Raw genomic sequence first — 144,179 nt, forward strand, 5'->3', positions numbered from 1 at the left:
CCCTTTAGAAATTCCAGTCCCTGACACACCTGTAAATTTAAAACAGTATCGTTTGCCAGGAGGTTTGCAAGAAATAGGAGAAACAGTGGAAGAGTTATTGCGGGTAGGAATTATTCGACCTGCAGTTAGCCCTTTCAATTCTCCTGTGTGGCCAGTCAGAAAACCAGATGGTTCATGGAGAATGACAATCGATTACAGAGATCTAAATGCCAAAGCACCGTAATTGACTGCTGCAGTTCCTGATATTGTTACCATCATAGAAGACATCATGGCTAATGCAGGAGAGTGGCATGCTGTTATTGACCTGGCTAATGCTTTTTTCTCTATTCCAATTGCAACCCAAAGTCAAGATCAGTTTGCATTTACATGGAAGGACAGACAGTACACCTTTCAAGTACTGCCACAGGGATACCTACACAGCCCTATGTTGTGCCATGGACTTGTAGCAAGAGATCTGGCTACCTGCTCAGATTTAGAAAGGTACGATGTTTCCATTATGTGGATGATATAATGTTAACTGGGGATGAATCATCAGTAACAAATGCATTGCCAGTTTTAATATCCCACATGGAGAGCAGAGGATGGGCTATCAATAAAGACAAAATCCAAGGACCCGCCAGAGAAGTTAAATTTCTGGGCATGATGTGGTTTGGACCAGAAAAACGAGTGCCCCAAAAAGTAATTGACTCTTTGTATAAGTTAAAGGCACCAACTAACAAAAAAGAAGCTCAATCCTTTGTGGGTTTAATGGGCTTTTGGAGAGCATTTGTGCCACATTTGGGACTAATTTTAAGACCTATACATGATGTTGTCAAGAAAAAGGCACAGTTTGAATGGACAGAAAAACAACAAGTTGCTTTTGAGGCAGCTAAAGAAGCTTTAGTCCAACACCAAGGACTGGGACCTTTAAAAGCTAATTTGCCTTTTGAACTGGAAGCCACAGAACAGAATAATATTGCTACGTGGAGCTTATGGCAAAAGCATGGAAGTAAACGTGTTCCCATCGGCTTTTGGAGCCGACAGCTGACAGGCTCACAGACTAAATATACACCACTTGAAAAGCAGCTTCTTACAGCATACTGGGCTCTTTTGCACACTGAGAGACAGACAGGTCCTGCTCCAGTAAAGCTACACACTCACTTGCCCATTGCTGGGTGGGTTAGAGATAATGGCCTGGGAGCGAGAGCAGGTGCTGCCCAAAATCAAACTTTATGCAAGTGGAAATGGTATTTGCAAGCAACAGCACACTTTGAAGGCAAAGACACGAGCGCCTTATAAGGGGCCATGGCCGGAGCTGTGATTTATGAGGATCCAGAGGACATACCACCTGTTCTGCCTGTAGTGGAGTCACCCTTTAAAGAAGCACCAGCATACGATCATTTTACACCAGCGCAACAGGAGAACAGCTCATTCACAGATGGGTCAGCAACTGTGGAAGGAGGAAAAAGGCTTTGGAGAGCAGTGGCTTATCAACCTCACACTGAGACCATCCTGCAGCAACAGGGGGAAGGTAAATCAAGCCAATGGGCTGAACTTATTGCTGTTGCTATGGCATTAACAGAAAATCAAAGCTTCCCTATTGTTGTTTATACTGATAGCTGGGCAGTTTTTCAAGGACTAACAGTGTGGATCACAATGTGGAGAAGGGCTGCTTGGACAATTCATGGGAGAGAACTCTGGGGTAGCACAGAACTGTGGGAGCAGCTTTGGACAATGGGCATGAGAGGGGAGACTCTCATTGGTCATGTAGATGCCCATGCCCCACTAATATCCCTTGAGAGAATTTATAACCAACAAGCTGATATAATAGCTGCTGTTCGAGAAATCAACCTGGAAGAAGCCTATCCAGAGAATGATGACCTGTTCAAATATGCTGAAGTAAATGTAATCGAGCCTTCCTTAATATCATTAGCAAGGTGGGCTCATGAAACTTCAGGACACATGGGAGCAGAAAAAACATATCAATGGTGTCATCAGCGATGTATACCAGTCACTACTGATATTGTTAAACAAATAGTGAATAATTGTTCCACATGCACAGAAGTAAAGCAATGGCCCCTACAGAAGAAGGCAACTGGTAAACTAAAGAGAGGAATGGGACCAGGACAAATTTGGCAGGTGGATTACATTGGGCCACTGCCACGAGAAAATAAACTATTATATGCTTTAACTGCAGTAGATACTTATTCTGGACTGTTACAAGCTTATCCATCAACAAGAGCTGACCAGAAAGCTACACTTAATGGACTGAGCCATTTAATCCAAGCATATGGAGTGCCTGAAGAAATCCAAAGTGATCAAGGAAGCCACTTTGCTGGAAGAGACGTACAAGAGTGGGCTCAAGGAGCTGGCATTCAGTGGACTCTGCATATCCCTTATCACCCACAGGCAGCAGGACTTATTGAGAGAATGAATGGCCTTTTGAAAGAACAAGTTAAAAAACTAACTGGGCACAATCATCTTAAAGGCTGGACTAAAGTTTTAAAGCAAGCCTTATTTAATCTCAATAATCGTCCGTTAGCTGGGTCCACACCTTTTATGAGACATATAAATGTCGGAGGAGAGCCACCTGTGTGTGGCCTCCGCCAGACAACAATTAGTCGACTGGCAAACAATGAATTAACTCCCACAGGGTTATTGGTTAGGGGACCTAAATCACTTAAAATGAAGTTAAACTCCTCAGAAAGACTCAGCTTGGGAATAACAGGTCAGTGGCCAAAGGAATGGGAGGTTAGAATAAATGTTGAAATGCTTTTAATAGATGCATGCTTAACAGAGACATTACATATCTGTTTAAATGAATGTTATTTAGCATTGGAAAATCAAGGCAGTAAAGACATACACATAGCTGAAGGACAGGCCATATGTAAATTGCACATAGAAAACGTTACACCTGTTTTAGTCAGTATTGAACAGTTTAAAGGAGAAATTGGAGGGAAGGTATGGATTTTAACTCCAGGGCAAAAGCCTAGGGCAGGAGAAATAATAGCTGCAGGACCAGGAGACACTAGAATGGTTCTTTTAACGGGCTCTCAGTCGCCCCTCTGCTTTCCCTTACACAGATTATCCTCACGTGTGGAATAATCGGGACAGATGGTTTATGGACCGGATGGAGTCGATGCATCAATATGCCAAGCTGTATTTCAGGTAGCAACCACTGCTGAAGAGGACAATGTTTGGTGTCCGTTTCATGTCTTACCTGTTTTACTAGGAGGAACATGGTGGGCACCCATAGTAGATAGACAATGGATAGATCTAAATAATAATACTGTTGAACCTGCCTTTTGTTATAACTGGCAAGAAGGGTTTGTATGTCAAAGGGTGGGTACATTGCCACACCAATGTTTGCATCCTTTAGCTGAAGACTGTTATTGGCGCCAAATAGCAGTAAATTACACTGAAGTGTTTTAAACTGATACCACTTCTGCATGTGCAGTGACAATAAATAACATCACTTGGAGTGATGGTACCCACTACAAGGGCCCTGGGGTATCCTGTCGCACCAATGTGAGTAATATACAAGATGACTATTATGGAAGAACCTACATGTTAACTACATGGGAGGATATACATTGGGAAGCAGAAGCTAACCCATTCCTGAATTTACAATTTGCCTATGAAATAGAACTACCTAAATATTAAACAATTTTAGAGCATGCTAAACAATATGAATATCTTTTTAATGTAACGTTACAAAAAGCAAGGGACCTACTAGTAAGATTGAAAACTGATGAAACGAAAGTAATTACCTCTGCAGAAAAAATTGAAGAGATATCTACACATCACTGGTGGGATGTTTTCACTAAGTGGTCACCATCTAATAACACTATTTTAAATGCACTTGTTCATCCAATTGTAGTGTTAATTATTATTATTATCATTTTTACCATTACTAATATTTACTTACATTTGCGTATTAGACGAGTGAAGCAGGAGCTAGATCGGCACTACACCCCACGTCTTTACAAGCATTCTTCAGGAGCTGTTTACATGGTGAAGGGGGACTGAGTACCTTTTCCTTTGTGAATAAGATCCTCAGGGATTGTTTTGTCACAGATCCAGTGTCAAAGGGTGATTTGTTATAATAGATTTGTTATAATATTAAGAATTGTTTTAGATCTTTTTATATGTATTTTTCATTCTTTTTCTGTGTAACATGCCATGAAGAGCTGAGCCAGATTTAGCATAGAGTGTCAGCATTTAGAATTGCTGGGCCAAGCAAAGCATAAAGACAGACAGGGACAGCTGGAAGGCTGTGTTGTAAACCCTAAAAAGGACTAAGTGTCATTTGAACCGACTGTTTGATGTTCAGCACGAAATTGTCTGCCTTGTTTGGAAATGTAATGGGAGCTTGGTCGTGTAGAAAACAATATAAAAGAAGCTGGAGCCTTGCCAACTTTGAGAAACTGAGAGGGTGAAAGATATTGGCCCAAAAGCCACCTCCGTTGTGACAAAAAAAACAGTTTCTACACAACCGAATTCCTGAAAAGAACTCTTCGGTGAAATGAAACTGACTTGTTTCTCCTGTCTGTACAGCAACGTAAGCCACAATAAACAAGCTAAGTATATTCTGTCTTTTCTGTGATTTTGTCACCGCCTATCGCTGAAAAGAGGGATATTGCCGTTGCAATTTATAATTATTTAAATAAAGGTTTATTAAAACGCCGCAATATAAAAGAACATATTTCCAAGGAGCTAACACTGTATTACATCTTGCCTGTAGAAGTGGCCCGAGTTGCCTCGAATGCTTGCAATGGTAATCTTTCCAGTTAGCCAATAAAAGGTGTCATTTTGCTTAACTTTGATATTCTGGAAAGCAAAGATTTCACTGTGTAGGAAAAGACCCTAAAGTCCTATCAGACTTGCAATAGCCTGCTAGGCCCACAAAGGTGGGAGTACACGCACAGTGCTGTCCCGCAGAGCTAGCTTTCCAGCAAACATGAGTGGGCTGGAGCACTACTACAAGATATGTCACTCAGTAATGTGTAGCTGCCCGTGTGCACCAAAAAAGCAGACTGGGATGAGCTACTGATAAAACAGACATGATGTTCATGGAAACAAAAGTAATTTAAACTTGTTCATGATCTAATAAGCAGATCCAAAACACACTTAAATAAGCAGCAACAAATCCTGTGCGACAAAGCACAAACTGAGTCAAAGACAAAATAAACTCATTACACAAAACTTATAAATTAAAAAGAAAAATTGCTGTAGCAAAGGCAAGGTTGTAAATGTTCAAGCACTTCCCTTTACAGTATATACTGTATTTCATTCTCCTCCGTTATGCATTATGCAGTGTAATTAAATTTGCTAGCAACAAGCACAAACGGAAGAAGCTAGAAGGCCCAGTAAAGTATTATGAGTGGTGCACCAGCCTATTCCCAGAGTATTTAGCTTTAACTTTTAATAACCTGCTGTCCAGTAAAGTTCCAGTTACTTAAAAGGGCTAAACTTCTATACTTGGCTTGCCATTGGAGATCTGTGACTATATAAAGCCAACACCCTTTCTCAAATTTGAGAAGAGGTTTGTTTTGTATTCCTTCCATTTAGTTTATTCTCCTGTCTCCAATCCTGCAGATTCTTAGCCTCAAAACAGAGTGCACTGTTAGAGGTGTTTTCTGCACTTATACTGCTTTGCAATTGTTACCCAAGCCTCTCACGTTGTTAGTATGAATAGAGAATAGTAAGTCTACTGCAGATATATATTGAACTGCAAAAGAATTATCATTTGCTTTGACCTACTGCCTTCACTGTTTGGGAGAAACACCATGAATTATAAGATGATGTACTGTAGGTATCCACCTGTTAGCCCCTGCAGTATGGTGCAGTGTACATAAGGCTTTGTACTTTTAAAGGCTGTGGAGAAGTAAAAAAATATCATCAGAGAGAGTGTATTTTCAAGGTTGCCACTTGTATTGCGTACAACAGACATGACTGCATTCTCTGTAGCATAAAGGTCATACTAACATCACCATCCTCAGCATTTCCCACATCTTTTCTCTCAAAGATAACTAAGTCTTTCTGAGCTTTCACTCTGTAAAGAGCGCTAAATAAAAATCTACTAAGTTTTATGTCCTTCTATGATCTAATTTTATTATTGTTTCATTGTGGTGGTAGTTTGTAACTATTTTTTAATCAAAACACAACTTAAATGAATTGAGGTAATTAACAACTTTAATTTAATCTTTCATCTTTTGTACTCTTGATGATATTTCTTCCAGTTTTTCCAAGCCAGTCATGTATTCTCAAGACTCTCACTCCAAACAGTAGAGAGCATGAAATGGAGTCTCACTAGTACTGTGAAGGTTAAAGCACTATTGTATTTAAAAACCTATACAAGTAATCAAAAATAGAAAGTGCAGCAACTTAGCAATTTGATTCTTTATGGTGAAGAACAGTTAATTAAAGTGTTAAATAACTTTTTAAAATAAATTGAAAATTGCGGCAAAGTCATTGAGCTCACTAAAAGGCCAAAAATGTTTTTTGTTTTTTTCCAATAGTGAAACACATTAAGTTGACAAAATAACACATTTTCTTCTTGTAATACCCAGGTGTAATTACAGAAAATTAGAAATAGAAAATGAAACAACTATGGTCAATTCTTGGAATCTGAGGAGGGGGGCAATGGTTACATTCCTGTAAAACACCCCGAGCATTGATCTTATGGAAAAAATGGGGTTAGATTCCGGCAAAATGCTGGCTCAGGAGTAGGACTGGAGGGGAAGATGGAGTTGGACGGACACACCGGCCTTGCACTCTTGACCCTCAAGGCTTGGTATTGACCTTTCTGCATGCTCACCTACAGAAATCTTGTTACGAGTTTTACTTCTTCTTTAGTCAAGTTCAATAATCATTTAGACATTCTGCCAAATGTGACCATAGCAGGACAGATCCAAGAACCTCACTCAGCTAGTAGCAACAAGCGGTGTAAACAAAGGGCAGGGACTTAGTCAGTGCAAGCATATCACCCGCATTTACTGGGAATTCCTTGTTTGTGGGATTCAACTGTTTACCCATGCCTCTTGGTGGCGGGTAGACACACCTTGATCCATTCAGTGTAGCACATGTGCAGCCCTGGACATTGAAGTGCATAACCAATCTATTATTGCTTAACCTCATGTTTTCACTGCTACTCAACATAGCTTTGAGATTTTTTATTCTACTCCAAATGGCCACGAATTGACATGATTAGATTGTGAGAGTCATACAACGGGTTATGCTTTTGTAATAGCAGATAAGTGAATCTGTGGGAATAGAATTCACAGATAGCGAGGATTTTTCTGCATTTATCAGATGATTAAAGAACAAAAACAGATGTCACTTCAGACTCCAATGGGAAAGGAAGGAGTAGGAAAAGCTATATTAGACACAATATATAAAAGGCTACATTTTGACTGGGGGTGGTTACCTGTTGCCTGGTTCACATATCAACCACTTCTCAACTGCTTAAACATTACTTGCCATTTGTTTAGTCTGTATTAAAGCTGTGACCTAAAAGTAAAATTAAAGTTTATTTTGTCATCTAATATATAGGCTGAATATCTATTTCTCTTTGTGTGTGTGTTTGTCTGGTATATTGATCCACACTGTTGAATCTATTTACACCAATTTTTTCATAGATTCCGTATTTGTAGAACACCATTCTGAAATTCTGAAATTTAGTTAATGCCAGGTAGCCCTGCTAGGTTAAAATAAACATTATTTAAAGAAGTGTTAGTTTAGTATGTCTTAAGTAAATATATACCCTTCCCTTCATCTCTTCACAAACCTGAACATTTATATATTTTTTGCGCATAGAAGATGGCATAATGATGTACAAAATATTAGCCTGGTGTTATTGTCAATGTTATGAGTTTTTATAGCAATAAAAGAATAACAAGTGCTAAAATTGTGATATTTTAGTATTATTAGAAACCAGTAAAGGCGCACTGCATGATAATGTGCGGTGAATACACTTGATTTGAGCATTCATAGTTTTCCTACTCTTTTTCTGTACATTTAGTATTCGTTTGCTCAGAGGTTGATGTGCTTGCTGCTTCCTGAGCAGCTCTTCTTTTCTCCTCCCTAGCGGCCCGCTTCTTCTCTTCTTTCATCAGCATTTTCTCGTGTTAAAACTGATTAAATCAGTGTTTGTATTTCAATTACTTAGTATGTTTTCTTTAATTTTTCACTTAAGGTGGTATTTAAATCTTCAGTCTGCCTCAAGAATGATTTAAGATATGAAGAGGTAGGGGAAGTGACGGTGAAGGTGGTAGGGAAGAGAACGGTGCCTGTACACATGCGGCGCATGACTGCCCTGCTGGCCGCTGCTGATAGCTGATTCTACAATATAATAAAATAAAAATAAAAAGAGGAATAACCTTGGAGGTCAATCATTACCCTGAAAGTTGATAGTAGATGTCACATGGTATATGTGTACCAAATTTCAGGTCAATAGGTGTTAAATAGGTGATTTAAAATCCTGGACAGACAAATGAACAGCCACGGTTGCGTATTATATATAAAGAATATAAGGTAAGAAAATTATTGGCTTTTTTAAAGGCTGTGAAGAAACTTTTCTTCACCAACAGCAATACAAAGATCATTTCACCATAATATGTTCATGAAAATGCACCTCAACCACACTGTTATGATTATAATCACAGTAGGAATTTATGTAGACTTCTTTCCATATAAGCCACCATATTGTTGACAACATTTGAGGTAAGAAGGGAACGTTTTATTGGATTGGATGCATTTCTTGCGGAACTACTAGTACTCTTTAACCAACTGCTTAATTGTGTGTGCTGCAGAAGCATTCTTAGTGGGTCGTTGTATCACAAAACTGTCATGTGTCAGTTTGAAAGAGTCTGTAAGATCATGTAGCTTCACAATTTAAATACAGTAATCCCTCGCTATATCGCGCTTCGACTTTCGCGGCTTCACTCTATCGCGGATTTTAAATGTAAGCACATCTAAATATATATCATGGATTTTTAAGCTGGTTCGCTTTCTGGACAATGGGTCTTTTAATTTAGGTTACATGCTTCCTCAGTTTGATTGCCCAGTTGATTTCATACAAGGGATGCTATTGGCGGATGGCTTAGAAGCTACCCAATCAGAGCATGTATTACATATTAAGTAAAACTTCTCAATGATATACGATATGCTTCCCGCGCCGTGCTTGTTTGCTTCTCTCTATCTTTCTCACTCTCTCTGCCTGACGGAGGGTGTGAGCAGAGGGCTGTTTGCACAGAGGACCGAGGATACGGACCTCCTCTAAAATATGCCGCTTAATCGAGGTGCTTCTGCATACTTAAAAGCACATATTGATTTTTGATTGTTTGCTTTTCTTCTCGCTCTCTCTCTCATTCTCTGCTCCTGATAGCTCTTTTGAAGATAAGATATGTTTGCATTCTTTTAATTGTGAGAAAGAACTGTCATCTCTGTCTTGTCATGGAGCACAGTTTAAACGTTTGGCTAAAGGGTGTTATTTCATGTCTAGAGGGCTCTAATAATGTTAACAGGGTGGGAGAGTTTATAAGGGCTTAAAATATATAAAAAATAACCATACAAACATATGGTTTCTACTTCGCGGATTTTCACCTATCGCGGGGGGGTCTGGAACACAACCCCCGCGATCGAGGAGGGATTACTGTATGCTGTTTGAACAAAAACAAAGTGTCTGGTCTAAAGCAAGTCCACAGATACTGTACATAACTAACAAATCTAGCTTCTGCTAAAACCAGGGGAGCTACTTTGTTGTGCACCACTCTCTGTAATGTAACTATTTTCACATCTTCATTTTGTAGTGCCCTGTCTAAATTAATTTATTAAAACATTTGAGTGCCCTAGTGAGATTTAGGAGATGTTAGAAAATAAGAATGATATAAGCAATTGAAGAATGAATACAGGGTTTCTAACAGTTGTGGCCGTAGTGCAGTCACACCGGAGAGGCTTGGAGGCATCTAGTTCTAGAATATGATAGCAGTTTTAGAATTGTTGGGTACAATAACAAACAAGGCTATTCTTTTCATTACTTAAATATATTTTACCTTTTACTTCATGGAGAATAAGGAGTGAATCAACATATTTGTTTTTTTTTTCTAATTAAGGTATTCTGTTCTTAGAGTTGTAGTGAGCCCTGCCCAGGGTTTGCTTCCTGCCTTGCGCCCTGTGATTGGCCCAAGCAGACCCCCGTGACCGAGTAGTTAGGATATAGCCGGTTGGATACTGGATGGATGTTCTTAGAGTAAAGAAATGATTAAAAATATTTAACAACTTTATATTTTCATAATCACAAATCTGTTTTTTTTTTCTTTTATTACTGCTTAGAAATACTATGGCAGATTAATTTGTGTGTTCACTTCATATCCTCAAAATGTTTTATGTAACAACATTTACTTCATTCTGTTGTACTCTTTTGTCAATAAAATATTGTTCTAAATGCATTTTAAAAGCATTCACTTTTGAAGAAAAGTAAAAAATAATGGTTACTTGACCTCGAGCACTCACTGCATTGTATATTCACCAGATGACTGCTTTTCTTGCATTTGCCATAAAAAAGCATCCTTCAACTTAAAAAAAAAAGTTTAAAAAAGAATTACTCAGAAAACAGCTCCATTATTTTCATAAGTTAGACCTTTTCACACAGAATTCAGTGATGTTTATGATGCAGCACCTTGAGAATAATGCACAAGTTTTACTCCTTTGAATTCAATAAACAGCAACCAAATGTAGACAGATGGAAATTAAAATTATATCAGATATATAAGAAGATGTTGGTTACTATTGAAAATCAAAATTTAAATAGTTCTGCACAGTAAATTGATAGTAATGAGTATGATTGTAAATCGCTTTTGGTAAAAGAATCTGCCAAGATAATAACAGTACATGCATGTTTTGTTTTAATGCATTGTGAAAAAATGAAAAAAGAATGTGAAACTAATTATAGCATTTTATTTTATACTGTTTCATGCTGTTTGATTTTGGGCAGATTACTTGCAAAATTAAACATTAAGTACTGTACAAGTAGCAGTTTTTAAAAACAACAAGTTTACAAAATTAGCGTACATAAACAAAAAACTGCAAAAAAGTGTTAGCTACTGCAATACAGTTCTCCAAAAGAGAACTTATAGATTTAAATAGTTAAAACAACTCAACATTCACATTTATCACAGACCGAATAATTTTCTTTAATACTCTAATTCAAAGTATCTAGCTTGAACAAGTCTTCCTTGAAGATGGGCCAGAAATGGCAACCATCAGTCTGCCAAGTCATAGATGAAGCTATACAGAGTATAGACAGAATATGATAAACATTAAAAAGATCTTCTTTATTCCCGTTGCCAGAAGTGCTGGTTTCCCAAAGGCAGATGTGCTTGACTTCTCTTGTCCCCCAAGAGAGAAGGAATATAAGCTTAGAGCAATCCCAGGCTCAGCGAATAAAAAAAAAAACTTTATCCTTAAAGGAGTGCATGAAAACTTCAAAGATTACTTTTTCCTTTAAACTAGTTGCCAATTTGCGACCTAGCAGCTTGACTGGGCACTTCCAAGTGTGTGTGTTGAAAAATACATTGGTGATGACTAAGAAAAGGGTAAGACTAAGCCAAAAGCAAACTGTGACTTGACATCATGACAAATATATTCAGAGAGTTTTAACTGCCTGTAAATATGCTGTTAGCTCACCAGAAGAAATGTCATGAATTGAAATATAATGTTATTACTCTGTCTATGCAAAAAATGAAAATGAATATTTGCTAACATGCTGTGTCCTTTTTGCAGTGCAGCACAGATGAAGTAGATAAGTAAGTATCGTTTAGTATCAATGCGGGCAATTACGTGATGTCTCTAAATCACATTGATGTGTCTGACTGTTTGCGCTTGTTCTATGGTGATTCTGCTATATACAGTATAATGACATTCAAATTTTAATTTTTTTAAAATAGTATATTTTAAAGTAACAACAGTGCCTGGATTTCAATAGTAGTAACCTAGAAACAGTACAGAAATGTACTTTTAAGAAAGTTCCAGTTATTTCAAATTCCAAAATTAAGCTGACTCCATTCTCATGCACATAAACAAGAATAAAATCACATATATATATAATCATGGCAACTCACTGAATACCGATCATCAGTGCATAAATTATGAATTGAAATAGTAGGTAAAATTTGAAATGATTTGAGTGTTTATTTTATTTAAGTATAATTTTCTTCTTTTGTGTCAAAGAAATTAAGCTATTATCTATAATACTATATTAGTCTTATATGTAACAACTCAATTTACATCCATAAACATGCTCTATAAAATTTGGCTTCCAATTAATATTTTTGATCTAAACACATTTTCATTACTTAGCAGACACAAACAAAAATATCACAATAAGCAGGCTGACAATACAATATGATGCCACAACAATAAAATAAAAATGATGAAGCAGCAAAGAGTTAGGGAAAACAACTAGGATCTTTACACAGTATGTTAAAGCACTAATACAGTGGGAAGCCTGTCTAGATTTAGTATTTTGTAATAATCAGGATAGAATTAAAAGGTGTAGAGGTGATTGAACTACTAGAGCCAAGTGAACATAATATAATACAGTTCTCAGTGTCTGGGAAGAGTGCAAATACAAAGACCAAAAATGATAATTTTTTACTTTCGTAGGGCAAACTTTGAACAAGTGCACACTCAAAAACATTTCTTGCTGAATTTACTTAACTGAGTTGTGTAAACTAAGAATAATATTTTGTAGTATTATCTCCTTAAACGACTTACACTCAGTCAACATAATGTGGTCAAGTTAGATAAAGTGATTTTTTTATGTTCAACAAATTAAATTCACTAACACAATCTAAACATCATTTTACTTTACCAATTAATATTTAGTAGAATGAACTAAATGAATTAACATAAAATTAATATCACAGCATTTTGTCTTTACTTAGCTGTAGTTAGCAGTACTAATGGAACTATTTTGAATAGTCCCCACTAAGTGATCTGTTTAATATGGATTGCTTTTTATTTAGCTGGTTTAACAAAATATATGGGTGTCTATTTCCACACAATTCACCTACATAAAATACCAACAATTAAGGTACCTTTTAACCTGTATTTATTAACAAAGCAACAAAATACAAAGTTGAATTATATAAAGCAACGATATAAACATTAAATTAAAAAAATATTATATAAAATGATGTATTGGTCTTTATAGCACTGATAAAAGTCATGGAAAATAGGCTGAAATCACATTTAACAGTGGTGGCAACAAAAACAACCTGTCCCTTTTCAAAAAAAGCAAAGTGCCTTAAATTTTTCCTTTAAACAGGATTAGTTAGGAAAAGAACAACAAAAAAACAAACACAAATAAATTGTGGTGTGCAACACTTATTGCATCTCGTAAGCCTTAGCTGTCGCTTCAAACTGTTTTTTTTTAGTACTTGGACCTTGTTTGATAATTTGGCTTCATCTAGTTTCATCACTATCTTTTGCAGAACCTCAAAGGTATATCTCAAATATTGTTGTTGGCTGAAATTCAGTGCATACATTGTACCAAACAAAATAGCAAATACATTTTGCTATTTTACATCTTTGATAATTATTCCAACATCTTCAAAGTCATCAGTGGGTTCTGCTCCTTCATGTATGATGATGAATATGCCTATGGTTGTCTGGTTCATGGCTTCCTGGCTGTCTGCAATATTCTTGAAAAAAAATTCAAAAGATACAAATCATTACCAATAACACATGGCAACAATGCTTCCTTTTGAAAACAGATTCTTCCTCAGGTCTAGTTTATGAGGCATTTTTTTAAAATAAAATCTGGCTAAAACTAAACGTGGGTAAATTGCTTTTCATGCTTTGGTAGTTAGAGTAGCATGGACTGGAGACTCACTACTGAAAGACTGACTGTAAAAAGATGCTTGAACAGTTTTATTTAGATTTCAAATTAAACGATACTCTTCAAACCTGGTAAGAGCAGGGGCTACATGTATAAACTGTGCGTATGCCCTTTTCCATGCTTAAATCACAATGTATAAAAACTAAACTTGGCATAAAGCCACGCATATTCTCACGGCAGCCTACCCCCTTGAGTGTGCAAGTTTCTGCCGGTTTCTGCAAACTGGCATACCCAGCATCAAAACAGTGCTACTGATCCTGTGTAGTTTCCCTTTCTTTTCTAGATTCACATCCACGACGCAGGCTTTATCAAATACCCTGAAATTAACGATTATAAATTTAAGGCACCTGATTGTAATCAACCTGTAACAATATAATGATGCACGGAATGACCAAACTATTCCAAATACCACAGCTGCTTTAGCGTTGTTACTGTCAGTGCAAAACTCAAAATATTTTAACCCATTATATCTGAGTGTGGTATCATAGCTATACAGCAGCTGTAAGGAATGCTCTACAGCGAGTTGTGTCGAGAACAAAGAGGATGATCAAGATAAAGCTTCCAGCCTTGCAAGACATTTATAGCATACTCTGAAAGCTACCAGTATATGCATGGATTGTAGTCAGCCATGAGCACAGTCTATTTGAACTTATCCCATTCGGCAAATGCTTCAGAGCCTTCTCTGCATGGACCTCAAGAATCAGAAACAGTTTCATCCCAAGACCTCTAAATGCACTAAATCGGTCCATCAAGTGCTGATCCCAGGGCAGACAAGATAAACAAACAAGCTAGACAATCAAGCTCACACACCCAAATATCACAGGGCCAAATTTGCATCCCCATTTCACCTAACATCTATGTCTTTGGACCACAACCATTGACACGTGTGTTTAGGAAATAACTTTGCCCTGTGCAAGGACTGGAAAATGGCAAATATTATTCCATTATATAAAAAGGCTGATCAGGCAGAGTCAAGCAATTATAGACCAGTAAGCTTAACATGCGTCACATGTAAATTAATGGAAGGAATTATTAAGGAAAAGATTAAGCAACATATGGCAACAACATGGTTTAAATAACTAGAACATTAAAAAAGAACAAAATATATAAAAAAATGAATGAATTTTTACCTAACACAAACAAATTCTTGCTTCACTGAGTAAAACATTTCTATAATCAATTTGTGATTTTTGGACTGATACAAAAGAATATAGAAACTGGAAAATAACTGTGTTTTTTTATGCTAGTAATTCAAGTAAAAGAAGAAATCGAGGCAGTTCGAGGCAGAAACTTGCAGGCACAGGAGCCCTCAGCACTGCACTTTCGCACCACTGCTAAAGCACTCAATTTACCAATAAGTAGAGAATGTTATGTGCAGATGTATTAGTTCAAGGATGAGTGGTGTCCAGCTAACTGCTGTCGGCTAGTATGGACAAATTTCAAGGGCCGATTTTTGATCTCAGTCCGTCCCTGACCCAAAAATTCAATTCAATACTCTGATCATTATCAATCCATTCTAATAGAGAAAACAAAATCGAAGTACTAAACTACTATGCAAAAGGAACACAACCAAATTCATTAAGGGTGCGAGAAGACAGCTTTATGTACTGGTAGAAAATTATCATTTTTATGACATATCTAATATAAATGTTTATATTTTATTAATATATCAATTGTGTATATGATTGTTATCACACATAATTATTGCTTTTTTATTAAAAACTTAATTAAATGTCTACATTTTGAATGGCCACAATTTTACAGTGTTAATTAATTCTAGAATTAAAAATATTTGACCCATCTAATTCCATAATGTTGAAGGCCTATTCTTGTTTACGAGTCTATTTTCTAATAGTATTACTGAGGAAACCTCTTCACTCAATGACAAACAGAACGGAAACTGTTGTGACGTCTACAAATGAACTTTTCCATAAGGTAGTTGAAGCTTTCTGGCTCACTTTATAGCTGCCCCAAACAAAAATATAGCCATAAAAAACATAAAAACTTAAACTGACACATGTGAGCTGTATTTTACACTGATCACTATTTTATTCAAAAATAAATATTTTGCAGTAGCATACACATAAACCTGTATACCTAGAATTTTTAATTTCATAAAGCATCAAGAAAAGTCACTCGTACCATGAGACTTGTTAGGCAATGATTCTAGTAGATGCCCAAGGCATGCAAGATGTTATTAAGCCACTCATTTCAATCTGTTGTAATATTTACTTGCAAGATTTATAGAGTAAATACAGTTTGTTTTATTCGAAGTTCTAACAACATAAATATTCTAAAATATTTGTACAGTGAAAGCTAATGCCTCTGGTGAACTAAATTTACATTTCAAGTGGCTTTCATTCTTGTTTACAAGTCTTAAAACTATAAGTCTCTCTTTAAACACATTATAAATGTATTTTGCTTTTATGTTTATTTTTAAACTTCTATATTTCTATAAAGATCATTCAAATTATTCCTATAAGCTATTTTTCTTGGCTGTTTGCAATATGTGTGAAAGACTTTGCAACACTGCATGTAATTCCTTGAGAAAGAAATGAAATGAAATAATGTGAGCAATTTTCTTTTTTTGAATTATACATTATGAATGTGTCAATCATGTAGTTTACAACATCTAACAACATTTCTAGTCATGTATCATTTATAGTAATCATGTTTGTGAATTCTGAAATTCCATTTAATCATATTTTAATTATATAACTATATTGATGTTGTAAGTGATGAAGAATGAGACACTGGCTTAACAGTAGTGAATTACTGTACTGTATGTATCCTAAATGAGATATTTTTGATTCATCTTTTTCTAGCTTTGCATCATTTATTTGATTCACCTGAAATAAAATATTATATTTGTGCATTACTAACAGAACTACTGTAGGTGTGGCACGGATTGGCACAGCTGTCCTACAGCTTCAGTCTCCTGGATTCAGTTCTCTGCACAGTCACTGTTTGAATTTTAAACATTCATATAGTGTTTATGTGTGTTTTCTCCAGCTAAGCCATTTTTTTTACCATACAGGACCTTGTGCTCTGATTTTATTTATTTTTTGTTTTGTTTTAAATTATTTATCCTTTCTGTCTAGCTACCTCGCCCTTGATAGCCAAGTGGTTTCTGTCTAGGTGAGCTGGCCATGAGTTTTCCCTGTGCTGTGCTTGTGAGTAGGTGTATATTTTTGCAGTCTGGAGTTTGTCTTGTATTACAAGTTGATCTGAATAAAAACAGTCCAGGCCGGGTGGGTCAGCCAGGAGCCTTGTTTGTGTCTCTTTTGGTCATGTTAAGCAGTGTAAGAGAAACTGTTTTTGAAACTGCCTGCCTGTTTAACTAGGACATTCTAACATTTGTTCCAGCACATTCAAATTAGAAGTTCAGATCATATATAACATTTAACTTTACATTTTGTTCTTTGATAACAGTTTACGTATACTGTATATGTTTAACCAAGTATCCACGCAAAACTCATAATTAAGATTAACTATTTGGGAATTCCATAATATTTAATATAGAGGTGTGTTTCTGGACTATGCCATTTATCTGTTTGTTGATTGGTGTGTTTGCTTTGTAAATGAAAAATGCTTTGTAGTTATTATATGTAAATGAACCAAGCTAGTTATACAAAGCTTATTCAGTTTGCCATGATGCTTGGAACAAGTAGTGTCGGTAAGTAATGTGTTGATGGAGCTGTTATAAAGAAGGTTTATGTTTGGAGTTCATTTATAGCAGTACCTCAATACTCTTCTTTATTTACCACAACAGCAACTATGTTTCATAGAGATCAATAACAAAGAGTTTTTAAAGCTATTAATTGTCCAACTTATTCTCATGATCATAGTAATATTGAATTATTACTTGTGACATTGATATTCAAAATGTAATTATTACTTCTCTAAATGAAATTGTGATGGATCACTGCCTGAGTATTTGACTATTTGAATAGCAATAGCATCACAGAATTTATAGTGTGACACTTTTGTCACTGTCATGATTTAAGGTGAATATTGATGTTTTGTAGCTTTGTTCCTTTAGGGAAGTCATGTTGTATACTGTTGTCAGGGTCACGTCCTGCATTTCTATGGGCATGGTCTTTGGGGTCATGACCTTGACTTAATCAGCAAATGCCATAAAAGGTCAGCCTTTTGCTCTGAGCCTTATCCAATCTGCAGATAAAACCTTTAATTTCATTTTGGCTTCTTGTGTGATTACTTTTCTTGGCTTGCTTGGTTTTCAACTTATTGCCTTTTAATTGACTTTGCATTTTGCCTCTCGTCTGGGTTTCAGTCGCTTCGGTTTCTCTCATCTCCAGGTTTTCTCAAGAAATTATTTATTTGTTTTCCTGCCGAGTCAGGACAATCACACTGCATCAAAAATTATGAACATATGATTATAATGTATCTCTGAAAGAGGCTTTAGGTGCAGCCTTTTATCTGAAAATAAAAATAAGAGTACAAAAACTTGGTTTAATAATACACTCTAAACTTCAAATTGCAAAAAACTGAGCTCTTCCAAAATGCATACTCTAGTACTGTTAAAAGATGTAAAAATATTTTTTTTCTGCCACATTCGGAATAGAACTCCAGATTAGTATATTAAAACTAAAATAACCTACTGTTTGAAAATCTTGGAAATCCTACAGAGTAAATCTTAGGTATTACGCAATATTTCTACAAACATCAGCAGCACAGATTTTTGAATGCTTTAATGATGCATAGATAAAATTACATTTTACAGTATATTTTAAAATCATCTTACACAAAGGTTAATCACTGTTTTGGTAGCAGCTTTTATAAACATCCTTCCATCCATCATCCAACCCACTATATCCTAACCACAGGGTCACGGGGGTCTGCTGGAGCCAATCCCAGCCAACACAGGGCGCAAGGCAGGAAACAAACCACGGGCAGGGTGCCAGCCCACCGCAGGGCACACACACACACACACCAAGCACACACTAGGGACAATTTAGGAATGCCAATGCACCTATTATCAACAAATGACTATGACCAACACACATTCTAATACACAATTAATGTTGATTATCTTTATTGAAAACGTCAGAGCTAGACCCATATATGCTTTATAATTACAGAACAATTTTAAATTCACTTTTTCTTTCTAAAGTATTTGAAAAAACAGTAAAATCATAGCTCTAGTCTCACATTACTCATTTTATCCTAATTTGTAAGTTATAGCCAGGTTTTCATGATACTCAGTCATTTCCCAACCCGCTATATCCTAACACAGGGTCACGGTGGTCTGCTGGAGCCAATCCCAGCCAACATAGGGCGCAAGGCAGGAAACAAACCCCGGGCAGGATGCCAGTCCACTGCAGGGCACACACACACACCCACACACCAAGCACACACACTAGGGACAATTTAGGATCGCCAATCCACCTAACCTGCATGTCTTTGGACTGTGGGAGGAAACCCACGCAGACACGGGGAGAACATGCAAACTCCATGCAGGGAGGACCCGGGAAGCGAATCCAGGTCTCCTAACTGATAGCCACAGTACCAAAACAAACTTACAGTAAGTCATGTTGTTCCTGACATTCTAACATCTTCTTATGAAAACATCCTACAGCTATTATGTTATTACATTTATGAGGTGTGATCTAAAAGTACGGTGAATGTTGATGCAGAGCAACATCCAAGAGAAACACTAAACAACTCAGCACAGGTTCTGTCACGTCTATCCTACAGCCTAGTTTGTGACAAGTTTCAACTTGTATGATACTGTCAGTCATTTGTGAGCGACTGTTGAGTTCAAGTGTGTTTTCAAGTTTGTCATTAATAATGGATATCAAGCAATGCATTAACATGAAATTTGTTTCAAAATTGCAAAAAGCTCAGGAAACCCATCAGATGTTAAAATCGGTTTATGGTGACACTGTACCGACAAATAAGGCTGTTTATAAGTGGTTTGATCGATTTCATAATGGTTCTGACTCAGTTGAAGACCAGAAAAATCAGGATGCCCTTCAACATCAATAACCATGGAAAATGTCGAAACGATTTCATTCTTCATCATGACAATGCTCCTTGTCACACATCCCTTCTTGTGTCCACATCCACCTTATTCACCAGATCTGGCACCGTGCTGTTCCCCAAATTAAAAATGACCACGAAAGGCAAACTATTTCAATCCATTGAGGACATCAAGGCAGCCACGACAGCCCGACTGAAGACACTCTCTAAAGAAAACTTTCAGAACTGCTTCGCAAAGTGGCAGGAGCATTGGGATAAGTGCATTGGCATTGGAGGAGAGTATTTTGAGGGTGACTAGTAATTGTAAATCTTTTACTGCAATAAACATTTCTTTTATAAAACATTTACCATATTTTTGGTCACACTGCGTAAGCACACTTTTTATGTTAGTGACCACTCTGTCAGAAAATAGAGATTTAATACTTAAACACTGTCCTAATCAAACTGTTGTACAGTGTAAAATATTGCAAGTGAAATGCGAAGAAGGTTATGGTCTCAGATGGGAGGATACCTTGTTTATTCATTGAACAGTGAGTTGAGAGACTTCAAACACGCCACCAGTGATGCCTATTACAGTGCTTGTACAGAGGAGTGTATAGGATGTAGCCATCTGCTGTGGAGATATCCAGTGATAGATTGCATGTGCCCTCAAGTGTGATGCCACGTTTTAGTTACTGTTCTTTTGGGTATCAGGCTTAGACTGTAGAAGAAAAAAAACATTATTTATTCCATTATTTATTCTCCATAAGCTCAGCTGAATGGCTACATTCTTGACAATAGAAATATAACAACAGTACTCAGGCATTATAGTCTGAAGATAGATGTGGCATGCATCAAGGCTGCATTCCTTCTTTGACTTTACAAGCTACTACTGGGAGATACAGTTAGAAAACATAATAATTCAGTAGTATCATATGCAGACAATGCTCAGCTTTATTTTTATTTCAATGAGTTAAAAGATTGGATAAGTTATAATTACCTGTCTGTAAATAAAAAACATAAATATTAATAATTGGTGAAAAGGATACAAACAGCAAAATGTGTTATCACTTTTTAACTCAGAAGGCCTACATGAGTATTACTGAATCAGGATGCAAGTTAGGCGTCATCTTTGACACCAGTTTATTTTTACTTCATACATTACAAAATGATCTAAAACTTACTTTTTCCTGTTAAATTAAGATTTTTCCTTAGTATGCAGGATTTATAGAAAGAAAATGAATACTTTCATTTCTAATAGCACTAACTGCTGCAATGCATTATTTACAGGCTGCTCCAGTTATTCTATTTGTAGTCTTCAGTTAATTCAAAATATTACTGCAAGGATCATCACTAGAATTAAGAAATATGATGATATAACTCCTGTTCTTAAAATTTTACACTCACTTCCAGTTAGGTGTAGGACTTATTTAAAAACCCCTTTTCTAATATATAAGGACCCCTGATTTCAAAGTGCTCGCCCAATCCACTTCTTAAATTTAGTGTTGTATACTTTGATTAGAGCTGTTGAATGACTGCTCTTATTGCATCTTTTACTTGTTTGGTTAATATTACAATGTTAGATTAATCATAAAAGCTTTCAGTAAGTAATAATTATTAACAGTTAATAATTCACCCCCATTTAGTTTCTTTTCTTCGAATCCTGCTCTGGCACTTCTTGTGCTGTTACATTACCTAACTGCTATTGTTGCCCATGGGATGTAACTCTTGATATTTTGGTGGCCTTCGAATTCAACAATGAAAGTATTTAATCATATTTTTCTTGTATATACGTAAGATATTGCAGAATGCGCAGGAAGGGTGAGCAACAATTTGGCCTAGGTGACCTTAGATGTGATTTAATCTGGCTTTTACTGTGACTGCTGTAACTGACTGCACACACCCCAATATAAAATAAAACAAGATTTTCATTGCTATGTTCTATTTTACTGCATTTTTATTGTTGTTTGCGTGTTCATGTAGTAGTGTATGTTTTATCAATTTGTTTTTAATGCATGCAACATCTGCATTTGTGCACCCACTCTGAGTTTGCACTTAGTGGAGAGTGCTACTGTATATAAATACTGAAACTCAACTTTACTTTCTCTCCTGCTATTTTTTTGATATTGAGTGGGCATTCACCAGGGAAAAATATATCTGATCACTTTGACAATTACCACAAGGGATGCACAAACTAGTGTGTTTCTTCATGCCGGTCCCAAGCCCGGATAAATGGAGAGGGTTATGTCAGGAAAGGCATCCAGTGTAAAATTTTGCCAGATCAATATGCAGACAACAATACAAATTTACAGCTTGAGAGACTGAATGAGGAGTCTGAGTGCCTGGGCTTGAGAGTGTCCTGGATAAACACAAAGATCCAGGCCTTTAATGACCTCTTGGACACAGCCATCAGCAGTGTATCTGTTTGCAGAGAGAGTGTTGACCTTGTTGAGAGGTTAACTTACCTTGGCAGTGACATTCATGTCTCTGGTGACTCTTCCTGTGAAGTCAGTAGACAGATCGGGAGAGCATGGGTCGCTGGAAAGGGGTGTGTGGCGATCCCAATATCTATGCAAAAGGACGAAGATCCAAGTCTTTAGAGTCCTGGTGCTTCCTGTCTTGCTATATGGTTGCGAGACATGGATGATATCCAGTGACCTGAGACGAAGACTGGAGTCCTTTGGTACTGTTTCTCTCTGCAAAATCTTTGGGTACCGATGGTTTGACTTTGTGTCGAATGAGCGGTTGCTTATGGAGTCCCGAACGAGGCACATTACCTGCATGGTGAAGAAGCGTCAGTTACGGCACTATAGCCATGTGGCTCATTTCCCCGAGGGTGATCCGGCTCGTAAGATCCTCATTGTTGGGGAACTGAGTGGCTGGACCAGGCCAAGGGTTCACCCATGTAACCTGGCTTTGGCAGATAGAGGGTCATTTCCAGAGGGTGGGACTAGACCGTGCGTTTGCCTGGGGGGTTGCAAATCGGGATCCCAAGTTGTTTCACTGTTTAGTGGGTGTGGCAACACACTGTACCAGTGCATACTCCCCAACTTGGCTTGACTTGAATACAAATTTCCATACCAGACTGAATGAGGCCTGGATTAACAATGGCTGCCACCAGTACTGTTAGCCAACAGGGTGCTAGCGGAAATTTGGCTACTGTTGGCAGAAGAAGGAGAAAAAGAGAGGGAAGACGTGTCCAGAGGCAGGAGGAGAGGAGCAAGGTGAAGAGAGTGGAACTGAGGGTAGGAACTTTGAATGTTGGCAGTATGAGTGTGTGACGATGCAGGCTCTGCTCCATGCTCCCATCTTACTTCTGGGAGCCCTCGAGCCATCGTCGGTAATGTCACCGATGAGCTAAGCAGTGAAGACATCAACCATGAAGCAAGGAGATGGTGCAAAATGTGCAAAGTGCTTTTATTAAAAACAGCAAAATATAAAACTAAATAAATAAATAGTGCAGTGCTTCAAATAAGTCATTAAATAAATAATCCAATAAAACAAGTGAATCCATGGAGGTTAAAAACACAACAGAAAAAACCTTTTAAAACAAGGTTAAAAACAATGGCTGGAAGCAGTCTTTTCTTAAAACTACAGTGCTTTCTTCTTCCTTACTGGCGGCTCCCCTACTTCTCCCATATGGGCCCTGCAACAGGGGAGTCGCTTTACCAGTAAAATGCAGCTCCCTTCAATTCTGGTCCAAAGCCTCCTCGACTCCGCTTCCTTCAATGGCCAGTCGACCCCACTGCCGGTCACTCCAGCTGCACAAAATTGCTCAACTGGAGCGTCCGCTTCCAACAGCCGCCCTCTGAGAGTTGGCCAAACACTCCCTTCGAGGCTCTCCTACAAGCTGCATTAAACTTTGTGCATGTAAGAGACTAAATGGAAAGGGAGTAAGGCCAGGTGGATCAGAGGTAGATTCAAATTGTTCTATCATGTTGTGGATAGGAGCAGAAATGGGGTAGGGATTATTCTAAAGGAACAGTATGTCAAGAGTGTTTTGGAGGTGAAAACAGTGTCAGACAGGGTAATGATTATGCAGCTAGAAATTGGAGGTGCGATAATGAATGTTGTTAGTGTATATGCCCCGCAAGTTGGATATGCGATGGAAGAGAAAAAAGATTTCTGGAGTGAGTTGGATTAACTGATGGACAGTGTACCCAAGGGACAGAAAGTGGTGATTAGAGTGGAATTTCAGTGGACATGCTGGTGAAGAGAACAGAGGAGACAAGGAGGTGATAGGTAGGTATGGAGTCATGGAGAGGAATGAAGAAGGTCAGATGATAGTGGATTTTGCGAAAAGGATGGGCATGACTATGGTGAATATGTATTTTAAGAAGAGGGAGAAACATAGGGTGAAGTACAAGAGTGGAGGAAGATGCACAGAGGTCGGCTATATCCTATGCAGAAGATTCAATCTGAAAGAGATTGAAGACTGCAAAGTAATGGCATGAGAAAGTGTAGTTAGACAACATAGAATGGTGGTCTTCTGTAGGTTGACATTGGAGATCAAGAAGAGGAGGAGAGTAAGAGCAGAGCCAAGGATCAAATGGTGAAAGCTGAAAAAGTAAGATTGCAAGGCTGAGTTTAGGGAAGAGGTAAGACAGGCACTGGGTGGAAGTGAGGTGTTACCAGACAATTAGGCAACTACAGCAGACGTAGTAAGGGTGACAGCAAGAAGGGTGCTTGGCATGTCATCTGGACAGAGGAAGGAGGAAAAGTTAACCTGGTGGTGGAATGGGGAAATACAGGAGAGTATAAAGAAGAAGGGGATGGTGAAGAAGAAGTGGGATAGTCAGAGAGATGCAGAAAGTAGACAATAGTACAAGCAGATAAGGTGCAAGGTGAAGAGAAAGGTGGCGAAGGCTAAAGAAAATGCATATGATGAGTTGTATGAGAGGTTGGACACAAAGGAGGGAGAAAAGGGCCAGTACTGATTGGCTAGACAGAGGGACTTAGCTGTGAAAGATATGCAGCAGGTTAGGGTGATAAAGGGTAAAGATGGAAACATACTCACAAGCGAGGAGGGTGTGTTGAGCAGATGGAGAGAATACTTTGAGCGGCTGATGAATGAAGAGAATGAGAGAGAAGGCTGGATGATGTGGAGATAGTGAATCAGGAAGTGTAACGGATTAGCAAGGAGGAAGTAAAGGCAGCTATGAAGAAGATGAAGAATGGAAAGACCATTTATTCATATAACATACCGATGGAAGCATGGAGGTGTTTAGGAGAGATGGCAATGGAGTTTTTAAACTGATTGCTTAATGGAATCTTGGAAAGTGAGATGATGCCTAAGGAGTGGAGAAGAAGTGTACTGGTACTGATTTTTAAGAATAAAGAGGATGTGCTGAGCTGTAGTAACTACAGGGTGATAAAATTGATGAGCCACAGCATGAAGTTATGGGAAAGAGAAGTGGAAGCTAGGTTAAGAAGGGAGACGATGAATAGTGAGCAGCAGTATGGTTTCATTCCAAGAAAGAGAACCACAGATGCAATGTTTGCTCTGAGGGTGTTGATGGAGAAGTATAGAGAAGGCCAGAAGGAGTTGCATTGTGTCTTTGTGGACCTGGAGAAAGCATATGTCAGGGTGCCTTGAGAGGTGTTGTGGTATTGTATGAGGAATTCGGGAGAGGCAAAGAATTATGTAAGAGTTGTACAGGATATGTACAAGGGAAGTATGACAGTGGTGTGTTCTGCTGTAGGAGTGGCGGATGCATTCAACATGAAGGTAGGATTTCATCAGGGGTCGGTTCTGAGCCCTTTCATATTTGCAAAGGTGATGGACAGGTTGACAGATGAGATTAGACAGGAGTCCCCGTGGACTATGATGTTTGCTGTTGACATTGTGATCTGTAGCGAGAGTAGGGAGCAGGTTGAGGAAACCCTGGAGAGGTGGAGGTATAGAGAGTAGAGGAATGAAGGTCAGTAGGAACAAGACAGAATACATGTGTGTAAATAAAAGGGAGGTCAGTGAAATGGTGAGGATGCAGGGAGTAGCATTGGCAAAGGTGGATAAGTTTAAATAGTTTGGGCCAACAGTACAGAGTAAACTGGGAAGAGAGGTGAACAAAAGAGTGCAGGTAGGGTGGAGAAGAGTGTAAGGAGTAATTTGTGACAGACACTTAAAGACAAAAGTGAAAGGGAAGGTCTACAAGATGGTAGTGAGAACAGCTATGTTATATGGGTTGAGGATGGTGGCACTGACCAGAAAACAGGAGACAGAGCTGGAGGTGGCTGTTAAAGATGAGAGTTAAAGTTGCTAAGATTTGCACTGGGTGTTACGACGATGGACAGGATTAGAAATAAGTACATTAGAGGGTCAGCTCAAGTCAGAGAAGTGAGCTTAAATTTGTTTGAACATGTGCAGAGGAGAGATGCTAGGTATATTGAGAAAAGGATAGGATAGAGTTGCCAGGCAAGAGGAAAAGAGGAAGGCCTAAGATGAGGTTTATGGATATGGTGAGAGAGGACATGAAGGTGGTGGGTGTACAAAGCAAGATGCAGAGGACAGGAAGATATGGAAAAAGGTGATCTGCTGTGGCAACCCCTAACGGGAGCACCCGAAAGAAAAAGAAGATTGTCACCATTGCCATAGCTTGATATGTTTTGGAAGAATTAAGTAGATAGGACTGGCGAGCTTTGTTGGGTTGAATGGCCTGTTCTCGTCTTGATTGTTCTAATGTTCTATACACTTTGAATAACCATGCTATACACAGTGGTCTATACAGTGTTTCACTCCAGTATGATCATGTATTCATTTATTTGCTCTTCTTCTAACATATTCTTAGTTTGGTAAATTCTTTCCACATCCTTGCAGTTACCATTTTATTCTTTTATGCACAGTTCCTGTTTTATTGCCAGTGACATAAGGACTAGGGTTTATGGAGCTAATTAAGATTCATTAGCTAGCCTTTTTTTGCTATCATTAACTAGTATAATCATGACAAATGCAAATGTATGAACATTCCTTGATTCGCATACATTCTACTGTACATCCATGTTTAAATCTATCTCTCCTTCGCACTCATTTATAAACTCTTTCTGATACAGAATCTGTGGTTCTAAGCATTTTTTTCCTTTATAAGCTCTCAGCTAGATGTAAGCAGTAAAAAGAATAAAATAAGTCACCCTGTTATAATGCCCACCACCACTACATAACTCTTTCCGTGCTGTGGAGTGTCTTGTACTCCTGATATTACATTTTTAGTAGCTATCTTTACTATGTTGGAAGTGCATCACCTAATTCTGCTCAATTGGAAGAATCTGAATTCACACTCTGTAACTCAATGAGAAAATCTCTTATATATATTTCTCTTCTGGTTCATCCTGCTTCCACTTCAAAACCGGTCCCGCCCACACGCAGCCGACACAGCATTTTTCGATTCCTATTGGTCGTCTTCCATGTCATGCACTATACTTGCCTGCTGAGCATAATACATTCAACAAGTATTCGAGGTGCTGCCACAATGGTAAAGTAGCTTTACCACCTTTGCAGGAGCCACCTGTGTCTTTACAACAGCTTCTTACACAGCAAATATCAGAAGCTAATAATTATCGTGAACACATTCGGGAATACAATTCTTCTTTAGTGTTTGCTTCCATGGGTGCATAGATAACTCAACCTCCTGGCCACGGACAATAATGTTTTAAAATACATAGGCAAATTTATCACCAAATTTCGCCACTATATGCTAACACTTCAACCTCTCCAGGATATGGACAGTTGTATGTTTTTGACACGCTTACAAAATAAAGCCAACTTTGCATGCAGTGAAAATGTACTTCTCCAGTTAGATTCCATGCTCAATCCCTTCGCTAAATCATACAAACAACATGCATGAAATCGCTCAGTCCAATCCAACAGCATCTGTACAAATGGTTTTCAAGGAAAAGCCTAAGCAGGATTTACGATGATATAATGCCACGACATTGCAGTGATTTTCGTCGGAGAAGATGACGAAATGCCTGCCGAAAGGGACATTTACATCTATCCCATACGCAACTCCTGTAAACAGATTTCCACGCTCAATATGAATTGCGATCCTATGGTTTACCCACTTTTATTCCCTTACAGAGACATTGGCTGGCACAAAGATATATAACATGTTACCGATAAAAGACCTGCCAAGCGAATAAGGTTTACTCAATGCCAATTTTACGTGTACAGATAAGCAATGAGGAATACATTTAGTATTTTGCACTCCAGCAGCAAACTATACAATGTTTAAATACAGATACACTGCAAGCAAACACTGAAAATAACAATGTACATGTAGGCAAAATGATCATATTACTGTCTACATTTCCAGGAAGTCCAAGATACATGCAACAAAACTATCAGGATGCCATGGCCATAGTACGTAAATTCGGAAAGCCTGATTGATTTATTACTTTCACATGTAATCCTACTTGGCTGGAAATTCTACATGCACACTGCGTCTTTCAAGAAGTATTTATTTCTTCTTGATTTCTGAATTCCTTTCTCACCGTTTTCCGTTCCTATTCTTACACCGCATATGCTACGGTGGGCGTCGGCTAGTATTTTATATTAGCTGTAAGCAGAAAAAAATTAAATGTTACTTGCATGTAACTGTGCCGAGCTTCTTTAGAATTTTGCAAGATTTCATTAATGTTATTCTAAAATAAGTTTGCTGAGCTCCTTCCAGTGTTTCTGCTAAACTAATATGATTTTAATTAATAAGGAGTCAAATAACACTGTGGTTCTCTTTTTCATTACTAAATATCTCTCTGTTGTGGGTGATGGTGGAGGTAGGGATTTTAGTGTATTTTCTGTGATATACATGATCAATTGTTTTATTGAAACTTATATTTCATTGTAATATTATATAATGCCTTCTGTAATGCACAGATTTGGAAAAAATACAATTTGAATAAGTATAGTAGCTATACTATGGTCAGTAAATTTTTTATACTATTTATGTATTGGGCGGCACAGTGGCGCAGTGGGTAGCGCTGTTGCCTCGCAGTTAGGAGACCCAGGTTTGCTTCCCGGGTCCTCACTGCGTGGAGTTTGCATGTTCACCCCGTGTCAGCGTGGGTTTCCTCCAGGTACACAGTCCAAAGACATGCAGGTTAGGTGCATTGGTGATCCTAATTTGTTCCTAGAGCGTGCTTGGTGTGTGTGTGTGTGTGTATGTGTGTGTGCACGTGCCTTATGGTGAGCTGGTGCCCTGCCCGGGGTTTGGTTCCTGCCTTGCGCACTGTGTTGGCTGGGATTGGCTCCAGCAGACCCCCATGACTCTGTACTTAGGATAAAGTGGGTTGGATAATGGATGGATGGATTTATGCATTGTTTGCACTGCTCCATGCAAAGTATATGTCTATGTTACATGCCATTTGGTATGGAATTTGTAAAAGTAGTATTAACGTTTGTGATTCACTATCTATTAGAATGACACAGACATAGCAACATTTATCCTTTTATTATACAGTATACAGTATATATACATATATATTTGCACAAAGGGGTGGGCTAAAGTATGCTTACGGTTGTTGATATGGAAAAAGACATGTACATTATGATTATTACAATACTTTATTAACTAATTTAATTAACTTAATTATTTAAAATCCCCAGACGCGAGGCATCCGTGCTTCTCACCTCATTTGTTTCTTTGCTGCAGCATCCATCCTCTTGCCCATCACATTCCTGCCTCTCACCCAGTTTAACCTTCATCCTCTCTCTCCTTAAGCCCAGGACATATTCCATCATTGTCTCCCCAAGTCAATGGACATACTTGCTCATACATACTTATCATACTGTACGTCCTTTTACCCAGGTACTGCCTATTGTTTTCTATTTCAAAAAAGAAATTGACATTACTCAGATCAGGTCTTGCAGTCAGCAGAGACGTTAGCAACTGTGGTCCATCCCACCTACAGCTTTAGCCATGATTGCCTCCTTTTGCACATCTGCCATGACACCCAAAGCTGCCTCTCCCATATTTCTCATACACAAAAACTGCTGCCTCCTAGATACCTTCCATCTTCCTCCACTACCTCTCAGCTGTTCAGCGAGAAACCAATCCTACCCTAAAATGATGATCACTTGTTCCTCCACAGGGTCCTGACTGCTTGCCTCCACTCCTCTGTACTGGCTGACTGGATACTGCCTTCACTTTCTGTTCACCTTCTCTTTCTTTTTGGCCTCCCCTCTTTATTGTCTGAATCTTCCTTAAGTGCCCCTATGGGTGCCGTGCCTCTAACACAAACCAGATGAAACAATCAAGACAGACCACACTCTCCCATACAGGTGCGTCCCATCTCGATCACTTCACCAACTCCACGCAGCTGTGTGAGCCCACACACAGACAGAGATTGAGCTGGCTAATTCTTTTTCCTTTTATTTATATAAAAACTGACGACCAGTTGCTAAGCCATGGACCCTTTATATCACACACCTGTGACCATTCCAAAGTGAAGCTATTTGAGCAAATGGTGTACTAGGTATTTGTAGCTTATTTGAATTCTAATTTCCTCCTTTATGTTGAAAAGTAAGCTTATTTAACCTCATTAAACAATAGTTAAACACATATAGATTGCAAAGAATGATTTAAATTATTGACTTGTCTGCCATCAAGTATGTTGGTTACTAGGTCTCTTATTTTACAGGTTTCATTCCGAGTTTCAGGCTTGTTTATAATTAAAAATTTAAAGTGAATTAGGACTCCTGTAAACTATTAATGAAGATTCTGCCCAGCTAACAAGTATATAACATGTATGTTATCAGACGTTACAAGAAAAATGTATTGTTTTGCAGAATCTTTAAAAATCAGACACATTGCAGTAAGAGATGAATAATCACATTTGTGGTATGTCTAAAGACCAAATAAAGCATTGGCTATAGCAGAAAGTGACTAATAGAACTATAGATATTCTCTAAAACTAAAATGTTACTTGTATATCTTTTAACAGTTGCTGAAGTTTGGTTTTAAATACCCAGTTATTTTAGATTATTGTTATTAATAGTGGCGGCTCAAGTAGAGTTGGTTGGAATTAAGGCCCTGTAACTGATAGTGTAGCATTTGCAAGTTCTCTTTGTGTTTGCATGTTTTTTTCTTTGGATACTCCAGTTTTCTACAACATCCCAAAGCCACTGAGGCTAAGCTAATCGAGACCTCTAAATGGGCCAGGTATGAGTTAACATAAACTACAAAAGAAGTAGAAAAGGTGTCTGTTGCTGTTGGGATTGGCTCCAGTGCTACACAACCATAAACTGAAGCATTTTTATTTATTGTAAAACAGCTTGTAACATCAGTAAGAATTATGCTGTACAAACAAAATGAGGCTTTTAGTTACAGTGCTCCAACACTGTTGAATGTTTTACTTGCTAACTTAAGCAATGCCACTTCACTCTCAGCTTTTAAATCTCTGCTAAAGGCTCACTACTTTAGTCTAGCATACTCTGACTAGAGCTGCTAATTGGCTGTGAATACTGCATTTGTGTTTGTTAGTCATCTGTATGGAAATATAAGTAATACAGCATTTAAACCATTGCTTACCCTCCTCTATTCTGTTTCTCTCTACGATATCTGGTTGTGGCACTTGGTGCCACTGCTCTATTGCCAGGCTGCTCTCCTACATAAGGAAAAAATAATCTTGGATAAAGGATTAAGCATTGGAATCATCGGACAGAAGGTTTCTCTCATCAGATTGGATGGCCAACACAGATTCTGCTATAGAAAATGCAGGAGGGGGTAGGCAGCCAGTTGGCCAATGTCTCCAGGACTGTGATTTTCTCTTTTACAATTTTAATCTCTTCCATTGTCAACTTCCCATGGATATTGTTGGTTTCCATTTATGTTTTTTCAGTTACTACTTTCTTCTCTGTGGGTTTTAACAAATCTGTATTTTTATGTGTACTAGTCCAATTTAGTAATTGGCATAATCTGTACCTATATTTTAACTGCATTCAGTGAAGAGTGCTATACAAAATATAAGTTGTTGTTGGTTTTGTACAAACAAAGACATTATTCTTATTATTGTAGAAACTGTGGCTGTTAGAAATAAACATTGTGAGATAAAACAATTTTTCCTTATACTGTACTATGATAAAACTGCAACATAAAATAAGGGTATATTTTGAGAACAGGTGTAATTTCAAAGATGTCAGGCATCTTTGCAGGTACGTATTTGACATGGCAAAACTCAAAAAGCAATTTTCATATTCTGGTTTTATTAAATTATGTATGGTTACAAAAGCACAATATTGTTACTGCAGTCAATGCTTTCAAAGAAGTGCTGCTTTTAGATGCAACATCTGTTTGGCACTTAGAGATAATGGTGCAAGGTGTTATCAGACATTTTAGTTAGAAAATTGAAAAATGTAACCTTTCACTGGCAATATATATACTTGCCATACATACTTATCATACTGTACATCCTTTTACCCAGGTACTGCCTTATTGTTTTCTATTTCAAAAAAGAAATTGGCATTACTCAGATCACTTCAAGAACTACAGATGGTAGCCAAGGCTTGGCAGAACTTTGAACCAATAATTTAATTTCATATCACTGTTTAATTCATAATACTTTACAAATGGCAGTGTCATGACAATAATCTTCAGGGGTCAGGATACAATACTGCAGACAGCCAAAAGTGTCTCTACATTATAAATGTTAACAATGAAGTCCAGTTCTTAAAAGTACATTTCATGTGAAGGAATTTCTGAATGTAGCACAAGCTGAAAAAGTGTATTGCAGAAAGAATTCTAAAATTCTGAGTTATGTTATATTATAGGTGGGTTTCAGGAGTAGTTCAAATTATTTTGAATTAAAGTCTCAAACTTTCTACATAAGGGCTAGGACATTTCAAAACAAGCTAATTCTATTTCAAAACTTTGTGTCTTTATTAAAAAAAATACCATTGTGGGATTGCTGAGCTTATACTGTACACTAGAACTTAAACAGTGAAATGTAAAAAAATGAAATTGCCCTTAGAGTTGCCTTTCCTATTCTAATTCCATACATAAAATAAGAATGTGCTGCTATAAAATATATTGTGTTGCACATAAGTGCCACAAAAACTGAAGTAACTAATAAATGCTGAGTCCACAACATACTGCAGTTAGAAATGACATATTGTAATAATTTTCTAAAATTTGTTATTTTAGATAATTAATATTCCAAACAATTTTAGCTTGCAAGTGTGAGTCTACATATTTAACTATGAACAGAATATAATGAATTGTCTTGTCCTGATTGAATTGCCTTCAGATTTGAGAACAGGCTGCCAATGAAGGACCTGACACTTTTCTTACCTAATGATAAACAGATAATGGTTTAGATACTTTAACTGTGCTATATGTAAGGTTGTCTACTCCAGTTATTTTCTTGGTTTTAGGTATTTTGCAAGTCTTTGGTTGAATCCAAAACATATTTAGTAATCTAAACAAGCAGAAAAACATCTACAGTATCCAAGAAAACTGTGCTACAGGTAGTAAGTTATACATCATATATACATGCATTTTTTAGTTTCTTCTATTTAATTCATGTGCAATACTGGTTAGCATGTAGTTTTATAGCATGAAGCCTAAAAGCTAAGTTTATTCTCTCAATTGTTTTACTGTTCAGATATGTGCTGCATCTTAGCAAAAGTTAGACCTCTTATATCATTGAAAGATGCTGAGAAATTAGTTCATGCTTTTGTTTTCAGTCGACTAGATTACTGTAATGCACTCCTCTCAGGACTACCTAAAAAAGACATAAATCATTTGCAACTAGGGCAGAAGGCAGCTGCTAGAATCCTAACTAGGAAAAGAAAATCTGAGCACATTTCACCAGTTTTGATGTCACTACACTGAATAACTGTGTCATTAAGAATTGACTTTAAAATACTGCTTATGGTTCACAAAGCCTTAAATGATCTCGCTCCATCTTATATATCGGAATGTCTGACGCCCTATATTCCAAATCGTAATCTTAGATCCTCAAATGAGTGTCTCCTTAGAATTCCAAGAGCAAAACTTAAAAGAAGTGGTGAGGCTTTCTGCTATGCACCTAAAATCAGGAATAGCCTGCCAACAGGAATTCGTCAGGCTAATACAGTAGAGCACTTTAAAACACTGCTGAAAACACATTACTTTAACATGGCCTTTTTATAACTTCACCTTCATTTAATCCTGATACTCTGTATATTCAATTCATTATAATAACTATTCATGGTGACTGTAAAATCCGTACTAACCCCTACTCTCTCTTCTGTTTCTTGTTTCCCAGTTTTCTGTGGTGGTGATCTGCGCCATCACCACCTGATCAAAGCACCGTGATGTTCCTACAGTGATGGATTAAAAGCCAGAAGTCTGCATGACCATCATCATCAAGTCCTTCCATGAGAACCCTAAATACAAAGAGGACTGTTTCATTTATGTTAGGTAGAGCCCAGATTTTATTTTTTCTCTCCAGCCGTCTGGAGTTTTATTTTTTCTCTCCAGCCGTTTTTTTTTCTGTCCTCCTGGCCATCTGACCTTACTCTTATTCTATGTTAATTAGTGTTGTCTTATTTTAATTCTTACTTTGTCTTTTATTTCTCTTTTCTTCATCATGTAAAGCACTTTGAGCTACATTATTTGTATGAAAATGTGCTATATAAATAAATGTTGTTGTTGTTTACTCCTACATGTTCTTGCACTTTCCTTTTTTTGTTAACTGCTGAAAGAATCTTTACCTGTTATTTATTTCTATATAATCAAAACACTACATCATCACTGAATTTTAACCTTAATGTAAAATCAGGCAAGTCCATTAAGTCATTTAGTCCATTAGGTTTTTCAGTTATACTGACGTTCGTCTAACTGCTGTCACACACGTGCGCATGGGAGGCAGCTAAAGGGCTTGAGTGAGGGCAAATCCAAATCAGACCGGGATGTGGCAGAGTGCAATGACTCTTTTTCTCCCTTTCCTGCAGACCATTCACGGGAGATTCCACCTGGCCCTCTTGACGTCACTTCCGGGTCCAAGCCTATGGAAGAAGACCTTGCTGGCTCCGGCCCCTATGATGTCACGTTCAGGCTCGAGCCTATGACTGAAAACCCTTTTGAGCCCAACCCCTTTGACCTCACTTCCTGTCTTCCCCTTTAAAAGCCTCCACCTTTTCCCTATTCCTTCAGTTCTGTTTTGGACTCAGTGTTGTGCACATCAGTGCGGAGTAACATATTCACAACTTTGCAGCCAGGATACCAATTATACGGGTGGCTGCCCCAAACCTTGCTATGGCTCTGTGTGGAGTTTCTGACACTGCTCTAAATAGGATGAAATCATTCAAGTCTTCCAGAAGGAGGCATCAGGTATCTCTCTGTGTTACCTAAGACAGTATGATCTAGTGACCAATATATGGACGTATTTATATTAAATTAACATGTTATCATCTATATGTTAAATATGCTTTTGTATAGTCTTACGATACTAAGACTTTGCCTAACAAAAGATTGTTAGCAAACTCATGATTATATGCAAAGGTGACACATCTTACATGTGGTGCGTCAATGGTATCTTTACTAAATACTTTTCTTATGTTGGTATATTACTGGTGTCTAAAAATACCTTTATATTTACAAATGCTGAAGTGGCCCAGGGATTGTTTATTTTCCCCCTATAACAAAATGTTTCTATACCTGTTGTCACACATATGCACCTCAGGATTACTGGCTCTGTTGAGATAAGCTGCACCACCCCACTGTTACTAACACTGTCTTCTTTTTCACCATCAGTTCAGAGAGGTGGCCCCAGGAAGATGCCTAACGCCTGCCTTCAGCTATGAGATAGCCCTGCAAATTCTGGTCAGGAATTCAAATAAAAACAAGTCATCCACCAAAAAATGGTGGCTCACTTAATCCTCTGGGTTTTTGCTGATTAAAAGACTTAAACATTTTTTGCACTTTATTTCAAACTCAAGACAGGGATGAGAAAAGCTGGTAAAACATCAGTTCAAAGTATACTGGGCAGTTACTGTCAACAGATTAGGGAGCTTTTTTCAGATAGATAGAGTACAGTAGAACTGAAAGATGTTAATATTCAGAATCAGTGCCCTATTGCAGTTGGTTTACAACACAACTTGAGATGCCCTGAAAAGGATAAACCTGGCAAGATGAAGTTCTCCTTCTGAATACTATAAAAGCGGGCAGTCAAAAATATGAGAAAGAGTTTAAAAGTATTATTTATGGTTGAGAAGCTGAAGGACAAGAAATTCATGTTTCTAATCATAACTATTAAGGGAGGTAGTCTTTCTAGAAACTACTGTAAGACAGGAAATTGCAGGCACAAGTTAGCAAATTTAACAGAAGATTTACCTGAAAGATCTGAAGTTGCCTTACAGAAAAATACACTTACACAATAACAAACTGATGAGCATAATCTGGATAATCAACCTGGTCCCAGCCCACAAACAGGTCATTTCTACTTTTCTTTTACAAATCCATTGAGTCAATCTGGGGTACCACAATCAATACATTAGTCCATCCATCCACCCATCCATCCATCCATCCATTTTCCAACCCGCTGAATCCGAATACAGGGTCACGGGGGTCTGCTGGAGCCAATCACAGCCAACACAGGGCACAAGGCAGGAACCAATCCTGAGCAGGGTGCCAACCCACCGCAGGACACACACAAACACACCCTTCACACCATGACAAGCACACACTAGGGCCAATTTATCTTGGCTCCTGCTTTGAATTGCCAATCCACCTAACCTGCATGTCTTTGGATTGTGGGAGTGAAACCACATTTACCTCCTAAATGTTCTTGTCTCTCAGCGCCGGAGGAAACCCAAATTGAATTTGTGTATGCGTGGGTCTTTCAGGTGCTTCAGAATATGTGATGACTTCTGATTTTCACTGGGAAGAACATGCAAACTCAATGCTTTTATAGTCTCTGCTGGGCAACATCGGAAGAGGACCCTTTTCTCAGAGTAGTAGCAGATAGCACCTCCTAGGTGGCAATCTCTTGGACAGCCAACACTAACTGCGAGGCAGCAGTGCTACCACTGGACCATTCAAGCCTTTGCCATGCCGCAATTGAATATGTTTTCAACTTTGACATCTTTGCACCCTTGCAATAGTTTGTTTAGTAATTGTATTGTATCTGTAATCCAAGCTGGGTAGGCCTCGATGTAGAAAATCTGAGAATAAGTGCTGTAAGGTGTGGCAGAACTTCCTTCCCATGCCTGGCCAGAAGGCACAAATGGAAAATGGACCTGAAAAGGAGTTGTAAGTTCCCTGTCTACACACAGATTGGGGCATGTGATGCCCTGTTAGGAATGGGTATGCTGGTATCCTGACAGGAATCAATTTGGAATAATAATAACTAACATAATAATAACATCATAATGGAATAATAATAACATCATAATAACTATTCACAGTGGCTCCAAAATCTGTACTGACCCCTACTCTCTCTTCTGTTTCTTTTTCCGGTTTTTATGTGGTGGCGGCCTGTGCCACCACCACCTACTCAAAGCATCATGGTGCTCCAACAATGATGGACTGAAAGCCAGAAGTCTACGTGACCATCATCTTTAAGTCCTTCCATGAGAACCCTGAATACAGAGAGGACTGTTTGGTTTATGTTGGGTAGGTTGCCCAGAGGGGACTGGGCGGTCTCTTGGTCTGGAACCCCTACAGATTTTATTTTTTTTCTCCAGCATTTGGAGTTTTTTTTTGTTTTTTCTGTCCACCCTGGCCATCGGACCTTACTTATTCTATGTTAATTAATGTTGACTTATGTTTATTTTTTATTGTGTCTTCTATTTTTCTATTCATTTTGTAAAGCACTTTGAGCTACATTTTTTTGTATGAAAATGTGCTATATAAATAAATGTTGATTGATTGATTGTTGGAAAGATTACCCGGCTGGGAGCCCAGCTTAAAGGAAGGACAGGGGGTGTGGAATTATTACATACTCCCCCGAACGGCTTGATGGCAGCATCGCTGGGGAAAGGTACACCCATGAGCAACTGCAGGGTATGCTGGGGGGTTGTAATGTTGTAGAGCAGCCCTGTGGTGGGGTCCCAGGGTACTACCAGGGGATGCTATCTCAGGCTATTTTCCATGTTCTTTGGGACTTCCGACCAAACTGAAAGTGCTTCCATTGGGCTATACCCTGGTACTCCCGGGTCCAAGGTAAAAGGAGCCTAGGCTAGTCGGAGTCTTGAGGAAGGAGAACAATGCTCGCCTGGAGGGGTGGAGGAGAGAAATGGAAGAGTTAAAGAGGTACTTTGTACATTTGAGAGCTTTCGTGAAGATCATTGTTTTAAATAAATCACTTATTTAAACCTAGGACTTGTGTTTGTGTGGTGGTGTCTGAGGATTGGGGTGCTGCAGTACCCTCTACTGTTCACAGTACGTATAGTATTCAACTCATAGAATTGTTTTTATTCTATTACAACTTTAAGCAAGTGTACAGGGAGATTGGCCTCATGACATAGCTCCTGGGCAGCAAGCCAGCTAGTTTAAATGATGTTAGCTTTGATAATGAACAAATGACACTTGTTAAACTCACCTCAACATGTCTTTCACAATCAGTTAACCCACCATGGGCAATGCTGAAATCACTGTTATAAACAGTGCAGTGTGCAACACTGTCTTTACCTTTTACTGCTATGAAGCAGGGGCACACCTTCATACACTCTGCATTTTGTACGTCTTTATTTTTGGTCAGTCTGGCATAACAATGCTGGACAATACACTACATTGATGGATCAGAGAAAGAGGTCAACTGTAAAGCCCTCCTACAGAGAAAACTGATAGGTTTGCTTAGCAGAAAAAGAGAGACCAATCAAGATTCTCTCTCTCTGTTACTCTCTCATTACGTTAGTCAGTCACTCACTTTCCTTCTTTAAAGATTCTAGATAAGCTCTGGGATCTTTGCTCTCTCGTGCATGCACACTCTCGCTCTAAAAAACAAATTTCCAGGAAATTGTAAATCATTTGCAGGTGTCAGGGAGTCACTATCAATATGCAGGAGACTCCCAGAACTTCTGGGAGAGGTGGGTACATTGGTAAAGGAAACCAACAGTAATAAATTAACGTTCAGAATTAAATGAAATCAATACACAACCAAATATAATCAACTATGTATACATTTACATGTAAATTCCAAGGAATTTAAAGATTCTACCAGTTCAAACACAATTTTCAAGCACAAAGCACACATACCATGTTAATTCAAAATATATGTCGCTGTTTTGATAAATGGGTTATTAATCCCCTGTCATTTACTTATTGTTTCCAAAAAAAGATGCATGTGTTGTTTCTTCTTAAACTGAAATTTAACTTCCACATATGAGTAATGGATACAGTTCTTCAGTTGCTTTCTATCCTCAGAAATCTGAAGCACAACTTTTCATAAGGCATTTTTTATTTACTCCTTTTCTAGAGTGCATCACTCAAAAAGTCACCTATCTTTACAAATAGCAGATTGGCTTTCAGCTTACACACCTTTCCCGAGCCTTGCTTTTACCTTCCATCTCTTGACTGCAGGCAGCAGAAAAGATTAAAATACTAAGCACGGTAAAGTCTGAGTTTTCACCCCTTGCTGATTCTAAATGAAAAAGATTTAGACAGTATATTACTTGGCATTACACATGATCTTTTCTTTATGTCCCCTTCCTCTTTCTACTCCCAACAGCCCATTCTGGTCTCTGTTTTTTTTCTGTGTTCTCTTCAGGAAGCAAAATGACACCTTTTATTGGCTAACTAAAAATATTACAATATGCAAGCTTTCGAGGCAACTCAGGCCCCTTCTTCAGGCAAGAAGTAATACAGAAACTGGAGTTCCCTGTGTTTATATGCACACTAGGACAAGAAACAACATTGGTAAATCTTTAAATGAGAAATCTTAAATGTAAAAAAAATAATAGATTCATTCAGGCTAGGGTTAATTTAACAAGAGAGAGAAGAACAATGTATGGTCAAGATCTTTGGATAAGATAACTGTCCAACAAAGTCTTTTGAAGATTGTGATGAGTTTTTCAAAACAATGTGGGTCTGTAGTCAGGTTATCTGTGTCATTCTGAGAGATGTAAACCATCCTCATATCTGGCCATAAATCTCTTGCCTTTATTCAAGCCATGTTGTAATGTATTAAGTTTTAGCATGAGTTTAACTTCCCATTCTTTTATCTCTTGCTGTGTTTTGAAGTTGTCCATAAGCACTGTGACTTTTAAAGTCCCTCTCACAGTGTCCATGGCTGTTGAAGTGGGCCGCTACAGGAACATCTGTGTTGCCACATTTAATGTGGAACCTGTGTAAATTCGTTCTCTGGTGGAGTCTTTGTCCAGTTCTTCCCACATAGGGTGCAGTGTCAGGACATTTCATGCAGAGAATTAGGTAGACAACATTAAATGATTTGCAGGAAAATTATCCCTTTATGTGATGTTCAAGTTGGCAGTGTGGTATAACTATACGGTCTGTATTATAAATGTGGGCACACGTTTTACATACATTCATAATGGCTAACACGGTACAACACTCTAGTACTTCAGGAAGAAGTCCTAACTGGGAAAAGAAAATCCGAACACATTTCTCCAGTTTTGATGTCACTACACTGGTTGCCTGTGTCATTCAGGATTGACTTTATGGTTTATAAAGCCTTAAATAATCTCGCTCCATCTTATATATTTGAATGCCTGACACGTTATATTCCAAATCATAACCTTAGATCTTCAAATGAGTGTCTCCTTATAATTCCAAAAGCTAAACTTAAAAGAAGTGGTGAGGCGGCCTTCTGCTGTTATGCACCTAAAATCTGGAATAGCCTGCCAATAGGAATTCGCCAGGCAAATACAGTAGAGCACTTTAAAACACTGCTGAAAACACATTACTTTAACATGGCCTTTTTATAACTTCACTTTAACTTAATACTGATACTCTGTAAATTTAATTCTTCATAATAACTATTCACAGTGGCTCCAAAATCCATACTGACCCCTACTCTCTCTTCTGTTTCTTTTTCCGGTTTCTTTGTGGTGGCGGCCTGCGCCACCACCACCTACTCAAAGCATCATGATGCTCCAACATTGATGGACTGAAAGCCAGAAGTCTACGTGACCATCATCATCAAGTCCTCCATGAGAACCCTAAATACAAAGAGGACTGTTTCACTTATGTTAGGTAGATTGCCCAGAGGGGACTGGGCGGTCTCTTGGTCTGGAACCCCTACAGATTTTATTTTTTCTCCAGCCTTTGGAGTTTTTTTTTTGTTTTTTCTGTCCACCCTGGCCATCGGACCTTACTCTTATTCTATGTTAATTAATGTTGACTTATGTTTATTTTTTATTGTGTCTTCTATTTTTCTATTCATTTTGTAAAGCACTTTCAGCTACATTTTTTTGTATGAATATGTGCTATATAAATAAATGTTGATTGATTGATTGAAGAAGAAATTCTCATTTTATTTTATATGACCTCATTATCGACAAAATGTGTTTAAACTAAAACACATTGAGATAGGCAAGAACATCAATCAGGAGTCAGGACAGACACATTTAGCTACTTTAGTAAATCAGGCAAATCATTGTTATTTTGGATTTTATGTTACAAAAATACAGCAATGGCTGTAGATATTGTCATGAGTATGCTGTGCTCACAAAGTCTGTCAAGAGGAACACAGGAAATGGTTGTAGCTGGTAGACTGACATGTTTGCTTGTTTCTTCCATAGCCATCTCAGAACAAGAAATTTGACATTAATGTGACCCCATTCTGGAGGTTTCTTTGAAAACAGCCCCTAAATCACTGGCCAGTTGTCTAACAAAAAAGACTGGAGTAATACCAAATTCTGTCTACTTTAATAAAAGCGAAGTAGTGGCTGCTTGTAGGACACAAACACAGTCAATGCATTTAAAGTCAAAAATTTAACCCCATCTAGAACCAAACCTTTCATTCTACTGTACATTTGTGTTTACTTCTGCATTATTTCTTTAAATTTCAACTGTATTTTATTAGTTATTCAACTACATTTTTAAAGGAATAATTTGTTTTATTTCTGTAAATGTTTTACTTTTATTTTGATTCAACAAATCTCAAATTGAGGTGGCATGGTGGCGCAGTTGGTAGCACTGCTGCCTTGCAGTTAAGAGACCCGGGTTCGCTTCCCAGGTCCTCCCTGCATGGAGTTTGCATGTTCTCCCCATGTCTGCATGGGTTTCCTCTGAGTACTCTGGTTTCCATCCACAGTCCAAAGACATGCAGGTTAGGTGCATTTGAGATTCTAAACTGTGTATGTGTGTGCGCCCTGCCCAGGGATTGTTTCCTGCCTTGCGCCCTGTGTTGGCTGGGATTGGCTCCAGCAGACTCCCATGAACCTGTAGTTAGGATATAGGGGGTTGGATGATGGATAGATGGAAATCTCAAAGTGATTTTGCTTTACAAATTTTTTCCTTTCTGCCTTCTCTAATTGCAGCAAAGGCTATTTAGACCTTCATTTTTTATTAATTTTTGGAAACTATTATACACTTAATTAGTGTGTCTTCTTTTGCTATTTTTTCATATGATTAAATAAAAATATGTTTTCTTGTAAGCACTGCGTTAGTTATATACTATACTATGACCTGAGACATCACACTTATGACATTGTTTAGTAAAATCTAATCTGGTTTCTTTTATGCTTCTTGAAAACACTACCATTTAGAATACTAAATCTCATTTTCCATCTTTTATATGTTTACATCTTGTTTCAGAATAACCTTTGAATTTTCAAATAGGTATAAATTACCAGTGTCAAAAACCTTTACTCAATATTTGTCTAAGCAGTAGAATCAATTTTATTTTTCCTTTAAGTCTGATTTATTTGTTTTAACTTTAAATATTACAAGGATAATGGTTTTAGTAGCCACTTATGCATGAAGAGTCCTGCCAACAAGACATCATGTAAGTTTTTGTTTACATTCCAGTAAACCTACAAGTTAATCGAAAGAATTAATTGTATTTTTACATAAGCAAGGGTGCCCTCTTTCAAATAAATCATATGTTTCAATGTTGTCTGGTCTCTTTCATCATTAAAATATGCGAGTTGCACATGTGTACGCCTCGGTGAGTAGTGCTTCAGAGCTGATTGAATCTGCTTTTATCAAACATCCCACCTATGTTGAGCCACATACAGTAATATGCTCATTACCATCGAAAAGCTAAGGTTGACAGCATTCCAATGATTTATAGTTGTCTATGATTGGTCATTCATAGCTTTGCGTAAAAGACAGGAAATAAAGTGGTCCGGCGGGCTGGAGCCGCGGGGCCTAGGAGGACGAGAGGAGTGCTTGTTTGACAGCTCACCTTAACTCATTGTTATGCACAAACCTGGAGTCAGTTTTAGAACACAGTTTTCACTCTATTGAGAACATTGCATGGGTGGCCGGGGACTTTATGTGGCGCCGGAGAGCTGCCAGGAAGGCAGCCGACACTTCCGCCACGCTGGGGCTCACATTAATGAGACCTGGGTTTGCTTCCTGGGTCCTCCCTTTTGTAGATAATATTAGTGACAATAAATGGTGTGTGGTGAAACAATGGAGTTTGCAAGTTCTCCACGTGTTTGCGTTTTCACTCTATTGGAACATTGCATTTCCTCTGGGTGCTCTGGTTTCCTCCCCGTGTTTGCGTGGGTTTCCTCTGGGTGCTCTGGTTTCCTCCCACAGTCCAAAGACATGCAGTTTAGGTGCACTGGCGATCCTAAATTGTCCTTAGTGTGTGCTTGGTGTGTGGGTGTGTGTGTGTCTGTGTACGCACCCTGCGGTGGGGTGGCGCCCTGCCCAGGGTTTGTTTCCTGCCTTGCACCCTATTTTGGCTGGGATAGGCTTCAGCTGACCCCCGTGACCCTGTAGTTAGGATATAGCGGGTTGGATAATGGATGGAGAACATTGCATTTGCTGAAGGACACGAGGTTATGCTTGATCTGTAAGTATTGCTTCTTGCATAACTTTCAAGCTTCATGGGTTCAATTATTGTAACCGAATGCTGTCTGCTGCAAATTGCCCCTATGTTACTTTTCTGAGCAGTGTTCTTTCAAATTCAACTTCAAGTACTTGCAAAGTGCACCTCTCATATTTTTTACATAAAGACCCCTCTTTCAATTAAATGTCGTTGTAACGAGCACATGAGGAAAAAAAGCCTTTTCACCCTGTGAAATGAAAATTCCTCCATATAATTTGGGGTATAATTCCCCCACTTGCCCTACCCTCACCAAAAAGATCAACGGCATGCAATATTTTTTATCCAATTTCTAATTTTGCTCACTTTACTCCCCCCACTTTCCCCTAATGCAGAAACAAGCACTAAAGTGAAATAAAATGGAAGAGTGACCTGAGTTTGGGGTGGGGAGGTTGAAGTGAGTGCTTGGTGAATTGAACAGGATTAGAAACAGGATAAAAAAAAGGATTTCATTATAAGAATATAACACTTAGGGAACTGTATTTTGGATTTCACTATCTTTCAGGTAGCACAAAAAAGCAAGGTTAGGGCCAGGATTCCATTAACTTTGTGTAAAGACAACATGTCATGGGTAAATCTCTTCTATCTACTACTTCTACCACTGTATATTCCTACTAGTACCAATAGAGTCAGGTTGCTTCAATCTTCCCATGTAATACAGTACTGTGTCTGTCCGTTTGTCTGTCCAGGATTTTAAATCACCTGTACCTCGCAAACTGTTTGAACTATTGACCTGAAATTTGGTAAAAATACTTGACGTCTACTATCCGCTTTCAGGGTGATGATTGACCTCCAAGGTTATCCCTCTTTTTATTTTTATTTTCTTTTATTGTAGAATCAACTATTGGCAGTGGGCAGCAAGGCCCATACACATACGCCACATGGTCGCCATTCTCATCCCCACCACCTTCGCTGTCACTTCCCCTACCTATTCATATCTTAAATCATTCTTGAGGCAGATTGAAGACTTAAGTGCCACCATAAGTGAAAAATTAAGGAAAACATACTAAGTAATTGCAACACAAACACTGACTTAATCAGTTTTAACACGAAAAGATGTCGACAAACGAAGAGAAGAAGTGGGCTGCTAGGGTGGAGAAAAGAGGAGCTGCTCAGGAAGCAGCAAGCGCATCAACCTCTGAGCAAATGAATGCTAAACGTACAGAGAAAGAGGATGAAAACTTTGAATGCTTAAGTCAGTGCTTCTCAATTATTTTCTGTCATGCCCCCACTAGGAAGAAGAAAACATCTCGTGCCCCCCGCGCTACTATAAATAGTATCATTTGTCTATAAAATTGTTATAAGTACACCTCTGCATAACACTGTATCCTTATTAATGTATAAGAGAATAAAAAAAGAAAGAAATATGGACCAATTTACAACAAAGAATAGCTTTATTAAATGTAACAGAAAAGATTTAAAGTGCATTCTAAATTCAAAAAAAATTTAAAAGAAAAATAAAAAAGCATGTTCCCCGAGGTCAAACGCGCCCCCCTTGACGGAGCCCCACTATCTGAGAAACACTGGCTTAAGTCAAGTGTATTCATTGCACATTATCATGCAGTGTTCCATTACTGGTATTGTAATATTTCAGGTAGGCAAAATTACAATTAAAATATACCAATACTTTTATGTTAGGTATACTGTATGTACAGTGGTGTGAAAAACTATTTGCCCCCTTCCTGATTTCTTATTCTTTTGCATGTTTGTCACACAAAATGTTTCTGATCATCAAACACATTTAACCATTAGTCAAATATAACTCAAGTAAACACAAAATGCAGTTTTTAAATGATGGTTTTTATTATTTAGGGAGACAAAAAAATCCAAACCTACATGGCCCTGTGTGATAAAGTAATTGCCCCCTTGTTAAAAAATAACCTAACTGTGGTGTATCACACCTGAGTTCAATTTCCGTAGCCACACCCAGGCCTGATTACTGCCACACCTGTTTCAATCAAGAAATCACTTAAATAGGAGCTGCCTGACACAGAGAAGTAGACCAAAAGCACCTCAAAAGCTAGACATCATGCCAAGATCCAAAGAAATTCAGGAACAAATGAGAACAGAAGTAATTGAGATCTATCAGTCTGGTAAAGGTTATAAAGCCATTTCTAAAGCTTTGGGACTCCAGCGAACCACAGTGACAGCCATTATCCACAAATGGCAAAAACATGGAACAGTGGTGAACCTTCCCAGGAGTGGCCAGCCGACCAAAATTACCCTAAGATTGCAGAGACGACTCATCCGAGAGGTCACAAAAGACCCCAGGACAATGTCTAAAGAACTGCAGGCCTCACTTGCCTCAATTAAGGTCAGTGTTCACGACTCCACCATAAGAAAGAGACTGGGCAAAACGGCCTGCATGGCAGATTTCAAGACGCAAACCACTGTTAAGCAAAAAGAACATTAGGGCTTGTCTCAATTTTGCTAAGAAACATCTCAATGATTGCCAAGACTTGGGAAAATACCTTGTGGACTGATGAGACAAAAGTTGAACTTTTTGGAAGGCAAATGTCCCGTTACATCTGGCGTAAAAGGAACACAGCATTTCAGAAAAAGAACATCATACCAACAGTAAAATATGGTGGTGGTAGTGTGATGGTCTGGGGTTGTTTTGCTGCTTCAGGACCTGGAAGACTTGCTGTGATAGATGGAACCATGAATTCTACTGTCTACCAAAAAATTCTGAAGGAGAATGTCCGGACATCTGTTCGTCAACTCAAGCTGAAGCGATCTTGGGTGCTGCAACAGGACAATGACCCAAAACACACCAGCAAATCCACCTCTGAATGGCTGAAGAAAAACAAAATGAAGACTTTGGAGTGGCCTTGTCAAAGTCCTGACCTGAATCCAATTGAGATGCTATGGCATGACTTTAAAAAGGCGGTTCATGCTAGAAAACCTTCAAATAAAGCTGAATTACAACAATTCTGCAAAGATGAGTGAGCCAAAATTCCTCCAGAGCGCTGTAAAAACTCATTGCAAGTTATCGCAAACGCTTGATTGCAGTTATTGCTGCTAAGGGTGGCCGAACCAGTTGGGGGCAATTACTTTTTCACACAGGGCCATGTAGGTTTGGATTTTTTTTTTCTCCCTAAATATGAAAAACCATCATTTAAAAACTGCATTTTGTGTTTACTTGTGTTATATTTGACTAATGGATAAATGTGTTTGATGATCAGAAACATTTTGTGTGACAAACATGCAAAACAATAAGAAATCAGGAAGGGGGCAAATAGTTTTTCACACCACTGTATTTCTTTAAGACGATCCTGCAATTTAGCAGGCACAGGGAGGTCTGATATTGTAGGTAGGCAGCCAGACTCGACTGTGTTTTTTAAAGTTTTATAGCAGCATTTAGGGATCTTAAGCACAGGTTACAAAAATATTAAGCCAAAAAACTTAACAAGGCAAGTTTTAAGCTGTAACACTGCAAGATTAATATATTATTTAACAAGAGAGTACATTTGGATATTAGCTAGTTAAATGCACACACAATGTAACTGGCTTTAAGGCAGTTTGCTCCATTACAAAAGTAAATATAGTAAACTACCATTTGTCATTGTCATTCACTTTTAATTTTATGATAAGATTTTTTTTTAGCAAAATTCATCTATTTATTTATGCTTGGCAACCAAATCTGCATTTACATACATGCATTCGTCTACCCACGAAAGTGTTGATGATCCAATGAAAGGCACATTTTCAAAATAGCCCTGTGCCAAGAATCTCCACTTCCCTAGAAGACATCACAGGGGCCTGTGGCTGCAGCAACCACAGTGGGATCTGTCACTGGAGCTCTGCAGCTAGACCCTTCTCACTAGTGTAGATGAGCTTATATTCACTTGAATTCAGCAGAGCTGAATTATACAGCAAAACTGAATGACACAGAATGGAACTGCAAACAGCACAGAGTGTCCAACAAGCTAAAAGAGAACAGACAATAATGATAACAATTCTTTATATTTATAGAGTGCCTTTTCTCACTACTCAAAATGCTCCATGCAGGGAGGACCTGGGATGCAAACCCGCGATCTTCTTACAGAGAGGCAGCAGCTCTACAACTGCGCCACCTGCGTGGTAACATATAAGTAGAAAAAGGTGAAACCTAGCCAACTATTTGTTTGTATTAATTGACAGCTTCAGAAGGTTAAAATGTTCGAAATGTTTTTTAAGAATTAATACTAGTCATTAATACTCTAGGTTGTAGTGCAGGAGATTTTCTACTTGTTCTTTGTATTTAAGTATATCTGATTACTGATCCTCTTCCACAAGATCACACAACTCTACAGATTCCCAGATTCTTTATGGCTCCTCTCCTCTACTTATTTGGAAATTTTGCCAATAATCTTAGTAGATGATAAAGAAGTCTGCTTTCCACCTGATATCTCAGTTTTCTGAATATTGTCATCGATGACATTTTTTCCTTTTGTTAATATGGTTCACTTATTTTTGTGATTTTTCTTTTTAGTTTTCTTCTGTATTACCCCCAGTAAAAACTGAAAGCATGAGGGGCTTCATTTTCCATGACATGCCTCTGTTTCCTGTTGTGCAAGGTCAAAATAGTTTAAGTCTGCTTGTTGTTCTAATTAATAATTTTGCAAATTGCTTAGATTTTTTTTAATTGCCAGCCTACACTTAAAGACCTTTTTCAGTATTAATTGTTGTAACTGTGCTGCTGCTCTTGGGTATGTTTAAACTAATCAAGAATGCTAAATAATTAAGTGCTTTTTACTGATGATGGCATTCCTAGAACCCTTCTTTGCATTATTTCTATGACTTTTTATCCTTAGCTTTACTTTAGCTGCCCTGCATTTGCCATGGTTAATTTCAATATGTCTGTTAAAAATATTAATATACTTTATTCTAGCCTAATTAGATAAAAACTGAAATGCATAATGTTTTAATTTGTCAGAAACCTCTATGTGTTATTGGCTGTTGTCTGTTGGCTTGGGTTAATTATTTAATTGTGACCTTAATAGTTTAATTGATAGCTGGTCCTCCTTTTGAAACTTTCTTAAATAAGGAACATTGCATACTTTTCCTAACCTGGTTTTATATATGAATTGAGGACAATAGCCAGGTCTTGGTTTCTACCTTATTAATAACCTTCTTTTCTATATTTTATTATATTAAAGGTCTTGTTCCTGAATGTTTTTTCTATCTTGTTATTATAGTGTTTTAGTATCCTAAATGTTGCCAGAAGATGGCATTGTGACAATACCTAGACTATTTTTTAATTGCAAGAATTTTTTATTTCCCCAAGGCTAATGAGAGACTCTGACTTTCAAAATGATTTGACTGTTCATTTTCATATGTACAGAAAGCAAACATTATGATGAAACATAATATACAGTTTTACAAGATAATATTTTAAAATACCTAGAAGGCTAAATATCATTCCTTATTTATGTTATTTGATTTATGTAATCTATTTTTGCTTTACATTGTTATCTGGCTGGTACAGTCAAACTGAATTTTCTTGTTGCCTTAAAAAACAATAGTGTTTTCCAATGTTTTCATAATTGTTAAGGAAGAATGCTGCAGGCATAAAGAGACAAGATAAGTTTGAGAAAAGACGAGATGGAACAGACAGGTGTTCACATACCTTCCGAGGTTGCTTCAGGGCCTTCCTTTACTGAAGCTTACAGTGGATGTTTCTCCAGACTCATATGAAGGCCAGAGGTTCAGCTGACTAATGCAAAAAGTATCTAAGAAGTTCACTGCTTCAACACTGTTCTGCAACTTAAATGTTAGTATAATGTAGGTTGAATTTCTATAGGAAACTGTTGGAAGGTTATCTTGAAATACCTAGAGCTCTGCTGCACACTTTAAATATGTATCAAACCCCATCTTTACATCTTGCCTGAAGAAGGGGCCTGAGTTGCCTTGAAAGCTTGCATATTGTAATCTTTTTAGTTAGCCAATAAAAGGTGTCATTTTGCTTGGCTTTTCTCTACATTCATAATGGCTAACACGGTACAACTCCCTAGTACTATTAAACCCCATAAATTAACCATGATACCATGCAGAAACTCTTAATTAGCATTACTGTAATTCTTAAATGATTATATTATTTTGCTGCAAATTAAATCTAACATGTTGAAGCCAAAGCTCTCTGATAAGACTGGGAAAAATATGTCATAAACGTAATCTTTAAAATGCCAACTGTACTTTTCTGACTGTAAAATATATATACATATAACTGAAAAATTGTATTAGATTAGATTAAACACACTTTTGCTTTTTTGCACTTTCAAATAAAGAGTGGAAACTGCCTAGAAAGACAGTAAGAAAATAAGATTTTCTTTGAATTATAAATAATTAAGGCAATCAAAACTCAACAGATGCCTATTTTGTCACCATCAGGCATAGTCACAATGTACAGTAGCTAATGTTGCCCGATATACATCTGTAGGGTCCAGTGATTTACAGATGATGTACTACAACTGATTATTAATTCAGGAAATTATATATTTATAGCTGAAAAAAATGTAATGCTCTTTACCTGCAGATTATTTAAATTTACAATTTATAATAATTTACTGCTATTTTGTTATAATTTACCCAGATATTTTATATTTAAAAGACACACTACATAATGCCATCTTCCAAATGCATTAAACTAACATTTCTGTAAAACTGTTCATATAAGTTAGTGACAGTTTTTGGAGTAGTTTCAAGTAGTTATTAACATTTTGCTATAGCAGTAAAGGTGCTGTCTGAATGTCTGGTATGGGTATCAAGTAAATTCAAATAATAAAAAAAAAATTATATTGCCATGAAACCAGAATTTATCTTATGCAATTATTAACAATTACATGTGAAAAAAGACACAAATAAACATAATGCTCCCTGATAATAATGCAACCACTAAAAAACATTTTCTGTCTTTGTGTGAAAGAGACTCCATTTTGTCCCATAGACCGTGGGAGCAATACAGTGCAGCATACTGAGCAGTTGATGCTTTAGCCCTGTTATTTTCCTCTAGGCTTGTTTGGATATCAAAAGGAGAATACTTGAACTTCTGAATCTAGTACTTTTTGTGCATCCTCTATGAAGCACTTCATTTCTGCCTCCATGTATCCCTACATACTGTATAGAAATTGCATAATTTCTGCTCTTTGGCTACCTGTATGAACTGATTTTACTGTTCAGATTATAGGCTGTTAGTCTGTTTTTGGTCAGCATATATCTTATTTATTTTCAACTACAGTTCACCTTTTGCTATTATAGTATTATAGTATTTCATTTTATTAAACATTTTCACATCCGCAAAGTCATAGTCAACTAATAATAATCGAAAATTCTATTTATGAAAGTAGTCAACACTTCTGTACTGCAGGGTAAAAAGTACATTTTTACATTTTATGTGTCAACGCTGCATAAATTATTTTGCGTTATTTTCTAAAGTTAATATGAGTTAAAGTACTGTAGTCAAACAGGGAAAAAAAATGAAAATGTCACTTTTCAAAATGTCATACATTCCTGTCACCATTGCATATACACTTCTTTCTCATTTTTTCTTCACATTTGCTGTCAAGCTGTTTCTTTCGTGCACCCTTGTGTCAATGACTTCTTTTAATAATGACTTTGAGTTTTAACATTTTCACATTTTATTTTATAAGTGATATGGTAGTGCAGTAGTCAATGTTAGAATATAAGGCTTTATCTAGGTAGCGCTGTGCTGTACTTTCACCCCATTTGTCTTCTCTGTGGGTTTATCGTTTTACTCTAAAACAATGCTTGTTAACCTAATTGCTGACTCTGTATTGGCATACAATTAGTGTGTATGTGTGCATTTTATGGATGTGGCAAACAAAAACTAGAAGCCTATTCTTCCTTCTTCAGTCTCCAAACACGCCAGATACTTGCTCACAAAAATAACCTGTACCATTTTAAACAGTTGACTTTAACAATTCACTGAAGGAAGCAAAATTTGCCTGAATATTTATAATAATAATAACCTATCATACATTTACATGCAACTCAAGGTGCTTTACACAGAACAAAAACAATAAAGATACACCACAGTCATTTGGTTATTATCAATAATTAATATTGCAACAATCTCTAATAGATGTAAGTGTACTACATAGAAAAAAAACCTGGGCATTGTTAAATAAATATTTACACAACTGTTTGGTTCAAACAAAAAAAAATGCTTTTATTGTAAACCTGAATTTTAAACCTGAAAGAGAAATGTTTTGAGTGAAATGAATAACACTATAAACTAGATGTGTAGTGAAATTAACTAGTTTTCTTTATTTTATTCCTTTTCATAAAATTGCGTTAATGCAGAACAATTGAGCATATAATAGGTTTAAACCATATTTCATCTAATATTTGGATTTAACCCCACTCTGCACCTACCTGAAAAGCTATGAAGTCAGATAGACGAATATGTAGATACAGAAGCATCAAGAGCATTAATAGATTCCTGAAAAATTAGATTAGAAAACACTAATACCTTCTTTGTCAAAGCTTTGGACAGTTCTTTGGATTATTTTTTTCCTAATTTTCTTTTCTAATTCTATAACAAGTAGGCATTTATTTTTCCAGTGAAGCCTAAGAGGGGGATAGATCTAAAACATATTATCAAGTGAAGAAGTTCTCTGATAACATTGCTTGAAATTAGGGTCTGTGTACATTCTTGATAGCCTGAGTTGAGATAAGTTCCAATGGTATGATTTTTATCTTGTCAATGGCGGATTTCTATAGTTCATCTGAAATTCTGGTTGAAAGGTCCCTTTTGCAATGCTACCTTAAAATCATCTAAGGATGATCTTTTTGAAAGAGAGTGGTAAAGTACAAAAAATATTGTATATACATTCAATCCTCAACATTCGCACATTTAACCTTCCCAACTTCAAGTTTTGCCTTGAAGTAAGGAGACCTGGATTTACATCCCATGTCATCCCTGTGTAGAGTTTGCATGTTCTCCCTGTGTCTGCGTGGGTTTTCTTCAAGTGCTCCGGGATCTGGAGCCCCATTACTTGAACCTAGCATTTTCATTTTCCCAGATGCTTCAATGCCAGACATGACGGGAGGTAGAATGAACCATGACATCAGTTACTTCCATAATTTCTTTTTAACATAGAGTAGCCTCTTGATGGCCTGCCTGATTAGGTTTCTCCTTGCCTGATCATCAGTTGTGATGTTTGTAATTTCCTTGTAGTGACATATATTCTTCTTTTCTGGAGTGTTTTATGATAAATGGAAAAGATACAAAATTATTTTACAAAATCATTTTACACATGACTGTAAACTTGGAATTTGATCTGCAACAGTAAGATCCTGTAGGTGTTTTGTTAGGTCCTAGTTAACCACAGTTAGCTTTGCATAATGCATTGATACCTTTGGCAAAACTGCACACAAAAATGAATGATTTTACTTAGAATGAATCAGAACCATTTTAGTTTCTATATGGTGTGGGCAAATTACATCTATGATTGGTTAAATCTGAAAACAGTTGCGAGTCCCATGACAGAAAAAGTCTTTTTTATGATTCATTTGTTTTCAATTAAAATATTATTCATTACAAGGTATCATTAAATGTAAAAATTGTTCTGACATTATATGTGTGTGATTTCAAACTTTACATTAATCAAGGTGTATGCTTTTGATGTCATATTGTCATGTGAAAAAACTCCAACACTGTTTTATTCAATAATAATATATCTAAGATATATTCGACATTCAAAATAACTTTACCACAAGATCGTTAGATGCTTTAATTTAATTTCTGCAATGAAAACCACTAGCATTTCACTAATGTGGTAGCTGTTTTTTGTCTGTAAAATCTTTCTATTTGCTGTTAAACCTAATTTATCATAAATATTATTTTAATGCTATTATAAAGAACATTTTAAATTCTAATATTTTGCATTTGAATATACAGTAGTTAATAACATTTTCTTACAAAAGTTGATTTTTTTCTGTTAAAACTACAATACATGTAAAATATCTTTTGTTATTTTGCTGTAATTTAGAAGCTCCATTGTCATCCTTAAGTTCTAAGATGTGCTGCCAGAAAAATTGGCATTGAGTGAGTAAATGTGGGTGTGTGTGCCTTGATGTGCTATCTAGAGCTTTGCTCCCCATATCACTGGGATAGGTTGAAAGGAAAGAATAATAATAAATAAAATAATAAAAAAAACACTCAATACAATCAATTACCTCTAGCGCTGATGATTCACTCCACTGTTTGTTTCATCACATTTGTTAAAACATGCATCTCTTTAATTTCCCAAAAGAAACTAATGTCAGATAAACAAAACTCCTTATGTTGACATAAGAAGCAGAAGCAAATCTTTTGAATAACACACATAAAAAGTCCTACAGTGTTGTATACCACATAAAGTGGATTCAGAAAGTGTTCAGATTATTCACTTTCTGCATATTGAATTGTGTTGTAGATTTAATTTTACATCTGATATTTAATTCCATGAATATTGACTAAACAAACCATAATGACAATGTGAACATATTTTTTCAGAAAGGCTTGAAAATTATTTAAAAATCAAAAACAAATCTCTCATTTATATTATTACTCGGACCCTTTGCTGTGGCACTCCAAATTGTAGTGAGGTGCATCCTGTTTGCTTTACTTATCCTTGAGATGTGTCTTGACCTTAATTGGAGTCCAAGTGTCGCAAACTGAATTTAGTGGGCATTATTTACAAAGGCAAACGCTTGTGTACAGTGTATAAATTCCCACAGTTCACACTTCATTTCTGGACTGAACCCAAACCATGATGGCAAAGGAAATGCTCTGTAAAACTTTGGTGAGTCCTAGATCAGTGCAAGCATTTAAAATCACTTCTAAAGCTTTGAGTGTTCCTGGGAACACGGTGGCCTAAATAATTGTGAATGGAGAAAATGAAACCACTAGGACTCTTCCTAGAGTTGGCTGTCCAGCCAAACAGAGTAGCCAGGCAAGAATGGCCTTGGCAAAGGAGGTGACAAAGAACCCAATAGTCACTCTAACAGAGCTTTAGAAGTCCTCTGCTGAGATGGGAGAACTTCTCACAAGTACAAACATCAATAAGGTATTTTAGTAAAGTGTCTAAATGGAAGCAACTATTGCCAAAAAGCATTTAAAGAATAAAGATAATAATAAGGTAAAAGATTCACTCATCTGATGAGACAAAAATTGAACTTTTTGGACACTAAGTCTTATGCGTTCCAGGCACTGCTTATCACCTGCTTTATACCTTCAAAATGATGAAGCATGGTGGTAGCATCAAGCTATAGGGTGCTTCTCAGTGGTAAAGACAAGGAGACTGGTCAGAATTGAGGGAAGGATGAATGCAGCCAAATACAGGGAAGTCCTTGAAGAAAACCCGCTTTAAATTGCACATGACCCCAAACTGGGGGGAAGGTTCACCTTTCAGCACAACAAAGACCTTTGAAGTATATAGCATTGGAAATGCTGGAGTGGCTTATGGACAGGTCTCCAACAGTGGAGAGAGAGAGCTGAAGGTGGCAGTTTACATTTGCAAACCTTTCTGGAAAAGTTTTTTGTTTGTAATTATTGGTTACTGGGTGAAGACTGATGGTCAAAAATGGCAAATGTATTCAATTAAAGTGTACAGAAAGTGAAATGGTCTGAATGTTTTCTGAATTCACTGTAGTGTTGCTGTTTCCTTGCTTCAGCAACTTGGGTTCAGTTAGCAGCTTGATTAATATCTTTGTTGAAATTGTATCTTTTCTCTGTATTTGAGCAGATTTTCTCCAGGTACTTTAATTTCCTCACACATCCTCAAACATGTGCATGCTAGCCTGCATGGTAGATTTATACAGTATTGGCCCAGGAATGGATGAATATGCCTTGTGTCCCTTTCAGGATTGTTGTTGTTTTCCCATTACCTTGTGCCAAAAACTGCTGACTGGATGGAAAAAGAGAATTGTATTGTTAAAAAAAAGATATTGGAAAATTATGTCCTTTAAATATTCAGTGTCATTTTATTTAATGGGTCATTGACCAGATAAATATTTTCATAATTTTAAAGTTAATTACAGAATAATGAAAGAAGTATAACCAAAACTTAAAATGATGACAAAAATATTAAAATTATGTTATAAGTGTAGGACCTTAATATACTGGTTAGGAATGTTCTTAGGTTTACTAGTTTTTGTTTTTTTTAAAATAAATGACTTTACAAATGTTTTGAAAATTGTGAAAATTCTAATTTGTCATCAGGTAAGTAATGATTTTTCTTTTGGACTACAACATATGCAAAATATTTCTAAATTGTTCTGAAATTATTAAAAAAGAATTAGATTTTATAGACATTAATTTATTTGTCTAGTTATTGCTCTGATTTGTATGCCTATAAAATTTCCACTTATTTTGTTGTAATGGTTTTTCAAACCAGGTTGATATAACAATCATCGCGATAACTCAGAATCATTTTATTTTTTAAGGACACCCCAACCTCTCCTGCTGTGAGTTCTGTACACCTTTTATGGTTAATGATAAGAAATTTTTATTGTATATGTCAAAACATATTGCAAACATAAATTTTTTCCACAAAATTAATCGGGCAATAAAATGTATTTATAGCAAAATACCCAAAATCATAGTCCCTAGTCCCTGCCTCCATAAAGCCTATATAATTAATCTGTAGAAAGTGACTTCACTCCATTGTTATTGTCCAAGGCAATGGAAACAATTAGACATCCTTTGTGTCTCTTGTAACTCAATAAACAAGAGGCCTTAGCTTTATTCAGGTGTTCCATGTCTCCATCCACAGACAGGCTCCATTGTAGTGACATATCTAAAACAAAGCAAATGTCCCCTCAGTTTGCTTATCTAAAAAGCAGGAAAAAAGAGTAAAGGCACTGTATGCAGGCATTGATAATCTCCATCTTATAGCCCAACCATGTTTCAAAATATAGAAGGATAATAGCCCTCTTGATCTGAGTTGAGATAATCCATGATTAATCACCTAGGGCAATGCAATCATGCTCTCATATATTAAATGATCAAGCAACCTTAAGTCTTTATAAATGAGTAGACCACCACATCTTGTAGTTCTCAAGGTAGACGGCAGATAAAACTAATTGTATTTAATATTACAAAATGTTATGTTTGTTGTTTATTTGTAGTCTTATATGTCTTCTATAATCTGTTTAAAATGCTCTACTATTTGAATCATTACATACCAACCTAGCCTATGATGGATCTCTGATTATCTGGAACCTATACCGAATTTTAAAGAAGGTTTTATTTTAAAATACCATCTTGTCTTTATTATACTGAAGAATGGGCTAAACTGGTTCTGGCCAAAAAAATCATGCCAATTAAACAAACATGGTTGTCTGCATGTCTGAGAATACATGTGACCTTAATTGATAAATTCATGGTTTTCACAATGTAAGCCGTGGTATCATCATAATGATATTTTACCCTCAAATTAGAACAGAAAGAATAGAAAAAAAAACTTTTTGCTTCTTATTAGCTATTTAAAATGAATAATAAACATTAATTTTTTCATAAGTAATGATTCCATTCAGTTATTTTGTCAGAGTCTGAGGACTGAGACAGAGGACCTCTGCAGTAGACTGTGCATACAATTAAAAGATTTACTGAATGGAGTAAGGTGATAACTTAAGGATTTAGGAAAAGGTTTATCCTAAAATTAAGATGTATTATGCCTTTTGTCTGTTTAACTATCTTAGCCACACTTAATTCCATACGTAAATAATAAATGACAACAAATGATGTCCTTTATGTTTTGTTTAGTATCATTTTCTCAGAAGGATGTTTAATATTATTACAAACACTAACATATCACAGTCTAAGACCTTCATTAAAAAAGTGCATTCAGTAAATCAACTTATATGCATTTTAGACATTTTCAGTGTTATTATTCAACCAATTTTATCAGAAAGTAATTATAATTATATTTAGACCAATTTAAATTAACATGTCTTTTTAGAATGAAAACAAGTAAAATAAAAATAACACAACTTGCCTCCTTAGGGTCTATTTTATATTCAGTTTTAAAATGCAAGTTTAAGAACACCTGCATTTGTATTCTTCACTTGAAATAACCCATAGCTTATGACCATTTCATATAAAGGTAATACTGAAATATTCAAATATGCAAATATTTGAATATGTGAACTTCTGTGGACTGCAGATTACCATAAACACCGTCTGCATATAATGTAAAGTGACCTTAATAATGCCAGATCCCAAATTATTTTACAACCCCAAATCAGAAAAATTTGGGACAGTAATCAAAGTTCAAATTAAAAAAAATATTTAAAAAAAATGCAGTAATTTTTAAATTTACTTTGACTTCATTACAGACAGTATGAACCCAAGATATTTCAAGTTTTGTGTAGTCAACTTAATTTCATTTGTTAATACATATTCGTTCCTGCATTTCAGGCTTGCAAAAAGTTGGGAGGGGGCAAATTTGGGCCAATAATGAGGTAAAATAATTCAATAATGATTTGATTTCAAACAGGCGATTGTAATCTTGATTTGGTAAAAAAGCAGCATCCATGAAAGGCCGAGTCTTTGAGGAGCAAAGCAGAGTTTTACAATTTGCCAACAAACACAATGAGAAAAATATTGAAATGTTTCAAAACAATGTTCCTCAAAGAAAGATTGACGAGTGATTTGCATATTTATCCCTGTAAAATGCATAATATCATTAATTGATTTAAGGAATCTGGAGGAATATCAGTGCGTGAAGGGAAAGGGTGCAAGCCTACTGTAAGTTGAAGAACTGTGATCTCTGATCCCTCAGACAGCACTGAATCAAGAACTGTCACTCATCAATAGCTGATGTACCACATGGGTAAGGGATTACTTTGGCAAACCTTTGTTAGGCACTACTATACACAGTTACATTCACAAATACCACTTAAAACATTAATGTGCAAAAAAGAAGTGGTGTTGACTCCACTGGGCTTGGAGGCATCTGGGACGGACCATCACACAGTGGAAACATGTGTTGTGGTCAGACAAAGAAGTATTCCAGATCTGTTTTAGAAGAAATGGACACTATGTGTTCTGGACCAAAGATGAAAAGGAACATTCACACTGTTATCAGCAGCAAGACCAAAAGACAAGGTCTGTCAAGGTAAAAGTACATTGAGATATTACAGCAACATATACTGCCTTCAAGATGACATCTTTTAAAGCAACATCCATGCATTTTTTAACAAGTCAATGCAATACCACATTCTGCACACATTACAAAGGCATGGTTGCAGAAGAAAAGGGTACGAGTACTGTCTGCTGTCCTGACCTGTCTCCAATAAAGAATGTGTGGGAAATTTAAAAAAAAAATGCAACAACAATGACCCCATACTGTTGCAAACCTTAAAACGTATTTGCAAGAGGAATGGGGCAAAATAACACATGAAACACTTCATCACTTGATTTCTTCAGACATCTTTTAAGTATTTTTTAAGGAATGGCAAATTTACAAAGTGGTAAATGCTTTACCATCTCAACTTTTGGAATATGTCATAGGACTGAAATCCAGGAATAGATGTATATTAACAAATTAAATGAAGTTGACCAGACTAAACATGACATATCTTGGGTTCATACTGGGTTTTTTTTTAACTTTCCATTCATCTCAACTTTTTCAGATTTGGTGTTGTAATCCTTAGTTTACTGTTAACTTGGAATTTGTAAGGCAACTTCAGCATCAGGCAGATTGACATATTGAAAGTTTGCCAGTTGAGTGTACATAGATGTGTCCTGTAATAAGTGGACTAATTTGTTGGTGTCAAGTACAAATGCTGTTGTTCTGCATCTCATTACAGAACTTGTCCTGGGAAATATAGTTTGGAAGTATATACACTCACACAGACTTTTTGTCACTCATGGTTGTGTGCTTTCCAGACAAATATGGTAAGTTTGGATTCTTATGACACCACACATGATTAACTGTTTTCTGGTGTCTCTGTTTTAAGTAATCATTTTAATGAGTATATCTCTTGGCTGTGTGAGTAAACTGCTTTATTCAGAGAAAACTTAAACCGGACACTCCCTTCAGGCTGTCAAACCAGGTGCTGGGAAACTGTTTGTTATTATATCAGGAATCCAATTTTAGACTGAGGTACTCAAACTTTTCAGTGTTTAAGCCAACCAACAAAAACATTGGTAGCTGATACTAGCAGCAATAGATACATATGTCTGTTCTAGACATAGGGAGTGTACAGTGTTGAATACAGTATATTCCCTTCTTGGAGATCTGTCTGAACTTATGGATAATCCCCTGGTGGAAGTTTGATTGGATCTATTTAATATTTAATGAATCAAAAATTATATATGCAGGTAGGTGAAGAATAACAGTTCCACAACATAAAATGAACGTGCTTGGTGCCATCCTTAGGGGCAAAATTGACAAGTTAGTGGTTTAGGGATGTATTGTTGTAGAATCATTTCATGATCCATCCCAAGTGTAACATTTTGCACTGTGGTAACTGCTGGTGGTGAGCCACGAAACCACAACATCTGGACTACAAAGGCCTTCAGAAGCAGTCACCCTAAACCATAAGTTAAATAAGCTAAATCACTAGATAATGGAGTTAACTCCATTAATTGTTCATGCAGGGATAGGCTGTAAGCAACACAAAACAGAATGCTTCCTGGTGACCTCAACTGAGCTGTCTCTGTCTCTGTCTCTCAGTCCCCACCATATTGCGAACCAGTGCTTCCACAGAAAGTTCAGGCTCTGTCAGTAGATTTAATGAATTGCTCAGATTGAGGTATAGAATAGATGGACACAGGTTTATAGACCATTGTAGTACCTTTTAAGACCAGTATTTAAAGGGCTGGATAAGCACTGAAGTAATTTATGCTACAGCGATGTAGTGGTTAGTGCTTCTGCTTTGCAGACCCAGCATCCTGAGGTTGAATCTTGTGCTTAGTTATTGCTCACAAAAATATGTCTGTCAAAACTAATTTTAGTGCTAGAGAAAGTCTGAATAATTTGGTCAAAATTGTTTATAAATGTTTTAATTGATTATAATTTTCATAATAAGTGATGGAAATAACTATGTTCATTGCCTTGAAGTTCAGAGGTTTTCCTCCTGCATTCCTATTTAGAACATTAATGTTTTAAGAACAAGAAAAATCCAAATATATCGATAAAGTGGATTACATTAAAATTACAAATATATAAATAAAAGGGAAAAGTTCCTCATTCAAATAAAATTGCTCAAATGATATAAATAATTGTTTCCAAACAGTATGTAAGTATGTTTACAGAAATAAGACAAATGCTGAATGAGTTTTCTCTGCCCATGAAACAACTGCCATTATAATATTTCAGTGGTGTGTCACAGTACCAAATGATTTGTACAAATTAATGTGACTCATTCACAATGGATACCAGTAAATACAAATGAAAGTGAATCAAAGGTCTCTACAGGAACTCAAGAGCACAAATTGCAAAATATATAAATGAAATACCTCTTTCATAAATAATACATAAAAGGATCTGTATAGATTGAAAAAATAATCCAGCTGTTATTTGAGTATTTTTGGGATTCATCTCATTGGAAACAGTAAGAAAAGTAATTTGAAACAGCAAGCTTATCTACAGCTACCATGGGGAGCCTTAGAAGACTACATTGCTGAAAATCAAATATGGGCTCCTATTATCAATCGTCCTGTCTTTGGGGTACAGACATCTTTTTAACCTTCAAAGATGCATCACATATTAATAACAGCAAAATGTGAGGAATGTGTGATTGAAATAATTTAATATTACCATAGCAGTTGTTCCCAAAATTTTAATGGTTTGTAATCCCTTTATAGCTTAACAGATTCTCAGGGTATCTCCTTAAGAATGCCTTGTTCATAGTAGCACCAATAATTGACATGCAGTATATAGACTATGCATGACTAAAAAAAAAAGCATTACTTGTTTCTTTTTTTAATAATTCTGTTTTACTTTTAACATATTCTATGTACCATTAATGTGATGGGTGAGCTTGCTTCTTGGAGTACAGTTTCGGTAGTTTTTTTTTTTTAATGCATGACTGTTTTATTCTTAAGCTGTTCTGAATAAAAAGTCTATTATTTCGATTTTAGTACAGTAAGCACAGGAAAAACACTTTCACAGAGGCATGTGGATAGGAATGGCAGTAGGAGCCATACAGGCATGTTTGAAAGCTCTGGATATATATGCAAGCTCACTGTGTCGATATTCACTGTTTAAGTCTCTATCAAATTCTCTTGCTCTACTTAGTAGAAAATGAATATTGGGGAATCTGGTGCAACAATTGATAGAACTGCAAACCTAATATGTTGCAGCCTAAATCACAGGAAAGTATTCACATAAGTAAGCAGCCAGAAGTATGAAATGCTCTGTAATATCTTGTTTGACACAGTCTGCCCAGTCACCATTGGTTTTCAGAGAAGAATTCATTCAGGGAAGGAAAAACCTTCATAGTGTTCTCCTGTAGATATCAACTCCAAAATGGAAGCTTTAAAATTACTGCACATTAATATATTAGTGTTCAAACCCTGAAAGCTGATATTTAAGTAATTTAATCATTGCAATTAAATGACAGAAAGGAACTGTAACCTAACCGTGACAATCAACCGGCATCAATAAGCAGTCTAAAAGAGGGAATGGATGATCATAAAGGTAGAATTTAACCTTATCTCGCAACTCAGAAAAACTATTTAAACTTTACCTCATGAAAGCCAACAAACACACTTCAGTGTGAAGCAGCAAGCTTGTATAAACACTTCCTATTTTGTTGCACAAAGTTGAAAATTTTCTCAAACTCAGTGGCCTTACTTTAATAAAAGCAACAATTTTGACACACTGTTCAAAACCTCTTTTTGCATGCAACAGTGTCTCCAAGTTGCATGAGAAGCAACTTCCTCAAAAAAAGTCACTATTCCAGTCATTGATTTTGCACAGTCAGTATAAATGTCAAGACATATGGTCCATGCACATTGACAAAAGCATCAGGCTTATGAAAAATATCTTCTCCTATTGTTTAAGTTGGGCATAGCTGGTAAAAAAAAATTAATTATGTTAATTATATATAAAATATTAATTATACCCTGACAACAGTACCTGTCACCTCTCACAAGGAGTTGGGTCAAGTTCGCTATGTCAGTAGACTCATCCATTTGTAAAGCAAAACAATTGCTTTTCTTTAAGCACTGCACTTACTGTTAGAATGTAATCTGCCACGTCATTGATGCATCACAAGACTGCCTTTTGCTTTTTCTCCAACAAGTTTATCGTTCATATCTATAGTAGCAGGAAGTATTAATCACTCAGTTATATTGCGAGGCTTCCCTGATATAGCTACTCAATAACTAACCATGTATAATGTTTCAAATGCCTTTTGTTTAATGTCTCCTAGAGTATGAAGCTTTGATTTGTTCACTGAAAGCTGAGACCATCCTTTTTCAAAAAATATCTTAGGCTGTGGATGTGTTGTTTCTGTGTGTCTCCGTTGTGGCAATGGTTTCACACTGTTAATGGAAAGCAGTTGGTTGAGGGTAATCACTGGTACTAATACAAGTGAAGTCCAGTTAGATGTACTTGTCATCATATGTATTTCAATTAGCTACAGACTGTTTCTTACTTGGTCGCTTGTTTGTTGAGTGTTGTGAAATGACAGCAAGCTGACGGGAAACTCTCCGCAGCCCCATATGAAACAGTGGTTTCAGCTGTTGTGTCAGGCTTGCTGTATGTAACTTCACAAGAAGATTTACCCTTATCTAACTTTAACCACCTATCCATTCTGTTTATTCAAAGTGTTTTATTTTTTAGTTAAACTAGGTAGCTTAGTTTTAGGAAGATATAACACAACTATTGTGCCAAATGTTTCTTATAGGTGCAAATAGTAAGTAGTGTGCTCTTTTTCCTCATTGGAATTTTTAAAATAACACAGCTGTTTTGAGTAGTTGTAGGTTTATTGATAATATATTTAACGTTACAGGATGTTATTAAAGAAGATGCTACTGTGGCTTCAAGACTGCTTGGGTTTCTATAAATGGCAAACCAAATCGAATTTTCCAAGTAACACTTGATGCATTTCACCATGGCAAACCGAAGAGTAAATTAAACATAATGATTTGGTCATTTTCATTATAATGCTTGATATCTATTTTTGGAATAGGTTTATACCTTAAAAATCAGTGCCAAATGTTACTAAGATAGTATATTAACACTCTACATTATGAATTTCAAAAATCTCTCTTAATCTAGAGCAAAGGACTTTTTTCATCTCTTCAATTCAGAAAATTGCCTTTATTGAAATCTGAATCGACATGAATGACATTAACATTTACTTTAATTTTATTTATGGGATCTGTTGCCAACAATTATATGATGGTTTTATCTCCTGTTTGACATTTTTAGATATTTAATTGAGCTGTTCCCATCTACCCATCCTGGGACTTGGCAGTTCCAAATACTCCCTGTTTCTTTCTGTTCTCTTTAGACATAATTAAAAATTTTCCTCAGGTCGGCATGGAAATATGTGCCAATTACCTTTCACCTCTCCACATGAAAGTAAGCTTTATCTGCTGTTCAAGGGCTGAGGTTCAGCTGAGTATCTGGTAGTTTTTATGTTCAAGCTGGAAAAGACAACTATTTGAACTGAGAGAAAATCCCCAAAATGGCAATGTAAGACATCAGTAATAATACATATGTGCAAAATGAAAAACAGATATATCAAATTTACATAAAAACAAAATCAAATAAAACAAACAGCCAAAGCAATCCTGACATTGGTGATGTTTAGAGAAGATTGCATGACCAGTGGTGAATACCATTCAAATTTTTTGCTTCATTGGCTTTTGCCAGAGAAAATGATTAAAAAGGACAAGGAGGTTGTTGTGATGTGAGATTTTGCATATAATTTGATAAATGTTTTGTATGTCTTTATTTGTAATCTAGGCAAAGCAATGAAATTTAGTGTTACTTTGGTGAGAGGTAGTCTTGTTTGCCGCCCTCTCCCCCATGACTAATTTTACGAAAGGATTTGGGGGAATGTGTCTTAAACCAGTTTGCTGAGTATTTCTCTGCTAAAGTCTTTCAACCCCCCTGCAAGGAAGCCATGTCATGTTTAACATATGGTTTGGGGGGGGTCAGGTGTTAAGATGTTTTATTTCACCCATTGGTCTGAGGTATGGCTGTTTGGAATTGGCTTGTCTTAGAGGCCTTTAAGTACCGTGATGTCCTATTGGTTTTAGGGGTTGGAGAGAACATCTATAAATGTACGTGCTTAACCTCACATTCTCTCTCTTACTAACATCTGAAAAGAAGCATCTCTCTTGCTAACCTGTGATGATGTAGAAGTATCTTTCTCTTGCTAACAACTGAAAAAGACCATCACACCATGAACTGAAGACACCACAATAAAGAGCACAGCTTCAGCCATTTTGAACAGACATGCGGCTGAAAGCTGAGCACCAATGATGCCTTAACTAGAGACATTTTAAGTAACTGCAAGTCTGTGTGCCACCTGAATTACACATCACCATTTTATCAGGTTGTATGGTTGCCAATATTCAAATGTACTTTGCATTTTGTTATTATTTATGAATATTATCAGTAATACATTATTTTATGTGTAACTTAACTCCTGCTTGTCTTTTTCCTACATCTAATTGCCTGAGGTTATAGATATAGAAGGGAAGGTGGGGTTAAGTTATATACAATAATACCTTATAAACAGTGGTCTGTGAGATTAGGTATTCTAAGGCTACATGTTAATAATACAATAGGGGTAAGTAGAGCAAAATATATTACTCTACCAAGATAAAACAGAGGTGAATTAAAATTAAATCATATTTGAAAACACATCTAGGTTTGTTACCAAAGCCTAACCGTACCAAACTTAACTATGTCCAATACTCTAGCCAGCATTCAAAACCCAAAAGACACTAAAGAAATTCAAAGCCTTCAAATCATGCATACACACTACTGCCACCATAAAAAGTTTTTTTTTCTTATCTGCTATCCAGAATCTTGGAAATGTAAGATGCTGACAATGATGTCAAATACCTTGACTTCCTTTTATCATAAGACAGGAGTGGGGTAACACAGCATAACATCAAAAGGTGAAATAATTTTATGACCTTTAAAATAACCTTAATTTAATAAACCAAGTTCAGGAATAAGTTCCACATATTCCCACACCCTAATGGAAAAAAAGAAAAGATGTGAAACCAAATTCAAGAAAAGTTAAAAATGTTAATAATTACAGATAACAAAACATGAAAATTCTCTTAAGATGGGATTTTTTAAAATCAAGGGTCAGAAATTTCAGAGCAAAAGGAAACAAAATGGACACATTACACTGACAAAAAATCATTTGCTGAGATAAATATATTCTTTGGGGCTAGAAAAAATACATAAATTTTATTTTTCTGCCTGTTTTTGATTTTTTTTGTTTTCATCTAAAGATCAAGCATTGTCAGTCTCTTCTTATACCAGTTGCATTTCAGTAGGTCAGAACTGGATGGGATCATATCCTGGTTTCTATGCCCAATGCAGGTCACATGACATTTTGAACCATCATTCACTGCCTATAAAAGATGGTGACATGCTGATCTTGACGTCCACATTTCTAGAAATCAGAAACAAATTTTAATATGATAGCTAGCGCTAAAATACTTTAGGGAGACATGATTTTTTCGGTGTATTTATTTCACTTTGGTTTTGGATATTAAACTTTGGTGACTTGGCACTCTCTTCTTCTGGTTTTGAATTTTGCCTGTCTTTTTGATTATAATTTTGTCTCAGATCTCCCGGCTTCTTCCAACGTTTTGTTTCCATTGGTAATATCCTTTTAACCAGAGTCCATAAAGAGCTAGGGACCTGCTGGGTTTGTGTAAAAGAACTCCCCTTAGCCACAAACCTTCCTAGACCACAGCCATGTAGTAAAAGACTAGGCAACCCTCCCAGATACTGGTACATTATGAGAGGGAACTAATAGCATAAGAGTCATTTTGTCCCTCATTTTTCTGGCCTTAGACTAGTGCCCCAGGAGAGATTTGCTCCAAAGTCTAGTTTCTGTTCTGTGCTATAGAAGTATTGTTGAAATTGCAGTCCCTGTTGGACCCCTCTTTACATTATATGTGTAGATAAACCTCTTCAAATGGGATATATATATATATATATATATATACTGTATATATAAAAAAATATCTGTTTACTCAAGTCTTAGGTAAATTGATTATTAAAATCTCCTTTTTTCAGTGAGCAGGCAGGCCTATTTCCCTTTTTAAGTTTACTTTAAGTGTCTCTGGAGCCAAACAGATAGAATGTCTGAAAGGGGATGCGTTATTTCATTTAAATGCACCTTGTGTACCCCAGGGAAAGCTTAGAGTTAAAAGGCCTAAGAAGTCAACCTCTTTTGCATTAAGTAACCTTGCATAATAATTGTTTCCTTGTATTGATTTATGCCAGAATCAAAGTCCTTAATAACAGAAGTAGCTTAAATGTTCTCCATGATACCATCTAACAACTTCATTCATGCATTTTTGTCATCAGCAAGAATCAAAAATATATCAGTAATAACAGTTGTAGAAAGAAGAGACTTGAGGCATGGCAAGGTTTGGGGCAGCCACCCGTTTAATCCGGTTTCCTGGCTGCAAACGTTGATTCATTCAGAGTCAAGTTTACTCAACAGAGTCCAAAACAGAACTGCCTGCCAGAGCAAAGGCAGGAGGCTTTATAGGACGGAGGGCGGAAGTGATGTCATCCTTTGTGCCGGAACTGGAAGTGAGGTCGTCCTCGGTGCCGGAACCAGAAGTGAGGTCGTCCTCGGGACCGGAAGTGATGTGTCCCGCTTTGAGGTGTCGGCTCCTGGTGGGATTTCCCGGGAAAGACCTGTAGAGAACTCAGAAAGAGCATTAGCGTACCCCGCCCCCCCCCGGGTAAATGTATCATCAGTCCTCTCTAAGCCCTTCAGCTGCCTCCCATGCACATGTGTGTGACAAGACTCCCCCCTCAGCCCAGACCCGTTGGGTCGGGCGACCTGCACCGAGAGGTCGTGAGCCCGGGAGAGGGCATCGGCGTTGGCATGAAGAGACCCCTGTCGATGAATGAGCGAAAACTTGTACTGCTGCAGGTCAAGAAACCACCTCGTGACCCGTGGATTTGACTCCCTGTGAAGGGCCATCCACTTCAGAGGTGCATGATCCGTCACCAGAGTGAACACGCGACCCAAGAGGTAGTACCGCAGCTGAGTCACCGCCCATTTGATCGCCAGAGCTTCCTTCTCCACCGCTGCATACCTGGTCTCCAACTCAGGTACATTATGGGGTGTTCAACACCGTCGACGCTTTGGCTCAACACGGCTCCCAAGCCTGTGTCCGAAGCGTCCGTCTGGAGGACAAATGGGAGAGAGAAGTTAGGGGAGATTAATATAGGTGCTGAAGTCAGAGCCTTTTTCAAGTCATTGAATGCAGCCCCCGCTTTGTCAGACCATACCACTGTGTTAGGAGCTCTTTTCTTCGTCAAGTCAGTCAAGGGCGGCGCTCTTTCAGAGAAGCGAGGCACAAACCGGCGGTAGTACCCGGCTAAATCGAGAAAGGATCGGACCTGCCGCTTGGTCTGCGGGCGGGGCCAGGCCAGTATGGCTTGTAACTTGGAACACTGTGGCCTCACAGTACCCCGGCCCACTAGGTAGCCCAAATATTTGGCTTCTCTCAATCCAAAGAAACATTTCTTGGGGTTAATTCGAAGGCCGGCCTCCCCTAATGTCCGCAACACTGCTGTGACCTGCTGTAGGTGTTCCTTCCATGTGCTGGAATAGATGACGACGTCATCCAGATAGGCAGCACAGAACGAGTTATGGTGTTGGGGCACTTTGTCCACCAGACGCTGAAAGGTCGCAGGCGCCACGTGTAATCCGAATGGAAGGACACGATACTGCCAGTGTCCACTAGGAGTGCTAAACGCGGTCTTTTCCTTCGCGGAGTCCGTTAAAGGAACCTGCTAGTACCCCTTTGTCATGTCAAGTGTGGTCAGGAATTTGGCTGGTCCCAGTCTCACGAGGAGGTCGTCCACGCGAGGCATGGGATAAGCATCAAACCGGGAAACCTGGTTGAGCCGATGGAAGTCATTGCAAAACCTCCAACTGCCGTCGGGCTTAGCAATCAAGACGATGGGGCTGGACCAGGGACTACTACTCTCCTCGATTACTCCTAGTTCCAGCATTCGATTGATTTCCAGTTCCACCTCCGCTTTCTTTGCCTCCGGGAGTCTGTAGGGCCGCTCTCGGACGATCACCCCCGGGTCAGTCAATATGTCATGCGCAATCAGAGAGGTCCTACCGGGCTGTTCACTCACCACCTCTGGGACGGAGCGGATAGCTGCTTCGAGCGCCTGCCTCTGTCTGGGAGATAGCTGTTCGCCAAAATTAAGGGAACTTACTTCAGCGAAGAGAGAGCAGGGCTGACTGGAGGAGGGATCGGGGTCCCTCTCCTTCCACGGTTTCAGCAGATTTACATGATACACCCGCTTGGTCGACGATTGGGTTGTTTCACCAAATAGTCGACCAAACCCTTCCTCTCCTTAATTTCGTAAGGGCCAAGCCAATGTGCGAGCAGCTTGGAGTGAGAAGTAGGCACCAACACCATGACGCGAAACCCCGAGCGGAACTCCCGGAGAGTCGTGCCACGGTCATAAAGACGGGCCTGTGCTGCTTGTGCCTCCTCCATATGACTTTTTAGAATGGGTCTAATTGCATCAAATCTATCGCGCAATTGGGCGATATACTCCAGAATATTTGTTGAGGGAAGTGCCTCTCCTTCCCAGCCCTCTTTTAAAATATCTAATATACCCCGGGGCTGTCTTTCGTACAATAATTCAAACGGAGAGAAGCCCGTAGAGGCTTGGGGAACTTCCCGGTAGGCAAAGAGGACGAGGGGGAGGAGTTGGTCCCAATTCCTCCCATCCTCGCTGACCACCTTACGTAGCATCTGCTTGAGAGTTTGGTTAAATCTCTCCACTAACCCATCGGTTTGAGGATGATACACCGAGGTCTTTAAATGCTTTATCTTCAGTAACTTGGCAGTCTCCTTGAACGTTTCCGAGGTAAAAAGCGTCAACTTGGTCCATCAGGACTTCTCTAGGAACGTCCACCCGCGCAAAGACTCCTACAAGTTCCCGTGCAATTATTTTAGAAGTGGCCGAGCGCAACAGAACGGCTTCTGGGTATTGGGTTGCATAATCCACGAGGACTAGTATATATTTATGTCCTCGGGCTGAGGGTTCTAGGGGTCCTACTATGTCAACCCCAATTCGGTCAAAGGGAACGTCAATCAGGGGAAGGGGGACCAGAGGAGCACGGTCCCTCCTGGGAATTTGCCGAAGTTGACACTCCGGACAGGAAATGCAAAAGCGGCGAACCTCCTCATTAATCCCCGGGCAAAAAAAACGGAGCCTGATTCACTCCAGTGTTTTGTCAGAGCCGAGATGGCCTCCAAGAAGGTGGGAGTGTGCTAACTCGCAAACCTGCCACCGGTAGGTTCGCGGGACTAGCAACAACTTCCGGAACTTCCCCTCATGCTCAGCGACCCGATACAACAAATCATTATCAATGACGAAGTGAGGTCCCTGTGGCATGGACTGATGAGTGCGTTGGCCATTAACGAGAACTACTGCATTCTTTGCGTGTTTCAGAGAGTCGTCATTCCATTGTTCTCTCTTGAAAGAAGCCGGCGTCACTCTAAACTGAAAGTGCAACTCAGAGAGCGGGTCTGGTCGGACCTCAAGGGGCGGAGACTCCTCCCTCTTTGCCAAGGGCGCTGGTGGATGACGTAACAGTCCTCAACGGTCCAGGAGTGCCTTCATCACTCTTTTGGCCTTCCGCCCCACTCCCTGTCGGCTGATTACACGCCGTGGAAGCAGCTTGAGATGAAACTTTTTCACCTATAACGAGGCCTAAAGCTTTTCCGGGAATGCTCTCGAGGCTACCGCTGATACTTTCAGACCAGTCCCGCCCGAGGATTACGGGAAACGGAGGATCCGGGTGCACCTCTACGGTGAGTTTTCGAAGGGTTCCTCCGAGACATACGTAACACTGGGCGGTTTTGTACATGCGGATATCTCCGTGTATACATTTTAGGCTGGTCTTTCTTTTAGTCCACTGTTGCGGTAGAACAAATCGTCGAGCAATGACAGACACGTTACTGCCGGAATCAAACAGAAGCTCCCCCGTATGGTTGTCTGCCAGGGGATTGCTAAGGGCACATAAATAACACTGCCGCGGACCTCTACGGTCCGCCTTGTTCCCCGACAGGTTGCAGGCCAGGCGATCCGGCGACTTCGGAACAGGCTCTGGAGTGCGTGGTAGGGACTGCCTTTGTGGGACATAGCTCCCGGGTAGTCCATGAAGTGGCTGTTCTGCCCTCCCAGGTTTCATAACCTGCCTCAGTGTCTTTAGGAGCTGTAGAAGGTCCTGCATAGAATGAAATTCGCCCCAGGTCGGCTGGGCGAAATCCTGGGGTAGGTGCTGTAATAGCAAAAAACAGGCAACCTGCTGCACAATTTGTAGCGGGGTCAATTCGAATGGCCGTAGCCACTGACCCACCTGCTGCCAGAGAGCCATAGCCTGGTCTGTGAGCCCTCTACTTGGGTTAAACTCCCAGGTTTGTATTTTCTTCACCTGCTGGCCTGGGGACAACCCATCACTATCAGGGACCTTGGTCCCGATGGGGCTCGGCTCTCCTGCCCAGGAGAGCATACTGAGCCTCTTTGGTGTCCTCTCCAGAAACCAGCCAACGCCTGTGGGTCCCCTCCACCTTCTCCACCAGATAGGGCTTCAGCACAGGGTTGCCCTCGTGGAGCAGAGCCTGCACCGGGTCCTTCCCGACCCCCTGGCGCACTCCCCAACCCTGAAACTCGGCCCCGGTACTTTCCCACCTGGTTTCTTCTAGGTTCGTGTCCCGGGTTCTTCAGGGACATCATCCTGCCAACTACGCCACTGTAGAAAGAAGAGACTTGAGGCATGGCAAGGTTTGGGGCAGCCACCCGTTTAATCCGGTTTCCTGGCTGCAAACGTAATTGATTCATTCAGAGTCAAGTTTACTCAACAGAGTCCAAAACAGAACTGCCTGCCAGAGCAAAGGCAGGAGGCTTTATAGGATGGAGGGCGGAAGTGATGTCGTCCTCTGTGCCGGAACCGGAAGTGAGGTCATCCTCGGTGCCGGGACCGGACGTGAGGTCGTCCTCGGGGCCGGGACCGGACGTGATGTGTCCCGCTTCAAGGTGTAGGCTCCTGGTGGGATTTCCCGGGAAAGACCTGTAGAGAACTCAGAAAGAGCGCTAGCGTACCCCGCCCCCGCACCCCCCCGGCAGATGTATCATCAGTCCTCTCTAAGCCCTTCAGCTGCCTCCCATGCACACGTGTGTGACACAGTAAATAGTTTAACTACAGATGAAATGTATGTTTTTATTGGGGTGATGTGCAGTACTATAATCCCTATTCAATAATTATAAAAAAAATGAAAGGGACATGATAAAATTGCATTAGCAAAATAATATAATGTAAAGCAAAACTTAAACTTAAATATATCCAAAATATTTATATTTTTTCATAATAAATATACTGTATGTTATAGGCATGTCCAGTCTTTGATCAAACCATATTATGCAAGTCAAAACATATCAAATGGATCAAAAATGGGTGCTGGGATTTAGATACATAAGCATGGCAAATCAGGGGTGTAAGGCCTCCAAACGGTTTGTCTAAAAACTTTTACTAGCCAGGCCAGGCCTCCTTTACCTGCCTCAAAAAGCCTCACCCCAATTAGGCTTAATGTTAACTCTATTGAGCTGGCCCAGGCCTTGCAGGCCCAAAGGGATTAAAGACTTCAAAGAAAACAGCCTAAAACTAAATTTAAAAAGCCTCACAGGTAGGAGGATCACTGTAAACCCTAGTTGAAATAGCCTCAAAATGATCTTTAAAAAAAAAATTATAAACAAAAAAACAGAAAAAATGAAAAACAAGGTTCAACAGAGCAAAAAGACAAACATGAGTTGCCTAAAAAGCAGTCCTAAATAAAGTTCCAATATGTAATCCAGAAACGGAATCCTTAGAGAAATCAAAAAAATCAGAGAAAACAACAAATTCAATAACAAATAACAATATAGTTCCAAAGAAAAAAAACAAAATGCTTGGCTGCTGAATCCTGCTTCTGACTCAAACACAGATCCAGTGGGAAAACCCAGCAGCTATGAAACCAGGGTGGTCCTCCCTCAACGCACAAAGAACACATGCAAACTTAAAAAGACAGTACAGAATTAACCAATAATAAACAAAATCCACAGAAATACTAATTTGCATTGTACAGTTTTTGCTTTATCATTTAAGAGTGGAAGCTTGTCCACTTTCTCACCTCTTTCACATTTCAAGCAATTTTCCTTTCATCTCCCATTTTCTCTGCCTCAAGTTCTCTGATCACGTTACATGTTTGGCCAGTAAGCCAGTGTCCCAAACTCGCTTCCTGCCAGAAGAAATTTTACCCATAGATAATTCCGAGTTCAGACACAGGTAGAGAAAAATCACACTTAATTACGAAAACATCAACAAGTTAATTAAACAAAATTAATTAATCCACTAATGTAGGATCCCTACCTTTAAAAATAAGAGTAAAACTGTGACCAAGTGAGAGGGCAGCTGCACTAAACATTATGACACCAAGAAGCTACAGGTACCTTGCTGTTCTATTTCTTTTTTTTTTTTTGCAACATAATCCACTCTGTCCACATCTTCAAAGTCATTACCTTTCTCAAGAACGAACTAATTCTAAGTTTGTGGAAACTCTAGCCAGTTGCCAGACAGTCAGCCAAAATCATTACAATTGATGTTTATGATTTGGCAAACTTGTTTTAGGGCACAATGCTGAAGAACCTGGGAATCATTTCCACAGATAACTGCCAAGAATTACACGCAACACTTACAGTCAGTAAATCAGGGAGGTTAGCTCCCCTAAAGATCCATACTAACAGCTCCAGAAATTATTATTCCCCAATGCCATAAAACTTGTTAATAAAAAAGCTCTACAGCTAATAAAGTATTGGGAGTATAGAAATAGTCTGCACAAACATGGTCCATATTTTTTAATGAATGCAAACAGAGAAGATGAATTGTTTGCTTTTTTGATTAAAAATGAATAAAAAAAAATACCTTTAGCAGTAATCCTAACAATAATCCACAAACCATTATATATTTTTATCAGGCACTTATAACTGCCCCCTGGTTGCCTGTTCTTGCTTGCTTTCTGTTGGACACACCTATTTCTATATGACGTTTTTCGTGGAAAACTAATGAATTCTTCCCGGTCTGATACAACTCCTCTTTTTGTGGTACGCCCAGAGAACCTCCCCATCCCCACCCCTCAAATGAAACTTTTTACAGCTGCATAGCTTCACTTCCATTATTTGCTCCATCATTTTACACAATCTGACTATATGGCCACTGTCATGCCTCTGCAGGCAGTGTGGCATGGTCATTAAGGCTTTGGCTGCTCCTGTTAGGGGTTGCCATAGTGGATCATCTTTTTCCATATCTTCCTGTCTTCTGCATCTTGCTCTGTTACACTCACCACCTACATGTCTTCTCTCACCACATTCATAAACCTTCTCTTAGGCCTTCCTCTTTTCCTCTTGCCTGTCAGCTCTATTGCTAACATCCTTTTCCCAATATACCTAGTGTCTCTTCTCTGCATATGTCCAAACGAACGCAATCTCGCCTCTTTGACTTTGTCCTCAACCTTCCAACCTGAGCCTACCGTCAAATATTCTCATTTCTAATCCTGTCCATCCTTGTAACACCCAATGCAAATCTTAGCATCTTTAACTCTGCTACCTCCAGCACTGTCTCCTGTTTTTTGGTCAGTGCCAGCGTCTCCATCCTATATAACATAGCTGGTCTCACTACTGTGCTGTAGACTTTCCCTTTCACTCTTGTTGATACCCATCTGTCACAAATCACTTCTGACACTCTTCTCCACCCATTCCACCCTGATTGAAATCTCTTTTTCACCTTTCTTTCACAATCCTGTTATTCTGAATTGTTGATCCCAAGTATTTAAACTCATCCACTTTCACCAACTCTTCTCCCTACATCCTCACCATTCCTCTGCCCTCCCTCTCATTCCCACAAATGTATTCTGTCTTGTTCTTACTGACCTTTATTCCTCTCCTCTCTACATCATATCTCCAACTCTCCAGGGTCTCCTTGTCCTGCTCTCTACTCTCGCTACAGATCACAGCAAACATCAGCAAACATCATAGTCCACGGGGACTCCTATCTAATCTCATCTGTCAACCTGTCCATCACCACTACAAATAAGAAAGGGCTTAGAGTTGATCCCTGATGTTATCCCACCTCCACGTTGAATGCATCCGTCACTCCTACTTCAGTTCTCACCACTGTCACACTTCCCTCGTACATATCTTGTACCACTCTTACATAATTCTTTGCCACTCCCCACTTCCTCATACAATACCACAACTCCTCTCAAGGCACCCTGTCATATGCTTTGTCCAGGTCCACAAAGATGCAATATAACTCTTTCTGGCCTTCTCAATACTTCACCATCAACAACCACAAAGCAAACATTGCATCTGTGGTTTTCTTTTCTGGCATGAAATCATATTGCTGCTAAAAATTGTAACATGTATAAGTATTATAGCGAATGAACTACAGTCATTCCCTGGTTTAGGTTTAAAAGTGGAATCTTGTTTAAACATACAAATAAAAGGATGTCTCTATAAAGTACATGTAATTTGACAACTACTACAGAATATAGCAGCTTTTAAATTAGGTAAGTGAGAATATCTTATTAACACCAGTTTGAAACATGCAAGTAATTCCTTCATTAGTGATTTACGCTAAAAATTTAGAAACACCATGAATATACAAGTCTGCTTGCTATTTATATGATTATTTTTTTGTAGTTAAAACACATGCATGTTAATTTTTGCAAATAATTGCTTTCTTAATATCATTAACTTTCACTACTAAATTAAGCATTAACTTCCATTGAACAATTTGAAAATATTTTTGGGGATTGAAAACATTTTATATTTTTTCTATTCATTTTCCCATTTATGTCAATACTATTTCTTTTTACTTTTCTGCTTTTGAAGACAAGACTATTGTTTTCTGTTGCTGGTCCAAAAATAGTCACTATGCCAGTTTTTAAATTATGAAATAATTAAATGACCTCAATCATAAAACAAGTTTTTTATTGTCTCTGTTTTAACCCTACTTGTGTTGCAAGGTGACTGCGATCTGTCCCAACTTTATCAAGAGTCATTCTGAATAGTGCCTCATCCATGTTTGAGGACTACCATGGGCTCAATAATATTAGGATTGACTATGGCTCCAGCAGCCCTACATTAGGTCAAGCTAGAAAGGTAATAAATAAATAGATGTGTTTGGATTAATAATTTCTTAATTTGTAAAAGAACATCCAATGTGTAAAGCGGTTTTAAAGATTTTTTGTTATGACAGGGCACTGAGCACACTCACTGGACTATTTTGAAGTTTTCACTTAATGTAACATACATGTCTTTAGAATGTGATGGAAAAAGGGGCAAACAAGGGAGAACTCCCACAGACAATGGACTTTACATTTTATATTGACATTTATTTTTTTGGCCAACACTTGCAACATCTGTGATACAATTGGTTCCGTTTCTTTTGGTTTTAAAATTGGAGAACGAGCAGGTGAAGTGACTTGCACAGGGTCAAACAGTTTCAGCGGTTGGATCTGAACCCAAGCTTCCATGGTTTGAAGTCCAAAGCCATAACTACAGTTCCATACTGCGTGTCTGCACCACACAACAGATAAAGATGTGATCTCAATACATGCTGTATCCAGGTCTGATAGGAACCCAAAACTGTGGAAATGAGAGGTAGTAGGAAAAAATCACTGTGCAACCCATGTTAGTGGGAGCGGCATACGTATATGAGAAATGGTGTGCCTAAATGAAATGTACCACCTAAACAGCAATGCTTATTCATCATTCTACCCCCCACCAAATCTAGCAGTTTTCAAATTCATAAAAACAACAAGGCCTTGACTAAAACTATAACTAGAATGTTGCCAAAATAACTTTGACTGGACTTAAGTATTTTAAAAAAAAGGTGCATAACCTATTTATACAGACTAACAATCTCTCTATATATATATGAAATCCAACATCTGTCTGTCTGTCCGCTTTTCACAAGATTCTTACTCACATTCCATACTTAAATCTTTATACCAGTGAAGCAATAGAATACAGATAGTTACCATTGTGTTTTCAACAAGACATTAGACACAAAGAATTAATTTTTCTCGCAAAAATCCCATAGTTAGCAGGTATACAAAATTATTCTTAATTATATAAGTTTGCTTTTACCTATACTTACCTCTTAGTAATCAAAGAAGTTGTGTCTGTTGCACTGGGAAGGTTTATCTTGATTTAAAAAATGAGCGAAGTCAGCTAAGCAATGAGTGGAAAAATAAGTAAACCCTACACACAGACATTCGTCAGGCCTAGATATGAACCCAGGTAACACACAGTTGTCTAGGCGAGAACAGGCCATTCAGCCCAACAAAGCTCGCCAGTCCTATTTACTTATTTCTACCAAAAAAACATAAAGTCGAGTTTTGAAAGTCCCTAACATCTTAATGTCTACTACACCACTTGGTAGCTTATTCCAAGTGTCTATTGTTCTTGGTGTAAAGAAAAACTTCCTAATGTTTGTGCGAAATTTACGCTTAACAAGTTTTCAACTGTGTTCCCGTGTTCTTGATGAACTCATTTTAAAATAACATCATAATTTTAAACACTTCAATCATGTCACCTCTTAATCTTCTTTTGCTTAAACTGTATAGGCTCAGCTCTTTTAATCTTTCCTCATAATTCAACCCCTGTAGCCCTGGAATCAGCCTAGTCGCTCTTCTCTGGATCTTTTCTAGTGCTGCTATGTCCTTTTTGTAGTCTGGAGACCAAAACTGCACACAATACTCAAGATGAGGCCTTACCAGTACATTATAAAGGTTGACCATAACCTCCTTGGACTTGTACTCCACACATCATGCTATATAATCTAACATTCTGTTAGCCTTCTTAATGGCTTCTGAACACTGTCGGGAAGTCAATAGCTTAGAGTCCACTATGACTCCTAAATCCTTCTCATAAGGTGTACTCTCGATTTTCCAACCACCCATTGTGTATTCAAACCTAACATTTGTACTTCCTACGTGTAATACTTTACATTTACTGACATTAAATTTCATCTGACACAAATCTGCCCAAGCCTGTATGTTATCCAAGTCCTTCTGTAATGATATAACGGATTCCAAATTATCTGCTAATCCACCTATCTTGGAACTATCTGCAAACGTAACCAACTTGTTACTTATATTCCAATCTAAATCATTTATATATAATTTAAAAATAGCAATGGCCCTAGCACTGACCCCTGTGGAACAGCACTTTTAACATCGGCCAGTTCTGATGAGGTTCCTTGCACCATCACCCTCTGCTTCCTGTGTCTGAGCCAATTCTGCACCCATCTAAAAACATCACTCTGAACTCCCACTTCTTTTAATTTGATGCCCAACCTCTCATGTGGCACCTTATGAAATGCTTCCTGTAAGTCCAGATAAATAATATCATAAGCTCCACTTAGATCCTTTTGTTGCCTCCTCATAGAATTCCAGCATGTTAGTAAAACACAACCTCTCTCTTCTGAACCCATACTGACTGTTCAGAATAACTCCTGTCCTTGCCATGTGTTGCTCAATCTAAATAATCCTCAATTCTTAATAATTTCTTCCATTAATATTTCCGTGATGCATGTTAAGCTTACTGGCCTATAGTTGCTTGGATCTGCCCTGTCACCCTTTTTACTGTATATAATGGGATGCTATTTGCCATTTTCCACTCCTTCGGAATCTCTTCAGTGCACAGTGACTTCCTAAAAATATATGTCAATGGTTTATATATGTACTCACTAGCCTCCTTAAGAACACGAGGATAAATATTATCTGGTCCTGGTGATTTGTTTGATTTCAGCTTATTTAATCTAAGCAGAATTCCTCCCTCTACAATTTCCAAATCCTTCAGTACCTCCTTAGTAGTTGAATTTACCTCTGGGAGGTTATCAACTTGCTCACTTGTAAACACCTCAGAAAAATGTAAGTTTAGGGCATCCGCTATTTCACTGTCTGTATCTTTTAATTCCCCTTTACTATTCCTGATGCACTTGACCTCCTCCTTGACTGTTCTTTTACTACTAAAATACTGAAAGAATCTCTTAGGGTCTTCTTTCACCTTATCTGCTATAGTCCTCTCCAAATGTCTTTTATCCTCCCTGATATCCTTCTTAATGGTTGCCCTCATATTCTCATACGCTCTATGATTTACTTTGCAGTCATTAGTCTTATATGCCTTATAAAGGGTTTTTTTCATTTGCAACTTCTTTTTTTAAATGTTTATTAATCCACCATGGATTTTTTTTAGTTTCCTATTAATTCCAAATTTAGATATGTATCTGTCCTGCATTACATGTAAACATTTTTAAACCTGTTCCACTGCTCCTCGACTGTCTCCACACTTAAAAGCTTATCCCAGTGTATCCTACTTAGACATTGTCGCATCTGCTCAAAATTAGCCCTACCAAAGTTCAACTTAACAATTTTAGTCTTTGCATCTGCACTCTTACAAAATACTGAGAGAGGCAGTTAAACAGAAGTAAAATAACAGAATTTTAGAGCATTTCCTGCTGGATGCTCTTGAACAGCTTTAAAAACTATATCAAAGTTTAGTTAGAGCTCTGATGGTAGCATCACTTGAGTACTGATTTGGTTTACACCTGTTTGACAGCCACCAGGTTATGCTCCTATGATTTGTGTTATTTTAACTGTTTTTGGCTTTTTAGATTTGTGAATTTACTCTTGTGTTTTTGTTTGGTTTCTGATCTGCTTGTTGTTCATTTCTACTTGTAATCTTTGTTTATTTTTGCTTGGGCCTGATTTTTAAACACTTTAAATCAACTACTTTTTTGTCAATCATTCTTGGTTACAGGCTGGCTCATCCACATCTGGGATGTGTTTCCTAAATGAATGAATCTTAGCAATTAAACAAACATCTTTAAAATGCACATATGTAAAGTACAAGCTACATTTTTGTGGTATCCCAAACCCTTTCTTAACAAAGAATCCCTGAAACCCATGAAAATATTTGTAATGCAAGGGTCACCTTAAATTCCCTCGAACCTCTTCATCAGGGCCTTTGTTTTGCAATTGTGCCAATCAGCACAAACAGCAGGCGGCCTGCTCACTCATCCTCCACCGAGCCAGCTGAAGTCAGGTACAAAATTCTCACAGCTGAAGTCTCTGTATCTGGGAGATAGGAATACATACATTTCATGTGTGTACCATATAGACAATGATCTGTGTGAACGTAGGATAATAGGAAATGAGAGACAAGAAATGTTGAACGCATATCTAAAGCAGAAACGTTTTTCATGTTATAGTAATAATGACAAAATGTTGATGTGAAGTATATAAAGTGTGAAAAGTCTGAAGTCCAAATATCAAATAAACACTTCCACAAAAAGTATAACAAAACAAGTGAGCTTTTATTCAAGAATATAACCGAAAAAAATAAATTGATCAATTTACATGTTGTTGTCAATGTGTAAAAAGCAAAGCCCAAATGTCAATCTATAAACCGCAGACATGTCATTTTGGCTGGTGCAGAGGTAAGAATGGCTGCCTCATAATCAAGAATTTGTGTGTTCAATTAGTGTTTTGAGTAGTGAGCTGTTATTATTATTATTATATAATAAAAACATACATTTGTTTGAGTCTGTGACAGCCGGTGTAAATTTTTGGCACTTGTAAAAGTTAGTTTTTTTTTTTTTTACTCAGTTTTATTCTCTCAGTCGTGTTCATGCTCTAACCAATCTGACACTGTTAGTTTTCAAATAAAGACGCGGTATAATGGGGGGAACGGCATAGAGACAGGGACTGGGAAAACTGTGGACATGGGTGTGAGTGGTTTACGTAACTGACTGGGAATAACTGTGGATGTGAACAGTGTTTTGAGACAATGGAATGGGAAATTATAGGCAATTTTCTGGTGTGAAGGAATAAAAGCTGACACGCAAACGTGGGTCAATCAGTTCTGCTTGGTTGTGGGCGTGGGTTCATTATACCACATCTTTATTTGAAAACTAACAGTGGCTGTAAAGTGCAGAAGATCAGGGGCTTGGCTATCCGTGCAAGAAGGCAGGAGATGAAGGACTACACTGAGCATGTTCGTGTAGGCACATCTGATATTTATGCATGTGAAGAACAGCATGGAGGCATAGGAGTTAAATACTGGACAATGAATTTATGAGACAGTAGTATTAACCAATGTATTACAATGTCACAGGTTTAAAAACATGTAGCAAATTAATTTGGGTAATATTAAAGCACAATTTACTCTAAGAAGTGATTTTTTTTTTAGACTTAGGTAAAGTGGTCCATTGATTTAAAATGCTTTGATAGCCATATTGCTTTTGGGCAGCTCTATTGACTGTTGTTCAACTGTGATAGCCTTTTTGTTTCTAACACACTAATGCAAATATTGTTTGTTTAAAACAAAATATTAAGAAATCAATACATTATTTAACATAAATTAAGGTGTACAGTAAAGTTAACGTGCCATCTCTGAGCCTACTTCAGAGTTGCACAACCAGTTGCTTATAATGGTAGGAACTATAACCCTGTATGTAGCACTGTACTCGAATAAGAGGATTTATAAATGCATACATCAATAACAGTGAATGAATGGAATGTCTTTAAAATTGGATACAGATTAGCTTTTCTTCACAAATCAGAAGTTCTGGAGTAAAACAAATTATGCTACAATATTACAATATTGTACAAATAAACATTTTAGAACACAGTACAACTCTTCAACCGCATAGTTTAGAGTTTGCATTTTCTGAACCTTTTTCTTTAGGTCTATATAAATGTAAAGAACTATTATTATTATTACTTTAAAAAAATATTACGCTAGGCTGCTTCAGAGCACCTGGAACATTCAATATCCTATTAGGAAATGAAAATTATAGTAATGATAAAAATTGATTCACATAATTAAAAACCTGGTCAGTGTTATTGTTGTGTGTGAGCATAACTGGATATTTCATACACAATAAATGACTTAGCATTTTACATTAAATTGGCTTCACTGTTCTTTTTCTTACTACTATCTTTTGATAATGTATATTCATTTTTCCAACAATACTAGACTTCTGTGCCATTTCTTATACAAAATATATCAGTAAACATATACCTATAAACATATTTTTAACATTACTACTTACATTGATCATTTTGCTACATTATTTTGAAAGAACATCTTTTCATAGTTCACTCTGCCTCCCAGTATGAAAAAGGTTGGGAGCACTTTAAACTGGATTAAGAACTGGAGCGAGCAATGAACTGGATTAATATTAAAGCATCCTTTCTTTCGGGAAAGAATCAGAAGTGCATTAGATTGGAGGTACCTGGAAGCCAACACAATCTATAAAGATCAAAAAGGATTAAGTGACCCAAAGAGAATTAGAATAGGAGAGTAAGGGAGACATAAGGACAGTTCACTTTTAGTCTATTACCAGAGAAACTATACCAGGAAGCTTAATTTCATACACCTTTCTCATATTTTATTTTCATGATTAGATAGCACACTTTGTTAAGTATGGTTAAGGTGATTTGTACTGTAAAGCCAGAATCTGGGTTCATCTTGTGTACCATTTGTTACCTTTTAACTAACACTCACGAAACATCACTCATGATGTGTAACTCATTAATAATCACTTTTCATCATTTCTTAATAGCAATGTGTGCGCAGTCGACCGCTCCGATTATATTGGGAAAACTGGACATTGCTGCAAACAGTGCTTTGATGTTTGCTGGTTCAACCAGAGTGTATGGAAATCTTATATATCTGCTTGGCAAGCGGATAATACCATCCCATACAGCTGGCATAGCACTACTCAGTGAAGACTGAGAAATACCAGATTGGTCAGCCAGTTCACACTGAAAAGCTCCTGTGGCGAAAAATCCGAGAGTGAACAGAACTTGCAAAGGAGCAGGTAGAGCACAATTCCTCAAAGTCTGCCTTTGTAAAGCCAGCTCAGTTCAACACACAGCTCCAAGAGGATCATTCTTGGAAATCTAATCTTAGAAGCAAGTCATCATCATGTGCCAAGAAATCAGTATGATCTCTAAATACGCATTCTCTTCTAATCTTTCCATTTGCGATGTACTCTAACAACACTAAAGCAACCAATGCAGTGGAATAGTTTGGCCATTCTGTGCACAACTATATTGTTACAGATTGATTACAATCAGGTGCTAAAAACTAATAACCAATATGTGGTTAATTTCAGTGTATTTGATAAAGCCGCGTCAGGGATGTGGATCTAAAAAAGAAAAGGAAAGCACACAGGAACAAAAGCACTGCTTTGACACTCGGTGCCCACAGTATGCAAAACCAAGTGGAGAACTTGCGTACGCCAGGGTTGGAGCTACAGTGAAAATGTGCATAGCTTTACGCCAAGTTTAGGTTTTATACATTGTGATTTGAGTGTGGAAATGTTTGTACGCAACATTTTTCTGCGTATGCACCATTTATACATGAGCCCTCTGGTCACAAGACGACACAGTTGCTTTAAAGACTGTACAGAAAACAGCAACCAAATGTATTCCAGAACATAATGATACGTTTTACTAATGGGCTAAAACAATTCAGCTCTTAAAGTAATGAAAAAAGGTGGCTAAAATGCTGAAATCATCTATAAAATAGAACCATCAGAATTCTATAAGGTAAACTGTGAGAATTTGGGTTTTCTTGTGGGACCTCCATTTTTCTCAATATTTTAAAGACATAATGATTAGGTTAACTGGTAACCTGATACATTTTGTTATGCTATGTGATGAACTCCAACTCCAGTACTGATTTCTGCCTTAAACTAGAAGTGTGTGGAATAACCCACTAGCCACTATTATATTTAAGTAGATAAGGGTTTTTTTTTCTGTACATCACTTAAATCATCCGACATCAGAATGCCTCATCTGGGATGAGTTAATGCCGGTGAAATTCATCCGGGATAAGTTAGTTTTTCAAACGCAGCTGTGTGGTAGATTAGTGTAGCTGGATCCAATCATCCGAGATGAATGTGCGCGCCTGCGCTGATTGAAAAGTCCATATATATTGAGTCCAAAAAACATGATCAGCAAGTCTTTGATTGGCTGTAACAAAATGACGAAAGAAATGGCGCAGTTTTTCACACAGGCGGAGCAGGACCTTTTACTCAAAGGATAGGAAGAATTTCAAGATATAATATGCCCAAAGGGTAACACTGCAAAAGCAGCCCAAACCAGAAAAGACTGCTGGCAAAAAGTGACTGACAAATTAAATGCGTAAATAGTGTGCAAGGTACTTACTGAATGCAGTGTTTCATTTCCTATGTGTCAGATTATTATTTAATATGTCATAATTCCAGATCAAATGTGAGCATAAGGAGAACATGGGAACCGGTTAAAGTGAAGTACAAGAATATACTTCAAACTGGTAAATATTGGTATATAACTATTTAAAGAACTGTTGACATAAAGAATCATATATAATATAAAAAAAAACATTAATTTTAAAGCTAATAAGAAGGCGGCAGACAAGCAAAAAACAGGTGGAGGTCCACGCAGTCCAGACCTAACCCCTGCAGAAGAGTTGGCTGTCCAGCAAAATGCCCATCGCCCTGTTTCTGAGGGCATTCCAGGGGGAAGCTCCTCCTCAGAACCAGGGGCAGGATGCAGTGGTCACTTCATTTCAGGTAAAGGATGGTCATTGCATATATTTGTCCTCAATGTGTGCCATAGATATGTTCGATATAGCACTCTTTTTTATTTGGTCAGTTGCAGGGAATGTCATATTCCTAGAACCTGTGTCTGACCAACGAGATATTGACAAGGTCAAATATTTGATGAAGACAGTGTGTTTGATTATTCATCAGGAGGAGAGATAAATTTTCCAAATAATGTTTGAACAAACTCCACTGTGATCAGTCCCATGTGCTAATCGTGATATAACTGTTTTGCAGGAGCCTGCAGCCAGTCCCTTTTGGAACAAAATCCACATCAAAAAAAGGAGATGGTTAGGTTGGTTGAGCCATTTTGGTTGAGCCATTTGTTGTACTTTATACAAAATGATTCAAAATTATATACTGTGTATACAATATAGAGGAAAAAGGGCATTTTTAATTGTGTATTTATTTGCAGAAAAATGTGAGGGCTCTATACAAGAGGTATCTTCAACAGAAAATCGCATACAGAAAACTATAAATAAGAAAAATATAGCAGGACATGGAACTTCAAGAACTGAGGACAACCAAAATGAAGTTGCAGATACAAATACTAGAAAAACAATTGGTAACAAAATTCTCTTATCTCTTTTCCATATGTATATATGTATGCGGGATTGTATCCTTAATTATGTTCTCCTTCTTACAGGGCTGTAATATACAATAAATAACTTTTGTGTGAAACCACTGTTGTCTTTTTTATTGAAAATATTGGGCCACAATTCTGTCTCTGGCAGCTCTGCCACTGGTTTGCTCAAAACGCACTGGGTCAAGGTCATCATCAGGCTGTACCAAAACTTCAGGGATTCTCTCTTTTCTGATGGTTGCTATGTTGAGTAAGATACAGCATGCAACAATTATGTCACATGCTCTGTCAGCTGCAACCCTCAGCCTTTTTAGACATTAAAATCTCTCCTTCAAATGGCCAAAGGTCATTTCAATTCATGCCCTTGTTCTAGACTGAGCTGCATTATATTGAGTTTGTGGCCCAGGGTTGGGGTTAGGAAAAGGGGTTATTAGAAAATGCCTACAGGCACATCCCCTGTCCCCCAGGCAAGTTCCATCATGATGACCTGTAGAATACGTAAAAATTTTGAATACGATACACACATCACCATGATTTACAATTAGATTATTACCTTGTTCAAATGTCCAATACAGGTGTGACTCCTTAAAAATTCTTGAGTCATAAGCAGACCCTGGCCATTTAGCCTCCACATTTGATACAAGGTAGAATGCATCACAGATCATTTGAGAATTTATAGCATGTAGGTCAAACAATTTTACTGTATGTCAACATACCTATTGGCTATTTTCAACTCTTACAAAAAGTTACATTACCTGCACGTTAATACTGTAGAAGCCTTTTCTGTTTATGTAATCTGGCTCACTGGGACCTGATGGGGCCTTTATTCGGATCTGCGTACAATCCAGTGCCCCAATTACATTGTTTGCCTGTGTATTATCTAACTGCAATGGCATGAAACACATCTTTTATTGTCTGCACACACAGGTGTCCCGGAAACACTATAAAAACCTGAAGGAAATATTTCAGAGCCTAACAGACTTTATGAATTGCATGGCAAACTGCACTTTTAGATAGATTTTCCGCATCGCCTACAGTATATAAAAAAGTGCTGCTTGCAAAAAAACTCAAAGCAATGCGTACTGTCTGTGTGGTTGTGAGAGCCCGAATTCACCTAGTTTGACTTTGAATATAAGGTGCTAATAAATCTTTGAGGTACAATATTCCCCCTCAGCTAAAGTGGTATCTTTTGAAAAGAATTTCCTCCGGGAGCAATAAAGAATGTTGCCAATCGTGCAAAACCCTCTCTATATGAAATTCTCTTCTTATAATTTGCGCACCAATATCAATTGGCCGCTCATTCATGAACGGCGAAGCCATGACTGAATGAATTCCATGCACGGACGCTAATTAAGTGTGTGAGATAATCCTTGTTTACATAGAACAGGATTTGGATGTGCTACTATGACAACACATCCAGCAAGAGTTTCGAAAAACCGACAGATCCAGGATCATGCCAAATCATCAACAATTTCATCCAGATAAACGAGTAATCCATGTACAAAAAATACCCCAAAGGTCTGATAATACATTGATGAATGGACAGTAATCATGCACCACGAAATATCCAGCTTTCAAAATGGCTATAGCACATATAACAAATCGTTTTTCTTCCATTTCACATGTTGAACTTCACCAATCAAATCACCAAGAAGGATTTCAAGTCAAACATAACAGTTACTGAATAATGTATTTGACTATTAGAATGTAAAAACAAGAATATGACAAAAGAACATGTAAAATGGCCAATATATCTTGCAAATTGCTCCTTAGTTAATGTATCCAAAATAATATTAAATTAAGATACAAGGGTTTAAAAGGTATTACAGCAACTTTGATATATACAGATAGTTAAGTAGTTTAATGCTAGAAATGCCAACACCACTGGGTATTTAATAATTTAATCAGTATATATTTCAAGTTCCTGGCTTTACTTAACATTTCTTAAATTATTGTACTACGAATACCAATGTTTTAGAAACTTTAAAATTCTATTAAAAAATGTGGTTGATGATATTTTTATTTATTTTTTTTTCACAAAAGACTCCAATTACCATCACAAGCAACACCATTGAACATTTGTAAATCACTGCTTATCTCCTCCGGTTTGCACTTGGCTATAGTTGCATATGTTTTTGTCTTGACAACATCCTCTTCTGCTGCTATTATTGACATTTTAAAACATTGTTTTTCAAATGTGAATTGCTGTCTTTCTTCTGCATACAACTAGAAATCAATCCTCAAAAAAAGCACACTTATAATTACAGACATTGTTTCATTACCCATAAAAAGAAAATACTTTTGCTCATACTACAAATTGCCACCTAAAGTTTTCTCCCACCCAAATTGATGCTGGTTGTGTATTTTGTATACTGGTAGCTCTGCTTGTAAATTAGACACTTACCAAATCTTTACTTATGTACATTGTAAGTAATATTGTAATTATTATAATCTGTTTATACAGTAATATTTTTGTTTTAACTTCTTTTTTAAAACAAGTGAAATCATAAAATGTAAGTGTTTTGTTTTTTTTCAATTAAATACTGAAATGGTTTTATGCCAAGTAGTAACACAACTTTGGAAAGATGCCCCCTCTTAGCATCCCTTCAGATCCTTCTGCCTCCTGGTAAAACAGTGCAAAGTGGGAAGATGACCAAAAAAAAACCCTGAAAAGTGTCAATGTAAGATGCCAAGAATCTGTGCTGACTACTGATGTGGACAGTTTTGTAATAAACCTAAATGCCATTTGTTATTTACATATCCACCAAAATGCGCAAGTATGGTTGTAAATTGTTTAACTATCTCTTATAAATAAATAATAGTTTCTAATTTATATATTTTATTTGCACATTTGTTTAAAATGTGCTGTTTAACGTTTCATTAATAAATACTGAAGTTTTTTTATGCAATGGCAGCACAAACCTTGTTTTTTTTTTTTTTGGCTAACATTTAAAGTGAAAATATTTTTATGTTCCCTCAAGCTGTGGCTACCTATGGTTTTTGGAGGAGGGTTATAAGGATGTGTTATCAGGATGCTAAGCTGATGGGTTATTCGTTAGAACAAAAGTGGCCATAATACTGAAACATTTATAAAGGTTCTAGTGTTCATTCTCTTGCCAAACATTATATAGAAACGCCCATTATTAAAAAGATGTTTTACAATAAAATAACTTTTTACCTACATTATATATTGTATAGTAGTTTAATGTATTGATAAAATGTGTAATCCAGTAATGATGTGTTGATATTTTAGCTCTAAATTAGGATGACACTCTACAAATGATTTTAAAACCTACCAAATAAATGCTTTGTTATTAATGCCAATTTTCCTCGAAATTAGTGGAATCTTGTGATGTCCAATGCCAGCAGTCAGTGGCACAACCTTGAACCCTGGGCACTGTGTAGATTGTAACTGTGACTGACCAGTGATAGAGACCGAGACATAAACCAAAAATTACAAAAGTAAAAAATAGTGAGTTATTTATTTACAGTTTTCATACAAAAAAAATGAAGAAAAAGCAGTGTAAAAAACGAATAAAATAAACAGGATATATATATTAGAGTTATGTTTTTGCCAGGGTTCCTGTCCTGGCTGGGGTTCAACTTCATGATTGGTGTCTTTTTTCATTTTTTATTCTTTTATTTATGCTGATTATGTACATTGTTGCTTTTGCTATGTTTAAATCACCGCCAGGAACTGTCCTCTGACCTATAAGTCTGGAAGGTCTTCCACAGTTCTTGGTGATTTTGTTTTATTTGTGCTATAGAGTAGATGAGTTTACTCGTGTTTCTTTTATTTATTGGATTTCTGGACTTTTGAACTGTTTTGTTTTGTTTTTGACTACTTTTCTGGATTACAGTGTTGAAATGTTTGGAAGTGCTTTTGGAAGTTATTAGGATTAGCTTACAGCACACATATACAGGTGTCTCTGAACTTACTGCTCTCCTAATGACCCCCCTTTATCCCTCTAGGGCCCTTGGCCCTCTGCCTCTCTCCAAACTCCTTTAATCCTCCAGAGACTCTCATGCACAGATCCTTTCTGTGCATATGGTCAACTAAAAGACAACCCACGAATGAACTTCACATCTTTTAAACCTCAGCATGGGTTTTCTTAGCAAATTCCCCACTTTTTTCCATTGACCAGCCAATCAATCTGGGAACACTCATTGCCACTGTCTATAACTGCATCCCCACACTGGAACTCTGCACTTGTCTATTGCATTTAAGTGCTTCTTATTTGAACCCAGCCCATCACTGACTGTAGTGTCCAGTAAGATATTAATGTAATTATTTTTAAGTATTTCTCACTGTGCTGGCATTGTACTAAATTTTGCTTTCTCTGCAGCTGGCATCAAGCACTCGCTGCCTCAGCCATTCACTGTTTGAACTGGTCTCATCTGACAAACGCTTCAGAGCCTTTCCTGTTCGGATGTCATGGTTCACAAACAGTTTCATCCCAAGAACTATACATGCACTCAATCAGTCCATCAAGTGCTCCTTGTAGAACTGTTTGTACTTGCAAGTTTACAGTGAGGTAATTGTACTTATAATACAGTTATAATATTGCACAACCTGAGCCACTTTATAAAGCACGTATTTACATATGATGACGATATCATTTTTAAGATGAAATGCTGCAAAATATATTTATTATATTATACATGTAAAACTTTAACTTTAACTATACGGTGCCGCAGCACTAGTGAGTAATTTGAGCTTCGTTCACGGTTTGTTCCTGCCTCGCGTTGTATTCTTGCTGTGGCTGGCGCAACACTGGGAGAATAGATGGGTAGAATAATTAAACATTATGAAGATATTTCAATGTTCCTTTAAAAAGTTTTGAAGAATCAGCGTTCTAAGCTTACAGATGGCTTAACGTCTATCACAGAGCCGATTGTGTGGCGATTGGGTTTTTGGAGAAAGAAAAGGAAGGACAGGAATTGGGGGTTAGTACGTTTGAGACAGTACTGCTGCAATAAAGCATTTCATCAAAGGTTGCTTCGACTTTCGACATGGTGCGGTAAGCATCTTACGTAAGATATGAACAATCACTGCGCTACCGTGTTCCCATGTTTAATAACATGCTTTAACTCTTATCATCATGAAAATATCACATGTATTCTTAGCATTTTAATTATTCAAAGAGCTGTTATATCGCGAATGTATGTCACTCGATCAACTTCCGTTTGTTGTTTATACCACTGTTTAAACTAACAAATAGTACTTTTTTTTGCCTCCACTTGGTATTCACTGAAATTACTCTATTTTTCCTCGTACTTTTGCAATTGCCTTTTCACAGAACACTGAGCTTAAGGGCTTTTTATACTGATTTGCATATTCAAAGAGGCGTAATTCTGGGAAAGTTGGGGCTGGGCAGCAGGCGCATGCACGTGCGTTAATTTACATGCTGACCTGGATTTATATAGTGGAAGAACGTAGAAGTTGCTGAATGCACTTATTTATGCATTTGAATTTTTTTGTGTGTAAGTACATTTCCACTTTTGTGCTTATGTCATGTAATAGTGTGAATTCTACGCACGGCGTTATGCATGAGGCCCCAGGTGCAGGACTCAAACCCAGGACACTGGGTCTGTGAGGCAGCAGTCCCCACTGTACCACCCTGTTCTGTTTCATATAAAAAATATATTTTAGCTGCATTACTAAAAACCCAAGTAGAAGTATGCCAAAAGTATACTGTCCACCAAAATACAGTAGAGAGTCTTTAGCTTTTACTTTAAATGCAAAATGTTCTGATATGTTTTAGGTAATAAACAGAGGTTTTGAGATAAAGTTGTTATACTCCCTAACCATTGTGCTGTAGAGTTGTGACACGTTGTAGACTAGCACTTGCAAGTAAGGGTTTCACTGTACACACAATAATAATGACCTTATAAACCTACAGTATTTATTCAAAAGCTTATAATCTTTTGTAGTTTAATAGACAGTCTACTTTATTAATTGGATACTTTATCAAATCATTTCTGTTCTAAAAACTTTGTAAGAACCTTTAATAGTAAACATGCTCTACATGACAACTGTTTCTGAGCTGTCAGGTTTTCAGTGTACTGTAATCTGATGGTGATATTTCATGTGTTTCTTCACCCAGAATTCCACCTCCCTCTACTTACTTACTCTGCTCAAAATAGGGCTGTATAGGAAACAAACAGAATGAATATGAATGAGAGTTGACCTGAGGCAGATCTCCTAATGAACATGTGTTTCAGCACCTACAGTATATTCTTTACTCATGGAATCATAGGCTTTATAAAAGTTGGCATTAAACGTGTAAATGAATCTTCAAAAGAACACAGAGATAATTAATCAATGTTCTAAACAAAAAGCAGACATATTTTGAAGTTCATTTAAACTTAATTTTTAAGGTACGTAAGTGTAATTATTTGCGATTACAATACATTTAAACAGGTCAATATTTTATTCTCTTATAAAAAATATTTTTATCTATACTTCTTTGTTGTTCTAATAGCATCGTTTCTAAACATTCATGATTAGCTAAACCTTGAATTTTCTACCATTTTAACAAATTAAATTGTCTGTTACTATGGAAACAAAATTAAGAAAATTACACTAAGCAAAATTTATGATTTGTATGCACAACTTAAGCTGGCATGCTTCCTTGATTTTTTTTTTTTGCACCTGATTCTACAAGGATAGGTTTTGGCTTCCCTTGACCCTGCAATCTAATACCAGCCTTCTTTGGATCCTGTAATGGTTCAATGGATTACTGGTTGACAGCTAATGTTGTAGGGATTAAACCCAACAACCACTATGATCTGCAGTTATGTTATACAGTTTAATTCTACTTACAAATGAAAATTTTTAATCAGCTAACTAGTGCATGAATATTTCTTTGTGTAACTTGTGAAACAGTTACTTTCATATGTTCTTACTATGGCAACTTTAAAGCTGAGAAGTATTATTGTAAAAGAAAATTTATAGCAATCTGTCAGCAGACAAAAAAATCAGACTGGTTTTCTTGCTTCAGTGAAGCAAGTACCTGGGACAGGCAAAGGAAATAATGGTTTTTAATAAGAATGTAAAAAATCTAAACAAAATATTAATTAATGGTACTTTGCTAAAAAAAACTTTACTTCTTACATTTTCAATCATTTTATACTTTTATATTGCTATGACATGTTCAAAAGTTCAAAATTAGTTCAGATGTCTGTTGGCAATGTAGAAAAAAATGAACAAACCAAAACAAAAAAGAAAAAACAGGAGCCTTATAACAGATCTCAGCAATACACTTTAGCAGAGCACTCAACTGGCTAAATTTGCTCTTTTGCCCTTTCCATTACAGGATAATAAGTTTAGAGTGCAGGTATTCAGCTACAGCAACAACAATAAAAAATAAGTACTATAATAATGGGACATGTTCATTGTTTTAAAATAGCCAGTAATATGTGAAGAGGAAGGAGATTTATTTCACCTGGAACTGTTTTAGCTTCTGTTGTCTTTTTCTCATGTTTCTTCATGACATAGCTGGCTTCAACAGCTCAGATTTCATTAAACACAAATTTGTTTAAAATGCCAAACAATGTTAAAAAAGGACAAAATAAGAGTCACTGCATACATGTGCATTGAGCATTATAATCATACAGAAAAGCAACAAAGAATAATAGAGTACTTTTATGTACAGAAATAAAATTGTTCTAACTGCAGTCTGTCTTTCGAAGTTGTGGATTTAATTTGATATTCTTATTTGACATTTTATCTGTTTGTGTTTGTTGGTTTTGCAATCACACTAAAATGGCTGAACTGTTTTTCACAAAATTTTGTGTGTACTGTAGGTTTCCATAGGTCAAACTTAAAAATGGGGTCATCAATTAAAAAATAAGTAAATAGTTGCTTTCTCACCTTAATTCATTGTACAATTATACCAGAGCAAAATTGGGTGCATCATCTAGTATTATGTTAGGTTGTAATTTAATGGACATCTGGAAATATTCCTAATAGTTTAACTCAAATTACAGTGACAGAGCTACTCATCACTAAATATTTTTCAAAAATTATAGATTTGCTCCTATGGAATGTTTTAATTTGTTTAGTAAAGGACTCAGATTCTATAAATGAAAGATATTTAGAGTTTAAATTAAAACTTATCTGAGCTTAAAAGATATCTATGTAGTAAAAGTTAATTACTAAATAAGCAATTTTAATACTGGAGTTGAGAGTTGTGGAATCAAGCAACATTAAAAATCTTATTTCACATTATTTCATCTCATTGTTGCTTTATTTCAAAATGTGGATTCAGGATCCCTGAAAAAATATGCACGGATTTAAATTTTTGACATGGCAAAATTATTAAGTTATATACTGTCATAGATGGCCAGGGCCCTTGTCCGACCTGTGGAGCCAGTGTGGACAGAACACTACCTCCCTCGAAACACTAGATGGGAAGCAGCAGAACCTCGGACTCCTTCAGGGCTTCATGGGAGATGGCGTCTGATACAGCCCTGTTGGAATCCAGGAGCGCTGCAGCAGTTTCTGAAACCTGTGTAGTGCTGCTGGAAGTAGGGCAATGGGGACCTGATGCACTTCTGGGTGCCTTATATAGGGGACCAGCGGACAGTACTCGGGGAGCCAGAGTCGGGCGGAAGGTGGACAAAGCTTGCTGAGGAGAAGTGGAGGAGTAAAGAGAAGAGAAAGTATTATTGTATTGTGTGCTTTTGTGTTTGTTTTGTTTTTATAAGTGTGCCTCTAGCATCTGTCTGTGTCGGGTTGGGTGGCTGGCACACCCCCTGCAGTTGTTACAATATATGCCTCAATACCTGAAAGAATTAGCTTATAATTAGCAAAGTGGTATGAAAAAATATCACAATAAGGTGTGAAATGCCTACCCAAAATCAGAGACCAAAATGACTCCAATGCAGTGCCACCACTAGCTAAACTGCGGACCTGAGTAGAATCTTCTTGCCAAACCTCAACCTCAACCCTAATACACTGCGTTAGTGTTTCTTGTAAGAGCTTTAATTTGAACAATAAATATATAAGTAAATAATAAAGAAGCTCTGTATTTCGCATTTTTTCTGCACTAATTTATTTCTTGACTTGCTTATCTACATATTTGTCATTATCTGATGGCAAAATCATGTATGAGGTATTTATAATAAAGCTTCTGTGGAAAGTCTGAATTAATGCTGATGATAGCAAAGCTTCTTATATGTGGTTGTGCTTTAGATGACCACAAGTATGTTTTGATAAGCTCAAGTTTTGAAAGACTGATAACTGCAAGGGTTGATGCAATCCATAGTGCAACTCATAGATTTAGACTTCAATGGTATTTAATAGCAATGTTAAGTTAATTGATGTATTTCCTTTATATATACAGTGTATATATATATATATATATATATATATATATATATATATATATATAGTCACAGGCGGCTGGGGGTGGAGCCCAGCCGGGACGCCTGAGGAGGGCTGGTGCCTCCTCCCGACCACGAGGCGGCCACCCTGGTTTTGTTGGTGGCCTCGGGTAGGGGGCTTGGAAGCCCAACCCCGTAGGGGCAACAAAACCAGGGCGGTCACCCCCTCGTGGTCGGGAGGAGGCACCAGCCCTCCTCGGGCGTCCCGGCTGAGCTCCATCCCCAGCCACCTGTGACTATGTATATATATATATATATATATATATATATATATATATATACACACACACACACAGGCCTAATTAGTAATAATAGTTTTAGTCCAGGGATTCAATGTGCTATTTTTTATTCTACTTGATATAGCCAACAGTATTACTTGTGACATGTGATACAACAGTAAAAACTATTTTATTACTACTAGTACCACCAGCACCACTACTAAAGCAACTACTACTAACACTACTGAATAAACCTATTATTTTATATCCAGTTTGTTTTGTCTTGTTAGAGTCCTTGCATATTTTCCACAGACAGCCTAATAACTTCTTTAAATACCTCACCAGTGAATGGTATACATGCTGAGTTTTAATTGAGTTGAAACAGCACAAATGAAAGAAAAAAGTACCATAACTCTGCAGTAACAATAGCTAATAAAAGAAACCTGCACTTAAAAGCATCACATCAATGGCTAGTTAATATCAAACACAGTTATTTGGAGAACTAGTCTATTTAATTCTAAATTGAGGTAATTAATGATACATAACCAAGGTCCACCATATAGGGATGTGCCCCCTGCTGCCATTTCAGATGAGCCAAGCTAATGGTAAACAAATTTACTAAGTCTTAAAGAATGTTCTTTACAGACAGCCAGAGAGTCAATAGGAGTTGTAATTTGTGGAAATAACATTTTTCTATTTTGGAAGCTAGTTTCTTGGAATACAGAAAAATTAAACTTGTATTAAGTAACAGAAGAAGAAAGCAATAAAAACATAAACAAACCACTTTCATGATCATAAGGAAAAGCAGAGAAGAGTGAAGCATTTGTGATAGAGAAGAAGGGCAACTGGCAAGTAAAACTGTAGTGTAGAAAATAAAGATTGTTTTTAGTGGTGGGAGACATCAAAGAGGATTATATTTATTTATATTGTATTATCAAATAGGTGAGGACTAAAAGAGTGAACAGGAAGTGTGATGTTTTGAACAGCTCAATTAATTTTTTGTGTGCATTTTATATATCATTCCTTAGAATGTAATGTTAGCCCATTTAGATATTCAGTAGTGTAGATTTTTAAAATGATTAAAGAGATTAGACTTCACAGAGTGCTTTGACCAAATTTACAGACTTGGTAGACATTTTACAAAACCAGAACCTTTCTACTTACAGTTTTTGCACTTTTATTGATTTTTTCAACTTCCTACATCCCCAGCACTAATTTTTTTGCTAATGTTCAATGAAATATTTATGTGCCATATGTTATGAAAGCAAGTCTGTTAATATTATATTTTTCCTAATGCTAATGTTCCAGAAAACAAAAGATGTTTGCCTTCACCATACAGAAAAAAAGACACTAGTTAGATCTGTTGGTTCTTCACAATCTGAATTCTTTACTTTAATACAATATTTCCAGATGCTCTGCAATAATAAAATAAAAAAAGATCTCTGAGAAACATGTTTCTTATGTCTGTCACTAGTCAGGTGCATGCGAGAATGACATTGACTTGATTTTGAAGATTGCTTAGCAGCTGTTTAAAACCTGCTAAACTATTAAAATTTCACCTTTTTTATCTACCATCCAGCTAGACACAAGATTCCTTAAAGAGGACCTAATTAAAAGCAGGCCATTTCATCTTTGATATTATCAGGTATACAGTTCATAAAACCAAAGATTATGGCAGCTTAGAGATATTTAAGTTAGTTGTTTAAAAAGTTCTTACTAGCATCTGATTACCCGATTAATATTTTTATAGAGGAATTTTTAAACGCAAGTACTTTTAGCTGCTGCCAACAAGAAAGAGATGTTTAAGTCTACCACGGATTGTATCAACTGTTCTGTTGGTCTTTTAACTAAGTTTGTCTAAATTAAATGTGCCATTTATATTATGATGGTAAAATGTAATTGCTCTTCTATTGAATGATCTTTTTGTATTATTTTTTAATTTGGCCTCTTAATCTTCTTAGCCTTTTGTACCTATTTCAGCCAAAACATATCTAGGTGGCATGTTAGTGATTACGCAGAAATAATAAACTGTCTGAGCTGATCTCCCTGTGCTGTGTTACTCCTTTGCCTTATTTCTATCAGGTAAAATCAGTCCTTAAAGATAAATAAGAATAATAAAAGTTTAGATTTTTTTTTTCACAAAATGAAAAATGATTATTAGAAGTATTTAGATGTAGGTGTCTAAGCTCCTGAAAATCATGTGCCTCTTTTTACGGCATTGGAAATCTGACTCTAAATATCTTACATGTATAAATTTTTTGCTACACAAATTATACTAGGTCATTCTCACATGCCTAAATCTACAGACATATAATTTACTTGACTCTGTTTAATATGTTCATACTCATACATACATTTACATGTGTTTTGTATGTTTTGTTTTAATTTTAAATTCAAAATTTAGGTGAGTATATTTTGGAAGTTGCAACATTTTAAGTAGGGTAATTGTATGCCCAGTGGTCCCATTATCTCCAAGGTCAAGGAGATTTAATTAATGTATATAAAACACTAGAGGCTTCAATTATGTAACATAAGTCTATAAAATGTAAGTTATGTCTTGTTTTATTGGATTGGATACAGAGCACACCATATTACAATGTATACATTAGGTATATTTCTCCACTTGAAGAGAATGTCTTGTAATTTGTGTGGTAAATGTGCTGTAAGACAAACAGGCTTTCTTATCATTTTGCTCTGGTACAAAGATTCTGCCTATCACATCACTTAATCCGTTTGCCTTATTTAGAACTGCATATTTTAATTTAACGTGGGTTAGCATCATGACCACGTCTAATTGGATGCAGATGTATTCCAACCTGGAGATGCAGGAAGCAAAAAGCATATCTCTTTCTCCTCAGAGCACTGAACTACAGTGCATAACAATACCCCTGGAGACATTGATTTCTCATTTCTGTATCAAATAATAATGAATAAAAGACAGAAAAAAAGAATTATCTGAAAAGACCAAATGCAAGTAAGAGATTGGATGGAAATAATTTCTGATTTTTTGCCCAGCTTTGACCTTGAATGAATTAAGGCCAAAGTATTTTTGTACTATTCTACAATCCACCTTAAACATTAATAAAATGTAGAAACAAAAAAAAAATACTTGAATGCCAATGCATTGTAAAAAGGCCTAAGTGTATCTACCTTATTGACTTTTATTAGAAATACAGCTTCACATTAATTAAGTCAGATGAGATATGGTAAAAGGTCACATGAAATTTTCAAGAACATTTCTTTGCACCCTGGGAGATATTTTATGTATGCTTTAATTAAATATGTAAAAATTTTAACAAATAAACATTTCCTAACAAAAATACATTATCCCCAGCTTGATGTCTAGGTGCCTGTTATATTTATCAGTGGGTTAAAGAATGCTACTGCGTTTAGGGTAAAAAATTACAAACATACAGTTAATATAGTAATGGAATAAACAGAAAAATGCATTTTCTTTTATTACAGTGTATGAAAAAAATGAAAGCTGTTACTACAAAGGGCTTTAAAGTTAGATTTACTAGATCCATAAGCATTATCTTTGACACGCTGCTTAAGCCTTTATTCATTACATTTTCACATTATCTAAGATTAACGTTTTCTTGCTTAGAAATACCACACAATTCTAGAGTTTTTACTGTATATAGAAAGGAAGGTCATTTGTATCAAGCAAAATAGATCAATGATATTTGTATTGTGAGGCAGTTCAAATTATTTGATTACAACCCTCATTTAATTCAAAACAGGACAGTATGCATCTTAAAAAGTATAATATATACCCTAGTTTTTTAATTGCTACACTATTGTTATGTAAGACAATTTCAAAAACCACCTTTTAATGTATAAAATAATTAATAGTTACCCCAACCCACTGCTGACTTTACCTTACATAGACCATAAATGTCTATTCTCCAGAGAACACACTACAGTCAAATGAAGAAGTTCTTCTTAACATTCCAAAACAAATGAAACTAGTATAAGTAGAAGAGCTTTTAGCTATAGGGTACTTAACTCAGGAAATATATTTCTGAAAATATTAAAAGTTCTACATCAGCTACCACCTCTAAATTCAAATCTGGTGGTATCACTGCTAATTAATAAATTTTAATAAATTTGACATTCTTTGTGTTTACCCATTGCTTCTCATTCTTTCTCTTCTTAGTGCCTAGTGGAGTTGGTTGGATTAATTGACTTTCTAATCAGCTCACTTATTAGCTGCTGGTATTAGGTAGAGCCTTTAGACTGGGTGCATCCATTACTAGTGATGGACATGACAATGAGTGTTTCAAGTACATTGTGAGAATTATCATCATATGCCATATCATATGGCCAGATAAAATCTATGCAAAACAGAACTTTGTTCTACCGTTTTTCATTGCTATTTGATTGTAGCCTAATTTATTAAAATGTGCCAATTATTAATGTTAATTTACTACATTAGAAGCAAATTCATTTTTATATATATCTGTAGATGATATGTGCAGAAGAGATCATTAACAAATAACAAACGCATTACTAAGGACCATAAAACCTTACTTCTGGAAAGGCTTTAGTTTATTTGTAATAACAGTTAAAAAAGAATGATCCTCACTGTAAACCTACAGAATCATGAGAGGCTGCACAGTAAACAAAAGCAATTAAAGGAGATGGCTAATTGAGTGTATGAGTTTGTTAGCACTGAACTACTTTATTTGAAGCCTGTTTATGAGATATAAGAGGCTAATAATTCCTTAATTATGACAACATATTTTTCTAGATAATAACTAACTCTTGGTATAACTCTGTTGAAAGAAGTTCAACTAATCTACTGATGTTTTATCATTTTATTGATTGTAATTGCTATTTAAAGGATTTACAAACTAATAAGCCCAGAAAAGATAATTGTATATGCACATGCTTGAAGAGAATGTTGTTTTTTTGCCATTGTGTTTTGTTTCTATTATTCCTAAACTTTACTGTATTTAAAAATGTGTGTATAATAGTGAGCTAATTTAACTAGAGTATATTTGAAGAGACTAAATTTAATTTAATAGAAACCATATGGATATAAAGGAATCTGTTTGGTTTGTTATTTTTATATAATGAACTTCTGGGATAGGCTCCAGCTCTGCTGTAAACTTGTTCTAAAATAAGTGGGTTCAGCAAATTAATAAATTAATGAGTGAATGAATAAATGAATCCCTCTCCTGTTTGTCATATTTATACTTTACAATGTTTTACAACATATTTTTGTATAGCACAGCTTTATACCTTAAAGTAAAAACCAAAATATTCCACCCAAGTAACAGGCTGTGCTAATCCAATGCTGGCTGTTGTCAGCTTTTTAGGTTATTTTGAGACTAATGTTGGCATTGCTCTTGATATTAATAACATTAGTGGACTGAAGTGAACTTTACTTGCTTTACCACTGTCTTTAGTCCATCCTCGCCCAGTAGTGGATAACTAATATAAAAAAGCACACATCTGTTGCACTACATGGAAGAATTTTGTACTTTCAGAAATATGACAAAGCAGTAGCATAATTTTCTATCTGAAATTTTGATAATGGGAAAACATTAGGATGGCTGCAAACTGCAGAAAAAGGACCTGTTAAAGTCTAGGTGTAGTCAAAAAATATAAATGTTGATTAAGAATGGGGATATTAGACTAGTTGATGCCGTGCATACTGGCCCAGCTAAAAAAGAGCTCAGAAGTTCATGTAGTCTGTTGGCAGATAAGATAATGAGAGACTTACAATTGTTTCTTAGCTAGGACCTAATGACAGGGCCAGTTCATTAAATAATGTTGTCTGATGTGAGGTGCGTTTGTCCCATCCCCATACATCTTTACTAGTCATGAGATGATACACTTACTTCATATGTTATGCAATGCTATGAGTGGCAAAAAAATAAATGTTATTTTTGCAAAAAATGTGGAACAATGAAAACATTGAGTTCCACAACAATAAATCACAAACTAAGCATTAAAAACAATAGAAATATATAATACGGCAATGAAAGTAAAATGAAGCATGGCTGTATTTTTTAACTAAATACCCAAGGGGATTTAAGAGATATTTAACAGGCACTGTGACTGATGTCTAACACAGGCATCATAAATTACAAAATTGTACAAAATGACATTATCGGTATATAGAGTGTAAAATGCACAGGCACAACCCTAAATAAACATTGGGGAAGGTGAACATGAAATCATGAAATGGGTAATAATCTGGTAACAACAACTATAACAATGTAATAATGAAAATAATCCTCAAACTGGAGCAGAATAGAAACAATAGATGTGGGACAGTAAAATTAAATGATCAACTACAACTGCAAACTTTGAATACATTGCTAATGGCTTATTTTATTCAAAGTATTAACATCTTTCAAATTGGCTTACATTAAAAGCTGAGTTAAAACTCTGCAAATACCAACCTCTATTTTTCACCATCATCAATGACTTGATGATTATACTCTTTACACTGAGCTCTTTACATACATTGGAAAAGATATGTTAAAAATGAATTATGGGTAATGTTTAGAGATAATCGTTAGAAATTCAAATCCATTGAAATGTGTGTTTGTATTAGGTTAGTCAGTTTAGATTAATAGGCTAAATATAATTTATAAGGTTACAGTTTATGAGGATGCATAATAAAATGAAAATAGTGCTGTCACCATCACTGTAAGCTACCTGGCAGTCTGACATATTAAATAGAGAGCTAACCTCCACAGAATCTAATTATACTTCTATTCTAAGATAACTTATTTTTTATTCATGTGACACAGATTTGATCTTTTTATAGAAATATTAAATGAAAAAGCCTGCCAATACATCCTAACTGCAATGTGTTTTCCGCAATGTCACAACTCAAATATGTATTTTTTGCAATCATCTAAGCCTTAGATCACAGTTCATTAAAATAATCACAAACCCATCTCCTCCAGTAAGAGGAGACATTTAAACTTGTCTCTCATGGGGAACATGATTTTCAGAAATCAAAGAACTTCTAAAGGGTTAAAGTGGAACAACAAACTCCAAAACTAAGGAAATGTTTTTTGAATTTTATCTTCTGTACCTGTTTTTGGATTTTACCCAGCATATTTCTATTCTTCTTTACTGACAGCATGTGCCTGTCCAGCTGCTTGTTTATTTATAGCAACACTCTCTGGTGGAGAACAAAAAATATTTCAATTCCAATGGTTACTTGAAATTTTCTAAATTCCTGACATGGAAAGCATTTAATACTATGAATGTTGAAACCTAAAAAAAACTAATAAAATAAATTACTAAATAACATGGGGGAAAAACATAAATCATCATGAACATGCACTCCAACACCTCCTGTTGTACACATAAATACTCAGATATGTCCCATTTAACATTGTCAGTTCCCTAACAGTATGTGTTTTGAATATGGGGAAAAAAGACTGCCTGGAGGAAAACCACTTGCAAACAAACAGAATTTGGTGTTTGGAATCCAGGATGAAATCATGGTTCTAAGTAGAATTAAGAGTCTTTTGTTTAGTTTTTGGATTTTGGCTCCTGTCCAACTAACTTCATTGTCACGCAGCAGCTGCTTTTTTCAGTGCACCATCTGTGTTCTTCTGCAACAGCTGTAGTCTGGGGGCAATCCATTTGTTAAGCAGCGCTTGTCCAACCTCTCTGAAGCTGTTAGCTTCTTTAGCAGTAGTTGTTCATTTTACTTGAGCTGGTCAATCTGCTTTATGGCAGCTATAGTTTTAGTCCTCACACTCACAAGTAGAGGATGTTCTTGACTTTGACCCATCCTGTTACTGACACTTTCTTAACTTAAAATAAGATTTATGTGTCTCTTGAAGTGATTGTTGTTATGATACCTTGTTTCTGGCCATGATCTTGCCCAGTGTTTTAGTATATGACTAGTAAACAACCAGAAAAAAAGAAAGTCTTTTTTGTTCTCCTTCGATACCAGCAGCAAAGTTTTCACAGAAGGCATGCAAGCCAAAGAGTAAACTGGAAATGAGGCATCAATATGTGCATGTCATGTATGGTATATACAAAATAGCTTCCTAAGAGAGGAACAGTAGTAATGTATACGATATACTAGCCCATTTATATTTATATGTTTATGGGTATTGTGTTTTAACAGGCTGATGACACCAATGACTGAAAACACAGCTGATAAGAACAAGTCTTAGGTACAAAACAAAAAAAACTTTATTTCTGAGGCTGCTTCACAGAACAAACTAGTTGAAGTGGACATCTCTGTCTGAGACCACGATACATTTTAAAAGTCTCACATACCATCATTTGTGCCGTCTATTTTTTTTTTTCAACTTCACATCGACAACATAATGTATAGCACTGAGAAAAAAATAAAAGGCACGGTGAAAACGTGTATTTTGTGATTAAAGTGGAAATTTCGGCTTTAATCTCGAAATGTCCACTTTAACCTCGTAGTTTACTTTATTATTAAAGCAGACCATCGTAAACGTCATCCCAGTTTTTAATCGCTACGAGCTTCTTGGACCTGACAGCAGGTAAAGTAAAAAAATAAAAAATAGAAGGCACAAAAGATGGTATGTGAGACTTTTAAAATGTATCGTGTCATTACAATCGGGAATATGCGACGCTTGAATATAAAAGCACCACGAATGCATCTGTATGTCGGCATTTTGTTTCACCACTTTGAACCATTCATCAAACAGCAAAGCGCGCACATCGATCCCCGAAGGATCTCCATAGAGGCTTGCGGTCACATGTAGATAGTAAACAGAGACTCTGGCGTCCACGTTCCGACTTTTAGCACACTGCGCCCCCCGACTTTTTGCTGGTACTGCAGCTCACGCACGCGTCGCGTTAATTTCTGAGGACCTGCTCAGAGGACGCGTGAAATGAACGCTGGGAGCAGGTCCTTATTATCTCAATGAAGAATTTGAAATTTGGCTGTAACATGTAATCTGAACCAAGACAGGGTTTCACCTGATACTCTGAATAAGTATTCAAGGCAGTAAATGAAAAGGTATTTGTCAGTGCAATAAAATTGTGCATCACACTTCTAAAACCAGAAAAACTGAGGTGGTCATAAAATCAGAAGATTAAAGCACATCATTTCTTTTTTTTTTAATTGAGTGTAGCTTCAGGTTTTTTCCCGCTTAAAAGATATATTAGAAGTTTCCATGAATATTTTCAAAAATAATCCAAAGCTTTGTCTTGATTTTAACAATGTGCAGCTTTATATATGTTTTAGTTTCATAATACAGTAGTTATAACAACAGTATCAGGGATATTGTGTGTGAAATAAGTTGATGATCAGATATTTAGCAACAATGTCAAATAGATGGCATCCTGTTCTTATAATGAAGTAGTGATCAGTGGCACCACATTTTAGCTTCAGTGACCTGAGACTGATTTGATACTCTTTCACTGTATGTGTCACGTGTACATATTCTCCAAATATTTCTATGGGTTTATCCTGGTATCCTTATTTTCTCTTACATCTCACAGACATTTTTAGGTTTATTTGTAAACTTTTGTTTGTATATGAATGTCCTGTTATAAACTGGTGCCCTGTTCAGGATCACTGTAATTTCTTCCTTGTAGCCAAGTACACCAAGACAGGTACCAGCCACAATTACCATCAACTGAATTTGACTGGCTTAGGTTAATGAAACTGTATAATGACTTAGACAGCATGAGAATGTGTGGAGGTGTGTCATTAAGTGGGCTGACATATTGTAATATTCAGTACTGGTTTCTGTTATTTGCCCAAAGGTGCCAGCCTTTCACAGTTCTTTAATGCAATGAGACTGTGCTGATAATGGATGGACATACACATTTAAATTACAGCAGAAAGTGATAATGATTACAAATGCAGTGAATTCGCAACTGATATTTTTTTTTATAACCCCAAATCTTGCTATAGATTCTTTAGTTTTACATACTATGATCATTGCAAATTTTTCATTTAGGTGATCTACAGTATAAAGAATTATTTGTTTTCATGTCTTACAAGTGTCATCTTTGGGATCTTTTCTATGTGCTGACATTAACTTGTTTCATTTGGGGTGGGGGTCATGCAATTATGTTAGATTCATTTTTAAAATCATTTATCTGCTACTACACCTTTATATGCCTCAAACTGCAAGCTACAGTAATGCCAATAATTGTGTGTTTCTTGGGCTTAAGTCGCAGAAAATTGCAGATTGTAATTTTTGCCATCTTATTCAAAAAATCATATTCAGGCCATTACTTGAGACTAAATTATTGAAGTGCAATTTGTCATGACCATCTCATTCTGAGTATTAAACTGATATTAGATCAGAGTGGCTGAGATTAAAGGGATGTTAAAAGGTTAGTCAAATGTGGCAAGGATATATATATAAAAAAACAGATTAGCAGACATACTGTATCTAAGGGGCTAGGTGGAACTCAACATTAAAACACAACGAAATTCAAAAACTAACAAAAAAACTGTTTTTAAATTCCTTTAAAAAGAAATATCTATTTTGTATAGATTCTACTTATTTTTTACACAGTTAGTACAATGTTCCATCTAAGGCTGACTGGCGCTTGTGCAAAGGCATAAACGCGTGTGCAAAAGTTTTCTCTGTAATTTTTTTTTTTGTGCAAAATATTGGGATGAAAATAAAACATGCAGAGAAAGACAAATTCACACTAGAAGAAAATATTTGAGAAACTAGTTTTTATTATTGATTAATTTCAAATATAATTTTTCAAAATTCACATATCAGCTCATTCAGCTGTAGAAACAATTCGTCGTCCTTTGCTGCTCTTCCAGAAAGAATAAACTTCATTCAAATTAATTGTATGTCCTGATAAAGCAACCATGTCATCAAAATTCTTAAGGGCACCTATTTCCTGCTTCTCACTAATAATCAATTTAAAGTCTTCATACTGAGCAATCAAGTTCTTCTTAACATCTGTTTCTTCTTGTTTAGTAAGATGCTATATCTTGCTGCCAACTTTTCAAATTTGTCTGAGCCAAATAAGAAATTATTCAAATTTTCAGAAGCAGTGAAAGCATCTTTATCAAAAACAGACCAATCACTGAGTTCATTGTCAGGAAATCTACTGTTAAAGTGATCACAAACTCTCTCTATAAAACGGACAACGGCAGTGGTGTCGACAGGAAGCGCATATGATGTCATTAAGTTATCAACTTCTGCTGAGAAATGAATGTTTTCACCAAGATACTGTGATCGAAGTTTCTTAATTCTGGCTTTGGTAAACTGGAACGCTTCTATAGTTGTCAGGTTACTTCTCTGAAGAAGTCGACATAACTCTGCCAGTTCTGTTAGTACTTCATTCAAAATAGTTATGGCAACACGACACTCTGGTTTGGTCAACTTTTCGAAGCAGTACTTATGGATAGGGTCATTGCTTTCTTCAACTTGTTCCCTGCAATATTGAATCAACATATCATAGTTCTTGACCATGGCTCTCACGGCAAAATGTCTAGAAAGCCATCTGACTTCATGTAGTGGTCTGAATGCAACTGAATCATGTTCTGCAGCCTGGCAGAGTTCCTCAAAATGGGATTTCTTCACAGGTGAACGATTAAAAATAGTATAGACTGTTCGTATTAGGGTTTCAATGTCTTTCATTAAAGAGACATGTTTCCATGCATCATCAAGTCCTAAATCCTCTCTATGTGCTACGCAATGCTGCTCAAGTAAATATGGAATAGATTGTCTAAGTTTTGCAGCAACACCGTTATGTTTTCCTAACATTACGGAAGCCCCGTCTGACGTAAACATTATCATTTTCTTCAAATCCAGATTGTTCTCTTTGCAAAATTGCGTAATGGCTTCTACTATAGCTTGACTTGTACATTCTGTAAGCTTCAGAATCCCAGCAAACATAGTACAGTAAGATGTCTCCTCTGTTTTTCTAAATTTTACATAAAGAATTAACATTTTGCTCACAGAAATGTCTGTACTTTCATCAGTAATGAGAGTGTGGAAAGATGAACTACGCCAATCACTGAACATTTCCTTTTGTATCACATAATTTATGCATTCCAGAAATTCGAAAGCGTAATTTTTACTTCTCCAAGTCTCCGGAATTTTAACATATTTTGCTATGTGATTATGGATCTCCTGAACAGACAGCATTGAGGAATTTAATTTTATTGCAAGAAGGACATTATCAATAAGAAATTTTACTTCTTCAACGTCGGCCGATTTTCTTTCAGACAATTCAATTCTGTTCTCTCTGTCTTCTCGGGTTTCGCTCAACAAGGTCCTAATTGTTCCTCGACGCTAACTTCGTAATGTATTAACAGATTTTTCGTGAACTTTCTGAAGCAAATGATGTTTTAAATAGTCAAGTTTCCATTCATCCCATCGCTTCCCATAAGCTAAATCGCACTGGGCATTCGCTCGCTCGCAGATGATGCAGACAACTTCAGATGTCACTGGATTATATTTAAAAATTTTTCTCAGAAACGTGCGTCGCTTACCGGTTGAATCTGGCATGTCGGCTTGTACATATTCTTGCAACTATTCTTCCTTAAATTTTACGCACTCTTTCTTTTTCGTCCCCTTATCGCTTTCGCTTTCTTCAAAACTGGGTTTCGACATTTTACTAGCTTTAAATAACAATTTATAACTAAATATCGGATTGGATCTTCCAGAAATAAACAGAACACGGGAAACGGAAGTCAACAGACTCAACACTGACGTAAATGACGTAAAAAACGCGCAACCCATAGATATCTTATGTTATATAAATTATATACCGATAGAGCAAAAAACATAGGTTTTGTGGTTTAATTATAGACTTTAAAACTTTATTAGCAGAATGTGAGTAACATTAACTAAATATATAAAAATATGTTTAATATATGAATGATTTTTGCGCGGCAGATAAAAACTTTTGCGCAACCTGAGTTTTGCTTTTGCGCGGCCGCGCAATCGCGCAGCTTATAGGGAACAGTGAGTTAGTACCCATTACTTGTCTGTCAACCACAAAGCAATTTAGCAACCAAACACACAAATTGACCATGAAAAATAAACATAGAAAACAGACAAAAAGGTGTCACTGAAATAACTTAAAAAATAAAAAACAAAACAATACTTTCTAGAACAAGCATGTGTGAGCAGAAACATTTTTGTTGATTTTTAAAAAAACTTTGCATTGATAGGATTTAGTTCTACTAATGGTAGATAATAATTAACCTGGTCTGCAAAAATTGTTTTTCTTTTTTTTCACTCCTATCAAAAAATTTAGCTGTTCCTTATAGATCTGATTTTGTTGAATCCTAACCTGGCAACAGAATTACTCTGTCACATCCAATTTATGAGAGCTGAGGATGCAAAATGGAAAAAAAACATGATTTCAGAGTAAAAATGTCTCTCTATTATAAAAAGAAATCCTGGAAAGCAAAAGCAAGGCGACGATACGTGATCTTCTCTGAAGTTCTCGAAAGACATTTAAAAGACCTGTGGGACAAAAGAGACTTGCCACGGAGCGTCTCGCGGGGACCGTAAACATGGGAGTTGGTTCCAAGAGACTGTCTCAGGGCCGTCTCGCGGGGATGTGGAACATGAGATTCTTGCAAGACACGCCCTACTCACAAATGATATCATACAAGAGCACATGCATCAAAAAACAGTCAGTCGTGTAAAAGAAAGTAGTACACACACATCCTGTGCTCTCAGCACATATAAAGCATATAAGGACAATATGGAGAATAGACACCCAAAGGCGTTGGAGAGAAAAAAAGGCAGATAAGAGATTATGAAACCAGTAAAATTCGAAAGTATTGTAGCGCCCCAGCCAGGTTGCGGCCTTTTTGGTTTTAAGTGACTGTTTGGTCCGATTGAGGGAGGACGGAGTACAGCACGGAAGATTGATAGCGGGGTATTGATGGATGCAGTAAGGGTGGGGGAGGCGAGGGTGCTAGAAAGTTGTGTTTGGGGTTACGGAATCGGCGATTGTTCAAGTAAAACTTTTGTGACACTTTATCATGTCGGTTACTACAGTATCAAAGAAAAGATAGAAAAGATCGCATTACCGCAAAACAAAAGGCGATTAATCATCAGAACCAGGTGTAATTGAAAAAAAGAGCTGGACAAATCGAGGTCAGAAATAAAAGGCAAAGAGTAGGCAACAAAGTCTTTTTGCATTCGCATCATTCGTATGCACAAAATGTGGAATTACACAATAATAGACCATACGCTATGAGAATCTGTGGTCCCACAACAGTTAAAGCAACGACAAGTTGAATTTCAAAGAATACACAATTCGGTCAGGTGTATATTTATAATCACGGAGAAGTGATGCAAATTTTAACAGGCAAAAAGAAAGATATTGTATATATTCTGTAAATAACATTACACACCAATGGAGATCGTGATATGCCATTCGTATTAAAATGTTTACAGTTTACTGTGAGAATAGCTTTTGCTATGACAATCAATAAATCACAGGGACAAACATTTGAAAAAGTCGGATTATTTATTAGAGAAACAGAAACAATATTCACTCACAGGCAATTATACGTTGCGTTGTCATAATGTGTCTCCAAAAAATATTGTTTTTAATGAAGCTTTAAAGTAAAAGTGCAAATAATGAAATTGAAACAATTCCAAAGAAGAAAAAAAAATTTAAATTGTATTTCCGATTAACCAAACACAGGAGTTGTAGTATTTTTAAAAATAATCACCTAGACTTGAAAAAAGTATAAATTACACATTACATATAACTACAAAAAGTAGTCACTGAACAGTTTATTTTTTTCTTACAATGCTCTGAAGGTGTTTCACAGTAGAATAACCAACAGATATCTGCTACTATAGTCTGTTTCTCTACTTTTCACTGCAACGTCTCCCCATTTCAGTGATTTCCTGGTGAAAACTCTCCCCTGTTCATCAGACACCACTAGAAGATTCTCTGAGAAAAATATCCAAATAAGAGTGTAGTGAAAGGATTCTTAAAGATATGTTGTATCCAATTGGTAGATAGGAAAGAAGGAGCTCTCAGCCTGGTCCCTGCAGTTTCCACCTGATGTTTCAATAAAGAAAAGTTGTGTATTGTTTTTTGCTTACCTGTTACCTGGTGAAGACAATGAATCTATCAATCTGACATTCGATATTTCTGTACCATTTAAACAATGACCTTCTCAATTATGAACAATAAAAAGGCATCCTTCTTACCTTTTAACTATAAGTTCCTGGCTATTTAAAGGAATAAGAACAGCAAAAAATTACTAATTGACAACAAGAATTGTGTAGCAAATACTTGATTTTATGTTGTTTCCACCTCAACTAACATTAAGAATGAGGAAGACTGCTGATTTTCAGCTCAAAATTTACTTCAAATATTAGGCTCAGTATGAAAAATACTTGTAAAACAAGCATAGGTTATATTTATACAAGGGACGTTCAAAAAGTTTCTGCATATTTTATTAACTCTATTTATTAAGAATTTCAAAAATAAATTACATTCCTTTTCTACATAGTCACCTTTGTTTACAATGCAATTTTCCCAGCATTGCACCAACTTTATAATGCCCAAATACTACTCATCCTGTCTTCACCATTTTCAACAAAAATAGAGTATAAAAGTGTGGAAACTTTTTGAACATCCCTCGTTCAATCAGCAGTTTGTTTTTTCAAAATTGAATTTTTCACTGAATACTATATCTCATGGAAACGGATTGTGGTAGAGAAATTCTAATTTCCTGCAGTGGGTTGGCGCCCTGCCTGGGGTTTGTTTCCTGCCTTGCACCCTGTGTTGGCTGGGATTGGCTCCAGCAGACCCCCATGACCCTGTAGTTAGGATGTAGCGGGTTGGATAATGGATGGATGAAATTCTAATTTCAGAAATGGATAAAACACATTTTAATCTATAAATTACAGAAATGTTTCATAGGGGAGCAATTTGGTGCAGACCAGTGTTATTAATTAGATCTACGATAAAGAATATATAATATGCTTGCAGCTCTTTTTACTGTATTGTACAGCATCTAAAAATACTACTGTAAAGTGAATAAAAAAACTAAATAATAGTCAAGTAACAACTATTTATAAACTTTTTATCCATTTTGTAATCACAGATCTACACTTGTCATTTTCTACAATATTTTAATGGAACAAGGTGGCTGGTGGTGCTCTGAAAACACATCCTTTCTCTTGGTTAAATATTTATTAGTAGAAGGCATTTTCATTTGAAGAAACGAGCGGTGGCACAGCATGCAGCCACAGCCTATACACTATCATTGAAAATGGTTTTTCCACCAGGAGATGGAAATACAGAGCCATCAGTTATTTACATACCTGCTGTGGTCAGATTGATGGTGGTCTCTGATGAATTTACAATATAATTAAATAATAATAATAATAATAAAGAAACAGAAGCAGAACACCACTACCCCTATTCCCAGTAATAATATGAAAACTTCTGTACTAATTGCCCATACAAATCTCACATATTCATACATATGAAATCTCCATCGCCAATATAAACTATAGAGAAATTGGTATTTTCTGTGCGCCCTTATAGTTGTACTACTTTCTCTAAAACATTTTTGAAAGTGTTAACACAGATAATGAGCAACTCCTACTTCACTTAATTTCAAATCTTACTCCATCTGCTTATTTTGTTATTGTTTGTTAAATACAAGAGGATCATTAATGTTCCGTCATTACTTTCTTAAACATACTTGGAATTGTGGAAAATGTTTAATTTATTATGAGAGCCTTCAAACAGTATTAAAAGTTGAGGTTTATATCACACGCATGCACACGGTCTCAATTTAGAGATTCCGGTTAACATAACACACTCTAATTGGGACAAAGAAAGAAAACAAAATACCTGAAAAGATAACAAAAAGATATATAGATACAATAAATCCTCATTGATGAAAATGTTGTTGTATCAGTAATCTATTAATCTATATAATTTAGCTCTTTTGAAATGCACAAATTATTAAATCAGTTACTCTGTTCAAAGGTACTCTGATTATATATTTAAATGCTGTGTTTTAGTTGTTTAGTTATTGCCATTTTATAATTTTCCTTTTTGTGTAAACAATCTATACTAATAAAAGGCAAAGCCCTCACTGACTCACTCACTCACTCACTCACTGATTCATCACTAATTCTCCAACTTCCCGTGTAGGTAGAAGGCTGAAATTTGGCAGGCTCATTCCTTACAGCTTACTTACAAAAGTTGGGCAGGTTTCATTTTGAAATTCTACATGTAATGGTCATAACTGGAACCTATTTTTTCGTCCATATACTATAATAGACGTCTGCTTGATGGCCGTGCCACATAATTTAGTGCCTGCCCATATAAGACCGTGCATCAGCGGCAATCCAATAGAAACACTGCCGCTAAATATTCGCGGGTGAAGGACTGTGCTTATGCAGACGAAGATGAGATGGTCAGGGTGGTGTTTGGCACAAACTCAGCGAAACTGCGAGACAAACGTTTAAGTGCCGGGTCTTAGCTAACATTAAATACAGCCGTGGACATCGCACGACATGGCACCAGCACAGCTGGGAACCTTTGATGCATGTACACCGAGCGGCTCACGTGAACTGATGCAGTGCACAGACAAAAAGCAACAGTTCCAAAGAGTGCTGAACAAAAACCGAATTACACAATTGAGAAGGCAGCAAAAAAATATGAAGCATCAGACACATACAAGCGTATTCATTCGTGCAACTACTGCGGAAACAAAGCACACGGTGGAAAAAGTCAATGTCCCGCTAAAGGAAGACAGTGTAAAAGCTGCGATCTATATACTCTCAAATAGACAAACCACACGCTGTGGCGCAATGGAAGAGGCTTCACCTCTAGCGCCGACGTCCGAGGTTCGATTCCCGAGAGGGGGTGCACTGGGTATGTACGCCTGATCACCCCAAAATTAGGACGAAACACGCACCCCCAGCAACAGTTGCTCATGTAGCAAAGTGTAAAATGTTATCTATAATTTTATTTTTTTTTGTTATGAACTTCCCCAAAAGTGTTGATCCCTGTAAATAGTTTATAGTATAACAACAATATAATCTGTTGTAGCACGAGCGTTAATTAGCGTCACACCTCACAACCTGCGTGCACCACGTTTTTGGCTCTAACGCCAGAAGCACGGTGGACGCTGTAAGGGTTAGGTTGTGGTTTCAGTTTCTTTGCCGATATTTTTTTTATTTTTTTCATTTACTTTGTGTTAATAATTTATAATCGATTTAATTTATTATTTAATAGGCAGAGGGAAGAAGACGTGTATGTGACGCTCTCTTTCTTTTTGTTTTGCAAAGTTATGCTATATAAATATATATATTTTTTCTTTTCATTTGTTAAGAATATGTAATTATAAAATTAGGATTTTTTTGTATAAAGCTATGTGTATTGTAAATAGTTTTCTTTCGAAAATTGGAGTAATTTTTTTGTAAATAGTTTTATATGTAATGTGTTTGTATAAATAACGCGAGAAGCGCGGTGGACGCTGTAGGGGCAGAGGGAAGAAGGCGTGTATGTGACGCTCTGTCTATTTCTTTCCTTTTGTTTTGCAAAGGGGTTTACTGGAAGAGGAAAATAAAAGCTTGTGTTCTAACCCAACGTGCCTACGTGATAATTATTTACACAACGCAGGAAAAAGCAGAGTCAAGTCGGTTACACTCGCACCCCAAAGAGTGTGTGTATGTATGTATGTATATATATATATATATATATATATGTATATGTATATGTATGTGTGTGTATATGTATATATGTAGATATGTATGTATATATTTGTTTATATAGGGCGGCACGGTGGCGCAGTGGTAGCGCTGCTGCCTCGCAGTTAGGAGACCCGGGTTCGCTTCCCGGGTCCTCCCTGCGTGAAGTTTGCATGTTCTCCCCGTGTCTGCGTGGGTTTCCTCTCGGCACTCCGGTTTCCTCCCACAATCCAAAGACGTGCAGGTTAGGTGGATTGGGGATTCTAAATTGGCCCTAGTGTGTGCTTGGTGTTTGTGTGTGTCCTGCGGTGGGTTGGCACCCTGCCCAGGATTGGTTCCTGCCTTGTGCCCTGTGTTGGCTGGGATTGGCTCCAGCGGGTTAGAAAATGGATGGATGGATGGATATGTTTATATATATGTGTGTATATGTAGATATATATGTATATATGTATATATATGTGGATGTATGTGTATATATATGTATATATGTGTGTGTGTATATATACATGTTTATATGTGTGTGTGTATATATATGTTTATATGTGTGTGTATATATATATATATATATATATATATATATATATATATATATATATATATATGACAGCAACACTCAACACTCACAACAGTGACAAAACAATTATATTGACAATCATGTTACATTATTTTCAAAATGTTTCCTTTTCTTTTTCATTACCTCTTTAACACACTACTTCTCCGCTGTGAAGCGTGGGTATTTTGCTAGTTTATAATAAACCCCAATGATATGTCAATATCTAATCCCTTTGCTCTTTAGATATTACATTAGTTAGATAATATAACTAATTTTTAAGAAATTACATTGAATCTTTAAATTTTATAGTGTGGATCCTAGGACATGTCACTATAAAATACTTTTTAAAACAGAATTATACAGTTGATAACCTGCAAGCAGAGCCACACTGCAGATCTTATATAATCTAATATAATATTCTACTGTGGCTGTTCGTTTGTCTGTCCAGAATTTTAAATCACCTGTAGCTCTCAAACCGTTTGACTTATTGACCTGAAATTTGGTATACATATACTACGTGACATCTACTGTCCACTTTCGTGGTGATGACTGACCTCCAAGGTTATTCCTATTTTTTTATTTTTATTTTAATTTATTGTAGCAAATCTCGGCAGCGGCGCATGCATACGGGCGTGTTCTCATCCCTACCAACTTTCCCATCACTTTCCCTACCTCTGCATATCTTAAATCATTCTTGAGGCAGATTGAAGACTTAAGTGCTAGCTTAAGTGAAAAATTAAAGAAAATGTACTAAGTAACTGCAGCACAAACACTGACTTAATCAACTTTAAAAAATGCAGACGAAAGAAGAGAAGAAGCAGGCCGCTAGGGTGGAGAAAAGAAGAGCTGCTCAGGAAGCAGCAAGCGCATCAACCTCTGAGCAAATAAATGCTAAACGTACAGAGAAAGAGTATGAAAACTATGAATGCTCAAGTCAAGTGTATTCACTGCATGTTATTGTGCAGTGCGCCATTACTGGTTATAAATATGAGAGCATAAAAGCAGTAGGTGTCTTTAGTTAAATTCAGAAGGGTTAAGAAAAGTTTGTTTTTGATTTATGCCTGTAACAGTCAATGTTGGTTCCACCTCCCTACAACATTGTAAAGAAATAAATGTGACAAGCTAATGTTGATTAGTATGTTTTAAAACATTCACTGAAATTTTTTGATAAATATTAAAAATAAGAAATCTATAAATGCAAAACCAGCCTGACTGCAGCCATGGGGTAAGAAGCTGTTTGCATACATGAACATGCAAATACCTAGACCATCATTTAAAAAAAAGGCAGAACTTTTTTGCTTCTTTCAAATGCAGTATAAATTAGTAAGAGAATGTTAGTATGTTTTTGCCATTTAAACTCATGCTGTGTATATGACATTAATAAGCAACATAATCAATAGCAGAAGAAAAAGACCCACATTCCAAGGTCATATGTGTTAGAAGGAATTACTTTGAACTGGCTCCACACACAACTGAACAAAGGCAGGGCTTTAATTATAGAAATTAATCAAACTATTAATACCATTTTGACTTTTTGTGATTTTTATTTTATGTCTTGCACATTTATTGTAGTTTTATACTTAATAAAGTTTTATAAAAACTCAGATAGAGTAAGATTTGAACTGTAAGCAATCCAAAGAAAAGCTTAGACTTTATTACTGTGTTTCTTTAAAAATAGCATTACATGCTGTTAATAACTAAATTTATTATAACCTTAAGAAAAAGGTATCTTTCTATATAATTACACACTAATGTCTCTGTGTCCAGTCCCTCTGAGCAATCTGATCGGTCAGTTTGCCTTTGATGACGCGACTTAAAGAGGGAGTGCAAGTGAGAAATACATGAGGAGTAAATTAGTAAAATACACACACAGAGCATCACCTTCAAAGATACCATGTACAAAAGCAAACAGGAGGTGAGAAAGGTGACTCAAAAACAATGAGAGTCTGAGAAGAAGGCTTTACGGGAAACACTCATGTGTTGTCAGTGAAGTAAAAGTGCAAGACCCATGCTGACAGAGCCCCCTTTAAAGACTGAAACTATAAAAAGGAAACAAGGTGAGAAATGCGCCATGAAAATAATGAGGGCCCGAGAAGCAGGCTTTATGGGAACACACTCGAGAGGTGGAGTGCCAGTTATGAGACGTTCACACATACATGAATTTTGTTTAAAAATGCTGAAGGTACAAATAGAACAAGATATAAAAAAGGTTCTAATTATTCTATTACATAGCTAGCAGAAAATACAATGTTATTAACTTGGCCCCTGGGAAAAAATAACTGTATTGTTTATTTTAAAGTTGCCAATTAAGGGCAGACCATGTACTATCCAGCAGTTAAACTGCAATGGACACCATATGAGTTCTGCCAATTTTGGACTTTTCAGGTATTCCCCAGTCACAAAATACAAAAAAGCCAACATTCCTTTTTTAGTTTATGTTGACTAGTTCCAACTATTTTAATCAATGTATCCCATGGAACAAATGCGAATTAACTGTCAAAAAGGAGTAGAAACTGGCTCAAAAGCAGTTAAGACCAAAACCACAGTGAAAATAGGAGCGGAGTCCCGACTTCAGGTAGCTTTTGATTCTTTCAGTAGTAACATAACATTGTCAAACGCTGGACAGTGAATCTATGAGGCAGTACAACTAACCACTATGTTACTAAACCATCTTTATTTGTTTCTTAATTTTTGGACCAAAACCTATTATGGCCTCACCAGTTCAGTTTATGTTAGTTAATTTGACTGTAAAGAAAAGGGATTTTGACATCCCTCTCCTCTCCACTTCTACTCCACCCCAAGTGTCTAGTTCACCCAAATACCGTTATTTTCTCTTCTATTCTTTTTATTTTATAAGTCATTTTGTAAGAAATACTTCCAATTGTTTGTCTTCCTTATCTAAAGAAATTTTCTAACAAACATTCTTTTTATCTCTATTTTTCATTTTTTTTATTTTTAGAAGTCATTTTGCAACAAACGCTTGTAATTGTAGTCTTTTTTGTCAAAAGACGTTTTGAAACAAACGTTCTTTTTGGATACTTCCCTTAGTGCCATTGGACCTTGATCTCAACAGCTCATGCGATTAGATCTCAGAAAAGTACTTTGTTGTTCTTAGTTGCTTATATATGTTCTGTGGGATAGCTTTATCCAATATTTAAAAATTAAGGTACTTATCTAAGATAAAACTCAATTTGCCTTTTGATTTATTTATTGATGGTGTCTATCATACTTTATTGGGTTTTTTCCAATTCAAAAGCTATTTTAATTTTATTTTAATCATCAATTCTAATTTCACCCTCCTGTTTGCCGTGCTGTATCCTCCATTTCTTGTAGTTATATCATGACCAAAGTATTTGTTAATTAGTATAAGTGGCTGATTACTGACCTAAACATTTTACACTAATGTACTTGTATATGTTTAACACTCATGCCGAAACCTCAAAGTAAACTAGTACTCTTAAATTATAAGAGTATTACGGTATTTACTAATTAAGTGAAGTAGTATTTAATATGTCTTTAACTGTCTAATAGCTATTAAACTTTTTCATTTGTCTACACTGTTTATTGCACAGGACATGAAAGTTTTATTGCTAGAAACTTGCTGTGTACTTTAGGACATTGTACATAAACTAAAATCACTGCATCCTTTAAAAAAAGGAAAAAGAATCCAAGGACACAGAAACAGCAGGAACTAATGCTATGTAGTATGAGCGATGCAATTTGTAGTTGTAATTTATCAGAGCCTGAGAGTTCAAAGAAGCATTGCTGGTCTTTGTGATCAAAGTAATACATGCCCAAATGTGAAATGCTGTCTGTCTTCTTTCACTCCCCTATTAACCCACTTTTTACCTTTTTTGATGCTATCTAAACCCTCATTACATTTGGCTGGCACAGTAAGATGCTTCCAGCCCTCTGCCTTTTTTCCCACAATTGCTTCCCTTCTAATATTCTTCTTACCTAGGGAGACTTTTTTGGATCCTGTAACTTCAAAGTGCCACATGTTTGGGTTAACAAATAATGACAACCCAATATTATATGTGTCGGTAAAATGCACAATTTTACAGTTGTAAGAGAAAAATAAAGTTCATAATCCATTGTCATGATAGATATTGAGGAGTTAAACAGCCATGTCCTAGTTCTGCACTTTTCGGTTATTTACTGATTCTGCTGATAATTATAGTTTGTTAACAAAAATAGAGGGAGTCTAAATACTTTGCTCCAGCAGTGCCTACTGATTTGGTTAAAAAACCTCAATTAATTTAGTTTCCATTCTTTGACTGAAATAGATGTATTAATTTTCGTTATAGTCATTCTTTTATAACAATGAATGGAAATGTGCTTCTGATATCAGAATGAAGTGTTATAATGTATTTTTTGGCTTTTCTTTTATGGCATCCAAATCTTGTACGTGGACACAGCTTTGCTAAGGGATTATTTTATTAGCTGCCATTTGAAGTAATTCTTTATATATCTGGCAAGACACCAATAGCATTTTGAATTTTATCCTATCAATACTACTTTAAAAATGTGTACTGGAACTAGGGTTAGTACATTATGGCAGTCATGTCCTATTTCACTAAATTATATGTCATCTACATTGATTTGGCTAAATCAAAATTAATTGCTCTACTGAAAAGAGAAAGAGAATTTCAAAAACAGAGAATTAACTCTGAGTATCTGCAATGAATTGAATACTTTGCATCTCTTCCTTTCATCCATATATCAAACAAAAGCATTTTACAGTAATAGTAAACATTTTTTCTTTCACTTATTTTTCCAAAGATCTCTGTTTCAGCCCATGTGGAAAATTGATTTCCATTTTTCAGACAGCATTGCTGAGGAAGCATCATGTTTGAAAGTCATTATCTTGTAATCATGTTTACTTTGCAACTTACTATTAATAATTTCTTTGAAATGTGCTATATAATATTAAGACCAATATTGCAGAGGTCTAATCTGACCAATATTCAATTAATGTAGATGTCAAATAAGCATCCTGGACTGTCAGACATCTAAAAATAGTTCCACGCTGAGCCAAATGCCTCACTTTAATCTGTCTGTGCTTAAAAAAAAATATAATAACTAGCGGGCTTCGCTCGCCAACCCCTGTGTTTGGTTAATCGGATATACAATTTTACATTTTTTTTTTCTTTGTAATTATTTCAATTTCATTATTTGCATTTTTACTTTAAAGCTTCATTAAAAACAATATTTTTTGGAGACACATTGTGACAACACAACGTATAACTGCCCGTGTGTGACTATTGTTTCTGTTTCTCTAATAAATAATCCAGCTTTTTCTAATGTTTGTCCCTGTGATTTATTGATTGTCATAGCAAAAGCTATTCTCAATGTAAACTGTAAACATTTTAACACGAATGGCATATCATGTTCTCCTTTGGAGTGTAATCTTATTCCCGGAATATATACATTACCTTTCTTTTTGCCTGTTAAAATTTGCATAATTTCTCCATGATCATCAATATACACCTGACTGAATTGTGTATTCTTTGAAATTTAACTTCTCGTTGCTTTAACTGTTCCGGGACCACTGATTCTCATAGCGTATGGTCCATTATTGTGTAAATCCACGTTTTGTGCATTGAATGATGCGAATGTGAAAAGGCTTTGTTGTCTACTCTTTACCTTTTATTTCTGACCTCGATTTGTCCTGACATTTTTTCAGTTACACCTGGTTCTGATGATTAATCACCTTTTGTTTGCGGTAATGCAATCTTTTCTATCTTTACTTTGATACTGCAGCAACTGACGTGATAAAGTATCACAAAAGTTTTACTTGAACAATTGCCAACTTCCTAATCCCAAACACAACTTTCTAGCACCCTCTCCAACCCCTCCTCCCCTGGGTCTCACCCGCCCTTCCCGCATCAATCCATACCCCGCTATCAGTCTTCCGTGCTGTACTCCACCCTTCCTCAATCGGACCAAACAGTCTCTTAAAACCAAAAAGGCCTCAACCTGGTTGGGACACTACAATACTTTCGAATTTTACTGCTTTCATATTCTGTACCTTTCTCTGCATGTGTATCGCGCCATCGTTTGTTTGAGCCTTTCGAATTCCACTGCTTTCATAATCTCTTATCTGCCTTTTTTTCTCTCCAATGCCTTATATGTCTTGAGAGCACAGGAAGTGTGTGTGCTACCAGCTTTTACACGACTGAGTGTTTTTTGAAAGGTGTGCTCTTATATGATATCTTTTGTAAGTTGGGCGTGTCTTGCAAGAATCTCATGTTCCATGTCCCTGTGAGACATCCCTGGGACAATCTCTTGGCACCAAGTCTCATGTTTACAGACCCCGCAAGATGCTCCGTGGCAAGTCTCTTTTGTCTCGGGGGTCTTTTAAATGTCTTCTGAGAACTTCCGAGAAGATCATGTATTGTTGCCTTGCTTTTGCTTTCCAGAATTTTTTTTATAATAGAGAGAAATAAATCTGGTATGTTATTTGATCAAAGAGTTTTGGACTGGCTTCATAAAATGTACAGTATCCTTAGCTCTAGTTGAGTATCTGTTTCCAATTAACAATGACTAATGCTGGGGTTGCCATTTATTACTTGTTGCGGTTTTTCTATATCTTGAATTGCTCATTCTTTCTATGATAATGTCATGTTGATTACCAGAGATAGCTTTTTTTGTTCCAAAAAATGTTTTATATCTCATTAACATATGTTAAATTACACAAAAAAAACCTTTTTATCTAAATATAGAACTGTTCAAATGTTTACATTAGGCTGCATGAGGTAAAAAAACATATACACTATAGATAGATAGAAAGATAAATAGATACTTTATTAATCCTCAAGGGGAAATTCACACACTCCAGCAGTAGCATACTGATAAAAACAATATTAATTAAATAGTGACAAAAATGCAGTGCAAGTTAAAAAAATGCAGGGTGGAAAATGTAAGGCAGGTATAACAGACAATAACATTGTAATGTTAACGTTTAAAGGGTGGAATTGAAGAGTCACATAGTGTGGGGGATCTCCTCAGTCTGTCAGTGGAGCAGGACAGTGACAGCAGTCTGTCACTGATACTGCTCCTCTGCCTGGAGATGACACTGTTCAGTGGATGCAGTGGATTCTCCATGATTGACAGGAGCCTGCTCAGCGCCCATCTATCTGCCACAGATGTCAAACTGTCCAGCTCCGTGCCTACAATTTAGCCTGCCTTCCTCACCAGTTTGTCCAGGCGTGAGGCATCCCTCTTCTTTATGCTGCCTCCCCAGCACACCTTTGCGTAGAAGAGAGTGCACGCCACAACCGTCTGATAGAACATCTGCAGCATCTTATTGCAGATGTTGAAGGTTGGCAGCCTTCTAAGGAAGTATAGTCAGCTCAGTCCTCTCTTGCACAGAGCATCAGTATATATATATATACATCCATTCATCCATTATCCAACCCGCTATATCCTAACTACAAGGTCACGGGGGTCTTCTGGAGCCATTATGCGTAGAATTTCGAAATGAAACCTGCTTAACTTTTGTAAGTAAGCTGTAAGGAATGAGCCTGCCAAATTTCAGCCTTCTACCTATACGGGAAGTTGGAGAATTAGTGACGTTGGAAAGTTCAATATGGCGGCCGACAGTGGCATCATACCATTGAAATAAGTACGTACATCGGTTTCGGTTAGCGCAGGGAAGCCGCCTACCAAATTTCGTGAAGATGGGTCCATAAATAAGAAAGTTCAACATGGCGGACGTTGTCGACCGTTGTGACCGTTACGTATAGAATTTCGAAATTAAACCTGCCCAACTTTTGTAAGTAAGCTGTAAGGAATGAGCCTGCCAAATTTCAGCCTTCTACCTACACAAGAAGTTGGAGAATTAATGATGAGTGAGTGAGTGAGTCAGTGAGTGAGTGGGTCAGTGAGGGCTTTGCCTTTTATTAGTATAGATTCTGTAAAACTACTATAATACAGGTTATTGTCATCCATTACGGTTTGATCTTGGTTAAACATCAATTTATATATAAAATGTACTAACAAATATTATATTCTATTAAACAGAACTTAATACAAAGTACAGGTTGTCATTATATACAAAAAAAGTTGACATGAAGAATGCAAACTTTTATGCCTGTATACTTTTATTCTTTATTCCTATTGTACTCCATAGTTCTTCAGAGCTTTACTTTGATGCAGAAAGCACAAACCATTTAGTTTTAAAAGAAATCAAGGGAAAGCAAATGTAAATTGCTTGAGAGAAACAGTGATATTTCAGGGATGATTTTAATAGGATGAAAACCCCATAGACACACTTAAGGAAAGAGCTCCCCATAGAGAGAGGAAGAGTTTTGACGGTGATGATGGATGGAAAGCAAGTGTAATCACTTGAGTTCAAAACAGATAATTAAATCCAAAATGTGGGCAGATGAAGGACAATTAATATGGATGATAAAACCATCCTCTTTTATTTTAACTTGTCTGTGTTTGAAGTAGCCTGCAGCATGCAGATACATGGACATGGAAAGGCAAATGCAGTTTATAGAAAAAAAATTAACTTAATTCAATATGTGGTTAAAAAGTATTTTAATGTATCTGACTAGTAAATAGAATTAACTTACTCATTTAAATGAAAGAAAGACAATAACCTTTTTTTAAGAAAATAAGTGAGGACAAAATAAAGATTGTCGAAAAATAAATAAATAAAATGGCACAATGCCTCAAGTGAATGCTTCTCAGATATAAAGTGTTTGCTAGGGAAGTGCCATACTCTTCACACACAGATTCAAGACTAACTCTCAATATTCTGTCTGATGTAGGACAGAATGGCATTACTCATTTTGCCAGACAGAAACCCAAGTCCGGGCTTAGCAAGCTGCTGCAAGACGCTCTTTTTGCCAGGTAAAAAGTCTCAGGTTGCCCACAGAAATGCTGTCAGAGATCCTCTCATACTTCATCCTCTGGTCTACAAATGAATGACCTTGCAACCCCACCCTGGATGGAAGCCGTTCTTACCTCGTTAGAGTCTGGAAGATACTCTCGATGTGATCCTGTGCAACGCTACATACTGTGAACTTTTAATTGTCTGATACCCATGTCCTGCCAAACGAGGTATGCAAAGTAAGCTGGGACAAGGAAAAGGAAAATTAGTTGAGATGAGGGAGCCAGCTTTCTTCCTGACCATAAATAATGGTTAGAAATTGTGACAAACATTTAATAAGAAAACAAATGAACTTGAAAGAGTAGGTGAGAAAACAAAGTCTGATTTGGATATGATTTGTTCATTTTAGGATACTGTAACTTTTCCCATCTCCCATCAACAAGCATCAGTATAACTTCATGTCACGTATTACTTCTCACTTTTCACTAAGTCTCCCTCATCACTACTTACTCATCTTGTTCCACTGCTCACTTGTTACACATCACTAATCTCACATCTCTACTCACATATCATTTGTCACTTTCTGCTAAACAGTTATATGGTATCCAGTTGTTCTCATCACATTTCATGTGTCACTCATTACATATTACTACTAACACTATTAACCTGTCACTCACCACATTATAATTATTATGACTCACCTGACACATTTCATTTGTTGACCTTTTTTTTCATTTTCAACATTTTTTAAAATGAATTACAATAAAGGTATATAAGTACTATACATTTTTTTCAGAATTCAGCTCAAATAAAGCAATCAGTAGGAAACAGTTTATACATATGTAAAAGGTATAGTGTAATACTGTATATTGTATTTCTATTGTATTTTCCTCTTTCAGAAAATGTTATTTTTTAGATGCCAATAAGTCTGAAAACTGCTCTGAACAAAGTCTAGTGACACCAATATGTCATGTCTGTTATATTTGAATAAATCAAAGATATTATGAAGAGAGCTTGTTTGCCTAAATCTTATCTAACCTGCCACACCCTTTGTTTTGTTTAAATGGACTACACATGAAAAAGTGACAAGAAATGCAAGATGAGTGACTAGTGAGTAGTGATGAATGATGCGAGATAAGTGATGAGCAACAAGTGAGCAGTTATGCACAATTAGTGAAAGATGAGTGTCAATTGATTCATGAGTAGTTAAAAATATCTAATGAATCTTGACATGGTGTAATACTGATGCTTCATTATGACAGAAGTGAAAAATGAAGATGTACAAATACATACCATAGTGTTATGTTAACTAAATGCTTAACCAGAAACTTAAACAGCATTAGTAGAAAATCTGCCGCTTTCAGTTTAATCTTTCATTAATTTAACTGTTTTTCAGGAGCAACTGAAATATAAGCAGTTTTACAACTTGGTCAAGTCAGCCTACTTCATTTACTCTGGCTAAAGTTCCCTTTACTATACTTAACCAGCTATAAGCACCTTTTGAAAGTGTTTATAGTGCCATTTCATCTGAAGTAATTAATTTCATGTTTCAGATTTTAGTCTTTATAGTATTTGAAAAAATATTTAATTCATTTTGGGTGATCTGTGGACAAATTGTGTTAAATGTGTTTCTCTCTGTTAAAATGAAGAGAAAAAGGAATCATAGTCATACTCTCTAAATATAAACATACAGAAATGAGGTACACTCAACTCTTAAAAAGCTTCCTGCTGCCACCACCTGATTTGTTATGAATCATTGAGCAAGCTCAGCAGCAGGAGGGAGATTTCAGCTGTGACAGCTACTGCCAGACTGAATTTACCTTTAAGCTCTTGTTACACAGAGACACAAATCCTATTTCAAATTGTGCAGAGTGTGCAAAATATAGGGTACAATATTAAATAGAGAATACAAAGTATATATTTTTTTTACCAAACTATGTATTTTTATTTAACAGTCTCAAGATTGAGGGTCTCATTAGTGATTATGCTGGATAGATAGTGTTCTGCCAAGCCAACTAGTAAGCAATTGATGTCTCAGAGGTGTACCGCTGCGTATTGATAAGATTCTAGGCATGCAGTGCTTAGCACCTTTTTATTGTTGTAGTGTAGTTTGGTTGTGCTTATTTATTTATTTTTTTACTTTTAATAACATCCTGCCTTTTAGAGTTATGTCATTTAAACCTGGCAGCTATGTTATTTAATCTGTTTTATGGGTAGTTGTTGAAAATAAATGTTAGGTAAACTTTTATAACTGCTGCTGGTATTCCAATGTGATATTCTATCTTTGTCATTGTAATGTTTAATCCATCCCAAATCTTCAATCCAGTGTCCAAATTCTAGTACTGGAGGCCCCGGTCCTGTCCTGGATTCCAGATGTGGACAGGTCACCAGTGCATCACACATCCTAAACTTGCAAGTCACTTGTCATTGTTAATGGTGGATGGCACAGTAATCCATTAGGAGACCTGGGTTCGCTTTCCGAGTCCTCCCTTCGTGGAGTTTGCATGTTCTCCCCGTGTCTGAGTGGGTTTCCTCCCACAGTCCAAAGACATGTAGGTTAGGTGCATTGGCGATTCTAAATTGTACCTAGTGTGTGCTTGATGTGTGTGTGTGCGCCCTGTAGTGGACTGGCACTCTGCACTCTTGCCTTGCACCCTGTGTTGGCTGGGATTGGCTCCAGCAGACCCCCATGACACTGTAGTTAGGATATAGCGGGTTGGATAATGGATGGATGGATGGAAGTTGATGAGGTCTACAGAAATGGATGAAATATTAACAATGAAGGAAGATAACACTAACATTCAGTGCCACTATTTCATGCCCCTTTGATTAGGTAGCTCTGTTTGACAATGTGGAGTACTGTAGTACAGAAGTCTACTTAGTTCATTTAACACTTCATTGTTTTGGGACCTTTGTATTGAATCATGTTAAAAATAGTCTGCTGGATAAGGAAATCATTCTTAAATGTGTTTGAAATAAAACTATTTTTGATGATGGCTTAACCAGTTCCTACACAGATAAAGTGTGTTTACTTTATTTACAAATAAAAAGTATTACTTAGCTCACTTCTAGGCAGTACAGATGCATTTTGATTTGTCTGCCTCAGGTTTTCTGAACATCATTTGAATTTTCACCAAAGACTGTCACCACAGTCCACACTTGTGCACATAAATGAGTAGTACTAGTGAAAGCCCATTTGGTGCCTCTTTGTGGTAAACAGTGCCCTTCTGTGTCCATAGCAAGCAGTCTGTACTATTAGACTTAGATAGCTGAGGCGGGTGTCCTCTTTAGTGTCTTTAGCATATGCCATTTAACTTTCCTATTTTTTTTTTAGGTTTGGACACACTATCCTAATACTATACCTAAATCTGCCACTGAAAATGTGTAGCATTACATTTTTGTTAATTCTTGTGGTACACATTCACTAATTCTGACCTCTCTGGAAATGGTGGTTTGCTCTTCACTCTTACTTAAGCCACTCTATAGCTGCCATTTTCTCTTCAGTGCCTGTGTAAGATTAGGTTGTGATGTTATTAGTATGGCCAGCATTAAACTATAACTAAACCAACATTATTAAAGAATGAAACATAACCATCAGTAAGACAATGCAGTGAAGCACAAAATATCATATTTAAACAGCTCTAAACAGAATAAGGTATCACCAGTTGACAGTCTTTGGGATGCTGGTAAACTGGACTGCACTATAGTTTTCTTGTATGCTGGGCATCAAGTATCGACTGTTACTAAAATATAAGTCAGTTTCTTTTACATGAGACATCATTTACTGTGTTTCAACCATTTGTCTCTGACAGCAGCCCAATAACAACACTGCTATGCCTACCCTGCCTCTCCTCTCCCCTGTGCTTTATGAGACTGCATTCCTCTCATTTCTAGGTAGACTGTTACTCTTCTTTCACCAATCCATTGGAAACATTGGGCTGTTTATGAATTTAAAAGATTTTATGGATATGTTATGCATATGTGCATTATATAGTTATACTGTTGAAATCAGTCTTAACATATGTAACCTGTGTCTATGATTTGTTAAATTAAACATTTACTCCTGTAAAAATATATGTAAACAAATTATATTTTCGTCAATCCCATGGCCAAAATCAGTTGTCCAGACATCAGAAAGTTTAGTTATATTGTTTATTTATTGCAAAGGTTTTGATGTATGTTCACATTTTTTACTGTAATTTCCAAGACTTGCATTTTGGACTTTTGATGTATCATATACAATAATATGCATAATCTCAAAATACTGCAGGTCGAATAAAATGTATGCTAATTATGAATGTTCATTAAAAAATCCCAGTAATGTGCACCTCTATAGCTAAATAGCAAAGTATACATTTGTTTAATCTCACAATTAATTATCTGCTTGTCACTGTGGATCAAATATGTAAATGTGTAACTATCTAAATCTATTTCAGTAAAGGACAAAATCTTATAGATAATCAAGTATATTTTAGTCACATCGGTCAAACAGCATTAGAAATACTAATTAAAGCAATTAAAATAATTTTAAAAGTGACAGAAGTTTTTTTTTTTTTCTGAGTTCTGTATTTAGCAGACAACCAGGGTTCCCCTTTAAGGTTTCAAAGTACTGTATAGACAAATCTCTAAACTGAAAATAGTTACATTTTAGTCTTGTATTTAATATTTTCCATTGCCATTTTCAGGATTCTGACCTATATACTGATTTCATTGCCAGTGAATCTTCAAAATTCAGAACCAGAACCATGCTCTTCTGCCTGTATCTTGTATTGTTCATTATTAGTTCACTTATTGCACATGCTCCTGCACAATTGTTTAGCTGGAAGAATAAAAACATGAAGACTTTTGCTCATAAATATGTCAATAGCATAGCTGCATTTTTTGAGAGTTTCCAAAATTCAGCTACCTGAACAGTTCGAGCAAATAATATAACTTTTGCACAAAAAAAATCCTCTGTTCAGGTGTCTTCATTTTAAAGGTTTTAGTGAAATTCAAGGCAAGCAATTCACATAAAAATTAAAGATAATAGACAGAAGAATAATTCTTGTCTATGATGTTTCATTTGATGATGTGTCTTGGTTACATTTCTTAAATTTTCTGTATTTTATCTCATTCACTAAAACCTAGGTATAGTGGTCAGAAAACTATATGCCTTTATTCCTGTATTTCTGACAGTTCATGTTTCTGTCTAGCTGTCTAGTTAAGTGAGATCATTCTATGTTCTAAATACAGGAATACAGACATTACGGTAACATGTTAGCTTATGTAGGGTAAAACAGAATCTTCCACTATCTTTTAGCAATGTGAAACATACACTGTGTTCAAATTAAGCAAATCCATCCATCCATTACCCAACCTGCTATATCCTAACTACAGGGTCACGGGGGTCTGCTGGAGCCAATCCCAGCCAACACAGGGTGCAAGGCAGGAAACATACCCCCATTCAGGACGCCAGCCCACCTCAGGTTAAGCAAATCATTATGTGAATTTACCATTAACATTAACTTAATAGGTTTGGCTTTTATGATAACTGTTATTCTTTCCACATGAAAAAATGAATATCTTGCAGAATGCAAACCTTAATCACTACTAGTATTTTTACAGAGTAAATATAATGATATAATTGGCTTCATTTGTTGTAATATCTGCTTTTTATTTTACTTTGCACAATTTAAACTAATTAATGTATACCTAGGTGTCAAAAAATCTACAGTACAAACCATGGATAGAAGTTCCATCTTTCAGTTATCATACTCATATTGCTATATTGTTGTTTCTTTGTGTAGGCTGGAATGAGAAAAGAAGCTCACATGAAAGGAAAATTGGGCATGTGAGAGTTTGTGTGAATGTACAAAATAAACCAACTTTACTTTAGGGTGTATAAAATTAGAAATTTGAAATTGACACCCATTATATTTGTTTAAGCATACATGTTTTTCAATGTACACTAAAATTAATACTTTATTTTATAATTCAAGTTTGGTATCTCTTTCAGAAAAAAATATCTGGCAAGGCAGCATCATGCCTAAGGCATTTTTGTATATATTGTATAAGAACATCGAACATTTGAGTAAAGCTAAGATTTCACAAACGCAGTGCCATGACATTTATTCTGTGTTACCTTACCTAATTGCCTACATACCATACAATTTTTAAACAAGTCATATTTTTATTCTATATTCAGTCTGATTTCTATCACATGCTAAATTTTGCCAGGCACAAAATGTAACCCTTCTGCACTGATTTGATTACCTTTCCTGCCTGCAGTCAAACAACATTGAATTCTTGACCTCATCAATTTTAATATGATTGGAGATTATTAATAAATACTAGCCTCTTTGGAAAGACATTCCTATGCCTGTCCAGTTAATGAAACAAAAAAAAAAAAATACTGTAAGTTACAAAATAGATTATCCTACTCATTATAATACTTTTTTTATTATACCCAAAAAACCTCTACCACTCATCAGGCAAAGTATATAAAATGCAACTTTTGCTGGTATTTAAGTTTTGTAGGAAATTTTAAAAAAATGTCAGAATCTTTGACAGAAGAGTGGCAGATAGTACTTAGTCATTTTCAAAAACAAATTAACTCTGCATCAGTAGAAACTGTCTCTGAAGTGATATAATACCAAACAAGTTGGAAGGCAATGGCAGTTAAGCACAGCAGTGATCCACGGATCAGCCTGTGCATTGTGATTGCTAAGCATTAAAGCTGACTGACACAAAAAGGAATGACAGGAGTAGCTAAACAAGGCACCAAAGAAGAATGCAAGAAGTCAATGCCCTGTTTGAGTGGAACTAAAAAAAGCTCTGTTATAAGTAGTTTGATACAGCAGATTTAGAAAAAACATATTTGCATGCCTAAAGGAAGCATTACAATTCTGAAGAAAAACAAAAAAATAGAATCAATATTTGTTTTGGATCAGAATGCACATTTGCCATTATATGGACAACGCTATGATGACAACTTTAAATATAAAACAGCAATAGGTAACACACAATTAACAACTCATTTACAAGAATTAGATGCCAAAATTAATAACTTACAAAGCAATAAGAGCAGAAAAGCAAATTATTGCAGGTGGACTTGACAGAAAAGTAGCTTTCTTTCCCTCCCTAAACCAGAGGCCATGGTGGTGCTGAGTTTAGCGCTGGCACCTGACAGTCCCAGAGACATGGGTATAACTACACATACTGTATGTGCTCTATGTGGGCACCAGTGACAGTAATAATATGCAACTGAATTAACTTAAGCAGACAAGAGCAGGGTTATATAATGGCACAAGAAATACACATAAATGTCACAGTAGAAGACAGCTGTTGTTTTACATTGTTTTTATTTCTTACTCAAATCTTTCTAGTAGTCTGAAGGAAGTTTCCATTAATTTAATTGGAATTAATTTAAGAATATCTTAAAATCACAATACAGTGGATTGAGAAACTATTCAACTCCTTCACTTTCTGTACACTTTATTGTGTTTTAATTTTGAAAAGGTAAATTTGCCATTATTGCACATCACAATCTACACTCAATCAACCCTATATGACAAAATGAAAAGATCTTTTCAGAAAGGTTTGCAAATTTATTTAAAAATAAAATATCAAAATCTCTCATTCATATTAGTTTTCATACCCTTAATTCAGTACTTTGCAGAAGCTTCTTTGGCAGCAGTTAGAGCATTGACTTTTCTTGGGTCTCTAAACGTTTTGCACTTCTGGATTTGGGCAGTTTTTCTTATATGTCCTGGCAATTCCTCTCAAGCTTTGTTAGAGTGGAAGGGAAGAGTCTGTAAACTGTCATCTTATTTTACTCCACACATATTCTATGGGGTTTAAATCTGGGCTTTGGCTGCGACATTTAGGGACAGACTGATACTTGTTCACAAGCCACCCCAGCATTGTCTTGACTGTCTGCTTTGGGTCATTGTTATGCTGAAAGGTGAATTGTTGCCCCAATCTGAGGTCATTTGCACACCGGAACAAGTTTTCTTCAAGGACCTATCTGTATTTGGCTGCATTCAGCCTTCCCTCAATTCTGAGCTGGCTCTCTGTTCCTGCTGCTGAGGAGTACCCTATAGCATGATTCTGCCACCAGTATGGTTCACTATAGGCATGGTATTAGTTAGGTAATGAGCATTTCCTGGTCTTCGCCAGGTATAGTGTTTGGAATTTATCCCAAAGAATTAAAAGTTATCTGTCAAACTCCAAGCAGGCCGTCATATGTGCCTGATTGATGGAGTGCTGCTGAGATGGTCATCATTCCTACAGGCTTTCCCATTTCAGCAGCGAACTTCTTCTTTAGCTCCTTGCCCAGATGCATCTCAGCACAATTTGATCGCAGAGGTCTACAGAGAGTTCTTTGGACTTCACAGCTTGGTGAATTGTGGGACCATATAAATACAGGTATGGGTCTTTCTCAGTGGTGTCCAATCAGTTGAGTTTACCACAGGTAGACACGTTCTAGACACATCTTAAGAATAATTCATGCTAGGGGTGAGGGTTGTTTCAAACCTTTTTTTGTAAAACTTGAGTTATTTTTTATGGAATGCTATTTAAAATAAAATCAAAAGGAAAGAATAATTCATGCAAACAAGATGCATCTGAACACAATTTGGAATGCACCCGCAAAGCGTATAAATACTTATACAAATGGGAGATTTTGTTTTTTGATTTTTAATAAATTCACAATTTTGAGTGTAAATTCAAACAGCACATTTATGCATTTAATATTAAATCTGCAACACAGTAAAATGTGCAGAAAGTGAAGTATTTAGGAAGTGTTTTTCTTTTTAAGACTGCCTTCCCAATATGATCTACCTTGATGTTTTCACCTCTTGCTTCTTTCTCACACAGTTCTAAATCTGATATCTTTCACATTCTCTCTTTTTTCAGACTTATAATCTGCTCTTTGCATCCTCCACATATCTTTTCAAGACTTTGCCTGTTTCTTTCTGTTTCTTTACTGCTTTACTGTTTCTTTGCTCTTCCATCTATCCCCTGTTTACATTCTGCTCAATCTTTGAAAAGATGTCCCTATTTAACAGAAGGCAATTTTTGATGCTTCTGTTCTCACATATTTCAGAGGTTTATATTTTCTATTGCAGTCAAAAAAACCTAGAATATATTGTTAAATGTTTACTTCACTGAACACTTAAAATATATCTTTTTGATTTTATTGAGGCAGTGTTTTGGTCTCATCATTCCTCTGAGATTGTTTTAGTTTACATTGTGTCTGAACTCCTGCTTACTGCTGATTTTCTCTATATTGCTACTTAATGACTACACCGCAACATTCGATGTTGTTAACAATAACACTTTCCAAATGCTTTTCATGAAGCATGCTGGGCTTCTTTTGAATGTACCCTTATCGATTTGGTCACGTGCAGTCTGTTGTGTATAGTGGTGAATCAAAATTATCTTCAGTCACACTCCTGTGGCATTTCTTTGATGGTTATCAAATATAGACAAACTCTCTGCCTATGTCAACGACATTAATGCATGGATACTTTCAAACTTTTTACGGCTCAACTTGAAGAATAATTCAAATTTCTCTTTCAGGATAACCAGCTCAACTAAGAACTCCTTCTCATTAGATTTTGGTTGTTGTAAGTGTATTGATTGTCCACTGTCACTGTCCGTTGCTTCAATAATACTGAATTTCAATATCATATTTCTGCAGCAGTGTGGCCACTTAATAAATAATTAAAACCTGATACTTACTTTAGTTAAATGATGCACACACATCTGGCCTTGTTTTCATTATCTGTTGATTACTTTATTGCAAATCACTTTCTAATAGACTTCCTGCTTAAATTTTCAGTAGAGTAAAACGTCTTTCAAATGCAACTGCAGGGGTTTTGTGATTATCCAAACACCATTAACACATCAATCGCCATCTAGCTTGGATGCTTTAGTTTCTCATACTGTACTGTTATCTTTAAAACTAGGCTCCTGATTTACAAAGCTGCTCATTCCGTCCATCCATCCATTACCCAACCCACTATATTCTAACTACACGGTCACAGGGGTCTGCTGGAGCCAATCCCAGCCAACACAGGGTGCAAGGCAGGAAACAAACCCCGGGCAGGGCGTTAGCCCACAGCAGGCTGCTCATTCCAACATCCCAAATTATTTGTTATTGTTGAGTGCCTCATTCTGGTCTGCAGTACATCCTATAAGCCTTTTTATATTTCACAAAGTCTTTACTCAACTTGCAGTGAATACTCATTTAGTTTTGTTTTTTCTCTTCTTCAATCTGCCAATGAATGTGCATCAGCACTATTCAAATCAGTCCTGTATTTTCTCCCCTAAATTGTAATTGGTTATTTCTATATCCTTATACACTAAAAGACTCTTTACTATCTACTAAATTAATTCTGACTTTAATGTATTGTCTCCCTTACATAGATTAGGCACCATGCAGCAATTTGTTCAGAATTCTGAATTGAGAAAACAGTTATATGAAGCTTTCAAATAATATATTTAAAACACCAAAATTTGGTCTTGTGTTCACTTGAGAATACAAACATGGTGCGTAATCCAAAGTGGCTACAATACCGTGGAAGGTAATGTATTACTCATCTCATCTGTGTAACCGGATATTCCAATCCTCAATAGATTTTCAAGTATTCTCAATTTAAGTAAATGTTAACATACAAATGAAAAGAGTGAACTCTGCTATGATCTGCAGAACTTTCATTTTTTAAATTACTTGCAACAGTGCTGATATATGCAAGGGTGTCATTTATTTATTGCAAAATTCCCTTTTACTATTTTATTAAGGGGATCACCTATATTTCTTTTAAATGATTAGAAAGTTGTTTCTTTTTTAAATATCTTTTGAGAAAAGTCATAAAAAGACACCAGGAACCTTAGATTGCCCTCTCAGTTGATAAAGAGAATATGAATGCCTCAGCCTAGTAACAATAAATGTGTCAGGATGATTGCTTATGTCTCACCTTGTGATTTAATACCATGCTTTAAAAGTGAATCATTTAATCTTTGTTTTCCCTGAGATATTCTGATGGTATAGGGTCACAGTGGCCATTTTTTCAAATTGTACAAGCAAAATCTTTGAATTAAGCATGGGGTCAACTGAACTACACAAAATCTGCAGTAACTTTTCAGTCATTTGAAACAATTTATCTCTTAAAACTTTCTAGCACACTTTTAAAGGACTGTACTGATCTCTTTAGATGTGTTTACTGTATGGCAAGGTTTTTGTATTTAGTTTTGTCTGCTTTTAGATGCTTTCACTGTCACATTTGGAGCAATATTGAAATTAAGAAAGTTTATCTAAGTTTATCTAATCTAATCTTAAGTGTTTTTGACTACATTTATTTTATTACACATTAGTATGTTGTCAGTTGTAAATTGTTGATAATGAACTTCCTAAACCAATATGTACGCTTTGTAGAGGTAGGAGATAATCTACACTGAAATGGCAGTCCATCCTCATGGATATATCCATGGATATATCCATCCCAGTTCAATTTAAGTAAACCTTAAAGAATGTCTTTGGGCTGTAGGGGAAAAATCAGCCCCTAGATATAATTCATATAAGCACTGGAAGAACATAAAAACTGTAGACAAAAGCTGTCTTATATAGAAGTTGAACCATAAACTAATTGCTGTAAGATGAAACACTGTCTGAAACATCACAATTTTTCTTTAACTGTAAACAATTATAGTAGTAGTAAAATATGCCAATCAGCTGCGGACCTCACTTTACTACAGACACTGTTTACATTTGTTAGGTATCCAGTGAAGGAACCTAATACTCAAATATCTGCCATGTGAAGATGATGTTGTTCTATTGCCCTCAACAGCTTGTCATTTCCAGTAACTACTAAAATGGTTTACAGCTGAGAGTGACGCTGTTGTACTATGACCTCCAATTCTGATGTCATGGTGAATTCTTGCACCTAAGGCTAACTTGCTGCTCCAAGTTGAGGAGTTCATATAACTTAGGCTTTGTTCACCAATGTAGGTAGTGGTGATTGAGAGATTAACCAATGAAACTGACCGTAGTGACAATTTTACCAACACTGACCTACAGCATGGCATTGAAATACGGGCAAAGTGAGATTCTTGCACATGGTTGATGGTCTCAATATCTCTGATCGGGTGTGGAGTTGTTCAATATAGTAGGGCAGCCAATAGAGGTGGTTTGAAGGCATGGCCATAAGGAAGAAGACCAAGGACCAAGAAGAATTGTGAGTATATCTCTGTTGCTCCAGAAATATCTGGGTATACCAAGGAAGGTCTAGAAAATGTTGCTGTTAATAGGGAGAACTTTCCCTACCTACCAAGTTAGCATGTTTCTTATTGTACAAAAGCAAGAAAGTATTTTTTTCATATAGAGGATTACCAGAATATGAAGCAAACTTTTGAATCATGTCATTGAAAGAGAAAAGCTAATGCTTTTTAAGAATCAATTGGATGAAATGCTTGGTCATATTAGTTCTTCTTCTAGGGTGCATCCTTATTTTATTCATTCATATTTTCATATTCTGGCAGCACTGGGTCTAATGCATAAGTCAACCCAGTATTGTGAAGCATGATGGTGAATGGATTTTATAAGTTTTGATTTTTGCAAATTAGAGAAATAATATTTGTAAAAGTAAATTTTTTCTTAACCATGATCAATGCAGTGTAACTAAATACACTGAATTCATATTAATTAATTACTGATAAATTAATGTTTAGTGAGAAACATTTCAAAATGATAGTTTGAAAGTATTTTGTTATATAGTTAAAACAAAGAAATATAAGCAACAATACACGATGGAGTGAAATTTCTTTATGCTAGAATAAAGCTCAAAATACTTTAAAATTAATTCTTTAAAAGCTTTGTCAATATCACTGAAAAAAATGCAATTTTTATTATACCAAATGTCTTTCAATACTGTATATAATTTCACTATACACATATAAGAAAGAAACCGCTTTTATTAGTGGAAGTTGTTATAACTGTTACTATTTCTTTAATTTCGCCTGCTCCATAACTTAAGTGACCATTTACTTTTTGTGACCCTGTGAGTTACTTCAGCTGGAGACAATATGACAGAAGCAACATATTTTAATGACATTTGAGAACTTATCCTTTTGAAGGTCAAATTGTTTGCTGTCATCTTGACATTTAAAACTGCTTAACAAGTTATTTACAGTGCTTCTCAATACCCCTGACATTATTTAATGACAGGCGATTATTTTAGACCACAAATTTTTTATGTTTCTTGAAGTGCGAACTGGCATTATTTTAATGCTTCATAGTTATTCTCAGATGACCACTTTGCCAAAGTGGCTTCAAAACACTGACAAAAGGATTAGTAAATTTTAGAGCCTGTGGCATTATATGACCTGGACTGAAGACAAGTAATGAGAAGACATTTTAACTGACCTTTCTAAAAGTAGAGAGCCCTGCCTTGAACAGAGAAAGGCATATGTTAGAATTACGGGATACTTCCTTAGACAGAATTAATGTTGGCTTTACCATGTATTACAGATAAAGGCTCCATACTATAACCACTCTGCTTTTGGAAGACTACTTGGTCTGTAGCTTCTATCAGAACAGGTGTTGGTGAATTGGCTGTAGTGTGAGTGAAACTAGCAGAATTCTGTTATATGCACTCATACTATTAGAATAAGAGTTATAACTGACAGCTTAGTTTTAGCTGAGTCTTCAATTTCAGACTATTTCTTCTGAAAGTGGTGTTCCTTTAATGTACATAGTGACATAGTGATGTTTTGTAACTCTGTAATAGCCACTATGAATTTCTAATTTTTTCTGTGCTGATTAAGAAGACAGTTATGGGGTGCACTATCAAACTACTGGAGTTAGTACAGGTGGAGAGAATTAAGATAAAATTGGGGGCCATTATGAACAAAGTTGCACATCGTCTCTTTGATTAGCCTTTGCATTACTCATCAGTAGGGATGAGCAGTCTCTGCTGAATTGACTTTTTCTTGAGTTTGTCAAAATCGCAGAAATGTTTGGGAAGTTCACTGAACTTATCGAAATGCATTGAAGTCAACAGGGAAGGAGTGGGGTGTTTGAGTGGGGAGTTGTTGTTTGTTTTAATATTTCTATATTTCTTGAGCTTCTGTAAAAATTTAAATGTCCCTTTGAACAAATGAGAATCTATCTATCTATCTATCTATCTATCTATCTATCTATCTATCTATCTAATGATACATGCTGTCCTATCCTTAAGGATGAGATACACCTACTATGAACTAACACAGAGGGTCCCAAACTCAGTCCGGGGGACCCCCTGTGGCTGCAATGTTTTTGTTACAACCAGATTCGCAATCAGTGATAATAATCAATAGTAACTGATCTCATTTAGTTAGCTGGTCTTTTTTTTTCTTATTCTTCATTCAGAAAAGCACATTAGTATGTTTTTTACATTTAGAAGACATTTAGAAATACTTCTGTTTTTTTCTAAAGCTTTTAATGCTTAACTTTTTTTGTTGTTTTCCAGTTGTATTACCTTTTTCCTGTGTAGTTTGCTCCCTTCATTTAACCCTATTAGTGACAATTAAGAAGAAGCAGAACAGACATCCGGGATGATGAAAGCTGCAACTACTTCAGAATCAGACTCACTAATTACTTAACAATGAATTAAATAACCAGAACACCTGGACAAGCAGAATGATAATCAGATTGAAAATACTGTTAGCAAAAAAAACAAAACAAAACATATTGCCCATATATCTGCTTAGTACATTTCAATAAAACTTAGTTTTAGAATTTCTACATTGACCCCAAAACAAATAAACTGGGAAATACTGACTTACTTAATTATGCTATGAGTCAAATGGAAAACATACTGCTGGGCTTTTCTGAAAGAAGAATAAGAGATGAAAAAAAAAACGCCCAGTTAAATAAATGAGAACAGTTCTTATTGACTATTATCACTGATTGTGAATCCGGTTGGAATAAAAACCTGCAGCCCCAGGGGGTCCTCAGGACCGTGTTTGGGAGCCACTGACCTACCAGATTTGCTCTAATTGTTTCCTTGTGTACCTATTACAGTAATTTTATTCTGATTGTGTCCTTTGAGGTTATTTCATTGTTCAAAGTACTTGATAGTCTACCAAGCATACAAATTCACTAATTTCAAATATACTAAAAGCTAACATTTTTGATTTGATACTGTATACTTTGTTAATCCTCAAGGGGAAATTAAACAAGGCCCTTAAACTGGATTGCTACCTACCCAATCCTACATAAATTGCCAATACACAGTGCATTTCCATTGGTGTGATAGTGACATTTAAAATGACCGAGTCTAACTTTGAGATCACAGTACTTGCTGCTGACATTATTTACTATACAAAGGCTTGTAGTGGCCAAAGCAACTTTGAGGAAAGAGTGGTATATTTATTTTCTCGTTCCAGGATAGGCAGTAAAAGCTGTCCTTTAGGTTTCACTTATTAGTTCACACTTAGAACCTTACAAAAAGAGACTTGTCTGTCTTATTAATGATGTTATATATTGACCATAATTCCATGGTTAAGGTACAGTTTTTCCTGAATTGTTAATTTTACATACATACAGTACAGTTCAGAAGTACATACATGTAAAACAATAATTAATTCTTATTATTAATTTAGTGTTTAAAAATTAAGCTGTCACACAGAAAGTACAACTGAGAAATGGCAAAGAGGCACCATTTTTTATGCAGTTTCAATAAATGCCAGTCTGTTACAGGTCATCAGCTTTAAAAAAAGCATTACAACACAGGGCACGAAGGGGTGACTGGAACTTAAGAGCAGGAAGAAGGGGCATGATATGCAGAACCCAATGCAAGCATGATTAATTGGAGATTTAACTGTAAATCATTTACATTTTGAAATAACTAAGGCAGAAGCATTTATTTATTATTTATTCGGTATCATTTATTTATTTGCCAATTGTCACTGGATTATCTTCAATTGCTCTTTTAGCACATTAACATACTAACCTTTGCCATTTTTAGATTTCATTTTATAAATATTGGTATTATTTAATTAAGGCTTTATAACCTTTAAACAAATATTTTTTATTCTGAAGAGGAATTAATTGGCTTTAAGGCAAAAAAGAAAAAAAATAAAACAATGCTTTTATGAGTATATTCTGTGCCAATAGTTTCTATTAGCTTTAGTCATACATAAATGCCTTCTTATGTTCCCTTTGTCTATTGTTATGCTCCATGCTCAGTGACTAGAGACCTCTTCCATGTAATAATATGTTTTCACTTACTGTATTGACAGCACCTCACAAAATATTTCACATTATAAAAATATGAACTGTGAATTGAGAGTCTTCAAACCAGAGCAGATCACATAATAAACACATTATAAAGAACTTACATTCATATGAAAAATAGTTGGCGGGATCAATGTGCAGAATGTTTAATAAATGAATTTTACTAAAAAAGAAAATCTTAACCAAAATATAATTTGAATATTAAACTAGGAAAAGTAGATGATTTTAAATGTTTTGTTGCTCTGTAGTTCATTGTGTATTTCAAAAGTATCATAGTGCATATCTTCATAGAAATTAGATGTAACAAGTTTGATAAGAATGAAGCATTGAGGTGTAAATGGTGATGCATTAACGTTTCTACTGAAGAACTAAATCTAAAATTGTAAATTGAACTACTTTGGCCTGTTATCAATAGTTTGAAGTTTAATCTAAGAATTAGGAAAATGCATGATTTGAAAACCAAGTGTGTTTTTTTTTCTGGGAAGCCTTTCATTTTCTTTTTACATATGATAATTTACTGTTTAACAGTACTGTAGTTCAGGATGTGAAAGTGTTTTGGCACAAGTTTCTTTAGTGGAGGAATACATTCAGTAGGCAGTAAATATACAGCATATGTAGCATGTGCACGCAGTGGTGGTTGATGTTGTTCAGTGTCGTTAACCTGGTGGCAGTTTGTTTAGTGTATGTGTTTAATTATTGGAGAAAAAAACAAAAACATAACAGAAAGGTTCTATATTATGTAGAAATGCCTGGTATTTTACTTCTACAAAAAATTATGTAGAAGACAGCTAAGCAGTTGTAAACTCTGTATTCAAATGTGATCCTGTTTAATTTGATGATATATAAACAGTAGTAACAAAGAAGCAAAGCCTTAGGAACCAAACAATACAAATACAAATGCAAATGGAGTGCAGACAATTTATATTATAGTAACAAAATAATCCAGTCAAACCCATACAGACACTGAAAAAATGTAAAATATTTTAAAAGATAGTGACTGAGGTTTCTGGAGCTAGGAACCACTGCACTTCCATTCTGTCTCTATTTAGTAGACAGTGCTTTTCATTTTACCCATTTTCTTCTACAGTGTTTAACAGTTTACTCTTTCAAGGCAGTTTCAGTGATATGTTGTTAAAATCTTACTGTACCAATAATTCCCCTCAGGCCTAGTAGCCAAACCATTACATATAAAACCATAAAGCTGGTGGTTCAGTACTCACCTCTGATTTACTGTTTGACCTGGAGTGAGACACATTACTGGTCCATACTATAATTCCAAATAATAATAATAATATTTCAGTAGAAATATGACTTAGTGCTTTGCACAGCAGTCTCATAATTGCAGGAGTTCAGTTTCAACTTCTGCCCTGGATAGTTTGTGTGTAAAGTTTTCATATTTAACCTGTGTTCAATTGAGATTTTATTTATGGGTACTCCAGTTTCCCGTTGCATCTCAAATATGTACTTACATTACATTTTAATTGTACATTCTAAATTTTTTCCTGTGCAAGTGATTGCTAATGTGTGCAAGGATGACTTCTGATGAACTAGCACGCCTTCCAAAACTGATTACTACACCATGTAAAGAGCTGGCAAATTAATGCATTGTACTTTTTGTTTTGATTTTTTATGTTCATTCATTTTCCACTACTTATCCAAAACCAGGTCGTGGGGGGTGAGCAGTGAGGCCCATAGATCCCTTTCCACAGCCACACTCCTCCCAGCTGGTTGTGCCCATAAAAACTCCACAGAGAGCCATCCGTGAGGAATCCACATTAGATGCCAGAGCCACCTCAACGATTAGGATGGAGAGCGTCTCTATCCTGAGCTTCTCTCAGATGTCTGCTCTTCTCACCCTACCTCTATGTGAGAGCCTATCTCTATATATGTGTGTCCCTTGCAGGATTTTTTAATTGTATTTTTTATGAATATATATATATCTTTGTGTATTCTCCTTAAGATGTTTTCATTCAAAAGCACCTCAGAGGTGCAGCATTCAAGATCAGAGACAAAGCTAGCAAACCCCTTTGGTTACATTATATCTGCTCATCATGTATTTGTTATGCCACACAAGCCAAGCCGTTGTTCAGGTCCTGTCACCTTCAAAGATATTTCTAATTGTTGTACTATAAGAAGCCTCATTCTAAAGTTCTCATAAGTGTCTTTGGTCTTGCTATGCACGTTTTTGTTAAAGTCACTAGTTAATATATGCTCATGGATAGTGCCTATTCTATCCTGTTACCACTCAATATTCATTTAGAGAATTATTTGTTTTGTCATAAAAGTGACAGCGAGAAGACACTAGATCCCCAAGTTTTAATTATGTTATCTGAGCATGGAAGATATGTTTAAAATATAAAGCATGGGCAGAGGTGTTTTTGTGGATGTAAATTCATTCCTCTGCTGTGCCCAACTCTGAGCCATCTTTCAGCCTGTAGTTACCACAGCTTGCTACATTAAACATTCCTCGATGACCCTCTCTATTCTGCAGTGAAGAACTTCTTCAAAAAGCAGCTTTTTTTTCTGTTTCAGCTTGACCAAGCAACACACCACACTTCATTGGAAGACCTGATAATTCACAGCCTAATTCAAAATCCTTTTTTGAGAAAGACAAGGTTGAAAGAGAAAATTAGCATCAAAGATTTCATAACATTGTCTATAAACCTTACACATGAAAATATAATTTTAGACTTACATGGATGAATAGGCATTGTGAGCCAACTTACCGTGATTATAGATGTATTGTATTTCAAAACTGAGGAATTATTCTGCATCAGTTGGTAGTCTGAATAAAAATAGTTTATGAGACTGTTTTTCTAAGTTACAAAAGCTGCCAGTGTATTTTAATGCTTGAAGACCGTTACACTGTGGCGCAAATAAATCATTAAAATGTAGCTAGAGTGTCCTGGAGAACTTACATGACAGCAAGTCTTAATTCATTTACCTTCTATTAAATTATTTAGAGTAGAATATCAGCATGAGACACTCATTTTAATATTATTGTATCGAAAACAGCACAGGGAAGGAAATCGAAACAGTTTATCTGCTCTTCTAGGCTGGCATTTTTAATGGTAAGTGTCATGCTATTGCTTTGAAATAGTTTTAGCTTACTCTGTTATGTGTCAGTTAAAACATAGCAGGGGGTCAAATGAATTCATCTTCCATCTTGAAGCAAACTAAAAAGCAATTTCAGTCTTCCTATGTGGCCACTTGAGGTGCTTGTCATGTTCAAGCTAATGATATCAGGCATCCCTGTGTTGTGTATTCATAAAGTAATTAAATTCTCATTAACATATAAATAAAAGAAAACTGAAAATAAGTATAACAGAAACCTAACATCTGCTCCAACATTTTCAAGTATTAACATTCACAACACTTTTAAACTGCAAGTATACAACATAATGATGCATTATTTAGTCATTTGTATGTTTATTGCTCCACTATTGTATTTTTGTTACAACCACTAGAAAATAAGTCAAATGAAAAATTTGCTGTCATTCCACAATTAAATATTGAGATTGAAATGAATACAGCAAAGAAACAGAACTATACACACTTATCTTTACTGCTCCTTTGTTTAATGAGAAATTATTGACATGCCTTTTGGTTGCTATTTTTGAGAGAACAATTATGAAAATCAGTTGTTGATGATCTAATGTAACTACTGAAAAGTCCCATTGCTGTTAATTAACTAACAGTATTAATGACTCTGCCACACAATCCAGAACTCGATTCAGTAGGTTCATTAATGGAAGAATGGATGGATGGCTCCACATAAGTCATGAGTCTGTTACCTGCTTCATAAAATAAGTTCTGTAGATCCAATAAATATACAGTGTAGCAGTAGGGGGCACTATCACTCCCTTGAACCCTCAGGTACCATGCCAAACACCAGGTAAAAGTCCAATAAGTATTATTTTTATTATAATAGTTATGTGCACCAAGCACCACCATTCCACACTACTAATTAAATAATCAATCCTTCTACCACCCAGCTCAGCTCGCCATCTGGGAGGTCCCACAGTCCTTTTATAGTTTACAACCCGGAAGTGCTCCTTAACCTGCAGTCCATGTGACTTCCTAGCACTTCCGGGTCAAATCAAAACTCTTCTTTCTTCGTCAGCCTGGAAGCACTTTATTCCTTCCGTCCTCGTGACCTGCAAGTACTTCCAGGCTGTAGGAAAACCAAATGTCTATGTGCCTTCCAGCAGCGTCCCCTGGCGGCCCTGACATTATCCAGCAGGAATGTGTATTACAACTCCAAAGTCCATGATTCCCTGCTGGAATTCGGGGCATCTCCACATTGCAGGGAGGGCTCCATCTGGTGGCTTGGGGGTCTTGGCCGGGATAAACTGCCGGGCATAGTCCACAACAGTTATTTTATAAATGTAGGTATAACAGGCTGCACACGCAAAGGTAACGGGTCTGCTAAACAAAAAAGTAGAAGATATCAGCAACATTTACCAAGGAGATGCACAGTTTGGTAACTTTTGATTACCATTCACTAAAGAAAAATCACTTGTTCAAATGTATGAAAATATTTAAATTCTTAATACAGAAATTAGTTATGCGTAATTAAATTTTTTATTGTATTTTCTTTTGTATGCATGTTTCAGATGTCACACTACCAATAACAGGCTTTTATGCATTATTTAATTCCAGAGGTAGCATGCTGGCACAGTGATTAGCACAGCTGTCTGAAGGGTCTACCTCTCCTTATGTCTGAATATCAGGTTTGGTCAGTGTCTTCATGTATATGTCAGTTTCCCTCCAGATATTCCTTAAAACGTTTGTGCTAGATTGGTATGTCGAAATTAGTCCTATGTGAGTATGAAAGAGTGAATTTGCAAAGGGTGAGACCTGTTAATATGTTGTTTCCTGCCATGTGCCATATGCTGCTGAAATAAGATCTATCCGCTCTGCAACCCTGAATTGGAATAAGCAGATTTGAAGTTTGTGAATGTTGCTACTTT

The sequence above is a fragment of the Polypterus senegalus genome, chromosome 2, assembly GCF_016835505.1.
Source record: "Polypterus senegalus isolate Bchr_013 chromosome 2, ASM1683550v1, whole genome shotgun sequence".
In the NCBI taxonomy this organism is placed as follows: domain Eukaryota; kingdom Metazoa; phylum Chordata; class Cladistia; order Polypteriformes; family Polypteridae; genus Polypterus; species Polypterus senegalus.